The sequence below is a fragment of the Ammospiza caudacuta genome, chromosome 9 (genome assembly GCF_027887145.1).
Source record: "Ammospiza caudacuta isolate bAmmCau1 chromosome 9, bAmmCau1.pri, whole genome shotgun sequence".
In the NCBI taxonomy this organism is placed as follows: Eukaryota; Metazoa; Chordata; class Aves; order Passeriformes; family Passerellidae; genus Ammospiza; species Ammospiza caudacuta.
In genome coordinates this window covers 14,142,507-14,284,963 of record NC_080601.1, presented here as the reverse complement: position 1 = coordinate 14,284,963, position 142,457 = coordinate 14,142,507, and the positions used below count along the sequence as shown (strand labels likewise).

At 40.3% G+C, this 142,457-nt stretch overlaps 7 protein-coding genes across 11 annotated transcripts in view; 3 read left to right on the top strand and 4 right to left on the bottom strand.

The window, feature by feature from the left end:
- The window catches only part of LOC131561294 (uncharacterized), a 5,605-nt gene extending 4,879 nt beyond the window's left edge, over window positions 1-726 (bottom strand). Inside the window, exon 1 of the mRNA XM_058810554.1 lies at window positions 1-726. This exon is cut by the window's left edge and continues 1,187 nt beyond it. The gene's annotated coding sequence lies outside the window, so the exon portion shown is untranslated.
- An 88-nt stretch (window positions 727-814) lies between these two features.
- Window positions 815-17,524, bottom strand: MAT1A (methionine adenosyltransferase 1A). The gene is made up of 9 exons (XM_058810535.1): window positions 17,198-17,524; window positions 10,677-10,754; window positions 10,053-10,175; window positions 8,279-8,391; window positions 6,553-6,696; window positions 5,669-5,887; window positions 2,504-2,686; window positions 1,849-1,982; window positions 815-1,570 (listed from the first exon to the last, which is right to left on the bottom strand). The coding sequence occupies exons 1-9, from the start codon at window positions 17,289-17,291 to the stop codon at window positions 1,468-1,470; spliced, it is 1,191 nt and encodes a 396-aa protein (XP_058666518.1). The 5' UTR covers window positions 17,292-17,524; the 3' UTR covers window positions 815-1,467.
- A 13,476-nt stretch (window positions 17,525-31,000) lies between these two features.
- DYDC1 (DPY30 domain containing 1) lies at window positions 31,001-37,726 on the bottom strand. Of its 2 annotated transcripts, none has more exons than XM_058810739.1 (6): window positions 37,677-37,726; window positions 34,858-35,010; window positions 34,630-34,737; window positions 33,153-33,221; window positions 32,206-32,256; window positions 31,001-31,553 (listed from the first exon to the last, which is right to left on the bottom strand). In XM_058810739.1, exons 2-6 carry the CDS (start codon window positions 35,002-35,004, stop codon window positions 31,479-31,481), a joined length of 450 nt encoding a protein of 149 aa, XP_058666722.1. In that variant the 5' UTR covers window positions 35,005-35,010; window positions 37,677-37,726; the 3' UTR covers window positions 31,001-31,478. The 2 variants fall into 2 exon arrangements, with proteins under 2 accessions (XP_058666722.1, XP_058666721.1); XM_058810738.1 differs by lacking the exon at window positions 37,677-37,726 and adding an exon at window positions 35,128-35,216.
- Window positions 37,341-40,275, top strand: EXOSC3 (exosome component 3). The gene is made up of 4 exons (XM_058810737.1): window positions 37,341-37,607; window positions 37,702-37,851; window positions 38,407-38,558; window positions 39,978-40,275. Exons 1-4 carry the CDS (start codon window positions 37,341-37,343, stop codon window positions 40,177-40,179), a joined length of 771 nt encoding a protein of 256 aa, XP_058666720.1. The 3' UTR covers window positions 40,180-40,275.
- Window positions 40,276-47,274: 6,999 nt separating this feature from the next.
- On the top strand, window positions 47,275-58,425 carry PRXL2A (peroxiredoxin like 2A). 4 transcript variants are annotated; one of them, XM_058810592.1, is made up of 6 exons: window positions 47,275-47,390; window positions 54,255-54,434; window positions 54,803-54,894; window positions 56,732-56,872; window positions 57,622-57,786; window positions 57,946-58,425. In XM_058810592.1, exons 2-6 carry the CDS (start codon window positions 54,257-54,259, stop codon window positions 58,042-58,044), a joined length of 675 nt encoding a protein of 224 aa, XP_058666575.1. In that variant the 5' UTR covers window positions 47,275-47,390; window positions 54,255-54,256; the 3' UTR covers window positions 58,045-58,425. The 4 variants fall into 4 exon arrangements, with proteins under 4 accessions (XP_058666575.1, XP_058666576.1, XP_058666577.1 ...); XM_058810593.1 differs by having other exon boundaries at window positions 47,315-47,357; XM_058810594.1 differs by lacking the exon at window positions 47,275-47,390 and adding an exon at window positions 47,451-47,456.
- A 5,553-nt stretch (window positions 58,426-63,978) lies between these two features.
- TSPAN14 (tetraspanin 14) lies at window positions 63,979-96,850 on the top strand. The gene is made up of 9 exons (XM_058810079.1): window positions 63,979-64,183; window positions 77,716-77,813; window positions 83,995-84,045; window positions 87,810-87,956; window positions 88,761-88,931; window positions 89,484-89,609; window positions 90,816-90,860; window positions 91,377-91,496; window positions 93,222-96,850. The coding sequence occupies exons 2-9, from the start codon at window positions 77,733-77,735 to the stop codon at window positions 93,291-93,293; spliced, it is 813 nt and encodes a 270-aa protein (XP_058666062.1). The 5' UTR covers window positions 63,979-64,183; window positions 77,716-77,732; the 3' UTR covers window positions 93,294-96,850.
- A 1,682-nt stretch (window positions 96,851-98,532) lies between these two features.
- LOC131561393 (rap1 GTPase-GDP dissociation stimulator 1-like) lies at window positions 98,533-129,138 on the bottom strand. Its single transcript, XM_058810677.1, has 13 exons — window positions 129,000-129,138; window positions 117,292-117,402; window positions 116,324-116,446; window positions 116,064-116,189; window positions 114,360-114,488; window positions 113,113-113,238; window positions 112,237-112,380; window positions 108,073-108,207; window positions 105,185-105,310; window positions 101,995-102,134; window positions 100,997-101,123; window positions 99,873-100,001; window positions 98,533-98,666 (listed from the first exon to the last, which is right to left on the bottom strand). The coding sequence occupies exons 1-13, from the start codon at window positions 129,136-129,138 to the stop codon at window positions 98,533-98,535; spliced, it is 1,689 nt and encodes a 562-aa protein (XP_058666660.1).
- Between the last annotated feature and the right edge of the window lie 13,319 nt (window positions 129,139-142,457).

Sequence of the window (142,457 nt, the reverse complement as noted above, 5' to 3'; positions counted from 1 at the left end):
AGATAAGCAATATGCAGCCAGGAAAGCAGTCCCTGGGAAATCTTTGCCAACTCATTCTCTAAGATGCAGGTGGTCTTTAAGGTACTTTCCTGCCAAAATGTACCAGGTGGGTACCCAAGGAGACCCACTGATTAATGTGGTAAGTCCTTGGGAGATCAGAAGGTACACACAAACCTGTTTATCTCAACTTACACAGAACACAGAGCACATTAGCATAATTAATAAAAGTGGAGAGACCTCTGGCTTGACTAGATAGAAATTGTGTTTGTGACATACTTGAAAGGAATAAATGGCTGCTTATTCTTTAATGCTCATCACAAGCACTTCCTTGCCACCACCACATCAGTTCGGGAGGCGCTGTATGAAGACATTTATTTAGGAGATAAACACGGGGTGGCAGCACTTCTCCAGCCCCGATTTCTCAGAAGGCTGGCTGAAAGCATTAAGTCCCTCTTGGGGCCATACACAGGAAACCCTTGCATTGGAGGATTAAGGATTGGAGGATTAAGCCCTTGCATTGGAGGATTTTGTTGCCTACTGACAAACAAAACTATCACAGAAGACAAACGTGGTCCCACAACCTAAGAGTTACAAATAAAAATCTAATACTTTTCCACTGAATTTCCATTAATCACAAGGACTTAAGAGTGATCATACACCTATTAACAGGGAAATGCATACAACAATTAAAAAAAAAAATTATGTTGGTAAACTAAATTCCTACAAGAGTAGAGGCAGCTGAGTTCAGATGGACCATTTTACAGCAGCATTAAAAAAAAAAAAAAGGCAACATAGAAAAAGATACACCTTTACATACATGGTAAGAAAAAGCTTTTTATTCTATGATTGTTGTGTTGTAGGAGAGCGCTTATGTTTCAAAAACACAGTGATTGAAATGCAACAGTAACAGCACATATGCACTGAAGGTGATTTAAATATTACACATATGTTAACATCTTTTATAAAAGAGGCAAAGATACTGTAAGATGCTATTCAGCCTTCTCCCATGAAAGCAGCCCCCAGCTGTACGCATTGCTAACTCCAGTAAGGAAATTGGACCCCAGAATTTCCCATTGTCTAATCAGAAGCAACAGATCTGCTGATCCTTAGTCAGAGTTGGGAAAGTCATCTTCACCTTTGCCCATCAAAGGTTTGAGGTTCAGCTTTTGGTTTGAGTACCTGAGTCACACTTTGTCTTTATCCAAAGAACCAACAGAGCAGCAATTAAACTGTATTTTGCTGTCTTATGCTGATTAAAAAAACAGACCCTGTCCATTATATCTTAGGTAATGAAAGACACTGCGGGTTAAAAAAAAATCAATTCCCAAGAAAATAACCTTTTCTTTCTTTCCTTTTAAAATCTAAAATTCCTTATGTTGAATATAAAGCTGTCAAATTTGATTTTCAGAGGCATCCTCATCATTAGTGTCTTCCTTTCTGGTTTCAAAAGGTGACATGTCACTTATGTCAAAACACAAGTTTTTTAGGCACTTCCCATGAGAATTCCTGTCTTCCAAAGTGACCATAGCATGCAGTCTTCTGGTAAATGGGCTTTTTCAAATCCAGATCCCTGTGTGTATAATAAAAAGAAGGAAAAAATTTTCATATTAAGATACTTCATGATAACTACTATTAAACGGAAAAGATGAAATAATTTTAAATTCCTTTGGTAAACCAAAAGATACCTTTTTATCAGAGCAAAGTAACTTAAAGTTCTTGGAATGCAAGAGCTGCTTTATTTGACTTCCATATACTATACAAGGCCTTCAGTAACAGCTGAAGATTTTGCAAGAAATTGTTTATTGGATGCAACTACTGGGATATTTTCCTTTCTGTGTGTTTCTTTACCTGACAATGACTCCAGGCCGAAGATCAAAGTTTTTGTGCACAATGTCCAGCAGCTCTTTCTCTGTTTTTTGGGAAGTTCCATAAGTGAACAGTGAAATAGACAGTGGATGAGCAACCCCAATGGCATAAGAAACCTGTGGGGAAAAAAGGTGCCTTAGTCAGCCAATAAACACAGCACCTTGGGGCAACAGTGGGCAGCAGAAGAAAGCATTAATTTATGAATCATCTTATGAAAACTTAGGCTCCTCCTTCACTTCTCATATTTGCACTATCTGTATTTGTAGAAAAAAGAAGACTTTGAAAATGAGAGGCCTCTGGATTACTTTCCCCCTCTTTATCCAGTCACCTCATGCTCATTTCAATGACTGAGTGTCAAAGGGTTGAGGGCTCAACATATATCTAGAAAAATAGCCAATAAAATAACCAAAAAGTAGCCAAAAAATAGCCAAAAAGCTAAATGCAAAGTTCCAGTTTCAAGAAGCCAACTGGTTATTAGTGACATTACAGTGGGCTTGAACAAAGCATCGAGTCTTCCTTTCTCCACAAAACCATCACCAACACCACTTCTACTACGGTGGCTCGTACCACGGGCATTCAAAGAGAATCTAGAGAGGGAAAATGGTTTGAGAGCAGCAACACCCTCAGCAAAGCATACCTGGACCAGGACACGGCGGCAGAGCCCAGCTTTCACCAGGGACTTGGCCACCCAGCGGGCGGCGTAGGCGGCCGACCTGTCCACCTTGGTGTAGTCCTTGCCCGAGAAGGCCCCGCCGCCGTGCGCACCCCAGCCGCCGTACGTGTCCACGATGATCTTCCTGCCCGTGACACCGGCGTCACCCTGAGCAGGGACACAAGGGCTCCATGTCACACCCACTCACTCCCAAACAAGGCTATGCACGCCCTCAGAGAGCTGCAGCAATGTGTACTGCCCCTCACGGGCATTGCTGGGGGTGGCTGAAGGAATGAGCTGGTCGCACCAAGGTACAACACTGGCTGTAGCTGTTCTTTAAAGCCAGGTTCTCAAGATAAGCCATTCACAAATTTGTTTGGTTAATCAAGCCAACAGGCTTGCACCCAGATAATTGCAGCATGCCCTGCCTGTTTTAATTGGAAATATGGAAGCTTTGGTTTAGAAATTACCATCGGTTTAGAAATTACTAAGCGTCCAAACCTAGTATGGAATTTTGCTAAAACTGCGTGCCATAAAGGAACTATTGAGAGATTTCACACGGCTTAGAATATGAAAAAAAATTTTGTATCTTTTAGTCAAAATCACAAATTGTGTGAATATTAAATAGTAGATTCTTTTTTTATTTGCAGTCAAATGTATGTCAGTGGTACCTTATAGATGGTCACAGAGACAGTGGCACCCAGCATTGCAGTATCAGAGAGTGTCATATATGGACTAAAAACTGCATTTCCTACCCCAAAATATTTGTAGTCTAATTTGAACCGTGCACAATGTGTATGGAGTACTAGGCAGTCATAGGTAATCGAGAAAGGATTACTTATTTCTAAGAACAGATACTTATAGATGAATATTCTAAAATACTAAATAAAGAAGCACAGATAATATTCTCGTGGCCTACAGCTATCCTGACTGCTCCTCACAAGTGCTTCATATTTTCATTTGATCTGGGTTAGCTGATCAGCACCAGACTATCTGACCCCTGCAATTTACCAAATCTTTAAGCTTTCTGGTGTGAAAGAAAACATGTTCACATTTTAAATTCTGCTGCCACCTGTGCAGGCAGATTTGAAATTCTTTGCCTCAGAACATCATGTCACTAAAATTCAACTGCTGGAATGTTTGCATGGCAAACACAAGTGGGGAGTCAAGGTTTTTCTTAGAAAGACTGCATACACACAGAAGTGAACTTTTGGCACTGTTTTTTCCATTCTGCTAAGAGAGCACTGAGACATGAATCTGGATTTTGGATAGCTGAGCATGCATTAAAGGATCCTGTTCTTGGGTTTTTCTGCTTGCCTCAAGCCTCAATTTTTGATGGTGCAGACAGTTGCAATGAGAACAACTTGCATGCCACCATGACTTGACTGCAGAACTGAGTGAGAGGAAGAATAAATGGACATGTGAAAGGCAAAAAAAACCCCACCCCTTGTTTCAGAGGTGCTGAAATGCACTTGTAAAGTGTGGGGAAGTCATCGTTGTGATGAGCTGTAAGGTCTTTCCTCATCACACCAGCAGGTACTGCTGATAGGAAAATGATGACAGCAGCAAACCTACTCATTTTGCCATAGCCAGAATTCAAGGTCCCACCACATTCAAAAACATGAGACAAAAATCCCAAGTGAAATATCTGTATTTTCCTTGGATGAATTGAGCTGGAGGTAAGACAGCCTCCTGCAGCTAGCTTTGTTAAAAATAAAACTGAGTAAAGCTCTTCTGAGAAATAAGCAGAAAGCTAAAGCTGGCAAAGTCAAGAGGAGAAATAGTTATTTCTATGCTGCAATGCCATTGTAAATTGCACAAGCGATGATAGCAGTTGGAAGGTCATGGACACATAGGCAGATTGACCCATACTGAGTAAACTCAGCCCAAGTTTAAACAGCTGTAAAAGGACACTGTGACTTTTCTCAGTTTGTATGTGCAAACAAATGCAACACAGCTCCAGCACAAGAGTAGTAAGGGATACCTGGCTGGCATATCACTTGTAACTACAGTACATTTTAAAACGGATGCAGTTCAGTACACATCTGAAAGATTTACATTTTTAATGGGTGCACTTCACTGCACACATAAAAATTTTCCTGTGCGTAGCCTTCTTTTCTATGTAGCTATGATTGATGACTTGGTTCATTCACTCCAAGTTACAGCTCAAGTTTGACTCTCCTTTTGTGCATAGTCTAGGATATCAATGATACACAAAATTACAGTGATACAACCCATTCAGCTGCATAAAAATACATTTTTTTTGTAGAATCAATAATTATAATGAGAAGTCTCAACATCTTCCTACCTGTTACATGGCACTAATATAAAAAAGAGTGCCTTAGAAATAATTCTAGAAAATTCTGGTAAGTGAATGAATTTGTAAAACAAAGGGAAAACACTGTCTACTTGGATTGGTTTTAAAATTGAACCTAATTTCAGGAAGGAGTTTTGAAGTTTTGTTGTGATATTTCTGAAGGCATCTGAAGATTAAAACATTAATAATGGTAAATTTGTTTTCAAAGACTTAATCTCAGAACTGCTGATCCTACACATAGTGGAAGTTCTTCCTGACTTTGGTGAGAACAGGATCAAATTATAAATCCCATCTCCTGCACTGCCTAAAAGTAAAAGGAACATTTATTTTTCTCACCAGAAGAAGCCTTATTTGGGCTGATTTTCAGGAATGAAGATGAACACCTTCTGCTCTTACTGGTGTCAGACAGAACAGTGAGAGCTATGCAGATCTGAAAAGCAGTTTCACAGCAAGAGAGGTAAAGCATCTCTTGTCCATCTCTCTGTAAGAAGTGCTTCCCATGAGGAAGGACTGCAGGTCTCACTCAGTGCTGGCTCCCAGAGGGTTTGAGAAAATTCAGAACTGGGCTCTACACTCTTCATGCAATGGAAGTTTGAATGCAGACTTGCCTGCCTGGTCACAACACGTGTACAGTATCACCAGGCCCTCAAAGGTTACTTTGGCATAGGACATGTGAAACCCTGAGCCCTTCTCCCACACCCAGCTGCAGGAAAACTCTTCCACTGGGCAGCTTGCTCCTTACCCTGGGACAGAGAGGCTAAAACCTGAGCATTGAAGACACACATACAGTGAAAGGCAACCTCATAAGACCACCAAAATAACACAACACAAACCTGAGGCCCTCCAATAACAAAACGTCCGCTGGGCTGAAGGTGATAAACAGTTTTGTCATCCAAGTATTTGGCAGGGACGACGACCTGGATGACGCGTTCCTTGAGGGTCCTGCGCATGTTCTCCAGGGAAATGCCCTCGTCGTGCTGCACCGAGATCACGATGGTGTGAACACGCACAGGGATCACTGCCCCGTTCTTCTGGATGTACTGGACTGTCACCTGGGGGACACAGGCACAGAGGGAACAAACAACAGAGCTGCTGTAAATGTGTTAGTGGCACCCGTCAAATGTCACCCAGGCTATCCCAAAAACTGTAGCGAAATGTCAGGACTGATGTTAGAGTGATCACCGCTCACAGTGATGCCAAGGTATAAAAAATCAAGCTTATATCCTATTTCCTCACTGAATTTTTGCTATGCTAAAGAAAAAAAAAATAAAAGAAAAAAAATAGAAAAAATCCAACTCAATAAGAACCCATTGATTCTCTAGGAAATCATCCAAAATATGTCTTTCAGGTGTGGTTTCCTTCAAAACTCTCAGGCCTCAGAAATTTATGTTCTTAGTGCATCTTCATGTCAGCCTGAACCCCTAAATTCAAATAAATCCTTTGAATGTCCCTTTTCCAACAAGCAAAAACCACTTTAGTTCTGAAGGGTTAAATGTCCCTTCAGTGGCAGGACGCTGGTGGAGTGCTCTGAGACAAGTTAACCATTTTCCAACAGCCAAGAGTCAATGTCACAAGCAGTAGAAAAGCTTTATCTGCTCTTTGTACTAATCCTGATAGGCTGAAACACATCACCTGCTGTTTTCAAAGAACCTTCAGTATTTCTGGAAAGAAAGGGTGCTGGTTTCCAACGTTGTGGACAATCCCCTGCAGTGTTTACCTGTGTCTTAGAGTCGGGCCTCAGCCAAGGGAGCTCCCCACTGCGCCTCAGCTCTGCTAACCTGGCGTTCAGCTTGTGAGCAAGAATAATTGTCAGGGGCATGCATTCCTCTGTCTCATCTGTTGCATAGCCAAACATCAAACCCTGCAGGAGGAGAGAACATAATTCAATCACTGCTAAAGGCACCACAATCAAAGGCAATGAGATTTCATCTGAAGCAAAGAGTCAGCAGCATCCTCCAGGTTTACTTTCTGCTGTTTTACATCACAGTGCAAGAAGCCAAAACTCAGATCAGGCTCCAACATGTTATAGTGTAATGAGAAGCTCCCATGTTCCTAGAATTTTTCACTAGCCTGAAGGCTTACATGTTGAGCTAGAAACCTCAACAAAAATGAAGACATATCTGCAAAAAAACCAATAGGTTCTTTCACAGAAAAAAAACAAAAAATCCATTGTAGAAAATATTTTAGGACTATTCTGTCATGGGGAAGATGTTTTCAGTACCCTGGAAATGTTCCAGAGGCTTTTATGTATGAATACAGACACACTTATACTTACTGCAGCTCACATCTGAAATTTCAGTGGAATGGGGTGTGAGCACTCCATGAAGGACATACCCTTCAAACAGTTTAAGGCACCTGCTTCAGATTTTTCAATGCCACATGCTTAGAGTCACAGCTTCTACTGTTATATATTATATTCATACTGTTATATATTAATTTTATTATTCTGTCATGTTCCCTGCATCAGATTATTGTTTGCTAAATAGAATTAGCAGCATTTTCTTTTTCCTCATGCAGTGTATGTTGTGGGGGGGAAAAAGGGGGAAAAAAACACAGGAAGGCACTTGGATGAAATGGAAAGTGAGGCCATCAAAGTGTCAAAGAAAGTCAAATCTCTTCATCTTATGTAGTATTATGTTCCCATGACCGCAGAAAATAATTTTAATTTAGTCCTCAAGGGACTTTTTAACAATATTAGCTTGGCTCCTGAACTCTGATACTTGCACTTACAGATCTCAACAACACTCATATAAAAACAACACTCATATAAACTAGATATTACTTCTAATGATAACTAGTAAATGTTGAATTAACTCATATGGCATCAGTCACATTATGCAGTTTTTATGCTAGTATCTCTGTCTTGAGAACACACCATAAATACCTACATGCATTCTTTAGCTCAGAGAAACTCAGTTTGGACAGCCTTAATTACATGGAGCACCTATTACAAGAGCTGCCTCTGGGAATAAGTGAGAATTAAATGTACTCTGGTTTTTATTGTACTAATGCCAAGGGCAGGTGAAACATCACCTAATGTTTTGCTGCTCAACAGCTCCTTGAATGTGAAAAGATCCTTTGCTTATTCCATATTATATGGCGAGTCTGACTGCAAGATGAATGGTCTGATGAGCCTAAAACTATACAATAAAAACATTAAATACAGCAAAAAAACCTTTGCTGAGTTCTAAAGAGAACCTCCTTAGCTACTACAAACTGCCAGGGCTCTACTGATTTGCCTGGAGTGCTAAAATAACACCAGACAAAAGTCTGCCCTCAAGGAACCTCCAACTGTTTTAATAAAATTATGGGTTTATTCTGGGGTAAAGGAAAGTGTGGAAATACTTTGACATGGCTTTTGGCATAAAAAAGAGGGCATTAATATGGAGTAAACTTTTTCCATTGAAACAGCTTTGATGTTTTAGATGTGATGCTATGTGTACCTGATCTCCAGCACCAACATCCTCTTCATTCCTGTGTAGATGAACACCTTGGGCAATATCAGGTGACTGCTGTTCCAGTGCCACTAAAACATTACAAGTCTTGTAGTCAAAGCCTATTAGGAAAAAATAATAGCAGTGAATTAACTTTTCCTGTCACAATTAAGGAAAGTAATCTGGACCCAGAGGACAAAATTTTTATTCTGAAGGATACCATATTCAGAACTCAAAACCAAACTGCTATTCTTTTGTAAAATTTTTGTCAATACCACACTTGAAACATTTTTTGGATGGGGTGGATCATACAGGGCTGCCTTTCTTGCTTGTTACTTGTGATTTTTTCTTGCACTGACTCCCTGTGCCAAGCCAATTCAGATTATGAGCCTCTCCCAAATGAATACTAATGAAGTCCTGTACATGAATTCCCTGAAGCTGAGTTTTTCAGTGAGTGAAGACTCTGCTCTCTCCACATTATTTGTAATACATACAAATCAGTGTCCATACTTAAATCTCTCATGGCACTTTGCATGAACAACAAACAGAAAAACACCAGATTCAGGTCTCACAACAAATCTGGAAATGGGAACTTATATGGCTTTCAAACACCAAAAGTAAGGTTTTAAAAAGAAATTGAAAGACTTACAGAAGATTGTGACAAAATTTCCCACCTGTTCCTAGGTATATTAATAGTAACTTGCTTCTCTCCAAATCCAACATTTTCTAGTACAGTAGCTACTGACAGCTGCTGACCAAACTCATGTTCAGCCAGTACAACATATATACATGTCCATATGCATATGATCCACTTGAATGCTCCTCACCCTCTTTTCAGTAGGCTATGTAGAGAAGAAAATTATATTTCTGTACATAATTGCTTGGTTTAGGGCTCTTTTTTAGTTCTAGAAATTGTTTTTTACTGGGTCACCAAATCTGCCCTCATCAATGTTGGCAGCTTGGGTTAAAAGGAGATTTATGATTTCCTAGATTTGCCTCTGTGTTGTGGAAGCATTGCTGTTGTTTGACAGTGCAGGCAACCTGCAGCTGAGCTGCTGTCATATTCTCCCATCACAACCTCCTGCAAATTTGATTGCAATCAAAGGAGTGCAGAAAACAACTTGTAAACCAAAAGCTCTTAAAAGATACACCTCACTGTAACAGAATACTTGGAATATTTCTACTGTATAAACAGATACATGCAAATCAGAAAGTGAAATGTGTCTGGTGCACAGAACATTTTGTCTTTTGTATCATTTTCATATCTCACTATCTAGGTATGGACCACACACTGCTCAGTGTAAAAGGAGATATTCAGAGCTGACAAAACACCCTGCAGTGACAACCACCTTTACATCTGGGAATTCTAAATGCTCCTGCAGTACAAAAATACAAAAGTTCAATGAAATGAACTAAGTTTCTTCTCTCTCTTTCGCACCAAGGTGCGACAACCAGCTTGCCAAATGAAAACCAAGAGTCAAGTTCTTGCAAGTTTGGAGGAGTGCTATGTTCTATGGTTCAAGTTGCAGTTAACTATTGTGGCCAAATACCACAGTTCAAAGTATAGTCTGCCTACTCCAAATTCAGTTTTAACTAACAGAAGGTTTTTACTTACTGAGGTAAAGCCAGAAAATGTATCATGTAGCACCACGTAAGCAGCTTTCCCACAGCATACTCATTTTGTGTCAGGCTTGTTAAAGCCCCTGTATGGAAGTGGTGACAGACCCGCTCTGCAGTTGCCTATTGCTTGCTCTTCCACAATTTCATTAGTTTTTCCACCAACCTTTAGCTGAATCATCATAGCCAATATGTCTAATTGCATCTCGGACAACTCGCTGGTAATCCACAATAGCACGAGAAGTGATCTCCCCACAGAGCAGCACCATTCCTGTCTTGCATACTGTCTCTGAAAAGAGAGATGAGAGCAGGAGTACAGTAGCAGAACAAGCCAGCCACTAAGACAAAGAACTGTGTTTGTGATGATGTTGATTTTGAGAGATCTATTGGATGTATACAGTATAAATCCTTTCTGTCCATATTTTTAGCATTGTAACTCCATCTATAAAAAATTCTTTTCATATTCACCATCTGTCCGAAAGCAAGGAAAAAACTAATATGTCCAATTTACAAATGGGAAAATCGTAACACTGGGCATGATTCAGTGATATGCAAACTTGTTCCTTCCAGGACAATTCAGTCCACACACAAAATCAATGGCGCTCCTCTTCTACAGCCTGCTTGCTCTTCAATCTTTACAATAACTTTTACTGTTTCTTCTCATCTCTCCTTTTGAAAACTGAAATTCTTATGTCATTTTTTGAGGGTGAAACGAGCTAGGTCTTTGCAAACATCCTAAAAAAAGAATGTGATTGTCTGATGACTTAAAGCAAAGCAGCAAACAACTCACCACAAGCAACCTTGGCATTCGGGTCCTGTTTGAGGTGGGCGTCTAGCACAGCATCGCTGATCTGATCACAGATTTTATCTGCAAGACATCAAAGCTGTGATTCAAAACCACAGCACTCCATACAGAACATGGACTGTTTGCATCACTTTCAGAATGGAATTCTTTTATTGCTTATTACTGGCATATGTAAGGTAGCTAAAAAGAAAGACACGTTAAACATCCTTTCAGCAAACTCAGTAGACACAGTGGGGCATTTACCTACCGGTGTAAACTAACTAGAACTTCATCTATAGTTTTCTGCACTTAGATGTGAAACAAGTGTTTAATGCACAGAATAACCTGAGAGGTTAAGAGGTTTTACTTGCAGCTTTCACCTTCTCCAGGACCACCAGCTCTGCAAAGCAGTGGTGCTCTAATGGAATGGGGATGTTCCACCACAACTTCCATCATCTCAACAGAAAGGTGCAATGTACCTGACCTACACTGGTGGTAAAGCCTGAGAAAGTGTCTAGAGTAATAGAGATAATGCACAGCTCAGTGGAGGGCTGGGTTTTGGGTTGCTTTTTGTCATTGCTTCCTACCATCTGGCAATGTCACCTCCTAATAATCCCTGCAAGCCACCTAAGGCAGCACAGGGAATACGCACACAGCAGCAAAGAAGGGGTTACCAGATGGAGTTTGTCTGAGGTAAACTTTTAGTCATATACCAAGTACAGAGGTTTAAGCTGAATCTTTTCATAATAATATTTTATCTTTTTCTTTGTTTCTTTTCTAATCTTTAAAACAAATATTGAATCTTAATCAAATAATCTAGCTAATCTAATGGACACAAAAGGGCAGCACCCATAGCAAGGTTTTCCATGTGAAAATGGTAAATATTCTTATATAATTTAATTTTATTGTTCTTTAATAAAAGGTCTAGTATTGCTTTTAGATTTTCACTTAGCAAGCTGTGTGGCAAAATAAATTAATCTCCTGCCTTGCTGTGTGCAACACAATCTGTTGGAAAGCAATGTTTTGTGGAGAATCTGTCATTAGAGGCTTTTAATACACTTAAGCTCAAGTCAAAATAAATTCTCACTTATTTTCGTGAAGAAGATGTACATTTAGCTAAGAGGGACAAATCAAGGACTGGAGAACTAATGTGATTCTGACACTCTTATCTCCCATATTCACTCCCATCTCACCACTTCAACACAAAAAGAATGAACACAAAAGACAATTTGCAAATGTAGACTGCGTTAGAACTTTCAGCCTGGCAAGAATTGTACATGGATTACTAAATTTGGGACAATTATTACCAAATGGGAATCAGACTTGCAATTTAATTAGATGTCCAACTGAACCTTGTTTAGCAAACCTGGGTACAAAGGTGGCAGGAGTGATTAAAATGTATCTTTGCTTGCTCTCTTCAGAGTTTTAATTTTATAAGAAAATATATCCACATTTTCAAGCATAAAAGCAAGAAATATTGACAACAATATGCAATTTATTGCATATTGCAATGTGTAATTATGTAATCATTATGGGTGAGACAACAGAGCAATTGGGGTTAGAATGGTCCAATACCCAGTAGCAAACTGTAGCGACTGGGACTGCTTTGTAGTCATTTTTTCAGCTCCCAGAGTTTCAGTGAAGAACCTTTATTGCTGCCCTTGCTCCACATGAAGCATGTCTCACCTGCATTAGATGCTTCTGTCCCACATGCCTAAGTTCCCTGCATGGCACTCATTGTGATGTTATATACATTCTTGCCAAAACACTCAAAAGGGTGTTAAGAAGCTGTGGGAAGGTTTAGGACAGAATGAGAAAAATGCCCTAAATCAGAAAAGTCTGTCTTACAGGATGAAATCAATCAAGAGACAGATAAAGATTCAAAAAGGAGAATCTGAAAAGAGTGAGAACCAGCGAAACCATCTAGAGGCATGTAGGATTCCCTATCCTTCAAATGTCTACATGAAAATAGAATTATCTTTTTAAAAGGTATGAATGAATTTCAACTATCATTTACTAGCTTGTTTGAAGAGCTCTTGCATTAAATATTATTATCTGTGTATGAAGGTCAGATCAGATTACATTTTAGAGATCTCTTCTGATCTTTGACTCTATGTGAGACACTAATAAATTAAAATAACGGATTAGAATAATTTGGAGCATACCTTTACATTAAAATAGTCTGAGACAAATCAGTTTGATAATACATGTCATATCTGATTGTTGGTGCAACAACCAGCAGTTCTAGTGCAACTAGATCCAAATCCAGACACAGATATGTCTGTCAAGACAGGAAAGAGAAATCCAGCTGGATGATTGGCTGATTAATGCATTAAAGTAAAGGCATGTCTATTAGTAAAGGTCTCTGGTGTAAAATAAAACCAGGCAATCTATTTTTAGCAAAGCTTAGCAGGCTTTGTGCACTCTCTGTTATTTAAATTTCTCATCTCAGCTGGCCCATTTCTCTTATTATCTGCTAAGTGTGAGAGGTTTGTCTATTAATTTTTTTTTCTTTTTATTTTCCCTTCTTTTTTAGAAACAGAGAAAGCATAAGGAAACACCTCTGGTGAGACACTAAAATCTTTAAAAAACCCTTTAATAGGTCAGAATTCAGTCCATGCTTACTTTCCTGTCATGAATTACCATCCAGTAAAATTAATATTCAAAAGAGGTATCAAAAATGACTGAGCAGGAAAATATTAGACAGCCATGACTCTTTTCATGAAATCCAGTCATCCCATAGGCCCAGCCTTATGGCAGAAATGCCAACAAGCCATGGAACAGCTCTTGCTAACCATAAAATGAGTCTGGGGAGGCTGATGACAAAGCCCACTCAAAATCCCAGTTGTAATACCAGGAAGTAAAGGAGGTGTTCAACAACAAAGGTGATCTCTGAAAATCAGAAGAAACTTCACAGTTTTCCAGATAGTTAGACATAAGTTTGTTACATTAGAGTATATAAGAGCCTAACAAAAGTTCTCAGAACCTTCATAGGAATTCAGTTTCACAGACTCACCACCCAGAGGAAAAATAAACTATGAACAGCAGTAAAACCCGAAAATTTTATTCAAGAAAACTCCACAAAATACAACAAAGTGGTACAGCCAAACTACTGGCTTTGATGGTGTAGTAAATAGAATAAACATTGAACATTTGAAATTGCAAGGTTGGTTTTCTTCAAAACCTATAATCATCAACATTAAATTCAGTATTTTTAATGATATGTTATTTTTATCAACAGAAAAAAAATAAACTAGAATGTGAATTTTTATATTAAAAGTACGGCAAACAGAGCAATTGTTAGTTTTCTGGTAAAAAAAAATAAATGGAAGAAATGCAGATACTTATCATAAGCATTTCATCAAAAAATCAGCTTTCCTACAAAAGACTTTCACTAGAAAGACTTCAAATGCAGGCATTGTGCTGTACATTTGTCCTATCTAAAAGAACCCTTGAGGAGTGCTAGTTGATAAGTGCAGCGATACTGCAATATTAGCAGTGTCCAAATATCATGTACAGCTGCTCTCCTTATTCAGTGCAGTTTACTGAAGGATCATGCATATCATTAAGTATATATAATCTTAGATATTAGACATGTTGGACAGATCTGCATTTTCTTGGGTTTTTTTCCTTCATGATTTTTTTTTCCCTGTGAACATCTACAAGATAAACACATGCTTTTAATATGATTGAAAACCTGAGGGTACTTTTAGAAGATGTTTGGTCTTATATTTTTAAAGAGATTCCTTAGTACTTTCTGGAAAACTGAATGGCAGCCAGTTTGCAGGCAGTTCCACCTGAAGCCACTCCAGCTGGGGGAGGGAATTACTCCTTGGTGGTTTGACATCTGTTGGACATTATGGGGCACAGAAACACACAATGCTTTTCAAAGCACCACGAAACCTGTGCAGCATGACAGACACTACAGGACGTAGGAAAATGGAGCAGTGACAAAATAGAGACAAAAAACCAAAAAGTTTTTTTTTTCATGCCTCTGTGTGCTTTTATTATTATATTGAAAGGAGGAAGTCGTGTAAGCCTTCAGAAAGTTTGGAATTTACACCACTAAATGATTAAAGATCTGAAAGGAATTCCCAAATGTTATGCCCAGGGGATTTTGAAGGATCTGGAGGGAGAAGATGGCATAAACAGTCTTCTGTGATGTCTTTGGGGAGCACAGGTGATATCTGTAGGTAAATTATTGACAGCTATTACTTGCTTCTGTGGAATCTGGACTTCTCAGTGACACCCAGCTCTAGGCATTGCACAGATACAAGGCAGCTCTCTGTACACTCAAATAAATAAGCATGTTATTTCTCCTGCTTTGTGCATTAAGAAGGTCTCCATTAAAGCAGTCAATACTCAGCTAATACAATCAGAACAATTCAAATTTCCACCAGACAAAGATCTGATTCAGGATCTTTACTGCACATAATGCCCTCTAGCAAAATTATACTATCACATACGGAAGAGAAATAATCAAGAACACGCAAATTATCCATTTTGTATAAACAGAGGAAATCAAAACTCACAGTAAAATTCTATTGCTACAGATAACATCAGAAGCCCAACTGCAGCCTCAGGCACTGGGCCTCATTTTAAGAAATAGCCAAGATTTTCCTGGGTGATAAAATCCTAATGGCATGTCTACACCTCTTGTGCAAAACCACAGAGGGGAAAGGGGGCCTTGGCCAGATGCAGGGGTGATCAATTTGCTGTCAGGAGCCAGAGCTGTCACTGAGATGATTAAGATCCAATGCTGATGCTCAGGAAAAAGAATTTGCAAGACAACCCAGAGTTACTGCCAGCCTGTCCTCCTTTGATCTGGAAAATCTCTACCTTCCCTTTGCCATAGGCACGGGGGTTTTCAGTACCCTAAGTGAAGAAGTAGGCTGTTTAAGAAAGCATTACAGCCTTGAAAACACCCAGGTAAATTTCAGTTTCCACTCACTCTAAAATAAACATCCCAGGTTGGTACTTTGTGTCTCATAGCACCCAGAGACCCAGCAAGTTCTGCAAGGCGAGGGAAGCTGCAGGGATATCCAAGTGGTAACTGTGTTTCTCAAGGGCCTGCCTTGTACTTCAGCACAGGAGAAAAATTATATTCATGGGGCTTAAACCCAATAGAGGGTTTGGAAATAAAGGAGGGAATGTGAATAAGAACTAAAAAGTTGGCCAAATGCTAAAACAAGAAATGAGATAAAGAGAGGACTGGTAAAGGAAAGAAGCCAAGGGACTCAGTTGAATCTGGGGACTCAGTTGAACTCTCTCTGCTCTGAGACTTGCCTATTTATGCCCCAAGATGATTAAAAAATAATGATTAGAGTAGCATAAATCGTGACCAGTTGTCTTTGGAAATAATATCATCCATGTAAAATGACCACACTGTATTATGTGATTTTTCCCATGAAACTCCATAGCACTTCAGACACTGGATGTAAGTATACATAAATTTGACATGGGACATAGGTTCCAAGGACAAATATGGCTGTTATTTTCTGACTGTGTTACATCAGAAAGAACCCCAACTGGTTTAACCTGATGTAGTTGCCTTCACATTGATGGAGAGGTACTCAATTGCATCAGCCATGGATTTGATCTGCAGAAATAAGTTAATCTAGAAGAGTATCAAAATATAGACGTAAAGTTCTCATTGCTGACCTTTTTATCCTGTGCTATAAAATCATCCTACCCATCTATGATTCACTCACATACATTAATACAGACCTGAAAAGCCTTATTACAGCAAAAAGCACAGGCCACCAAATCAGCTTCTAAAACAAATACACTTTTCAGGACCTCAAATAGCCCATTGTCCCCTGGCCTCACTTGAGGGAACAGTTGCTGTTGACATAAGGTGTATGTTTATGGTGGATGAATATTTGTTTTCAATAAAATTGAACTAATCTCTGCTGACCATACATAAAGTTTAGCAAATAACTGTCCACTATTTGCTTAAGCAATTCCATATATTGCATCAGATGATGGAAAGGGGTGAGAGGCAGGGGGCAAATTGGTGGCTTTGCCATGTACAGCTGCTGGGACCACTAAAAAAAGGCTCCAAGATAGGCTGCTTAGGGATATTCCTGTCATGGGTGAGAGTCTTAGACCACTCCATATGTGCAGGACAGTTTCACAGGGCCCATAAAGATATGGAACTCGAGAAGCAAGCTATGCATTCTTACCCATATGTGAAACTTGAGCCTGTCAGAGATACAGTGTCTCCACAGGAATACTGAAAAAAAGTTAGATGAAAAGGAAAGAACAGCACCCATAAACCTTACTGCCTGCCTCAGCTGAACACACACCCTGCAAAAAGCACATGAACTCCTGTTGGAAGCACTCTAGTTATAGCAGTTCTACAGTCTGTATGGACAAAGTCCAGTAGAAATAAAGTAGAAAAAGCTCACTGTTACAAATAACTTCTCTAGTAAGACTAACACCAGGTAAATTCTTCTTTAGGCTTTTAAAACACCTCAAATGAAAATATTACACTTTTTAGACTTTTAGCAGAGCTGGCTTCTTACCTGGATGTCCTTCTCCCACGGACTCCGATGTGAACATGAAAGCCCCCTCATCATCAAGCGTGTAATCACATAAACCATCCACCGGCCCATTCATGGCTCTGATGCTGCTCCTGATGGGCTGCTACAAACGGGGCTTGGAGAGCTCTACCTTCAGTGCCTTCTGTTCAAGAAGGCTCTAACAGCAGGACTATTGCTGTCTTCACTTATTACCTCTTGGGCTAACCTGAATTTCAGTGTGTGAAAGCAGCATGTGCTTGCATCCGTGCCTGCATGCAAGGAGTATGCATGTGCCTGAAGTCTGTATCCCTACCTAGCCTGATCTGTCAGTCCCTGGGCTGCTCCTATATATGGAAAAGTGAAAGTGCCCAGATAATCATGTGAGGAAAATGGAAGAGCCCATTTCTTGGCAGGGGAGTTAGTTAACTTTAGGATACTTCACTAATTAACTCAGTTCTTGGAAACACTCTGGATTCAACCTGTGCAAGATTGGTTATCTTAGCAGCTCCACTGAGCATGAAGCAAGGCAGGAGTGCTAGTGACAGTTCAGGTCAGCTGCTTTTCTCTTTGGCTCTCCCCTGATTCTGGGATCTATGGTGTACTTCCAGCTCTGTGTTGTGGTTTTGCAGGGATATATACAAAATGTGTAAACTCATGTCTTTCCTAACGAAGGACTAGAAGAAGATTGCTTTGCATCATATAATCATACTTTCCTTTTACTTTTTCATCTCTAGAAAACTAGAATTCTCTCATGAACTGTTTTTTTAATTTTCATTCATTTTTCGTGCACATTTGAGACAAAACATCTGATAAGATCTAGCACCACGCTGCTTCACAGTCTGCTACACAGAGCTTACCCTTCAGCCTTTGCTTTTCTTTTCCCCTGCCCTTTCTTCTATTGATACGGGTCAATTTTAATTATATTTTTGTATCATATTCCCATACTGTATTCCATAACCCTTACAATTACAATAACTGCTGAATCTCAGAGCTCAGTGATCGGTTCTGCTGCAGAGAATTTCTTCTAGTCAAATGGCTCATGTCTGGAATATGCTGAAGGTATGTCAGGTATGAAGGCAGAGGGCATTTTGTGGGTATTCGTGTCTTTAAGTAAGTATATAAAAAACAAGTAAACATATCCATGGGACATATTCACAAAATGCCCACCACTACTGCACCATTATAAGTAAGTGTACTTTTCCTTATTTCTTTACAGAAACCACTATATTCTCAATCTCTGACCAAAGCACTGGTCTATTAAAAAAATTAATTCCTTACCACTCTTCAGTTTAAAAACTTAGTTTACTTCAAACCCTTAGCCATTATTATTACTATTATTATTAATATCATTATTAGAAAATCCCCAAGATGATTCCTTAGATTCAGATTTCTCACTGCTACATATTTATGTAAGAACTCGCTAGAATTTTCACTTTCTCCCTACATTCCTGAAAACAATAACCAATGCCTGTGAATGTTCATCAGCAATCTGCTGCAGCATTGGCCCCTCTCCAATAATCATCGACACGGAATCGTTCATTTCAAACACTCTTCCTTGGTTTTCTATTGTACAGAATTCATTTCATGGAATGATGAGCACTGGTTGCACTTAAATCCCACAAATTGACACATCAGATACACATTATGAGGCACAGATTTCTCTGGAGTAAACTGTGGTCACCCCACTGATGTGAAGATACTGAAGATCCCAGCCTGAATTACACATTAACACCATACAGAAAAATAGAATTTGTAAAAAAACCCAACAAATAAGACCAAAGAGTAACTAACCATATTAAACCTAGTTAATCTGTAACATTCAAAAATTATATTAACTTTTAAAGTAAAATAGCATCATTGATAAGCAATCATTCTTAAATGCAAATATTTTCTTCTTCCTTATGGAGGCACCAAAAGACAAAATGGGAATGGATGAAACAAAAAATGATTTTGTGGGTATTAAAGAGTTTTCTTTCTGATTCTACAATCATCCAACAAAAGCAGACAAGACTGATTATCATTAGCCTGTGAATTCTACTATCTCTTGCTTCTGGTTTTGCTTTTCCTTGGTTTTCAATGCCGCTTAAGGAGAGAAAGTGTAGTTTGGGAATCAGCATTCATGGGTTTAAGGCAACACTTCAGGAGAACGCAGGACTCACACAATTCTCTTACCACATGTAAAAATAAAAACCCACAAGCTTTAAAATGCTGAAGAGCACAAGTATTGACATACATGAGGAATGAGTTTGCAGGACCATTGTATATTTTGCTTTCACAGTTCTTTTTGCACTTGCTGCTGTGTAGTTAAATGCATTGGTCCTTGTGACCTTTGGAGGGTCACCCTTCATTAAAAAGCCTCTCTGGTACTAGTACTCCAGAAATGTTGCCAAGCTGCATTTCACATTAACTTGTGTAACACCTCCAATGTGAGTTTCTTCCAGCTGTACTTTTACTATCAAGAGCAGGACATTTGCTTTATGGTCATGAGGCACCTCAGCATGTTCTCTTCTAGGACAACTATGACCAATGCTAATGCATTGTAGGATTATGTAATGTTTAATTTGGCTTCTCTTCCCAGACAATTTGACTTTTTAAATATTTGAAAAAAGGTAAGATAGTGCTTTACCATCATGTCTTTTTGGCATAGAACTCCTGTCTATGAAAATAAAGAAAAAGGATGACACTAAGAGAATGATTGACATCAGCATTTTTCCTTATTCCATTTTATAGATAATGACTCAGCACTCAATGTAACAGGATTCCAAATTTTCTATTAACTTTATTGCCATACTCACCTGGACTGAGCCCTAGTAAAGTTTCTCTGGAAATCTCTTTATAATTCATGTATTGCCCATCATTGTATTACTAGTATCAGTTATAGGGAAACCATTTCTTAAGCTGTGAAATTTCTCTCTCTTATCACAGCTTTCGAATGTTTAGGGTAATGACTTGATATGTAGAGATCACACACTTTTACTACAGTAACTTAAAATTACAATTCCACTACATTAAAGAACCAAAACATGTTCAAGTGTAGCAATATACAGGAATACTTCATGGATACAAATAACATGTAGGAAAGTGTTTTCCTAAATACTTCTGTTTTGTTCTCTCACTTTATCTTCAGATTTGATTTTTACCAAGTTAACTGTTTAACAGACTAATAGTTTAAATTTCTTACTTGGCCATTTTATTCTCACTTCATGCAAGGAATTTACTCCTAATTAACGCCTGTGGAAACAATTTTTCAGGTGTTTACAAAAACTACTTTAATACTAGATTCATTTTTGCTGTTTACTATTACTAGTTTCTATTATACAAATAATGTGTTTTCAAGGAGTTACTGCAGTCCATCTTTTTTTTTCCAGTTGGAAATGAGCAATAAATTTTGTAAGCCTCATGGGAATATCCTCTAGGGCTTCTTGGTTGGTTGGTGAAAAGCTTTGACTTAGCCATTTTGGTTAGGGGAAGGTAACTGTTTTGGTTTATTTTTAGAGTTAACATAAGGAAGATTGGTTAATATGTGTTTATTTCCTTTGCATGAAGAATGACAAACCTGATCAAAGCAATAGAGTTTGAACATGGGGAATTCAAAATTTGCTTCCCACCTGCTTCAAAACTCTTGCCTCTATCTAATATTATCTGAAAATGAGAGTGGCTCAAGGCCTCCCAAACATGCAGGTGTAGATTTCACTGGCCCATAAACATTCAGGGTAAAATAAATACTGCAGAGCAGAAAAAAAAAAGGTTGTGGTTGTAGCAGGAAAGAAGGTAGTGTGCCCTGAGATGGGTGTCTATCACCCAGCAATCATTCTTTCATCTCACCTTTCACCTTCTCCAGACTGGACAACGGGACCTCCTGCACATGACCATGAGCGATTCACCCCTTTCATTCTGGAGGGCTTTTATGACTTTTTGAGTAAATACCAATTACAGTCAGAGCAATTTCCTGGTGTGCACTCTATCTAACTCCACAGTAACTTCAGCTTCAGAGGGGTCCTCTGTTGCATCTCCCAACTGCCATCCCTGCCATTTCCTAATAAGTGTTTCCAGGTTTTTCTATAGCCAATACCAGAGGAAATAATTAATTTTGCTTCTCTCCCCTGTGCTTGTCCTTTTTGCATCTATTTGACCTCAAACTCTCTATTCCAATGCCTCACTGAATCACAGTGTTTAAAGCTGGACAGTCTCTACTCCAACCTTCTGCTCAAAGCAGGACCAACTTGAACAGGTAGTTCATGGCCATTTTATAAAGTAATATGTGCCAGGCCTTTATACATGAAGTGGCAACTTTAAGTTTCTTAGGAAATAATTAAATCTACATTGGGGTTAAATTGGGCTTTTGTTAAAATATATCTTAGTGTTAATTACACTGGGAGCATTATTTCTTTAAAATTAGCAGAAATTAATATATTTTTTATTTATTCACCTAATAAAAGTACTAGCAGTTCATGTCTCAATCCCAAGATAATGATAAATTAAAGTCTTTTTTTGTAATCATTTTTCATAAATAACCCTTGTTGTACCAAAAATGGTGTAAAATAGCTAGATTAGTTAAAGTTTTCCATTTGCTGATTGGTTACTATTGCTTCATTTAAACAGCATTAAACCACACTGGTATATAATCAGTTCTGCCTTTAGTCTTTAGCAGTTTTTCTGTTTAAGTTATAAGCTCTGTAGAGCAATGAATAAGTTTTTGTTTGTGATACATGCTTATGTGAAGCCCTATTACAACAGAATCATAAGTTCTTTGTATCCTTCACAAATGATGAGAGGGTAGAAAGGAAAAAATAGAGCCTTGTTCCATACTCACCTCACACAATTAAAAGTTTCAGTTTGCAAATGTAGCAGTGTACAACATACATATTTAGCATTTTACTCATAAGCCACCATAGTAAATGCAGTAAATTCACCCATTCATTGCTAAAATGATGCCTTAGAAGGTATGGAAAAGTCTTCAATTAGAAATTATCTCCCTTAAACCTTACAAAAAGCCATCTATGTATTTTGCTGGATGTTTTTTCCAGCTGCTATGGTCAGTTTTTTGGCTAGGGAAAGACTGTCATCTGACATGTAGCAAAGCACAAGCCCTAATTTCAATTGCACGGGGTGTGATCACACATGAGATCCACAGCAGCCACAGTTTCTTTCTGTGGGAGCAGTTAGGGCTCTTAGCTGTGAATGACAGGTCTGCTCACCTGCCCAGACTAAACCCCATTACAGCCATAGATCTTTATCTCAGCTTGGTTGGGGAACTCCGCTGGCTTCCATCAGCTTGGGCTCCGGATGATCTTCTGCTTTCCCGTGTCTTGTGACATTATCAGTGCAAACCATTAGGATTTCCTCAGTACCTTAGGAAAGAGACTGATGCATTTATCTATTACCCAACAGTTTCTGCTGCAGTGTTTCATAGATGTTTACAGTACAGGTGGTCTTTGGACTTTGAAACAAATATTGACTTTAGTGCATGAAGTCAGATTTCAGAAACCTATCTGCAAGAACAGTTGTGGAATTCATTAATTCTGGCTTCCTGACAAGGAACATTAGGTTAAATTCAGACACATTTGACTTTTTCTTGAAACAATGCTGGAACATACTTTTCCTTCATCTGGTATAAAACTGTGTCTACTTCTCTGGACCAAAACCCTTTATAAGTATTCTGTTTCACATACACTACACATAGGGAAGTAGTGTATGTTTCCTACCCTACTGGTGTATGTTTTCCCACTCTTCTATGCTTGCAATGAAAATACTTACATACTTGAACTGCTTGATACAGGCAAACACCTATTTAAACACTCAATACTAATCTAGTAAATAATGCATAGCATAATTTTACATGCATTTTGCATTATTGAAAATAACTACACAATGTTGTGATCTCAAGAATTAGACTTTTATGGCTATCAGGAGAAAAAGATACTGCACACATCCAACATCGATTTTAGCCATGGTTCCTATCCGTGGTTATTCAGAGTCTTTTCAGAAATTCTCTCACTGTCACTGCTACAGAGCTCAAATGCTCTACTGGTGCTATGAGGTCTGCAGGACACTCTAAACTAAATCAACTGACTGGTGACATCTTTCAGAAATCCTCCAACCTGACCTTGCTACTACAGCTGATCCAGACTGGGAAGGTTGCCACTTAGGTAGCAATTTCACATATTTCACCTGGGCAAATATATTACAACCAGCAAAGATTATTATCTTTTATCTATGTCTGACAGATTTCACTGCAGTTAGTCATTTAGCAGTTTCAGATAAGCAGGTCTGAACTAAAACAAAGCCAAAACTACTCTTTGATATCTGTCTAAACATCCATTAAGTAATGGAAGAAGGGTATGCAGGATCACCTAACACAAGTATATAAACAGTACTATACAAAAATCCACACAGCAATCACAACACATCAATGTTTCTAGATTCCAGTTAATAGAATATGGAATGGGAAATGGATCTCACCAAAAGATCTTTATGCTTATAGACACAGTTGCCTTTTCAGAGTGTCATTACGACACTCTTTGCTTTTTCTTCAAGTCCTTTACCCTGAAACAAACTAAAAAGCTCAAGAATTATAATGTGTTACAATCTTGCTTTGATCCTTAGCAACAAGAACACTTGTAGCAATGAGAAATATCAGTACCTGGAATGTTATGTCTTACTTGTTGTACTAAAACATGAAAAATTATTCAAATGAACAAAAAAAGTCCCCCAAAAACCTCCTGAATATGATTAGTGTTTGCAATGTGAATTAAGACTATAAACTTCAAAATTTTATTCTTAAGGTTTAAGATCAACAGCTTTTTCATTTTTTGCAATGGAGAGTATTCAAGTTATGCACAAATCTCAGAACTCCAGAAAATAAACCAGCCACACTAGATCATCTCAAGGAAGAAGACAGTTTTAGTGCTTTAAGTGGAAACTGAAGCCTGCAGCTCTACTAGGCAAGGAAAGAGAAGGACAAACCTAATCCCTTTACCATCTTAAACCCTACCCTACATAGGTGTATAGACTCCCCACAGGTAGCAGCTCATAGCTAAACATGTGAAAGAGTTGATCTTAGGGTATATCTCTATCTTTCTTCTCCAATATTTTCTTACCCATTGATTCTTCTTTTTTCCCTCTTCCAGGTTTTCCTATTAATAAATTTAAGGAGGGCCTAAATTTCCTACATTCACATCAATTACTTGATTTCTATGCAGAGGATTCTTTCCTGTTTCCTCACAGGAGGTTGACAGCTTATAGGTTTCCTGCTGCTGCTTCTTTTTTATGTCCATAATCTGTGTTGCTTGTAATTAAACACCAGTGTTGCCTTTGGCCTCTCAACAGTTTGGTAAATCAGCCAGAAAACAGAGATCAGAGCAGACCTGCTACAATCAAAACCTATCAACTACTCCTATTGACCCTGAGAAGAAAAAACATTTGACTCATACATATTAGAAGGTTTAGCCAGTGAAGTGAAGCATCTCATTTTCTGCTTTTGAAAATTGGTATTGAAATCAGCACCTGGCATAAGCCAACTCCTCCAAGGTATCTTTTGGCTAGAAAGAAATCTTGGCTAGAAAGAAAACTAATGGCAAGTTTATACTCCAGCTTAATTGTTAAATTCTTCCCAATTGCTACCAATGGCTTAGAATCCCAAGAGCACCAGTCAGAGGTTGTGGGTAATCAGCTCTTGTTTGTTCCCTCTCCCCCTGTGCAGTACCATAAAACACATCACTGGGATTCTGCAAGTCTTTAGAGGCAAGGTCAGCCAGGTCATTTCAATGTGTAATTATTTTTAAGACACATAGATATTCCCACGCAGTTGGCATGAGTGTTTTACTAGGACTCAGGTTGGATTCCTGCCAGCAAATTCAGTAAGCACAGACCTGATCTCCTTAGAAACTAAAATATGAAATTAATTTACAGATTTTTGAGTGCACAAATATGCAAACCTATTCAAATCTGTGGGTTTCATTTTTATGGTGTTTATAACAACGAAATACTGTAAGCAATTTTTTTAAACTTAAATTAGGAATTTACTTGTCCTACCAAACAAAGAAAAGTTGAGAGAATTCAGTGGACCTTTCTCTAAAACTTAGATGGTCCTTTGATTTAAAGAATATGGAAAAGAATATTGGTATATGCCAGCTGCATGAGCTCACCACACACAAAAGTGGTGACTTTCTTGTAGTCACAAAATAATGAAAGAGTTGTAGCTGCTGGAGAGACTTTTGAAGAAACTGCACCAAAATAAAGAAGCCTGACTTTACTCTGTCAAGACACAAGCCAAATGTATAGAAATAGAAATACATAGGTCTGGCTGTATTTCCTGACTTTTTGTGCCATGCAAAGCCTGAGCAAATTCATAGACAGATTCACACACTGTAACTATGCTGAGTTTTTAAGTGATAGCTAAAAAAAAAAAACAACCTAGAGAAGTCACATAAGGAGGGTAAGGGGAAAACATGCTACAGTTAACAGCAACCTACATGTGAGCAGTGGCAAAACCATTTATCCTAAAGATACTAAGAGGCAGGTGCCTATAAACACAAACTTTTGAGATAAGAGAATAGTCAGTGTTTCAGTATAGTGCTTTAGTATATCATCAGTGGTAGTTTTTATAGGGTTCATGATTCTTACCAATAAATCTGACTCTATAGTTTTAAAATACAAGCAAATACAAAAACATTTAACCCAAGTTCAAGTGAAAAACAAAATACAGGTGTATTTTTGCTATAGGCTCCACTTAGACACATATGCCCACAGAAAAAAATGTTGAGGAACAGCTGCCTCAGAACTGCACCCCAGTCCCAGCCCTAGAAATCTTCAGCTGTCAGGGCCTAAGGGTAACTTTTCAGTGCAGCCTGGCTTACAATCAAACAAACAGATCCTGTTTCCCAGGTTACAATTATCAGCTAAATAAACAGAATTTTTTTCACTTATCTACTAAACACATCAGTGGCAAAACCGCAATTGCTTATGATAATGAAGCAAATACAGGTGTGTCTGTGTGCAGCCAGTCATTTCTGCAAGAAAGGACATCCAAGAGGTGGAGCAGAAATTGGGCAGTGTGATTGGAGAAGCCTAACACACTCCCAGGAATGTGACTAGAAACACAGCAAAAGAGAGCTGCAGTGCCCCTCTGCTGAAATGGAAGTGATTTATTATCTGAATGTTTCCTCTTTCCAACCCTCCCCACAATTAAGCTCTTTTTATTTCTGTGCTGCCTTGCAGATACAGTTTGAGGCAATAATTTCTCTCTTGTTTTAATATTAAGTGCATTAAAAATTTAATAACTAGGAGATGGTTTCTCAGGAGTAGAAGTCTGTGATAGTTGAGAGTTCAATCCTCTTATGTTTCAACCACAACTTTTTCAGCAACTTCAATGAGACCAAGACTGAGATCCCTGGAATGCATCTTCAGTACACCAAAAAAGGGTTTGCCTCAATTTTTTTGAAACCAAGTAACAACAATCAGCTCTATAATGGAGCTGAAAATATGACTCAGTTCATTAAGAAAAACAGACTAACCAAAATACTGATCAAGTTCAAACATACATCCACCTCCTCCACCAGGAAAAGCCAATTTCTTTATCTGGCATCTGCTAGACAACATCTAAACTATGAAGGAACCGCTGAACAAATTAATTCACTGAACTGAAACACCAATTGGTTCTTGCATCAAACTAAAGTCACATTTTCCACAAGTACTTTCCCAAAATTTTTGGAAGAAAACCCCAAAATTTTTATTATATCAACTTCTATTGAGATCCATGAGTGACTACATGGAGAAAATGGCAGAATTCCCTTGGGGAGTCAATTAAAAAATTCTTAAATCTTTTACATACCCTTAGAGAAGCTAAAATTATTCAGATAGCTTTGGTGCAATATGCCTAAATATAAATTTTTATTTCTAAGTCAAATCCAATCTTCACATCATCATTTAAAGTACACTGAATTTTTAAATTGTGATGGATGAAAGTAATGGGGGAAAATCTGGAATTTTTAGTGAAGCATATATTTCTGTAGCAGTACAGAAATGTCAATACAGCCTTTGAAATAGATAACTCAAGAAAGATTAATCAACAAGGACCAAATGGCAAACTTCTCTGCTCATTCCATTACCTGACAGTATGAATGTGCATTTACTTTCAGGTGCTAAAACAAACATGCCCAGTATAAATGTATTAATAGGGTTTGAATTTTTGGACATTGATTTTGGATGACCTATCTCAGACAGGCTCTCATAAATGTAATTTTTCATGATATAGTATCTTCTAATGTATTTAAATAAAAAACAGTGTAGATTACAAAAATTCTGATCTAAATTAAACACTAATTTTGGTTAATGATAATGATTCTATGATGTACAAGTAACTGGGAAGACCCACAGTATTGAAGTTGCATATACATCTGAGAACTCTCCAATTCTGAGAATGAGTCTTCTGCTTAACTTGTTAAAAATCTCCTACACTGTGCCAGCTCAAAAAAAAGGCACCTTCCTCTACCTGGCCTTTCTTCCATTACTATTAGCCCAATGCCTGTACAAATGCTTGCAATAGTATAACTTCTTGCACTGTATGAATTGTAACAAATACTCAAGTGTAAAACACAATGACTGCATGAAGGTCTATAATGGCAGCACCAGAAAACAAACAAAAGTAATAAAACCAAGCAAACAAACTCCCCCACAAGGAAACCCAAACAGAAACTCCAAAAAAGCAACAACTCAAAAACAAAACTAAAAGCAAACAAATACACTGGCAAGATATTTTAAAAAGTACATCAGTCCTTATCAGCAAATAACAGGCTTAGACTCTCATTTCTAGCTGTAGTCAATAGACAACACTGCTCTTTTTCTAACCTAAGTACAGGAAATTCTTCAAAGAAGTAAGGCAATTAATAGCTGACTTCAAATATGAGTAAGCTGTATTAGCAAAGTTCATAGAAATTCAATTTAACATTTAATCCACACTAATTCATATGGCTCCCATTACCATTAGCAAATTACTGTATAAAACTTTAGCTTACAAAAAGATAAGTTAGTTCCTTTAGACTATGAAGGAAAATCATTCATCATAAAAGGGACTGCAAACTGAATAAAACCTATTCCATTAAAAGATAACTTTAAAATAAATGTGTTTTCTGCAACATGCATTTCTCCATGCAGGAGAAGGTTCTCACACTGCAGAGCTGTTTTCACCTCTGTGAGCAGAGTGACAGTTAATCTGGATAATTTTGTCCTATTCTGGGCTTCATATCTGTTTTCATCCTTGTGCTTCAGTATTGCAGGAATGAGAACAGCTGTGAATGGGCATGTTACTATCAGCATGTTCTCTGAAGGATCTGCACATGGCCTGCTCACCCTAAACAAGACTGCTCTTACTCTGAAGAAAGGAAAAATGACAATTTCATAAATTTTCTGTCAGTATTTAGAACCTTATTTTCAGTGACAGTTTGCATCATCTGTCTATGAATTTTATCCTTCTTTCCTAAATTTCACAAAAATTTATTCAAAGGGAGTGTAAGCTGCAGATGAAGCTACCTTATGTAATTGCTTATTTTTTTTTCTTTCCAATGTACAATTTTACATTTTATGCAGCGGTGAAATTGTGCTGACACTTCTGAAATCACATCATGTGCAGTAATTAAAAGAGTAATCCATCCTCCTCCAGGCTCTAGCTTGCTAAATTCCAAAGAAGGTGAAAGTTCAGAAAGAGAAGGCAAAAATTATTTTAAGCTGCCTTAATTTCCCTCCAGGTTTAGACACTCAAGGAGAAGTCATCTTTGTTGTGAACTACATTTTCAAGTGACCTACAGGTAGGTTTGCACCTCAAGAAAGCATGGAGCCAAGAACTGTTTACCTCTTGTCACATATCCAAGATAAGAATTCCTATAAAGCTGTAATGCACCAGGTCTGTGCACATCAGATCCTGAAAAAAATTGGGAATTCCTATAAATAACATTTTAACAAGAAAAGTTTTTTGTACCTAATAATAAAGAAACAGGTAAATTGGAATCTAGCATTTTGTTTTGACCCTTGCTTAGTAATTTTCTGATAAAAGTTTCCATCCAAAACTTCCTTCCTTGAAATAAAGTGAGGAATATGAACTGCAGCATCACAAAGAAAAAGCCATAGTTAAAAATAAGCTGAAACAGAATGATAAACAGAAGTTGCAGTTTTCATAGGCTATAATTGACAGAGCTTCCAGTGTGCTTATTTAGGATGCACTCTAGTGGACACACATATAACAAAATCAAACAAAGATACAAACAGATTAAAGGATAAAAAAATGGAAGCAACATGTCATCAGAATTAATTTCTAGCATGTTTTAAAATAGTATCTTACTTTCTGAAGGCTGTATGAAGGTTGAAATTTTCATGGTCAACATGGCTGGACATTAAGTGTTGAAAATGCACATCAGTTACCAATTTAAGTCTTAATCTAAATATTAAGAATCAGTTATAGATGTTGTTTCAAAAACAAATTCCATCTGTTTATCTATTTACTCCATCCCTTTGAGATTGGCACAAGAGGCTGCTGTGTATGCAGTGTTAACAAGTGTAATTAAAACTGTGGTATCAAAGCGTGTCCTTGAATGATTCTATTGTAACTGTTTGTAACAAATATAACTGTAAACTGTGTCAAAATCTGGAACATCAACGACAAGGGTGTATTCATGTCACTGGAAAAGTTTTGACTATCACAGGAACTGCAAACCAATCAGAATTATTGTAGATAGCAAAGCCTGACCACTTAGACACAAGAAATAGTTCCACTTTTCATGACTCCAAAAGTTTCAGAAACATTTCTAAGTATTTATACCCAGTAAATGACTTTAAGGATGCTCATATAAGACATGGTTGTTAGCAGCATTCAAAAAGCAGTGTAGCAATAAGATGGGCACAGGATTTTTTTAAATAGAGATACTTTAAGGGAAAAAAATAATATATTAATATATAGAAATATCAATAGTGCTCATGTTTTTAAAATTTTGTAGGATTATTCTTAGTCTGATCTACATGATCAAGCCAAGTTATTCAGAGCAGGAAAACATTTATTATGTGATTGACCCTTGTCTGTTGGGTGTACAGATATTTTTAACAGTTTGCCAAAGACAGCAAACCACTTAGACTCAGCAATACTATTAAAAAAAATTGAAGTGAAATTATCAGAAAAATCTCTTTCATCCCAAGACTGAAGAATGCAGTGAATGCATTAACTATGCACTGATTTTCTAATGAAAGCTCTTTTCATTACACAATATTGGCCACGACCATCTAAGCTGTAGTAGAAGGCATAGATGCAAAGGCACATTTTATAGAAGAACAGCAGGATTTCTTGATGCTGAAGTTTTTCCATTTATAACAAAGAGACATAGAACATTCTTGACAACCTATACCAAGATTACAAACATCTGTTCTTTTAAAAATGCAATATTTAATTATTATTTAACTTATTTTTATAGATAACCATGGATCAAATGAAATATTCTTCTAAATTTTTAGAAGTAAAGTTTTAGAAATAATGATGGTATTTAGTAGAGAACATATTTAATTTCTTGATTTACAAATTCAAGAAAAATGCAGTAAAGTCTTAAAAACTTGATTAATCAAGACTAACATGCAGACACTTGCAGCTTACCTAGTACCACACAATACCCAAAAAAGGTTCTAATAATAAATATAATAATAAATATATCTTCCAATGATAAAGACCTAGATCACCTCATGACTTCTAGGAGACAAGATCTTCTAGTATCTACTGAGTCAGAGTTAAATTTACCTCTTTCAAATACATTTGGGAATTCTGATTGGATTTTTGCACCAAGTTTGAAGTCCAGAATACTCTCTCCATCTTTTAATCTGCAGAGCATTCCCTTTTTTCTGTCAGAAACCATTCAAATTCTTGAAAATAATTTTCAGTAATATTTTATTCTTTTAACATTGATTCAAATGATCATACTGTAGCATCCATCCTCAAATCATATTGACACTTTAGTTATATTGTTATTTATTATGGTTACTTCAATATGCAACAAGTAGAAAATATATTTGTTGCTTTCACTTCAGCTGCAATTTTCTTCCTATAAGTCAGCCACACTAGTTACAATGTTTTAAGAACAAAAAGGAAGAATAGGTATCAGAAATAACAGACTTTATAGAAAGACCTTGAAAACACACACCAGAGAAACAGTTACATAAATCAGTTATATTTATAAAATACATAAATCAAGATACTACACTTCAGGATAGCAAGTAATGAGTAGAAAATACATTTACTGCTCTAAGGTCAGTTCTAATTTTCTTCTTCTCCTTCTTCTTCTTCCTCTTCTTCTTCTTCTTCTATTACTGTTGGGAGGTCTGTTTGACCCTGGAAAACAACAACAAAAATATTCTACCACTTACCAGCATTCACTGAGTTTTGTAAAAAGGAAAATAGAAAAACCTGCCCATGGCAGACAAGTTGGTATTTATCAGTATAATCATGTATTTTTCCATTCAATAGAATGAATACAATTAATATCATCATTTTATTATAAAATCCAGCAAATTTGGATGATGCATTGTGATTTTGAGGGCAGAATCAATAGTACAAGCATATATGCCTTATTTTATCAATCTGTTTGTAATTTGTAGCAAACATGTCACTGTAAAACCTGAAATAACATCCCCAAAAGCCAATGGAATCTAACACCTTTAGGCATGAAAACCTGGCACATGTAGAAAGTAGCAGGCACTTAAGACTCATTTTCCCTTCTGGTTTTACAATTTTCTTATTAAAGAACCCATAAAATATGCCCAAAGCCTCAAGAATATTTTAAAATATGTAATTATCAGAAAATGATAAAAACTGGGGCTATATGGGATCTTGCATACACACCTGATTTACCTCAGTGGAAAAAACACCTGTGAAAAGCTGACCCTAAGAACAGTCATAAGTTAAATTTTCATAAATCTATTGTCAGCACAGAAAAGCAAATTTTTAAGAATCAATAATTTATAATCTGTTTCTAAACACTTACAGGTTCACTCTCATCTGGCTCCTCAGGTTCATCTGTAACTTCAGCTATTGCCTGTTCATTTTCATGTGGTAAAGAAAACCAGTTTTCAGTTCATGTCAAATGTCCCATGTCATGAAATCACATTTCAGGTGTGTTAAAATGACATTATGTATCAATGTAAAGAGAACACTTTAGATAAGTGCTATACAAGTTTAGTAGTATGGGAATATGTCTTGGTATGCTTAGCCCTATTTTTAAATAGATTTTTTTCATTAACAGCGATTTAAAGTTTTCATATATTATTTTTTGTCACTTTCATATGTTCATCTTCTTATAATTATGTTTTGTCAGTATTTTAGCAGAGTTTTATAAAAACTTAGTTATTTCTAAAATACTCTGTGCCCCAGAGAGTTTTAAAAGCTTTAGGGAGATAAGCATGCCAATGATCCCTGTATGTTTTTACTGAAGCAGCATCAAAAGACCATAAACATGGATATCTGTATAGACACTCTTTTGTTAGTATAAATTCCCATGCACCACTAAGATAGCAGAATCCAGATGCACTGCAAGTCCAAACCACAGCTCTTTTTTCAGGTACAGTAAATGGATTTTGTGCTAACCCCCTGTAAAATATTACTATATTGGTACTTCAATTAGACATGCTTATTTTATAAAACTTTCTAATAAATACCATCAAGAAATGTGGAAGCATCAGGTAAGCTGACCTTATGCTGGATTTTTGGAGTAAATTTATGTTCTGCTCTGACCAAAATTCAAGTATAAAACCCAGACTGCAGAAGCCATGTGTTAAACATTCCCCCCTATCTCCACTCCTGTTTCTTTAAATATGTATTAGTTCAAAACTTCTGCTTTGTGTTTTGTAATTGATGCCTGCATCTGGAAAAAATGGCTGATAAATGGCATTTTCAAACCACCAACTAGGCATTGGCTTAAACCTCTTGATCTACCTGCTGCAACTGCCTTTCAGCTTCCTTTTTCTGTGCTTCCAACTCTGCAAGTTCTTTCTCCAACTCAGCCTGAAATCAGTACAAGAAAGGACAAATTAGAAAGAAAAAAAACCACATGTATCTTTTCCACCACATTGTTTACAATGTATTTTATATTGAAATAATAAATAAAAAGTAAGCATAAAACATAATTTCTATGTTATGCTAATAACAAGATCCTTTCATTATCATCATCATCATTTTCAAAGGTTTGAGAAAGGTATTTGATAAAGAAGCTTTACTACCAAGAGGAAGAAAAAACAGGTAACTGAAGTTAGTACACACTTCAGATACTGTCTCATTACACAAGCTCTTTCCCAGTTTGTATTAGTTATCTCCTGGATTAAGTTCTTTGATGCTTTGTGTAGTACCTAGAATACACTGAGGAATCAATGTAGAATCAAACCTATAGAAAAATTTGGCAGGCAATGTCATTAACATTAATCATGTCCATCAGCAACCTTCAGTATTTACAACTGGAAATATCTAACAGGAAGTGTTTATTAATTGGGAACACAAGTCTTATTACATCAAAACTTCAGAAACTGCATAATCTATTTATATTCAACAACCTTAGAGAATACTGTTTGCTCTTGCATTTTGTGAGCAGTTACAAACATGGTCATAATTTTCTATTCCTTTTTGGTAGATAAATGCAAAACTTACCTCAGTATTTGACTACAAAACTGAGTTAGGTTAAAAAAATGCATCTAATGTGAGTATTGTTCAACATCTTTCCCATAGCTTAGGTGAAATGATTTATTTAATTCTCAGTGAATTATCTCTAGACACAATCTCTTTATTTTCATTTACTATTTTACATCACTCATGAAACCCTTAAGAACATTACTTTTGGTTTGCAAATTACTAAACTCCAAATTTTAAAACTGCAAGTGAAATAAAATGAATGCATCTTACACTAGAGCTGGACTTAATGTGATCAGCATAAATTTAAAATTAAGCTTATTAAAATAAGCTTAAATTAAAATTTAACCTATTAAAATAAGTTAAAATTTGATTTTAACATCATGGAAGTCATCCATACAAAAAAATCCAGTCAGGTCACATCAACATCACCATGGCAACCCTGGGTTCACATGACTTCTTTACAAAAAATGGCTAGAAACACAGATGTTATATTAATTTCATATTATAAGCCCAAACAGTACTTTCAGTTACTTCTCACATAACTCCTAAACTGGCTGACTTTTAACTTAACAGCCATCACTTTTTAATAACATTTTACTGCATAATATGTAACTTTTCCTACCCATGTGCTGACTAATAACTTCAGTTAATCAGAAAAGGGAAATTAAAATGCCTGCTTTATGTCACCTTTATCAAAATCATTATACAGCTATTAGAAGTATACATAGAGCTCCAAGATGCCACAGCACAATATGCTGCTTGGAATGATCTATTATTAAGTGTTAATAACCTGACGTTGCTCTTCCAGTTTCCGCTGCTCTTCCTCGATTTTTAACCTTTCAAGTTCTGCTTGGGCTGCCACCCGTTCTTCTTCCAGCTCAGCTCTCTCCAGTATTCTCTATTTCAGAGGTAACACAGAATCAATTAAATATAAAAATGGAAGATATATTAAATAGCATCAATTATATTATAGTAATCTTTTTCTTTTTTTTTTTTTTTTTGCCCAAGTTGGATCCACCTTTTCTTCTTCATCTAAGTTTCTTCTGTATTTGTAAATCCAGTGTGCAAGATACTCTATTGGATCTGCTGGCCGATGCTCTACAACCTCTGCCAGTCCTTTCTTCAAGCAATCTCCCAGGCATTGCTTCAGATACTGAGACTCCATCCAAATCTACTGAGAATGAACAGACAGATATTGGACATCAATGTCAGAATTGAGTTAGGGGCTTTAAGAATTCGTGCTTAAAGTGCAGTGACACATAGTCAGTGTCACTGACTATGACATTACCTTTTACTAAGCTTGCAATTTATACAAGTTATTTGGCAGTAGTTTAGTTCTTAAAAGCTCCAGTGGACAGGTCAGTTATAACAATCACTGCAGAAAAAAAAAGCTTAAACTTCACCTTACTGTTTAGACATGCATAATTCATAAGCTATTTAAAACATGCTGCCAATTCTAGGTCTGTATGATAACAATAAAAAAAAAAACCCTGAAAACTACAACACGACGTAGAAAACTTGTACACAGATACTCAAAGAACAGGCAAGTAGTTCCGAGGACAATTAAGGGGTGATTTTTGTTTGACCTATCAGAGCTATCTTTTACACGTGTATGCGAGGCAAGGAGCTAAAGCAGTCACTCCACAGTTAGGAAAGGCACAGATCTCCGTGCACACGCTTTACCAGCCCAGTAAACACAAGCTTTTAAGTAAACACGAGCCTTTCTTTGCTGTCAAGGGGGCTGAATCCATGCCGGGGCACAGAGCCCGGACACTTAGCACAACAGCAAATCCATTCCCATTATCCGCTGTCATAGCGGCCCCAGGTGACCCTAATGAGGCCGCCCACGTCCCCTGCTCCGGGCTCCCTTTAAGCCCGGGCTGGCCCCTCCCTTTCCCCTGGGCTGCAGGCAGGGCGGGCCCGCTCCCCATCCCTACGCCGGCTGTTGGGGCTCCTGGGAGGGCCTGGCCCGCTACCCCGCCTCGCCTCACGCTCCGAGAGAGTCCTCGGCAGCCCGTAGTGTCTGCCCTGCTTCTGGTGCCGCGGGATGCGCTGTGGCTGCTCGCCTTCCCTCGGGGAGCAGCCCCGCTCCGGCTCCTTGCCGGCAGCAGCTCCCAGAGCCCCGGGACGGCAGCCCCGGGCCCTGCTCCTGCTCCTGCCGCCCGGCCCGGCCCCGAAGGCGCGGGGTTGCTCCGCAACAGCGCCGGCCGCCGGAGCTGACGGAGGGGTGGCGGGCCTGCTCGGAGAGGTGACCGATGGCACAAAACGGGCAGGAGCGGCCGAGACCTCAGAGGGTTTTGTCGCCCTTGAGAGAGACCTCGAGAGGCTGGAGGAATGGCAGAGAAAAGCCTGAAATTCAGGGTCCTGCAGCTGGGGAGGAATAGCCCCACCACCGGGGCGAGCTGGGGTGATCTGCCGGAGAGCAGCTCTGTGGAGAAGGACCTGGGGGGGCTGAAGGACAGCAAGGTTTTGCAGCAGTGCGCTTGTGGCCGAGAAGGCCAATGGTATCCCGGGGTGCCTTAGGAAGAGCATTGCCAGCAGGGCCAGGGAAGTGATCCTGCCCCTCTTCTCAGCCCCGCTGAGGCTCTGCTTGGAGTGCTGTGTCCAGGTCTGGGCTCCCCAGTGACAGAGACAGGGAGATCCTGGAGCGGCTCCAGCATGGGGCTATGAAGATGATTAAGGGATCGGGCATCTCTCTTACAAGGAAAAGCTGAGACACCTGAGCCTGTTCAGCCTTGAGAAGAGATGATTGATAGGGGGCCTCATTAATATGTATAAATACCTAAAGGGGAGGTGCCAGGCTCTGCTTTGTGGTGCCAACCACTAGGACACCACTGAATGGGCAGAAACTGATGCATAGGAAGCTCCATTTAAATAGGAGGCAGAACTTTGTGCGGGTGACCCCATACTGGAACAGATTGCCCAGAGAGGTTGTGGAATCCCTTCATCTAGAGATATTGGAAGCTGTCTGGATGCAATTCTGTGCAATGTGCTCTAGGACAGGGAGGATGGACCAGGTGACCCACTGTGATGCTTTCCGACTGTTTTAATGCTATCTCTCTGTGAGCAGTTTCCCTTCACAACAGATGCGATTTTTTCTGCTCCCTGCAAAACTCATCGGCTGTCTTTCACCTCAGATTTGACCAGCTCTATGTTTTACTGTCAGCTTCTAATCGGGTATTTAAAAAAACCTTACAAACAACTGCAGCTGGAAGAATTGCCTCTGTATGTTGTTAATTCCAACGCCTAAGTGCACTCACATTCTCTTGGCCGCTCCCCGGCAGAAATGGAAGGCGGGCTGCCTCCCTGACGGACCGGCAGCTGCCGGAGGTGCCGTGAGGGGCGAGGAGCCGCTGCAGCAGCTCGGGGATCGAGCGGGCCCGGCTGTGGCGGTCCGGGCCGTTCCGGCCGGGAGGTGTCGCTGGCGCCCCGCGAACGCCGCGCGCAGGCCGCAGGCGCAGCCGCCCGCCCCGGCCTGAGGGGCCGTGCACCATGGCGGCCATGGCGGCGGAGCGCGGCACGGCGGCCGAGGCCCTCGTGGGGCAGGTGGTGCTGCCCGGGGACCTGCTGCTGCTCCCCGCGCACTACGACGAGGACGCGGAGGGCGAGCGGCTGCGGCTGAGCGCGGGCACCGCGCCGCAGGGGCGGCTGCTGTGCGGGCCGGGGCTGCGGCGCAGCGGGGCCGGGCTGCTGGTGACCAAGTGCGGGCTGCTGCGGCACCGGCCCGGGGGCGGCGGCGCCTACTGGGTGGACTCGCAGCAGAAGCGGGTAGGGGCGCGGCGGTGTCCATATGTGTGTGTTTGTGTGTTAGCCCCCGTCTGCCCGCGCTCCCCTGACCTTCTGTCCGCCTCTCCCGCTGCAGTATGTGCCGGTGAAGGGTGACCACGTCATAGGGATCGTGACGGCCAAGGCGGGGGACGTGTTCAGGCTGGACGTGGGCGGCAGCGAGCCGGCCTCCCTGTCCTACCTGGCCTTCGAAGGCGCCACGAAGAGGAACAGGCCGAACGTGCAGGTGGGTGCCCTGTTAGCCGGCGGTGGCGCTTCAGCTGCGTCCTTTGGTGGCGCCTGTGTTGCATTTCAGTAGCTTTTCTTAGGGGAAGTGTTTTCAAAAGCCCGTGTTAGAGGAGATGGGCAGGTCTGGTTGTGATGGTTTCGCCTTGGTCCTCCTCGGATTTTGCACCTTTAGGCCGCCGCCTTTCTGGGGTTTCTTAGGACTGTAACTGGCGTGCTCTGCTCTCTCAGCTGGCTGGGTGCTTCACTCTTGGTTTGCTCATAGTGCTGCCAGGAGCAGATGCAGCTCATGAGTAAGGTGCATCTGAAAGGGCACTCATGTTCAAGTTTTAGAATATGTGATGCTGGTAGAAACTGTTAGTTGTGTGTCTTTTAACAACACTGTTATGAATGGTTGGGTAGCACATGCATGCCGCAGTTTCTGCACACAGATGAAATGCCATTACCAGAATGTAAAAGGAGCTGTAAAGAAAAAACAGGCATGTGTGATTTTTTTTTTTTATTGTTGTCCTACTAAATCATTATAAGAGATTACACCTTTGTTTATTTTGTTTAGGTGGGAGATCTTATTTATGGTCAGTTCGTTGTAGCAAATAAAGACATGGAACCAGAGATGGTCTGTATAGACAGCAGTGGAAAGTCAAGTGGCATGGGAATAATTGGACAAGATGGCTTCCTCTTTAAAGTTTCCTTAGGTCTAATAAGAAAGTAAGTACTAAAAAATGTAAGTAGCCGCTCTCACACGTAAGATTCCCACAGCTGTTTCTTCTGAGTGGTATGGGCAGTTTGGTAAATCAGCCTGTGTGATTCTTGTAGTGCATTGAAACCAGATTTACTGAATAGAGTATGGCTTGATCTAGAAGGAAAGTTTATTTTTCCTCTTAAGAGACTTAGAAGCTCTTTTGTATGGTGTTGCATCACCTGTTTAAAATAAGTGATGTGGTTGCCGAGGCAGTATGGAAAATAAAAGTAGTGACCTGGGGAAGTCAAACATTCAGGGTAGTGTTTCAAGTGTGTACATATTGCCTTGGAGTTTAAAACTTGGCAATGCTTGTTGTCCTTTTTGTGTGTTATGGGGTAGTAGAGGTGTATGTTTGCTGACAGCTTTCCCTGACAAAAGGGATCTTTGCACATCAGTACGCGTTATTTTCCAACTTCCAAAGAAAAATAAATAACACTGAAATAAAGATACAGATTTAAAAAATGTAGGATCTTTAGTTTAAAACTGACATATTAGTCCAGGAACTGTTTCATAAGCTTTTAAATGTATCATGAACTTTGCAGTTGCTTATGCTGATGTAGATACAGAATTTTTTTGTGACTGTCAAAGAATACCAGGTTATGTGGATAAACAATAGTGAAACTTTGTTGTTGCTTTTTTGGGTGGAGCTCTTTGTTTTATCATTCTTTGGATAAGCAATCTGGCATTGCAGAGCAGCTTTTTCATTCCTGTCATTGTCTGATGTATAGATCCAATCAGAAGTCAGTGTGAACTGATACAAAAGCTTTTTGCAGCCATTCTGTTTTCCAAATTTTCAATGTATGCAAGTAAAAAAATAACAGCATATTACAAGTAAACTGCTAAATCCTGATATGATTTTAGCTTTTGTGAATACTTGTTCAGTCTTGATTTAATCCTAGACATGTTACAGTATTTATTATGCTGTCATCTAATAAAAACGAAGTAATCTGTTTATTGCTCTTAATACTGTTTCCTGAAGTAGAAGGGAAGTCCTGTTTTGAAAGACGCTTCTGGTGTGTCAAATAACATTTCAAAAATGTCATTTGGTCAAACAGTGTACTTTTAGAATTTATTAACTCAGAATGGTTGTAAAAGTATCAATTCACTTTAAACTAGTCAGGGGCTGCTTCTGAATCTAATGAGAAAAAAACTAAAATTACAATGGCTTAATTTTTTTAGGTGCATGTATTTTATATGACAGGAGCCTTGAAAATCTGATACTGTATTGCTGTTTTGGATGTATATGCAACTTTATAATCTTTCACTGTTTCTTAAATAGCTCCCACAATAGCAGGACTGCTGGAGTTACTAGTCAATAGTAATGTGGTGTCTGTAAGTGTGGGCACTCCTTCCTCTGACCTTTCTGTTTTTGCTCTTGTTTACAGGCTCTTGGCTCCCAAATGTGAAATAATTCAAGAGTTGTCACAATTGTACCCATTTGAGATGGTGCTGGGAATGAATGGAAGAATATGGGTAAAAGCAAAAACAGTTCAACAGACTTTAATTGTAGTAAATATTTTGGAAGCCTGTGAGCATATGACTGCACAACAGAGAAAACAAGCCCTTGCCAAACTGTCAGGGAACTAATAGGAGAAAACCTTGAAGATTTGTTTGTGATGATTGTAGGGTGTTTTGGTTATTTTTGTATTCAGATTTATATTAAAAGCCTTTTTTTAAATTAAATACTAGACTTTGGTCATTCTTCATTTCCCTTCTTTATCCACTCAGCTTGATTTAGTGTTGTTTAAGGAGTTTGACTCACCTTTGTGGTTATGAAGCCCTATTTATGTTCATGAATTTTCTGACTAATGGGAAGATGGTCCCTATAAGCTTTCATTAGCTCTGAATTTTGAAGCATAACTACCTAGATCTTCTTTAAAAAAGAAGATTGGTAATTTTTTGAGCTGCATATATTTGTTTTTATAGTTATTAAAATTGCAAACCATCCATGTTTACTTGGCATAGCAAAAAGTATTCCATAGGTCATTAATTTTGGTTGGATGCTCTATTTATACAGTGACATGAAGTAATTAAAATATTATGAAATTTGGGAATACAAAAGCAGATAGAGAATACCAGATAATAATTGCAGGGCGTAGCATGAAGCAATCACAGGGTGGTTAAGGCAAAAAATATGTTCACAGGGACATTGTCACTTTCCCTAAGTGATGACCTGCCTGGTAGTATTAAGGACATAGTGATTAGGATTTCACAATAACAGCCATGTGTTTCTTGGTTCAAGACACTGTTTTCTTTAGTAATAGCATAAAGATGCCATAGAGCTTTGCTAATATTTAACGAAATCAGCATTTCTGAAAAAAGCTATGCTTGGCTTCTTTGTGTAACAGTCCCTTGATGCACATAGAGGAGGGTAAGCTCTCAGTGGATTTTAGCATGTGAGTCATTTGCTGCTGTTTTGAGAGAGGAAGAGAGCCCTGGATTAATGGAAGGGTAGTTACTGATGCCTTCTTCCTTTGGGAGAAAAGCTTGATTGTAGGCACCTAATGAACTGCTTGCAGCTCTTAGGCAGTCATTTACATCTGTGATGTTCTGTGGTTCTTAATGAGCTGAATAGTTTAATAGCAAGAGTTAAAGGAAATTACTAAAAATTAACTAATTAGAGTGAATACCATCTTAATTAAAGTGGAAATATAATTTTTCCTGTTTATTCTGTATTTCATCCAAAGCTTAACCTATGGCATTTGATGATAGGGTTGTCTTTGGCATCTCTGCCATTTAGAAATTGCCTCAGTCTAGAGCCAGCTCCTCTGAGTCATCTGTAATGTGCTTACCTAGGGCTTCCCCTGGTTCAGCAAGAACACAACACTGATGGTTTCCATGTGAGTCAAATGGCTACAATTCAGAATTCTTGGGAATTTCACTGTCTCCCTATTTAGCATCTAGGGCATTGCTCATTGGGCTTGGTAGGTCTTTAGTCATCTTTCTTCACCTGTCATCTCCCAGGTGAAGTGACTTTCATGCATATCCCATAAACCTTTTGGGTCTGTAGTCTATCTCTTACTACACATGAGAAGCTGTAAATTAATCACATTTTCATAACTTTTCTTCTCTAGAGCTTTTTCCACTTCAGCTGAGCAGGGCCTCTGCAGGTTGTCTGTTACTGGAACAATAGCTGGCATAGGCAGAAAAGCATTTGCCAAATTATCTCAGGGTGCTAACTTTTTTTTGTTGAATTGTTCTTGGATCATAGTAGTAAAACTACAGGAATGGGCAATGACATGGATCATTTCCTGGGTAGCTGTGGCTTGAAATGCCATTAGCCTTACCACTGCCCTTTATTCCTTTCCTTCCCAAAAGCCTGTGTTCCAGGCTTAACCTGCAAGATACAAATGAACAACCCCTGTTAAAATGCTGGCTTGGTAGTGCAGTACACAAATGGCAACCTTGACAGTTCTCAATCTACACACTATTTCATACCACACAGCATGCTGTCCATTCTCACCCACTTGTCACCCAAATACAAATTTAGTTAAATCAAGAATAGGATACAAAATGCATTAAAATTATGCTTGTTAATTATTTAGCAAAATCAACAGAAAAGTTCCTGGCTTTTACCCCCTACACAACCATTTTAATTATGTGCTATACTTAAATTTGCTTGACAGTTTATAGAGTGGAAAAAAATTTCAGTGGATGTGAACAAAATGGGTGTGGGGAGAAATGCTTGAAAGAAAGTACACTTAAACATATTACTAACAGAAGACTATATTTGTGTTTTGTGTTTTTTAACTTGAGCAAAAAAAACCTTATCAACATTCCTCAAACCAATTACAATTTGACAGGCTTTATCTAACAAAGCAGCCATTCAGGCAAAGTCTAAACAATATCTTTGCCAACTTTGAGTTCTATGTTGGTGACTAAACCAGTCACGAGGAAAGGTTATGGAGTGTAATTTGGTGCTAGGAAGAAAGGCTGATGGTGATTTAATTGTGTTCTGCTGGGAGTCTCCCACATTCCCATTAAAGGCACATGAACCCATATGTTTTAAAAATAGGACTTGCAGAAGGGATGCTGTGGGCTTGAAATGTACCTTGCTAGGTAAGTAGAACATCTTTCTGTTGCATTTCTCCATAATGTTCACCCTTACCAGGTTAAGTCATTGTTTAGAGTTGTTAATTTCAGATACCCTATGATTGTGCATTGGATACTTTGTTATATTGCTTTTCTTTCAAGCTGTTGTGATCAAGTTATGTAAAAATGGTAGATGTCAACATGGAAATTGTTTGTATGCCCGTGAGAGATGAGCCTAACCTCTCAAAAAGACAGTTCACCAAGAGTTAAACAGAAACTATGCATTGAAAATTAAATACATAGTTTGTAGCCCTTCCTAGGTTGATGTATAAAAAACAAATACTATCACAAAATACAGAAATGCAGTGTTGAAATTCAGTTTGAAAGTGACACATTTGTGTTTTGCTCTCACAGAAGAAAGCTACACAGACAAATAGCTCAGTGTAATAAGAGGATTAAGAGCTCAGCTCTAAGGCTATGGTTAGAGTGTGGCTGTAGTTCTGCTAGATTAGAAGTTTACTGTGCCTAACTACTCATTACAACCTTGCCACCAGGAGCTGGAACTGAGCTTGCTGGCATGTGTATTTGATTCCCAGCCAAATTCTGTCAAAATGACCCACATTGGCACCAGCACTTCTAATACCAGGGTTATTTTGGGTTTATCACATGGATGTTCTTTAGCAAAAGAGGTCGTGGAATTTTTCTCCCAGATTTTAAATATTAAGAACAGCTCATCTTCTACTCTAGAAGGTCAAATTTGGTAGAGGAAGCCCAGTTTTCTGCCTTAGATCTTGGACAAATGCTTCTAGTAACAGCTAAATCAACAGGTTGTTTTAAACCTTAAAAACTGATCACCTCCAATGCTTACATGGGAAGTGTTTACATCAGTTTTTCTAGCTACATACAACCACCTTGGTGAGATACATTATTTGACTGAAAGTTGTCCAAAAGACAGTGTAGGGTGCTTCAGTTGCATCAATAACACAAGCACTCTTGGCCTTACTCATGACTTCTGTAGATTGTAAGATGCTTAGCTACTCTTGAAGTCCATAGCAAAAAATAAACCTGCCAGTTTTATCACAGTAACTTGTAAGAGAAATAGCCTGGAAACATGCTGAGTGCCTGGATTTTAATAGAAGCTACACAGTAGTTGCAGGTGATGAAGTAGGATCACTGCAAAATTACTTGTTTTGCTCTGATGTCCTGATCTTGCAGAAGTGCAGTTTCTGACTTTTTAGTGCTATCTTTGTGGGTAATTTGAGATGTTGAAGAGCCTGGTTTTGCTTGTAGAGCCTGAGGCTTGATCACTATTCTAATGGCTTGAACAGTGATTAAATATAACTTTGTTTTACTGGTCTTTAGTGTCCTACCTACTATGAGAATACTAAAAAATCAGAGTAACTTTATTTGTAGCACTGCAGTAAACAGGAGACAGACAAATTACAGATTCTATTTTGCTTATACTTAGTAATTACACTTACCTGACACAAGGATATTTAAAGACTGAAGGACAGTGGGAGGACCAGTGACCTCATCTGCACTTTCCAAATGCCTTGGTTATCTTTTGTCTTGTAAATGGTAGGCTTTTCTGTGATTCAGTGTTTATTAGGCTATTGCAAAAGAGATTTGTTGCAAGAGTCTGTGTACCCACTGAAAAGACTTATTAATTCTTTCTTCCTGTTCTTGACCAGATGGAGGGTATTGCACCAATCCCTTCTTGGTGTCCCACTGTGAACTGCTTATGTGAATGAACTAATTTCAAAAGACCTGTATTTCCTTTGGTTTCTTCTGACTTCAGCACCCTGATCTGAGCGAAGAAAAAGCTGAGATTCTGTGTCTAGGCTGACTGTATGTTTATTTCCTGACAATCAGGATGTGGTTGAGAACACCCCTACACAGGTACATGTCACTGGACAGCCTTCAAACGAGAGAGAGCTTCTGCCTGGCCTTCTGGAGATCTACATCAGTCTGAATCTGTGTGGCTTTGCCTTTAGTAGCACATAGGTGAAAAGTTCAAGCTGTATTTTTTTTTTTTTATGTCTACATTTAATCTTACTGGCTTGGTATTGAAAGTCTGGAAGTCCTTTTACAGACCTGGGGCCTAGATCCTACCACTGGCTTTCCTTGTTGCTTTGGAGATCTCCTGTTTCTTCATAGAAAAGACTGTTTGTTTAATATAAGCCATTTGTCTAACAATACCCTTGGTCTAAGGCTGATCTATAGAAGCATGATCCAACAAGAAAAAAACTCCTGAAATAACACACAGCTTTGTCATTCTGTACATGAATTGAAAGTTTCGTAATACTAGATCATGTTTTAGCACAGCTACTGATACACTGCATTCTGACTTACAGGCATGCCAGGGAAATTTAATTAACTGATGTACAAGCAGTTTACAGACTGATTCTCCTCATTCACTGTTATAAAACTGAATTATGAAGGTAGGAAGTGAAAGGCTGAATGTGTTTTTTAAGAACACTGTTCAAAACCTTTGGAACTTGAAGATTAAATATTGGTGTCTCTTGCTTTGTGAAGTGTGTGTGTATGTGTTAAAGAGTTTATTAGTCTCTTTTTTAAAGAGGAAAAATATATGAATAACATGTGAATAGGTGCATGGAAAAGCTTAACTTATAATAGATCAATCTTAATATGATTTTATTAAGAGGGAAAACCAGAAAACAAAAGGAGTTAAATTCCTGTTTTCCTGCCAGAATTTCACTGCTTTTTTTAAGCAATGAAGGCAAAGATATTTTAATCAAGACAAAGTAATTTTTGCTGCAACTCCATTAATGCAATACAGTAGCTTTTCAAGGAAAGCAAGCTTTTCTGGAGGTGTGGGTAAGGAAGGTTAGATTGCAGTAGATTTTCATGACACCACATTTCTTTGGATTCTGTGTCTATTAGATGTGTGCATGCATTCAAAGGATTTTGCTGCTTTGTGAGGTAGGGGGCTATTCCTGGATGGAATCCAGATGTGTGGGCTCAGATTTTGCTGCATTTTTTGCAACATTTTTACAACAGGGACAAATGAAATCGGAGTCCCTTCAGAGAGGAACTGCCTGTTGCTCTCGCCTGGTGCCTTGTCATGGACTCCTGCCCAGAGAAAGAATAGATAGATATTTTCATTATGTGATAGGTGGGTTTTTTTGCTCCTCAGCAACATTGGCTACCATAGAATTGTGACAGGCCAGCTACCAGGCTGTTAGAGGTGTAATGTGCAGAAGTATCATTAAGAAAAAAGTTCATTTTGTGTACTTACCATGGAAACAAAAATAATGGAGCTGCCATTCTGCCATTGCCAAATGTTGTCAGCTTGGTCCACAATCATAGTCAAATTCAGATGAAAGGAATCTTGACAGCCTGCAGAAATTAGGGTTTCAATTATGCAATGATGGCTGACAAAATTTGCCAATCCTTTTTTTTGCACATAATGTTTTTCTAAAGATTGCAGTGTCAGCATGGCAGATACATATATTCTGATATTCTGATTCAATGCTGATTAAATTTTTAAAAAATGACAAAGTCACTTCAGCATATTATGTTTGGTGTTGACAGAGAACCAACCCACACTGATTAAGGAGGCAAAGCAGAGATATTGTTTCATGTACTTCCCAGGAAAAAAGCAGCCACAAATTAATCCTTAATCCTTCCAAATTCCCCATCTCTTTCAGGCAATCTGGTAATGCTGTTTCTGCCATGATGTTTGCTTAGGTTATTTTTTTACTGCTGCTAAGCTTTAGTGCTTTTTACAATCCATTTATTTCTAAAATAATGTGTGTAGATAAAAGCATAACTACCACAATTTTGGGCAAAAAGACTCAAAATCTTTTCCTTCAATTGCCTGAGCCCATGCCATTCTGATGTGTGCACTGCAACATGGTGCAATAGGCTGTTTGGCAGAACATGCTATTCCATGTGGCTTACTGGCAGCACATGGCTCTGCTGTGCTCTGCTGTAGGAGCAGAGTGATAAGGAAAGGCCATTTTGTCTAGTTAAGTTTGTAACATGGTGAAAAACAGTGAGACAGTGGTTGATGGAATGTAGATGTGCCAGTAGCATCAAACGGGTTATGTTCATTCTCCTGAGGTACTGTTGTGTTACCAGACAGACCAGACTGTTCTGTCATTGCTACTACCTTGTTGTTGTTGTTTTTTGGAATTTTAGCTACTGGGTTAAGAGGAGATCTCAGGAAGTAGTCCCAATGTAGTGAAGACAAGTCCTCTGAGTTTGTGGTTGGAGTGGTGCCCAATGACCACAAGCATCTGAAGAGCATGTTTGTTAAACGATGTTGTGACATGTTATTGGCTGGCTTATCTGAGCAAGTATATTCTTGAATGCAATATATATGCAAACATTTTAAGTGCCCCATTAATCAGATTAGTTGAATGATAAGCTCACTACATTCTTGGACTCAGGTCGTTGTGGGTTGGGTGCTTTTTTTGCCTTGCCTATTTAAGCACCGTATCCCATAATGTATTTCATTTCTCCGCTTAGCCAGAAGCTGCAGTAGCCCCCGAGAGGGGACAATGGGTTCGGAGAGGGAGCAGAAGGCTTTCATCCTCTCCAGCCGCTAACGCAGGGCTCATCCCGCTGGCCGCACCGGCCACAGCCGCGGGCCGAAGGGCACCGAGCGCGGCTGGCAGCGGGGCGTGCGCGGAGGGCGCCGGGGGCGGGGCCGGCCGCAGCGGCCCGGGAGCGGCGGCGCTGTGAGTGCGGGGCCCGGGGACCGCAGGGTGACTGCGTGTGCGGGGCCCGGGGACCGCAGGGTGAGTGTGAGTGCGGGGCCGGGGGACCGCAGGGTGAGTGTGAGTGCGGGGCCGGGGGACCGCAGGGTGAGTGTGAGTGCGGGGTACCGGTGTGAGTGCGGGGCCCGGGGGGCGGAGTGAGTGTGAGTGCGGGGCCCAGAGGCCGGGGTGCGGGTGTGGAGTGAGTGTGAGTGCGGGGCCGGGATGCGGATGCGGGGTGAGTGCGGAGCCGCGTGTGCGTGCGGCGCACCGGGTTTGGGCGGGACAGTTAGGGCGGGTGGCAGGGTCGCGGGTCCGCGTTGTGCCGGGCTGTCCCTCCCCTGGGCTGTCCCCCATGGGCTGCTCTCTCCTCCCCGCTGGCCCCGGGTCGCGGCCGCAGCGCTCTGGCGGGGGAGGCGAGCGCTGAGCGCCGAGGGGCGGCCGGGCACCCCCGCGGCTCTCGCCATCCCGAGGTTTGAAATCCTGCCCTCGTGGTTTGACGTTTTGAGAGATCCCTGCTTGCTAGGCAGTCTTATCCTGTGTGTGAGTAGGCACAGCAGGATCCGTGAAGGACAGAGACACTCCGTGCTTCGTTTCTCATTTCATTCGTGATGCGCTGGTTGGGTTCTGGGTGCAATCGCTCTGCTCAGGAAATCCACCTTGGATTGACCAGCTTGGAGGTCTCCCGGCCTTTTCTTTTATAACCAGAGGGGCACTGTTCCCATGAAAGCTGGTTCATAGCAGACAAGGGGAAACGAGGTTGTGTGGGAATTATTCTGCACTGGATGGGTATAGTGTTACAGCCTCCTTCATGTATAGAGCCCCTCTGCCTTATGGGGTGCAGTTGAAACGTGTCTGTTTTCTTGTGTCTTTGCTTTTATTAGCAATTTTGCTTTTATGAATTGTATATTGTGAGAAATGTGAGAGTTAAAATATAGAAAGTGAAAATATAAGCAAGGCCTAAGAACCCAAAAGGGTGGGAAAATCTTTATTTAAGCTTGAATCTGCAGGACTTAGAATTCATGGATCCACTGTGTGGGAACAGGAGGGATCACTTGCTGCCTAGCACGGCTGTGCTTTCAGTACATGCTGACTTGTATTAGTGGGTCTATTGGTTTTCCCTTTCCTCCACCACCTGTTCAGACTGACACAGAGCGCAGCTTTCCTGTTCTGCATCACCAGCAGACCAAGCTGTGAGTTCATCCTGTATTATCTTCAGACAGGCACTTTTTGCAGTTCCGTGCTCCATGAAATATCTCACATCTCCATGGCATCCATTCACTGACTCATTAGAGATCTGAAGTTTTCCATTCAGTGTCGAGCTGCCTGTTCCCTCTCAATACAAGAGAGCTGGAAGATTTCCAAAGCCATGTGCCAGAGCTCTTTTCTCTTCCTTGCTCTAAAGAAGAGGCTTGTTGATGTGTTGGGTTTCTTTAAAACAGTCCAAGAATGGGGGTAACAAAGGGAGGAGTTATGGCTTGTTTCAAAGGAAGGAGTATGGTTTGTTTGCTTGACACAGCAACTTTCTCTACAGCTATGGCCACAGAATTCAGTAGTGAACCAGGCCCAAATTGGGACAAACCTAAAAAAGATTATTGTTATTCTTGACACAATATGCTGTTTGTTAGGGCTTTGCAATGCTAAAAAGAAAGAAAAATAATCCCTTGTGTTGTGAAAATTACATTTATGCCACAAGAAATGCCAGGAGGCTTCTCTGTGCATTGATTTTGGTGTTTACAGACCAATTTAAGTTGGAAGAGTATTTCTAGGTTTCTCCAGTCAGATCCCTGCTTCAAGCAGGGCTAAGTTTGAAGGTCTGTCAGGATGCTGTATTTTGCAATCCCTAATGGTATTTAAAAGCTCGTGAAATCTTGATGAGCATGTTACCAGGTTATTGAGAATTGTAAATTTTCTTTATAGGAGGTAACTTACAAAGCTATTTGTAACCATGACTCATTTTTGGGGAGTGGGGGGAGGTGGGAAATGTCTCATAAAAAAATCAGCTCAACTTGTTTGGGATACGCAAGTTCTGACAAAGCTTTGAAGCATTTTTAGGCTTGATATGGAACATCTTGGGGAAGCTGGAGTGGGGGTGGAAGGAAGAACATGCAATGGTCAAAACCACTTTAGGCTAGAGAGTATTTGCTAGTGCTGTCCAACTTGCAAGACAGTTTTCTTTTTAGGAAAAGTATGTGGGGAAATCTGTTTGCTACTCTGAGTCTTACTGGCAACTGAAAACAGAGGGACACAGCTGCAATGGGTCCTGTTTATACCTAAAATAAATGTTTAAGGATAGCTGTCCTTTGAATGACAATTTTTTCTTTGGTTGTGGGTGGGAGGGAAATGAGGCATCTAGAAAACAACGTTTTAAGTGGTCTTGACAAAAGTGAAGACCCTCCACTAGCACTTAAAACAGGATTAATAAGGTTAAGCTTGTTCAAATTCTGGTTAACTGACAGGCCATAAAATAACTCACTGTTATTTTGTAGATCTCTTGTGGTCACCACGAAAACACACACACAAAAAGATGTTTTTCCTTTTTTCTTTGGCCTGTACTGTTTAAAGAGGAGTGTTCATTTTTTTTCTGGAAGTTTTAACAGAGTTGAGAAGTTGAAGATCCGATAGTCTCAGAGAAAATGATGTGTTTTAGCACAGGGATGTTGTCACTGAAGGTAACTGACTATAGAAACACTGGAGTAATTCTCTATGGAGGTACAGCCTCTATACTAATAATTTTTTCCTAATATTGTGATGACTTGTGATGACTGTGATTTCCATTGTGATGACTTTTTAATTTTTTCCAGAGTTGTTTGTATTGTTTTGGCATTCTGTGTGCATTTTTTAAAGGATTAGATGTAGAATAGGCTGAAATGCAGGGGAAAAGTTACTTGTAAAAACGCCCAGCTCTACAGAACAGCGTGGCTTAGCATGCAGATCTAAAAGTTTTGTGCCGCGTTCCCAGCTTCAGAAAGGCTTTTTGTAATCCCTGTGCCTACCCGCCCCATGGAAAGGCTGACCATGTGTTCAGATAAAAAGCAAACCAGGAGGATGAACGGTGGGGATCCCTTTAACTGAGCCTTGCCCTGGGTTGGGCAGCGGTGCTGGGGCTGCGAGAGTGACCGGGCAGGGAGTGTGACCGGGCCGGGAGAGTGACCGGGCAGGGAGTGTGACCGGGCAGGGAGAGTGACCGGGCAGGGAGAGTGACCGGGCAGGGAGAGTGACCGGGCAGGGAGAGTGACCGGGCAGGGAGAGTGACCGGGCAGGGAGTGTGACCGGGCAGGGAGTGTGACCGGGCCGGGAGAGTGACCGGGCAGGGAGTGTGACCGGGCAGGGAGTGTGACCGGGCAGGGAGAGTGACCGGGCAGGGAGTGTGACCGGGCCAGGAGAGTGACCGGGCAGGGAGTGTGACCGGGCAGGGAGTGTGACCGGGCAGGGAGTGTGACCGGGCAGGGAGAGTGACCGGGCAGGGAGTGTGACCGGGCAGGGAGTGTGACCGGGCAGGGAGAGTGACCGGGCAGGGAGTGTGACCGGGCCAGGAGAGTGACCGGGCAGGGAGAGTGACCGGGCAGGGAGAGTGACCGGGCAGGGAGAGTGACCGGGCAGGGAGTGTGACCGGGCAGGGAGAGTGACCGGGCAGGGAGTGTGACCGGGCAGGGAGTGTGACCAGGCAGGGAGTGTGACCGGGCAGGGAGTGTGACCGGGCAGGGAGAGTGACCGGGCAGGGAGTGTGACCGGGCCAGGAGAGTGACCGGGCAGGGAGAGTGACCGGGCAGGGAGAGTGACCGGGCAGGGAGTGTGACCGGGCAGGGAGAGTGACCAGGCCGGGAGTGTGACCGGGCAGGGAGTGTGACCGGGCAGGGAGTGTGACCGGGCAGGGAGTGACCGGTCCCAGAGTGTGACCAGACCGGGAGTGACCAGTCCCGGAGTGTGACCGGGCGGGGAGTGACCATACCGAGAGTGACCGGTCCCGGAGTGTGACCAGACCGGGAGTGACCGGGCGGGGAGTGACCATACCGGGAGTGACCGGTCCCAGAGTGTGACCGGGCGGGGAGTGACCATACCGAGAGTGACCGGTCCCGGAGTGTGACCAGACCGGGAGTGACCGGGCGGGGAGTGACCAGACCGGGAGTGACCGGTCCCGGAGTGTGACCGGGCGGGGAGTGACCATACCGAGAGTGACCGGGCGGGGAGTGACCAGACCGGGAGTGACCGGGCCGGTCCCGGAGAGCTGCGGGCTCCTCCCCAGCCCTGCCCAGCCCTGCCCTGCAGCACAGCCGGGCTCCGCTCCTGGGGCTGCGCTCCCGCGGGGCGCTCAGCAGCCTGCATGGGTTCTGGTGAGTGCTGCACCCCTTGCGGGATGCTCTCCTGTCTCCTCTCATGGCTTATGGCTTGTGGGACGCTTTCTTGTGTCTTCTTTCTTGTGTTTAGGATCCTGATCTGTTTGTATTTTAATGCGGGAGGGGAGGGTTGTGAAGTCCTTTTGAGCTTCAGATGGCCTTCATAAACAGCAGCCTGCCAGAAATGGAGCTGCTAGTTGCAAGTGCTGAGCTGTTTTCCAGTCAGTCCCGGCACTTGGGGTTCAATGACATGATGCGGCAGGGCTCAGCCTGTCTCGTTAGCAAATGGTTTAATAATCCTGCCTGCTGCTTCCCATGCATATTTTTCAAAGTGGCTCATTATGGTATTTGCTTAGCAGGGGAGAAATTTAAGTATCACCCTGCAGAGCTGCATTTTCCTTTTTCCTATTTATATAAATAGCAAAAATTTCCCATATATATAAGGTTGGGTTTTTTGTCACTGTGTGGAGAGTGACAAAGAGTCCAACTACACTTAATGATCTCCTGGATCGATGACTACTGATTGGAAGCTGACTTTTAGAGATGCTCTTTATGCTAATAAAAATGAAAAGCTATGTGAGAACTACTCATTAATCACTTGCGACAAATTTTGTAACATTTTTGTACACAAATGATGTGCACAAGGGCTTAATAGTTGGGTTCCCCCTCCACTGCATGTAACTATAAAAAAGAAAAAACCACACTTCTTGACCTGATGATAATTGCGTAATCCAACTCTGGGAGGGAGCAGGGCTTTATCCAATTGAGCATGCTACAGAGATTTTAAGTCTTAACATATGGATATTGCTGCATTACATATATTTGGAGTTACATTTGCATAATTCCAAAGGCTGGGGTCAGGATGGTCTCTGATAGGTGTCAGAGGCAGATATAAAAAAATGTCTTTACAACATGACTTCATGTTTGAAAGACGTATGTAAAGAAAGCAGATGGAGTCAAGGAAGTTTTGCCTTGGTTAGGAACAAGTGGTGAGATAGGGTGGGATCTGTTCTCTTATCTGCATGATGTTTGTGTAAACTGGCCTTGTTTCTTGCTCAGGATCATGGGTCACTTACATTTTTAGATACCATGATACTGCCTCCCTTGAAACCAAGTATGCTGTTAAAAGAACAATGTGTTCTTTTTTTACTTTTAGTTTCCCAATGTTGCATTTGTTTATCAGTAGTATTCTGATTCTGGAGCTGGATTTAAGGATAGAAAGGGGGTTTCTCACAGAGAATTCTGAGCACAAAATTGAGGAGCTACTCCTAATTGTTTCTGAATTCTGGCAGCAGCTAGCTATGGGCATAAAGGTGGTGTGTATGTCTGGTTTATTAGCAGTCACAATTCAAAAGAGTAATATTTTCTTACATTTATTGAGGTGGGTACCTCATCCATACAAAAGGATATATAGACAGCAGTATTTACCAAAATATTCTATCAGGAAATAGGGGTTTTGTGAAAAAAAATTTGATTCTCCATAATATGTAATGCTACAGTTGTGTGAGTGCAAATACACAGCCCTTGAGATGTAAGTGCACAGTGACTTCTTGTGCTGCCAAAACTCCAGTGACTCTTGCACCGGTTATTACAGAGCTGGATCTTGAACTTTGTCCGTGAGGCAGGGCTGTTGTGATTTCCAGCATCCTCATTAAGTGATACTGCCCCAGTGGATGCCCTTTCCAGGCTTGTGAAACACTTGCAAGGGTCAGCACTGGGCTGTGGGGGCTTGTGGAAGGTGGTTAAACAGAATTACCTCCTAACTTGAGCCACCACATCAGGGTTTGTACTTTAACGCTGGAATATTTGTATGTGATGGTTCCCCCTGCAATGCTGTTGGTTCCCAGTGCTGTGTGTGAGTGCAGGCTGTTTGTTCCCGCTGTCCTTTCTGCTTTAGCAGGAGTGGCAGTGAGCTAGCACAGAGGAATAAGGTGCTGTCCCAGGCATGTTTGCAGTGTCATTGGGTAATAAAATGGTTGCAAGTCTACATTTTTCTGTCTGCAGGCATGAGCTCCAAGTTTGGCTTTGTGCCTGCTTTGGTTCTCAGTGGGGAACTGTAAGGAATGTGAAAGGTTACCAGGTGTGATGAACCAGATAGAGCAGGTTTAGATTTTTTTTCCCAAATCTTCTATAGTATATTTGTAAACTTCACTGTTTAATGTAGAATAGTGTGTGTAAAACATTTAATTTACAAATACTTCCCTTTTATTTGAAAGAAACTGCTGTCTTACTGAAATAATTTAGGTTACTGGCTAATGTACAGGTCATGTTGTTAGAGGCTCTTTATTACACCTTGATCATCTTTCTCCTCATTGTGTCTGAGCACTTAATTATTGATATTTTTGTCTGGTGGCAGGGAAGGATAAGAACATCTTGTCAATATCTGGTTTTGATGTGGGTCAGGCACAGAACTGGAATGTAATCTCTGTCTTTTAAAACCCCTTTCAGTACATTAATAAATATACAGATCATCTCCGTTAAACCAAAAATACCTGCATGAGTTTTAGTTCCTCATCCTCTAGCATCATTGATGTTCAGTTTTAGAGCTGTTCTTCCTTTCTCTTTCCAGAAATGTCCTTCCTGCCTGACCTGGGGGCCTTCACCATGGGCATGTGGTCTGTTGGCCTGGGAGCCATTGGTGCAGCTGTGACAGGGATTGTCCTTGCTAACACTGACTTATTTTTGTCCAAGCCAGAAAAGGCTACATTGGAGTTTTTAGAGGAGATAGAGCTAAATACTTTGGGATCAGGTAAGATTCTGGCTATTTCAGATCACATTCTTCAACAATTGGACTTTTATAAGAACCTTTCTAAGGACAGGGTTGGAAGCAGTTTTTCAAGTCTTTCCTAGTTGTGACTTGTAGTTGAGTTTCCTTGATATCCAATACTTGTGGTGAAGGAAAAACAACCAAAACCGTTATTTCTGGATGAAACAAGACACACTTCTAAAAATCAATAATGCAATAATCTCCTCTTATACATATAGATTTTTTTTCTGTTAGAACTGCATTTGAATGTGGAATTCTCTGCAGTGCTTTGTGTTGGTCCATAAAGTATTAATTATTATAAACAAGACTGGCTGATATTATTGTTGGTGTTGTTTCTCCTGTGCAAACAGAACAAAGGACATTCAAAGCACGTGAACTATGGAAGGAGAATGGTGCAGTGATCATGGCTGTACGAAGACCTGGATGATTTTTGTGCAGAGAGGTACTTGCTGGGCTTGGGATTTCATTAAGAGTTGAGGTCTGCTTGCATAGATAGTCTGTAAATAAGGGGAGGGGATGAATAGCACAGTCATCAAATACATCTAAAGTATCTGAAAGGTTTTGTTTCATGGTTAAAACTGGTCACCAGCTACCAGCATACTTAGTTTCCTTTGAAGCTGGTTTGTATGGTCCAGGCCCTGAGCTTTTTCCTTCTGAAGGTGATGGTTACGTGATTTTACATCTGCCAGGGACCTAGCCCATGGTAATTAGAAGGGGAAATTGCACAAGATTCAGTTGGTAATGAGTCTTATGAGCTATTTTTATATATGTAGTCCAAAATAAGTCTCTGTGGGCCAGGTAGTGTCTGGTCAAATACAGCCCAAGACTGGATTGGCAGAAAGCCATCAGATAAAGCTCATCTGCAAAAAAAGAGGTGTGCATAGAGGGAGTACCTCTTGGTTCTGGGTGCTAAATGTGAGGCAGGAAGGTACAGACTCTGAAGATAAGGAGTTTCTGTTCCATAACAAGGTGGGTTGGAAAACAAATTTTGATCCTTAAGTTGACATTAGGCTCCTTGGGTGAAGCTCCTTGGAAGCAGACACCTAAAACACGATTTGGATGTACCCAGTGCCTGGGAACAGCCATTGCACCTTGGACATTATGTTTCTCATAGCTATAGCGAAAAATAGTTATTATGTTGTTACTCAGTGCTCTATAACATGGAGTAATTAATATTGCAACCTCTTCATTAAGGCATCTGCTCCCATCAGTAGTAAGTGTTTAAATGCGTGTAGAATTCGTGGAAGGTCCAAGTGCTCTGCTCTCTGAACAGGTGTAGCGTAGGCAGGAGGAGAATGCACTCTGGTGCCTGTCTCTGTAACTTTCACACAGTCAGGAATCCCAGAGTGATTGTTTATTATTAGCAGCAGTAATATTACTGAAAGTTTCAAATTTTCCTGTCTGTTCATCCCTACCTGTTTGCTCCTTGGTACTCAGTGAATTCTAGATATCCTGCTAGCCTTTCAGTTAAGGTATTTCAGTGAGGTAACTGAGAGTGATCATGCAAACTGTGACCATGTTTTTAAAGTGTGGAGTTGATTTTTTAGGTGGGAGTTCTGTTCAGTAAAAATGACCTTTCTCCATGGGAGATAGCAAACATTTTCAGTGCTCAGTGATCCCTGTTCAAAATCTCAGGGATCTTTATATAAACTGTGTGAATTTAGATTCCTTTAGGAGACCAAAAACCCCAGCAGATGAGTGGTAACACCTTACACTCTTACACACCAGAAAAAGCAGGTTTGCTTCTGAGATCCTGAAAGTCTATGAAGAAATTCCCTGATTTTTTTTTTTTACTGGAGGAATTAGGAAGAAGAGTGTATCTTCATTACTTACTCTAAACATGTATAGCCTGCTTTTGCACAGAACCCCTCAAAATACTTTGCAGAAGGACTGAAAATGATGGATGTCAGCTTGGAAAAAAGGATTGAAAATTCTGAAAAAGTGATGTGCAGGCATTGTATTTCTACCATTCTCAAATACTTCAGAAGATAATCAAATCTGTATTATAGGCAAAGTATCTCTGCAGCTTTAAATTAAAAATATGTTTTATCCAATGAATACTCAGAAGAATCTGCTTCCTCCATGTTTAACAAAGAAAAATTGTAGTAAATCTGATGAAGAGCTGCCTAGGAGTACAACTAGTTTAAATGTTACAGGTCTGTTTCTGGCTTGTGCCTCAGGCTAGAAGTTGCGTGTTTCTGATGGTCTTGAAATTCAAGGTGAATCTTTCCAGCCTCTATTTATTGACTGAAATGTCTGGGGTTTTTTCCTTTGCTTAGGAGGCTTCTGAGCTCTCCTCTCTGAAACCCCAGCTGTCCAAGCTGGGTGTCCCTCTCTATGCTGTTGTCAAAGAGAAGATAGGGACTGAAGTGGAGGATTTTCAGCATTACTTCAAAGGAGAAATCTTTCTGGATGAAAAGGTATAGTGAAGCTGGTGTTCTTTTGTTTAAAAACAACTCTATGAATGCCCTCTTGGAGGAGCTTGCATAAATAAGTAGAATGTAGTCTGATTGAAGAAGGATTTAGCAGCACTGTAGTTTAAGAAGTTAATTGGCTTTGTTTTTCTATATTTATATATCCTGCTGAGCTTACAAACTGCAGTGTAGCAATGCACTGATAAGGTGCTGTGGCAGGATTATTCCTCCCCTTCAGCAGGTAAACAATATGGCCTGTTAATATTTATTCCTTTTTTTCACTGGCTCTGTGGCCTGCTGATGTTTATGATGTGTGAATCAAGGTTTGAAGGTGACACATATAATTAATTCATGATGTACGAGCCAGATTGCAGTGATATGGCTTGTTCCAGTACACCAGCACGTGCTGGATTGCCAATCTCATGTCCTACAGAGCCACCACCCTGCTTTCTCCCTAAATCAGGAGACACATTTAAAAATCATTTGGGTTCTGAAGAAAAAAGACTATGTAATACTCAAAATCTACTAGAGGATCCTTTTTTTTTCTCTCTCTCCTCTGCCTGTGTGAGAGAATCAGACTGAATTAAAAAAACCCCAACCACCAAAAAAATATGTTTATCACAAAGCACTGCTGTTGTCAGCAGTAGGGATGTAGGTGTATATGCGGCTTAAATACTTTTGGATGAGCTTAAAATCCACATGAATGAGATGTCCTTTTCCCTTTGTTTGCTGACATATTTTCTGTTCCCCTGCAGAAAGGCTTTTATGGTCCACGCAGACGAAAAATGATGTTGTCCGGCTTCTTCCGCTTGGGAGTTTGGCAAAATTTCATCCGTGCTTGGAGAAGTGGATATAGTGGAAATCTGGAAGGAGAAGGATTCACCCTGGGAGGTGTATATGTGATTGGGGCAGGAACACAGGTACTGCAGGCTGTCTAGGAGGTTTTTTATAAAAATAATTATAAAAATAATAATAATAAATATATAAAAGCAGAAATTTGTTTCCTGGAATTGTTCAGTTGGGCAGTGGATCTTTTGCACGGAGACACGTCTGAATTTCTCTCTTGTGTCTTTGATTAGGGTGTTTTACTGGAGCATCGTGAGAAAGAATTTGGAGACAAAGTCAGCCTTCCATCTGTCCTTGAAGCTGCTGAGAAGATAAAACCACAAGCTTCATAAGTGGAAAAACAGTTGCACATGTTTCTGATTAGAGCTTGAAATGTAGAATGTATCCATGTCTTGAATGTGTGGTGTAATTGCTTAACTCTGTAGTGATCAAAGCACAGGAAAGGTTCTCTATTCAAACATAGAAAATGATGAAAATCCTCTTGTTGTTTTTGGTTCCCTTGCAGCCTTCCAGGTGGTCAGGATTTCCACTGGTCCTTTGTATCTGGCTGTATTAATGAAAGGCTGAGTCTAAAATCTGACCTAGCCTAGATGTTTCCAGTCAGAGACAGTCGCTTGAAAACCTGTCTACCTAGGGAAACAAAACTCTTCTAAGGCTGTAGTAATGGAGCACCAGCTGAGGGGAAAATATAATAAAACTTTACATAAATGAAATGCCTTTGGTTTTTGCTTTTTCATTGACATGTTAATACATCTATATTTCTAGAAGACTACACCCTGTCAGTCTAACTCAGATTTTGCATTCAAGACATGCCACTATGTCTCACAGTGAATTTCTTGTTAGTTCACTATTGGTTCTAGATCTTCTAAGTCCACATGATTCCCGGCAAGGAAGATAATTGTGGCTCAAGGGCAGGTTCCTTTTTGTATTTAAGATTCTTTTTAAAAAATTTGCATCCTTATGGATGAAATTCTGACTTTTTTTTCCTTAGTATTTATGTCCAGGTAAAACTGATTTTAGCAAAAAGCTTTTCTATGCTCTTCAGAGTCTGTTCTTCACAGTTCCCAGAACCAGCACTAGCAGTGAGAATTTTGAGTGATTGATATGTTTCATTTGGAAACTAAATAGGAAATGAACATGCTGCTATCAGCTGAAACTTGAAACTAAATAGGAATTGGAATCATGTATGCTACTATGAGCTGAAACTTGGGGATGAAGGAAGGAACAGGATTTGAAGAGTACAGCAGTAAATTGACTCTGTGATATGAACTTTCTCTATAAAGGCTCTCCTTGGAGCCATGGACAGGTGCAGAGAACCATGAAATAAAGAATTGTGCCCGAGGGATTCTTTTCCTGCAAGGCAGTGCTGGTATGGTGTGCTGACACAAGCCCTGAGAAGTTCAAAGCATTGTGTAAGTGTCATTTGTCTGCAGTCAGCACATGGATACCTGGGAGTGCAAGGGGCAGGGAACACAAGAGGTGCTAAAAGCAGTGGGTGTGCAAGGGGCTATGAATAACAAAGACTTTTAGCAGGAGTGTTCTGGATCGTGGCTTCTCTAGAGTTCTGAGTTTTCTTTCTCATGGGAAATAGAAAGCTTTGCCATTGGCAGAGAATTGGTCTTGCACAAAGACCAGCAAAGGAGGTACGGATCTTAGACCTGCATTTCAGGCCTTGTCCCAAGGGCTGTTTGTGCATTTCACATAAACATGAAATGTGAAAGGCATAAACAGTCCTTGGAGAATGGGATGGAAGCCAGATAAATTCCTATAAACTGAAGATAAAGTGAAGTGCCTGTAGAACCTGCTGAATCTGCAAAGCATGTCCTTACAATTTTGTGTACAGGCAACTGAATTCCACCCACTCTGTCAGAGCTGGGACTGCAGGGAGCCTTAGATGATGACAAGGATGCCATGGGGCTGCAGCCCTGCTCTCAGCCTACCCAAAGGGAGTGGAAACACAAGCAGGGAGCTATGCTGTCCAGCATTTGGAAGGATAATGGCTGTCAAACGTATAAATCACTAACACTACAACATACTGAAGTGTTCCTGTAATGTAAAAACAGATTTAGAAAGAGCCATGAAGCCTTTATAAGTTTATTAAAGTACTTATGGAAACTGAAAGTTCTCTGCTTTGGCAGATTCCCCAGAGGGATGAACACAGAAACCACATCAGACTAAAGTATTTTCCTGCTCTAAACAGTATTATTTCCCACAAACAGTTAGTGCACTTTTTGATCTGAGAGTTATATAAGCTTATGTGCATTTTAAAGTATTCTTACCCTGTCTTTCAAAAATCAAGTAAAAATCTGGAGCCCTAGAAGGTCAAAATGACATTTGAAATTGTTCTGAAAAATTGGTATCAATAAATCAGATTATTTTTTTTTTAAGCCAACCTTGGGATTACTTGGAGTCAACTCATCCTTTCTGAACACACACTGACAAAATAAAAGTGGGAAGAATAGAAAATAGGTGGAACATAGGAGCTAGGAACAGATAATTACCATTGTAAATGGGCTAAACCAAATAACTAAAATTAGAGCAAAATAGTAAAGGAGGAAAAAATTACATCTAAGTGAATTTCCAATACTGCAGACTGAATTCAGAATGTCCACTGGAAAAAAAAGTATTACAGTTGTTAATTTTATTGTGCTAACAGCTACCTCTGCTGGCCCAGTTCCTTGTATGCATTTAATGTTGTGATTTTTTTTTTTCTTTTAACCTGGCATGTACCCAAAATCTAAGTCACTTAGCACATAAAACATCACATCATACTTTAACACTGCGCTGGTTGCTGAAAACTAATAATTAAAAGTTTGTTATTCTGAGATGTGCATTTCGCACCCATGCAGAATGATATTCTAATTGTTTTCACCTTTAAGGTTGAAGATTGGTCAGGTCAGTAGAAAAGCGCACAAAGTGCAAGGGTAGGGCTTGAGAAACACAACTCTGCTGTAGTAATTTTTTTTTCAATCAACTTTTCCTTGTTTGTCAGCTCATTTATCTTTTCTTCAGCACATAACTGGGTTTAATGAAAATATTTCATGAACGAAAATGCTGTGAAGTCATTGATATAGGTGTAATATAGGAAAATGCTTTTTATTTGAACTTTAGAGATCCCAAATTGCATTTCCTATTTGCAGTGGTTTTTTAGGGCCATTAGAAAGATTGTCTGCCCCAGAGGATGTTTTTGGCTCTGCATCTTTGTTACCCCGTGCGCGTTATCTGTCAAACTGCCCGTCCTTGGTGCCATCCGCGAACATCCGCAACGAGACGGGAATGCCAAGGGATCCCTGCCATTTTCTGATGCGTTTCCTGTGATGCACCGTGGTAGCGAAAGAAAAAAAGCAAACCAAAACAAAAAGCCCCGAGCAAGTTTCTGTTTCTCTCCGCACCGCTGGATGTCACTGCTACCCAGCCGAAGTGCAGGGAGAGAGGAACCCGAGGGGTTTCTGCAGTGGAAGATTTGCTGAACAGGTTCCAGGAGCACACCGCTGCAGGGTCCGATTCGGCTGGAAGGGAGCTGTTGGAACAGACACCTATTCCTGCCATCTTTTCACTTGTATGGACGTTTTCCTTTCAAAAACTTGGAGGAAGGATATACTGTATTGGCGGACACAGTCTGTGGTGTCTAGATATTTCTAAGTGGAGGGAATAAATTGTTAACAGACTCACTGCGATACTCACAGCATTTAACCCATTGCGGTTTTGTGGTACTAATTTCCTCTCCTTTGTCGCAGGGACTGTCCGGGGCCGATCGGGGGCCCGGAGCAGAGAGAGCTGCGACAGCCGCCGCTAACAGCAGAGGGATGTGGGAAAACGCTCTGGGAATGAGGACAAGCTCAAATCACTGATTCAGCCTGATCCCCTCGAATTTCACTGGGTGTCTGATCAGTTCCATCCTAATTTATTACTCTTCTAATCGATCTCGAACGTGTTACAAAGGCCTACAATGTTTCTGCTTTCTCTTTTAGATCCAGCGACTGATTTCTTTGTATTTGAAATTGCTTAAGGTCTCTCAGCAGCTTCTGTGGGCTTTGTTTCCTTACACAGCCCTCTCTCTTAACCTCAGAATTATCAAAACCACATGACAATTCCAACTGTAACTCTGATTTCTGGATGCCTCCCTCCATAAATAGACTGTTTTTACACTGAAAAATGGTATTTGGTGATAATGTTGAACATACACAGTAGTGAACAGCTCTGGTCAGGCCATTTTCCACCAGCTACTCCTCATGAAGATTTCATTTTTTATAGAAAACGTTTTGTAGTAGTCAGAAGGAAACAAGATTAACAAACCACACATGAACATGGGCCTGCACATATTCACTTAAAAAATCAGATTTCCTATTTTCATTCCTGCAGGATTATTACACCTCTCACTGCCGAAGTGACTGTCTTTTAAAAGTGTTCCAATTTGCCCTAGCACTTAGTTAATGGTTTCTGTGATGGATGGGATTTTTACTCCAATTTTCCTGGCAACACAGTGAAGCACTGTGCAGAGATAATGTCAAAGGCAAATAAATGGGACACACAGAGGCTGTTGGAACCAGCTCCATGCTAACAGCAAGCACAGTCAATTCAACTATGCTGTGAACTGCTAACACTAACCATTTTACAAATAGTAAATTGCAAGAGAACCTTATTTCATCGACAAATGCCCTTCCTAATTCCACAGTCCTTACATCCTAAAGCTGCTGAATTTCCCTGAAATTTCCCGTTTTCCCCACTGAATCTTAGAGGTTACTATTGCACCATCTTCCTGTCTCTTACAGAATCAGCATGCTAGAGCTTTCTGCCTTGGCTCTGGACTTTCTGGTGACATGACTCAGTGCTCTGTGAGATTACTTCAGTACTTCTGAGATGGAGAAAAGATCTCTTCTAGTTCTTCTTACCATCTGATTATCCAGTGACCTCTCCGAGCTCCCTTCCCCTCTTAGATTCTGCTCAAAATTCAGGTAGCTCTTCTAGCACCTTCTGCCATATTCAATATTCAATTTTGCTTTTGTTTCTAAGAAGGCATGAGCAAGCTTGGGGGAGGCTGGTAAATACTCCCCCTACCTTTAAAAAAACCCCCAAACAAACAAAAACTCAAACCAAACCCCCCATTTATTTAAACAACTGTGTGTGGAAAATGAGAAGGAATGTTGATTGTGTGAGCGATGAGTGGGTGACACACGGGTTTGTATCTGCTTTGTCAGACATCAGAAGGGGTTGGATGAGGAGAACTGTGCATTTACTATGAATTCCACCCCACTTTTGGTTGTCAGCTTTGATGAGTGGAGAATTAGCACACTAGAGAAGTGCTAGGCTCACACACCATTTGATTGCTCAACAATTCCTTTCGCTTCTGTGCGATTGCTGCTGTCTTTGTGAGCAGGAGCAGCCTTGCTCCTGACTGGGGGAATAAGGAATTCCTCCAAGTCCAAGGGCTGGAGCAGGTGAAGACTGTAGACAACATGAGGCAGCCTGTAAGAACACAGTGGTGCTGCACGACCTCCCTTGGCTTTGCCTCCCTGCCACAAATGTATTTTCATAGCGAAGCATTGAAGACATTAGTTTTACTTTATGTATGAGGATGGGAATGAGGGTGACAGAAATGTTTAGCTGTGTCAAGGGAGATCACAAGGTGTGGAAAGGGAACAGGTCAGGAGCCAAGCGAGACTGCAGGGGAGCATTTCCCACCTGCCTCAGGTGGGAGCTATCACCCGCTAACTACCCGGCTCTAAACAGCTCAGCCCTCCCTTCCCCTCCCTCCTCTCTTCTCGGCGTCTCTCTCGGGAGGTGTAAAAACCCTGGGACGCCCGAAGACTCAAAATACCCTTCGGGGCGTTTTATTGCATGCCTTTCCCTCGCCTTCCGGCTGCCCAGGTAGGCTCGGCCGTGCCTGCAGTATCGCTCGGCATGTGCTGTCTCCGACACGCTGGCTCCCGCTCCGGAGCCCCGCGGGCTGAGGCTGGGCCGGGCCGAGCCCCGTACGCAGGGCCGGGGCGGGGGCCGCCGTCACCCGGCCACGAACGAGCCCGAGACAACAAAGCCGCGGGCCCCGCCGAGGGGCCGCGCTTGCAGGGCTGCGGGGGAGGGACCGCCAGGGCCGGGATCCGCCCTCAGCCCCCGCCCGGCCCCGGGGCTGTTCGGGGGGGCGCTGCCGGGCGGTCCCGGCGGGAGCCGCGGGGCCCGGAGGCAGAGCCGGGCTTCCTGCACGCCCCCTTTGTGTGGAGCGCGGAGCGGGCGTGGCCGGGCCGTTCATTTCCGCGCTGCCGGGCCCGGCGGGAGAGCGGCGGGGCGGCTCGGCACAAGGGCACGCCCGGCGGGCACGGCACGCCTGGCACTCCGGCCGAGCTGACGCGGGGAGGAGGCTCCGGCAGCGCCGCCGTGCCCATGGACTAGCCGAGGCAGCCGAGGGACCTGCGCCGACCGCCGCCTCGCCCTCCGCCCAGCTCGGCGAAACTTAGCGAGCGGGCGCCTGCCCCGGTGAGTGCCGCCCGGCCCGGGCACCCGCCCGCTCTCTGCCCCGGGGGTCGCGCCGTCCGGAGCGCCCCTTGCTCTCCCCGAGTATTTGGAGCTCCGGCATTTCTGCCCCTCTCCCCGGAGCAGTGCGCTCCCTGCAGCATCCCCGGGGCCGGGCGGGAGCAGCCCCGGCTGCCCGAGCCTCCCGGCGGCGCGGGGCTGGGGCGAGCCCCTGCCATTGTCCTTCCCATTAAAGGAAGCCCGAGAGGCCGGGCGAGGCTTCCCCTGGGAGTTCGCGCTAGCGTGTCTCGTTGAGGTGCCACGAGGGAGAAAAATAGTAATAATAATAATAAAAATTACAATTACAGAAACAGGCCTTTCGGAGTGTTGCAGCCAGAGTTTGCCCTCTCTGTTCTCCGCCGTCGCCCCGGCGGCTTCCAGACCCTGCCCTGAGCCCAGGCTGTGTACAGGGAGCAGTGGCGCAGTGGGTGTAAGGATTGAGGCCCGTAACTTAATTTAAAAAATATTTTAACTTTAATTGGCTGTCGGCTGTGGTAGTGATCGACATCTCTGCCCCCCTTTCAGCCTCCTGCCGTAACAGACCCGGCTGTGGAGCGCGGCGTACCAGAGGTGATGCTCCGTGCTCGGTTCTGTTTTGGCTCTTGCTTTATCTTCCATGCACTATGTAGATTTAGCATTTTGAGACATTCCGAATTAAAAAAACAAAAAAACCCCAAAACAAACAAACCAAAAAAAAAAACCAAAAAAAAACAACAACAACAACAAAAAAAAAAAAAAAACTCACAAAGAAACCTATCCCATGCTGTAAAAGAAGCTACTTGTTTTGGTTGTTTTTCCTTTCTTTAGTGGATCTTCCAGGCGGATGGTGGTGGAGGTGTGAAGGATATTTTAAAATAATTGGCCAGACAGAATTATTCCATCACTGCTTTTTAGTTTGGTTGGGTTTTTGTTTGTTACAGTGACATAAGCCTTGTTACCTAGAACTCTGGATGAAATGGAAGGAGAGCAGTTCCTAGAGAATGGAAGCACAGGGTGTGTCTTGTTCCTAAGTGCTCTCTGGTGAGATGATCCATCTCTTTTCTGGCTGTCTGCAGCAGGGAGTAAGGCATCAGTACTGGGACAGTTTGTACTCACAATAAATGTGTGAAGCTTCTGGTGTGGAAGGTTGAGGTGCTAGCACTATCTGCTTGGCTGAAGAATTGTGTGCAGAGAGAAGGGATCAGGTGGGAATTCCAGTCTAGTCGTTGGTGTGAAGTAGGAACGAGCTGTGGTGCAAACTGCTTTGTAACTTTTGATTTGGATTGTGTGTTTGAGTTTTTTAGAGGAATTCAGGACACTTGTGTTTGTAGAATGGTGTTCTTTATCCTTTAGTTGATGACACTGGAAGAAAGCACTTTTAGGGTGTGATCTGTATCCTTTTAGCTCTTTTCTTGGAGGATGGAATATAGTGTTGTTGCCTGTCCTTAGAAGGTTGTGTTGTTCAAAACTATAATGCCACTGAAACAGGAATTTTTAGAATGGCTTTCCACAAGTTTGTCAGTGTGTTTATATTGAAAAAGACCTATGTAAGTTACAAGTAAAAACAAGTCAGTTTCACAGTTGGCATTTAGTTTTATGTTTGTTGATCTTGTTCCTAGGTGAACTTGCTGAAGGTGCAGTCTGGGTCTAAATCACAATCATGGAAAGCTGGTTTTCTGGGTGGTGTGTGCTCTGTGTGATTATTTTTTTTAGTGTAAGTTGATCCAGTTAGCTCCCTTTGTGTTGTAGCATTATCTCCAGTCCCCGAAAACCCATTCAGGAGAAAACCCATTTAAGTCTTGTTCTTGTTTCTGGGCACAGGCTTTGTCTTACATTTAGCGCACTGTAGACAAACTTTGCTATTTAAAACCTCTTTCTTGTCCTTGCTGCCTCCTTGTGGGGATGGGAGGGTGGCAGAAAAGATGGAAAACGTGTGATGTTGTGCTTGGAGAGTGTCTGTGCAGAGCCTTCACATGGGTAACACAGCTAACAGCACTGCAAGGGGCTGTGTTCTGGGCTGCCTTTTACTGGCGTTAGTCCTTGTAATACCTTAATGAAAGGACCATAAAAAGTCCTTGCTCTCAGCCTTAAGATGCTGTTTAATTGGGATACTTTCCTTGGTATTCAAGGCATAACTTTTTGCCCTTGGGTGTAGCAAAAAAATTGTTGGCATGGTGTCTTATGAATTTGGATGATGAATGAGTTCATTTTATGTTTCTAATGAATAACTGAGAAATATTGGATTGTTTTGAGGCTGACCTCTGATTTTCTTAGAGGGTATTTTTATTTAGTTTATAAAGCTTTATTGGGTGGCTACTAATGTGCCATTACCTGTAAATGGGTGCTTGGAATAAAGAGTGAACTGTTAAAATTGATTCTCTTAGTCTGTCAGGTTTCTCATTGTGGATTAGGTGTGGCACAGTTTGAGCACTGATAAGTGTGAATAAATTAAACTCTTGTTTTGATGTCCCTGTGTTAGTTCAGAATTCTCATTGGGATGTGTGTGAGGGGAAGTGGAGTTCACAGAGCAATTGTCAAAACTGTTCCACAGATCCTCCCTTTATTTTTTTGCTTTTACAAAAAATTTGACCTGGGTGGGGTATGGAAAAAATGTGTGGATTTTGGACACACTTGTGAGCTCTCTGTGCCATGTTGCTTTGCATTGGGGCTTCCTGTGTCAAAACTTCCTGTTTTTTGGTAGAACAGACTTTCACACTTTGCCACCTGTGTTACATTTCTAAGGCTAAGAGGGCTGCAATTCACAAAATCCATGAACGTGCTGTGGTTTGCATTTTGCTTCAAGCTGAAGTAGCTCAGATAAAGTAAATTACACCCTCAAACAGCAAATGGTGCAGGCTGTTACTAAAAGGGAATTAAGCAGAAGTTATTTCTAGATACAGAGGTTACATTCTAGATCCAAAGGATGGTCATGTGTCTTCCTCTCTGGTATTGCCCAGTCCTAAAGGCTCTTCCAAAGCTCTGCTGTTGGTGGCTTGGGTGCAGCTACTGATGCTGCCCTCAGCCCCCAGCACAGTTTGGACAGGAACATGCTCCTTCTCTTCCTTTCCTTTGCTCATGTGCAGTCAACCGTAGCTCATGAAGGTTAAGAACAACGTCAGAGATAGTCAGACTAAAGCTTATCAAGGTTAGGTATGTGTGGTTTTAAACAGTAACAGTTTGCATCTTCCCAAGAATACGGGAATCTGAGTTTTGATTCAGCAACCTAGAACGAAGGGGAAGGGCTGAAATGTCTAAGCTCTGATGACTTAATTTTAAATGTACAATTTAACTACTTAACTATAGTTGAATGTCATATTTGAATTTCTTTTTGTGTAGTAAAAAAACTTTATTCTGGACAAAATCTGCTTTCAGATGGTCAGTCAGCTGAAAAATCATTGTTGGGCAAATTCTTCTATTTTGGGAATGTCATAGGTGAAGGTAATAGCAAAATGCAGGTGTTGAGGATCACCTGCAAAAGTGGTGACCCTTAAAAATTGACTGCATAAGAGATTGTGATGTTTTAAATGTTAAAACAACTGCCTTGAATGGCCAGGCTTTTGTGAAGCTTTTTGACCAATCTGACATAACCCTTGAAACTGAAGACCTCAGACAGAACCAGTCTGCTTGGTTATTCGCATGTGAACTCTGTTATCACTTGTGCAGAAAATCTTTAACAAATGAAAATAAAACGTGCTGGCCACAATAGGAACTATATCCAAACCCAGGGCTCTCAACTGGGTTTAAAAATAGGTATATTTTCTTTTCTGATCCAAAGTGTGCCTCAACCCCCGTTTGGCAGGGGGGAGGGATCAGCACTTGTTTTGCTCCAGTGTTTCCGGCCTTTCTTCAACTCTTTTGGAGCCAAGCAACAGTGTTTTGTCCTTTTCATTGTACCACCACAGCTTATGTGTGATATGTGTGAGTGGAAGAATTTCTGCTCTTATCTAAGGTGAATGCTTTATCTGTGCTTCCTCTGAGAGCTCTTGCTGTGTCATTGTCTTTAGAAGTTATGCAAAATCTGAAAATCTTAGGCCTGTCTTCATCCTTAATCTGAACCTGAGTGGGAAGGCAAGGGTATAATAAACCCAGGGCTCTGCTTCCCCTTGATCTTTGTAGTGAGCCTTGTTGAATGTTGTCTTGGTGTTGTAAAAGAGCTTCTGGGGTGTTAGAAAAAAGCTTGGCTTTATTTTGTGCTCCTGGGCCAGAGAACAGGCATTTATACCAAACTGATAAAGGTCTTCCATGGGAAGAGCTGTCCTGAAACCCCCTGATGTAGTTGGGGCTCTTTGGCACTAATTGGCTCTGGCACTTGATGAGCCTGTGTGTGCAGGTGAGCTTTTGGCTTTAGGGGTTGTTTTATTTTGGCATTCTCGTTCTGATTCAGGCGGGTTGTTTGGCTACAACCTCAGATGTGTTCAAGTGTCCCAACAGCCCTTTCCAGAAATCTGTTTTCCTCTCTTAACAGTTTTCATTTCCTGCTCAAAGACTAAATAATTGATACTTGAGTCTCTCTGGAAAGGAGCTTTGTCTAAATAATTGATGGACTTGAAGGTAACAAAGTCAGGTGTTTGAGTTGCTGCCCTTGCAGCTACAGGATGAAACAGAGTATTTGGAGGCAGCTGAATGCTGTGAATTTTAAAATTTTTTAAAACCTCATTCGTTCAGCTTGGCAAGTTGCGTACTCTTGCTTTGGGGCATGGAATGGATGCTGAAATAAGTTTGCTGCCATCCAGAAACTTCTGGAATAGAAAACAAAGGGAATATCCTCAAGTAACTCGGATTTGAAGGGAGACACCTGAGAGCTTGGACTCTGGTTTTTATGGGACAGCAGCCTCCTGGCTGCTGGGGTATGGAGCTGATTCTTTGGATGCATATTGCTTTTCCCTCAACAGTTTGTTAGATGGGGCTCAGGGAGGGACTTCTTGAGGGTGAAATATGCCTGCAGTGGTGGAGGTGCACCTAATAAAGGGTAACAACAGCAAAGCTTTCCACCCTGCCCTGAGTTACTTCGTTTGGCCGTGTGGTGAGCCTGTGGAGCAGGAAGGTTCATCAAAAAAGTTGTCTGACTTGAAACTAATGGAAGGCAATTAGTGAGATGACTCTTGGAAAGCAGTTGGTGAGATGACTCTTGGAATACAGCAAGGCAGCTGTCTTTGCCAAGTGTCCATCATGCTGAGCTTGCTAAGGATATTTTGACTGAGTGGTCATAGCAGTGCTCTGCTCCTGCAAAACAGGAGAGGGTTAAGCTGAAAGGGCTTTGTCATAGACATCTCTTTGTGAAAATCCTTTCTTAGGATTTTTTCCCTTCTGATAAGCTAAGAAATCTCAGAAACAAAATGTAAGCAATAGTTATCTGCTGGTGTGGAATGCAATAGGTAGATCTGTGATTGGTCTCGTGTAGATGTTTAGAATTGGTGACCACTCATGGCAGAGCTGGCTCTCTCTCTGTCTGAGCCACTGACCTTTGTTTTCATTCCATTCTATTCTTACCTTAGCTAGCCTTCTGAGATAAAACTTTTCCTTCTATTCTTTTTAGTATAGTTTTAATGTAATATATATATATCATAAAATAATAAATCAAGCCTTATGAAGTATAAAATCAGATCTTCATCTCTTCTCTCATCCTGAAAACCCCTGTGAACATTGTCACAGGGCCTGTCCAGCTGGGGCAAGTGAGAAGGGAAGGTGCAGTTCAGCTCTGTGGTGGTGTTTTATCTGAGCTGTGCTGCTGGTGAAGCCAGTCACACTCAGTGTACTGTCAGCCCATTCAGGTGGCAGCTTCCTGTGTTGTCACGTTTTTTCCATCAGGAGCTGTGTTTCTCATTTTACTGGAGGCACAGGTTAGGCAATGTTTGTGTCCAAGCTCTGCACCTACTAATTCTGCTGGTGTTTGTGATTAGCTGTTGCAGACTGAGGTCTGTGTTGGAAGGAGCACTGGCTGTGTCCCTTCACAGCCTTTGTTGCCCTGATCTCTAAATGGCACGTGTTGTTCTTGGCATCATCCTGAGAGGTGGAAAGCCTGTTTTTCCTCCTTCCCTGGGGCGGATGCAGAGACTTTGGGCGAGACAGTTGAGCCTTTCTCACGACCTGCCAGAGCACTGGCTTTGGGGGAAGGGCTGGAGCTGTTCAAGCATGGGCTTGTCCTGCAGCAGTATTGGTTTTTGTCTTTTTAATCTTTTCCCTGTGGTGTGGTAGCATGTGCAGGGTGCTCTGCAAGCCTCCTTGCTGGAGCTCTTGGGGCATTAATGGCTGCTGTGTGTTTGGGCTGAGACTGACTCTGCTCAAGTGGCTAGGATTGTGAGACACTGGTGAAGGCTGTTTTGTCACATCTTTTAAGATTTTCCAGTGCTGCCTTATGGGTTCATCTTCTAGTTGGGTTTTGCAAGTTCCACGAGTGTGTTTCTTTACCAGAAAGGAGGTAAAGAGATGAATTTCACAGTGGTTGAGCTGCCTACGTGGCCACAAAGAGCCATTTTCTCTTGTGGCTTGGAAGCTGGTGATTGTCATCCTTGGCAAGTGAAATGAGGCTGTTCTGGCTGTTATGAATGCAGCTGCAGCAAAAGGAAGCTTTGGGGGCATTGTCCCCAAACCCCCCATGCCTTTCCCCAAAAAGAAGCGTTCCCTGGTGCCTCGTGTGAAATGAGTGTTGCTCTGATGCTGAAAGCATAGGCCCTGCTAATTGAGGTGGGAGGGGAGGAAAAAAAAGGAGGTTTTGTGGATTAAACCCCAGTTCTTGGTTCTGTGACATGGAGTCAGCATTGTTTAAACAGAATGAGGGATGAATGTAGCTAGCATTATCCAGATATTGCAGTCCTTACTTAGCATGCTCTTTTCTGGAGATTAGATTTCAACCCTGGAATTCTAATTTTTTTAAAACTAAGAAATACCTTGATCTGGTTTAAACTGTTAAAATAAATATCTGTTTTATTATATGTAATATATATATTTTATACATATAAATTTATATATAGGAATATTCAGTGTGAAGGCTAAGAAATATGGTGTGGATGTAGACAGACTGCACATTATATCCAAAGCAAGGAACATTTTTAAGGAAACAAACCACAAAACCCAAAGCAAATTATATGCTCATCACTTCTTTGTTGTATATTGCTATAATCAGTCTCTTGGGGTTTTTTTCTTATGAAAAGAGAAAATAAAGATATATTCTTTCAGACTGAAATATAACTGGAGACTGAACAAGTGGCATTCCTGGAAGTGGTGAAAAGTCACAATATGTATAAAAGTATAGGATGTTCTCTGAAGAAAGTGTATTTGTCAGCAAAGAAAGGTGGTGGCTTCCTGTCTTTTTTATGATATGAAATGGTATAGCAAATGGAGGGACCCATTTTGTTCTTGAAACCTTTTGGTCTGTGTGGAGGTATGGGAAGGAGCTGCCAGAGTGTATGAAATAGGTTCTGTTATTCTTGGATTACTAAACAGAAGTAAAAATATTCACCAGAGTGGAAGTTCTGGCTCCTCAGATAAGATATTTACTTTGTAAAGCTTCCAAAACCTTTTGTTAGAAGGAGGGGGAAAAAATCAACTTACATGCTTCTTTTAAATTAAGACTTTTGAGTTTTGCCTTGCAATTGTTGATGTTACAGAGAGTTGGTGTGTATCTGCTCTCATGAGAGGCAGTGGAAAGCAGCTGAGAAGTTTGGGTCAGCTAAGATTATTCTGATTAACTTGTCCTGACAGGTTTTGCAGCCTGGGGTGGATAAATTTTTGCTCAGAATGACTAACTGGCTTCTATGTGTTCTCCAATACTAGAACTTGCTGTGAAGTAAAAGGAAAGCATGACTTGTGGCTTGTTGTGTATAGTGAATAAATTCAGCACAGGCCAGGTCCTATTCAGATGAAACTGGCCAATAACTTTATTAAAAGAAAGCTTTCATAGGCACAGAATATTTCTCTAAACTTTTCTTAGATGTTAATGAGGCATCTATTGAACTGTCATGGTAGTATCTAGTGCTGTTTTCACTTATTTTGGTGTAATCCAACTGAGTTTTAACTCCAGAGCTTTAACCAATAGGATTAGGTCAGTCAAGGCCCTACATCCTGTGCTCCTGCTCTTCTCTGCATTTCTTAAATATTAGTGAAGAGATGGATATCTTGCAAAAGGATCTGTCTCTCTTCTGCCTTCTCCTTATGTTTGCAAAATTGCTGTCTTTTGGATGAAATTTATGTGTAACATTTCCTTTTCTCTCTGTTTCCTGTGCTCTCTCTTGCTTTAAGTCAGAATGTGGAGTAGATGCTTTGTTTGCACTCAGCTGCTTTGAGCAGATTTTCATTGAGCTAGGTAAGAGATCCTTGCCTTTCAGTTGATACCTCTGTCAAGCACCTCTGCATGTTAAGCAGAAACCACCTCAGCTGTTCAGTTACTTCCTCAGTGAATCTGAGGTCAGTGGGGCAGAGCTAGCATAAATGTACTGAAATTCTCTGGATAATTGAGTTGTGTCTCTCCTCAGTGTCAATAACTAAAAATATTTGTAGTTTGAATTTACAATGTTAAGACTTCCATTGTACAGTGTCATTGACTGGCGTTCTGATTGGTTTGTATAAATGAAAATATAGACTCTTTGGAGCGTCTTCTGTTTTGCTGATTTCTTTTTAAATGGTATTAGCAGCTTTTTTTGCTGAGTAGGAATAAATACTTCACATGTAAGCAGGGCCAGCCAACTGTATCTTTTGTAGCTTCTGTATGAAGAACAGCGAAAAGTGAAATAGGTAGAACTGCTGTTGTCCTCTGTTGCAGCTTTTGAATTGCTGTGGGAGCAGTACTGAATTCTGCTTGTCTTTTGCAAGTCTTTAGTGTAGTACTGTTGGTTTAAGAGATCAAATGAAGCTGAAAATATTCCATGAATCATAACATGAATAACTCCTTGAGTTACAGCAGTGTAGAGCCTTTGTGCCAAAGGATTGGTGATGTTAGTCATGTGGGGAGTTCAGAAGAGGATCTTGATGACCATGTAGCTTATTCCCAAAAATGTGCAGTGTCCACTTTTTCTGAGTTCTGAGCACTTACATGGTGTTTTGGATGCAACTCAGCCACACAGAAGTAGTGGCTTGGCCAAAAGTGCAGCATGATGAGTGTGAGTAGAGAGACCTGGAGTGGAGCTCATTTGAATTACTGCTTCCTTGTTTGGGGTTTGGAAACACTGGTGTGTGTTTCTGACAAGTTTTCCTAAGTTGTAGTTTGTGATGCAGTAATAGACTAAACCCTGGTCACTGAAACCTGAAACCCTTCCCAATAGGTTGGGGATTTGCTATTCCCTGAGGGATTGGTTTTTAGTGCTTACAGTGGAGCAACTTCTGCTTGAAATATTCTTTGAGGTCTTTGAGTCTTCAGCAGAGTACAAATTTTTATTTTGCTTTTTGGCAGTACCAGCTCAGCCCCCTCAGGTGAATATTTGATGGCTGGCATCCAGATACTGCTCTGAACATTAGCACCCGTTTGGGGGTCAGCTTCTCTCTAGAATGTGGAAAGAGCAATCTATAGGTGCCTCTTAGTTGTTCCATTTTTAGAAGGCCCTAAAAATATCTCTGAATTTTTCCTGTCAGGGATTAGGCTACTTTTTACTTTCACAAAAAACCCCTAATGATTGAGCACCCTTCAAAGAATGGCAGTTGTTTTTAATGGCATCATATCTTGAATGAACTGATGCTTTTTGATATATATTTGATCTTGATAGAGTGAAATTGAGTCATATCAAAACAAATCATAGACCAAAGTACATCTCTTGATGTTTTTAAAAATTCTTGCTCCTCAGCAAATGATTCTACATCCGTTTGCTTCACCAGCTTCGTACAGATGCTTTTCATTGATGAACAGTGGTGGAGAAGCCAACAGCTTGGCAAATGACATTTTTCTTTTCCTCTGGCCTCAGTTGTGCCCCGTTCCCCTCATCTTTCAGTGTGTTGGATTCAGGTGTGCTGCTGGTCCAGGCTGGCGCTGGAGGGGTGCTGTGTTTCCATGGGCACACTCATGGGAAAGCTTTTGCTTTCCCTCCCTTGTTCTGCCACCTCCTGCCTGCCCCCACGCTGGCATTTGTACATGCTCTGGCGAGGTGGATTGAAGGCTTAAACCTGTTTACTTCTTGGTGTGTGGTACAAGATTACAGGATTGAGTTGAAGATTTGCTGGTGGTTTGCTGTGTGGATGTTTGCTCCACTGAATAGGTTGATTAATGGTTGTGGGTTTTAGGAGGGGCAGGGAAGGGGATCAGGACTCTATATGGTCGAAGTGTTGGCTGAACTTGGAATTTTAGTGTGACTTAGGTTTGTCTTGTAAAGTAAACATCTCTTGAGGATTAAAATAATTTTTGGATCTAAATCTAGAAAATTACTTTGTTGCAGTTGTTCTAGACTTAACATCTTATCCATGAGGATTTCTCTCTATATCTACATTAGATTAGTTAACAGATCACATCCTTTTTTATGAGAGTTAGGAGCGTAGATTAGGAGTATCACTACTGTAGCATTTAGAAGGTAAGAGTGGAATTGTGGGTGTTGAAAAGCTTTGGGAATGGCAGTGTCCTCTTGATGAATGATTACATTTTTCCCCCTCTCACTAAAGCTGTAAACACCAAGACAAAATTATATTCTACCAAAGCAGCAGGACTCTGCATTTGATTTTTAGAAATTCCTGTTGCTGTGAGTGGGTGATAACTGTCAGCTGACTCAATGTGACTTGCTTTGTCTGAAACACAGTAGAGAACGTTATTAGTGTGTGCTGCCCACATACTGCTTTAATCTTCCAAGTGTTTTTAGTATTGCCTAACCATAGCTATGCAGCCTGTGCTGTGAACAAAGTGAATTACTGACAAGCAGATTTCTGGACTGGTTACAGATGCCTTCTGTGTTAGGAAACATGATTGCTTTTAGTATAAACACGGGGAGGGTGGCTGTGTAGTCTTGAGTGGACTGCTTCATTTGTTTGTAGTGTTAGTGGAAAAAAAAAAATCACATACCTGCACTTCAGATTTGTTATGCTGCTCCCATAGCACCCATACTGTGTTCAGTGGTCTGTCAAGAGCCACCAAAAGAGTTCTGATGGAAGTAAGCACAGAGCAGGCCAAATCAGCTCTTAAGATAGTGGTTTGGAAGCTAATATCTGTCTGAGGAGCTGTGTGCTGTTACAGGACAGCTTCTTGCTGGTGCTGGTAATACACCCCCCATCATTTCTGAGCATTTAGAAATGTGTATGCTGAAAAAGTGTTTTGCTCCTTCATTCTACTAAAATACTGTGCTTGGTGTTGACTGGGGCATTTTAGCAGTTGTTTGAAGTATGGAGAAATGTCTTGCAAGCTGATGGTGGAAACATTGAGGTGGGTGGGAGTAGTGCTTGTCAATAAGGATACTTTTAATCCTCTTATTGCTGTGAATAGTTTCAGTGAAGCTGGGGCTGAACAGTTGCATATAAGTCCAGTGCCAGGGAGGGTAACCGAACAAAAAGTAAGTCTTCAGATGTTTGTACTTAAGGTTGTGAAGTGATGTGCTTGCCTTTTTGCCTCAGGTTATATTTTAAGCCTCTTTGTCTAGCAGAACCTTATTTTCGTGAAATTTAATGATGTGCTAGTTAAATGCAACCTGCTGCTTTCTCTTTTGTAGATGTAGCAGCATCAAAAGCAATGCCCCTTATGTGCGTTTTGCAGTTGCTGCTCCTGTCTCTTACCAGGTTCCTGATTTTCAGAGGGAGGTGGCACAGCACTGATGGAGGCCTCAGTGTGTCAGCCTCTGGGGAATGTATTTGCACTGGCAGCCAGTGTACTGCTGCAAAATGGGATTGCACTCATGCAAATGAGCCTTGCACCCTGCTCAGATTAGTGGGAATCTGTTCTTGTACCCTCCCTTTCCTCTCTTGCCCAGGCACATCAGACTGACTGCCTTGGACAAGTGTGTGCATATTGATTGTTGACATACAAATTGCCATTTGGAGCTAGAAACTGAAATTAAGTTGGGAAAACCAGTCTTTGTTCCTTTTCTTATAATCACAGTTGTGGACTTAGATAAGCAAGAGGATGGTGCTTAAGCAAGAGTTCTTTGCTATGAGTCATAACAGTTGTAAAGGTTCCTAAATTTTGTCTGTAACACTGGATGGGTTGCAAAGGTCAGTAACTAAATTACAAAACTCATTTTATGTGGTACAGCTGGCCAAATGGAGGAAGGTCCTTTCCAGTCACTGCCCATACTGCCATAAAGGGCAATTTCCTTTGCTTTAATGAAAATTAAATGTTTTTTGCTATAAATGGACTGTGCACATTAGAAGTTATAAGGTGAAGGAAGAAAACCTGTTTTCAGTGTTTGGTTAAAGTTATATGGAAATCATCATCTGAACTCTAGAAATAGCAAGCTGAAATATGAATTGACACTCTAGTCTGTACTGGATGGGATTCTCAAAGCCAACTTCTGTTTCTTTTGTAAGTGGGAGTGTTTTATACTGAGGTGCAGATTCCTTTCTAGGAAAAGAAACTCCAAAACCAAACAACCCCAAAAAACCTAGTTTACCTTCTTATAGCTGTGGATGTGGTGCAGTTCACTTGTCCATTCCATGGTCTGGATTTCAGACTTTACTGGATAAGCTTGATTTTTGCACACTGCCTGTGAATGACCAGTGTGGCACAGGATGTTTTTTTAGTTAGGAGGTGTTTGAAAATTCTGCATTCTTGTTTCCTTGCCTTTGCAAACCTTTTACTGACATTTACCTTAAGGAAGTGGAGGATTGAAATGCTGCTCATCTGTCTTAGGCAGCACTCAGCTGTCCAGAGTGTGACGGCTGTGCAAGTGCTTACTCCTGCTCTGAATTCACAGCTTATTCTGTTTTTCTTATGCATGGCATTTCTGCAGAGGTGGTTTAGTTATGATTCTCTGAACAGCTGTAGTTGTCTGAAATACTTGAGCAAGAGTTGTGGTTGAACCTTATCTCTCTAGTGTGTGTAAGGAAGCAAACCAAACTTGACAGAGCAGAGGGTTTTAAATGGTGGGACTTTGGTTCTTGACAATAAAACATCTTAAAGGAGATGGTGTGGTAAAGGAACATGCACATATGGAAGAGCTGGGTACAATTACCTTTTGTATTTAGCAGTCTGGAGAGTCTGAGAGATTCCAGGTAACCACTTTGGATATCCTGCTAGCTGGATTGCTGGATGTACAATGCTCAGGGTTTGTGGATGAGTCCAAGCAGCCTTTTGCAGAAGTAAAATGGTTTTGAAGGAGTGAGAAGGCAGATGAGTGTCACCTTGCTTATGTTGATCTTCCTAGGCTAACTGTATAGTGAGTTTCCTTTGTGGGTGTGCCTGCCCTGTTAAAACATTAGAGTGCTTAAAGATAAGATTATTAAGCAAAAGATACTGAAAGGAAATGTAGGCTCAGTGGAAGTGTGAGCTGACTTTGAAAATGCCTTTTGATATGGTACAGATTACTGTACTCTTTCTCAACAGAGCAAGAGAGACTGGGGAAGAAACATTTATTCATTAAATCTTTTCCTAATCCTGTCATTCTTTCTCTTCTGTGCAGAGGCTGTGCCATAGAAGATGCACTATTACCGATATTCTAATGCAGAAGTCAGCTGTTGGTACAAATACTTGCTCTTCAGCTACAACATTGTCTTTTGGGTGAGTACAGAATGTAGAGGCTGAAATAGCTGAGGCATAGCTAAGTTTTATTAACTTCATTACTCTGGTCCAGAGAACAAGCTGAAATAGTTGTGTTAAAGCAGGAAACTGATGTATAGTATGCCCCAGGTGTTGTGTGATTGAAGAAGCTTATCCCTTATGAGAAATAAATTATTATTGAAAGTGTGAGGACTCAGTATCCATATTATCCATGTTAAGTTGTTTCCCTGTTAAAAGAATCCTCTTGTAATGTTTCCTTTCAGATCATCTTTGATCATTGTTGGGTGGTGTAGCTGTAAATACACTATGCAGAAGAGAAGAAAGGAGCTTCCTCAGGGATGTGTCAACAGCTGGCAGCACATGTCATGCTCTGTGGGCTGCTGAATTGTCTGATACAGTCTTGAAATACTGAGCTATGGACTAATCTGCCTATAATGTTTAGAATTGTGAGTGTGAGAAGGTACAACAATACATAAGTGGATTTAGATGTTAATGAAGCACCTGCCTTGGAAAAGAAAGGCCTTTAAAGGTTAGAGCATAATGTTGCACCAGAAAGAGTTAAGATGCCTGTGAGGGGAAGATGAGGAAGCAATTCAGACAAACTCAGTAGTTCCTTTTGGAGAACTTTCAGGTCAAATTCAGGTTAACACAAGTTTGCACCTGAAGTCCTAGAACTGCAGTCATGGAAAGGCATGAGTAGTCCTGGAAAAGTGCAGATACAGTGACATGTCCAGTGCTAGCAGTAAAGTTGCTGATAACCTCAGAACTTCTTGCTACTTTCGCCACCTTTTGTTTACTAGTGCAATGCTCCAGCCTTATACTGTAGCATTAAACCACAGGGGAGTTATCCTCCTGTGGATACCTGGGCAGAAAAGATTTGCAGAAACTTTTGTTCCATTAGGAGTTGATTTGCTACAATATTGCATAGTACAAGTGTTCATTAGGCATGATATTTTCGGTTTTTCAATTGAGGATGCTTTCAACAGGTCAGAAATTGTGTTTACAAGCCACCAGCTCTGCAGTTCCTTTTCTTCTGTGTTGTGCAATTCCCATGTACCCGTGGTGGAGTGTGGCACAGTGAGAAGTGATGCTTGTCAAACTGTTCTGGTTTTCAGAGAAATCACTTCATAACTGTGTGGATGCTCTTCAGAAGTTTGTGGTGGGATATGTGAAAATCAACAGTCTTGTTCATGAACATATTAGGATTCCTCTAGACCTCTACTTTTTTCTAGTGAGTGTCTCATGAAGTGGGGTCTGAGTGACTGTTTCTGACAATCTTTTAAACTGAAATTTTTTGTCTTCTCTGTAAGAAAAATTCTTGACAGTCTTCCTCCTCTGTTTTTCTGCCTCTGTTTTTTCACAAGAATAAATTTTGTATCTTTTTCTCTTCCACAGTCACTACATTTTTTCACTATTTAAAAACTATGTTCTCTTGAAATGACTGATGAAGATCTAAAGATTTTTCTGTTCTTTAAAGAAAAACTTCTACAGAGATGCCAAAACCTTGAGGAGAATTGATAATACTACCTGTGTGTTCCAGCTGATCTGTTGGCTGGAGGAATTAGCTTTCTGAACAGGTACTTGTAGTCCTGGTAGCTTCCTCAACAAAAGGATCTGATGCTTCTGTTGATGTTATCAGGCTGACCTAGTAAATGATGTGCAGCTACAGCTCTTTGGATAAGATTTTTGGCACCTTTAGTTGTAGAACAAGCTATGTAAATGTTGAAGGTAGACACCCCTATAGGCAATCCATGAATCATTTAGCTGACACAAAGATTCAGGAGCCTGTGAAATCTTGCTGTCTGGAATGACTGCAAATTCACCATTTGTGAAACAGAGTGAATTTTCTTAAAAAAACCAAAGGACTACCAGAAGGGGAAATGTAACCGTAATCCACAAGTGGCATTTAAAGAGGGAATGTTAGTTTTGATTCACTTTCCTTGGGTTGCAGGACAGATGCTTCTGGGAACTTTTTTGTGAGCATTTGTTAGTGAGCCTGGCTGCTCTAGAGGTGGATGAGGGATGGATTTAGCTGGATGTCAGAGGGCCTTTTGGCCATATAAGATTTTAGAGCTCTCCTTTGTTGATGCACAAACCAGTTAATAGTAAATAGTTGCAGGAAAATATTTGCATTTGTTTTTCTGTCATCCTTTTCAAACTAAATGTTGACTTTCCCATTGTAGCTCTAAAGATATCATTGACTGTATAAACTTTAAAGCCTGTGCTGATGTAGTAATTCCCAGAAGTTTTAGACTTTTCACTGGGTGTGGTTACTGCAATTGTGTCATGCTTCAGGTGCAGTTCACATAGATTGGGATTAAACAAAATATTGAACTCCAGGAGGGCAAATATGACTAACAAAGGCAAGCTCAGTGTAATCACCCTATAGAAATCTGTAAATCTTCATTCTTTGGAAGTCTCTTTTTTTCAGGTGAGTGACTTGGGAATAGAAAGTACTGGCTTCAGTTGTGCACTGCTGGCTTGTAGTACCACTTCTCTATTCTTTTAAGAAAGGGAATGGAGGCCAGAGGAAGGCTCTGCCTAGGCCTGATTTTCATGTGTGATTACTTTGTTTCCATCCTGCTTTTTAGGCATGCTCACAAGACTTGGCATGTCCAAATACACTCTTGTTAATGAGTGGTGATAAGGCAGTGCTGCAGCCATTAAGATATCCCTGCAGAGAGCAAGATAAGAAGGCTGGACCTCTTTATGCTTGCAAGCTTTTTGTTTTTTGGGGTTTTTTGTCAAATCACTTCATTTGTCATGGTGCAATTTAAAGACTGCAACAATGCCAAACGAGGAGCTTGGTTTTGGCACCTTTCTGTTCTGAGTCGTTCTGCAATTGAGTGAGCTCTTCTTTGAGAGCTCTGGTGCTTGCTGCTTTGCCTCCAGTGGAAAGGGTGTTTTTTGGGGTAGATTTGCACCTCACTGGGCCATGGCTGGTTCAGTGAAGTGAAGGATTGCATGTGTGCTCTGCCAAAAGCCTTTTATGTTGTATATGAGCTCACTGTCTCTCACATGAAATTAGAGGGGAGGGTAAAATAGCTTTTAGCTACCATCACCTGGGTTTATCTTCTAAAGGTCAGTAGCTGTGTGTGACTCTTAAGTGTTATTGGAGGCAAAACCAGAACTTGTCACTCATCCTATAGGAGATTTGGCATTTTGCCCTGCACGTGGTGAGGAATGTCAAAAATTCTCTTCAGGTCTGGAAAAGAATTCTGAGTTTGTCTCTTTGAAAAATAAGAGAAGACCCAGGTTAGCATAAGATTTTCTTGGCTTTTCCAACGTATGTTGTTTTCCAGGAACTTCTGTAACAGCAGTGCTGTGCCAGGAAGAGGAGAGAATGCACCAGCAGGTGGTTTCCTGGCCCTGAGAGGAAGAGTCTCTGAAGAGTAAAGGATAGGAAGGAAGGGCTGCAGGCTGCTGATTGCTCTAGCATGGGTGGAGCTGCAGTGTAAAATAGGATTATCCAGGGAGTGGGAAATGGATTCTCTGTGACAATACACAAAAACTGCATGCAATTCCTATTGCTGCTCATCAGACCTAGGGACAGACTGACCCACAATCACTTTGTGTTGCAAGAGCTGCCTGCATCTGAGAAACAGATTAGCCTTGTTTGTTTAGCTGGTAGTGTGATTCTGGCAGCACAGTCGTAGGAATCATAGGAATTCAAAGTGTGATTGGGAATGGGTAAATGGGTGATGCTTAAAAGTGATGATTTGGGCACAGTGTCGCTGAGTTGACATCAGTATTGTACATCTGAGCAGTGCCTACAGTTTGATGCAATATGTTTAAAAAGTTGATTTATCAGTTCTAAAGCAGGAAATAAGCGAATGCTGGTAAATAGTGTTTCAGTTTCTGGGCACAATTGAGCTGCTTTGTGTATGTTTCCATCAAATCTTTCATGGACTAAATGTCTTGAAGGGCTCTGCAGCGCAGCAGTGAATTGGGAAATCCAGTTTGTTCTTGTTTACATGTTGTTCAGATTCTGGTGAAAGGCAGATTGCAAAATGCTGTGCTTTTTGAAATAGCTGACTAGCCTACTCTCACCCTGGGAACAGTTTTGGTTTTCCTTGCTTCTCAGCTGCCTCTTGTCCCATTCACTCAGCCACTTATCTCAGTGCGCTGGAGGAGGTTAAAGCCTGGCCTTTAGTTTAGGCAGGATCAGTTCCCCGCCTGCCTTGCAGCCATCCCTTGGGTGTTAGAGAGGGGATTTTCCTGTAGAACTCTGGGCATGCCCAATCACACCAGCTCCTGAGCTAGTTTGATCAGCATGGTCTGCTTTTACAATGGTTTTCAGTGAGATACTTTAAAGTATCTTAGGCATAGTCTTTGAAACAAAAGGATTTATTTTCATTTTTCATTTCACTACTATTTTACATTGTTGCAGATTGCTTGTTTTGGTCATTGCACCTGTCAATGCTGATGGCTTTGTTTCTTCTGCAAGTACCTCATACTTTACTAGATTTCTGCAAAAGTATTTTTTAATGTATCTGGTTTGGTTGCTTCTAGTGAAATTTTTGAGTTGTTTGTCTTAGCTGAATTAAGTTTAGATTTATCCACATTGTTTTAATGAGACTAAGTTTATTTTTCTTCTGATAAACTCTATTTTACTTGTAGCTAGTTCGCACATATGCTTATGGAAATAAATTTGCAAAAGTAGTATATTTTCTTGAAACTGAATGTTTTATAAAAACATGAGAGCAAAGTTCATGTTCAAAGGTGAAAATAATGCATGCTAGTGAAAAATCCACTTAATCAAAAATTCGTTAAAATTTAATTAAGGAGGTAATTATAAGAAGGCAGACAGTCTGAAGAGGTCACCCTATGTATAAATTCAATAGCACAATATTAGTATTCTAGTACCCTTAATTTGTATACAGAGAGTGGAAGATGTTCTTCCCAGTAATTTTTTTCCACCTTGTTTTCTGTAGAAAAAATTTCCAAAGATCCAGCTGTCTGTATAATTTACCTTGATTACTGCAAATTATACCAGCTGTCTTCATCTGTCTCCCTGCATTCCTGGAGCATTTGGAGTGAAAAGGATGAAGGATGCATCAATTACATGCACGGTGCAACTTAATGACATACGAGTTTGATTACTGACTATTTCCCCTGCTTTTTTTTGATCTGAACATCACTGGGTTAAGATCTAGGGTTGATCTGGGTCAATATTCTGTTTATATTGATGTGGTTTTTGATAGTATTTTTCAAGTTGTTTTGATCCAAATGATCACTTTAGATGTTCTTAGCTGATTCAGAGTCCAAGGTAAGTACTCATTGTGCTATTGCTTCTGGCAATTAATTTAGTACTGCTTTGTTTAGTTCTAGCTCCATGTGTCAGTGGTGGTTTTGGTTGCTTAATCCAGATTATGGCATATAATAATTCCTGCATAGACAAGAAAATTATAAGAGGTCATTTTAGTTTGATTGTTGAAATTGGATATTAAAAACAAGTTGCCTGAGCATTGAAGAAAGGGAATAAAATATTAGAACAAGTAACTCTTGCTTTTTTTGAGGGACTATAATTCAGCAGTATTTATTATACAAGCATATGAATTAGTGGTGGGTTTATTGTTAGATTTGGTGCTTATGGAAGGTAATAAAATGGACCATGAATCCAGCTTGATTCACATGGGCTTAAACAAAGTAAGGGTTCAGAAGACAACCTGTATCCAATCAGAGGAGAGGCTAATATAGAGAGCCTTGGCACTGAAGTCACAAGGAGCAGGCATGGCTACTGTCATAGCCATAATATTGGTGACTATTAAGTGACTAAATAGGGAACAACCTCAAAATGCATTAAATATTCTGACATCTTCATTAGTGAGCAGGCAGACACTTTATAGCACGTCCTTGGGATAAGGGTTACTCCCATTTGCATGCTGCTCTGTGGGGCTGTCTGTTAAGTGTCTCTTCTTCTTGAGTAATGTGCTTCTCCAGTAATCATGAAGAATCATAATAAAATACTTTTAAAAAAGTAATTTATAAAATGTATAAATGTTGTGGAATAAATGCCCTTCAAATATTTTTATAAGAGATGGTCTCATAGGGAGTAAGATCCCATTACTGTTGTCTCAAATTAGAGGCAGTATTTGTTTTATTTGAGCAGTAGTGCTACTAGCTAAGTTTTTTGATAATGTCGTTAATTATTACATCTAATTTTTGTTTTTAACTTTAGCTAGCTGGAGTGGCCTTCCTTGCAGCTGGTCTGTGGGCATGGAGTGAAAAGGTAAGGATAAGAGATGACTGGTCTTATTTCAGTGGCTGCCTCCTCCTGCTCCAGTAAAACTACTTCCTCAGGAAGCAGCAGAAGTTAAATGTAGCATCTGAACTCAGGAGCATATATATATAATAATCTAAACTGAGTTTAGTTGGAATTTACTTCTTGTCCTTGATCAGGATTTAAGCTGTGACCCTTGTCATTCAGAGCTTTCTTATGAACTTGTAAGAGCAGGATGCTGGGGAGAATTTAGCCTTTATGAACAGGTTCTCTTTCAAAAGCATGTTTTCTAAAATCTGTATTTCTCCACTCACTTCCTTTCATTACAAACAAATATTTGTGAGGGCTATGAGCTGTCCTTATATGTTAAAAAGCACCACTAAATCTAAATGTGTATCTTTGAAATACTTGAGAAAGATGCTCCCTATCTGTTGGCCGTCTTTTCTCCACTTTATTCCCCAAGGAGTGCTTAAGTGATTGTTCCCATGTAGAGGAACAACACTGGGGAACATGATGTAGCTGAATAACTCTTATTTTTAGCAAAGGTTTCTTGTAGCTAAGAGACTTCCTCAGCTGAAGGAAGTTAAACACATGTGTAGCACATGTTACACACATTAGTTCTCCTGTTGCGAGAGAACAGAATGATACAGGTATGGCAATGAATGGTTCCCCCACTGAATGGCTGTAAAAATATGAGTTTAATGAATCCAAGCACTAAGAGAAAGTGACCATTACCAGATTCACTGATCTGCATCTCAGGCAGGAGTGGAAGGCAGGTGCCCTCCCTGTTTAGTTGTGCCACAAACTAGTAAGACTTCAATTACCATCATATGTTCACTTTTCCTTGATTGAAGTGGTTCCAAACAGCAGCTGTCTACATGCAGAGGGGTTCTGAGTCCTCTGCTTTTTGGAAGTGAGTTTTACGGTACTTTTAATTCTGAGGTATTTATTCTCCTCCTCCCTGCTCCCCGTGTGCTTGCACACATTCTCATAACTAGATTAGTGCTGTCATTGCTATATGAAAACCTATCTTGACACACAAATGCATTTGCCTCCTATTTTGTTGTTACAAAAGAATTTTGTTTCCAACCCTTTAAGGAGGATGTTAAACTTGCCTTGAATTTATGTTCTGTAATGTTCATTCTTCTGTTTTTTTTTATACAAGCACATGGGATCAGTGTGGCTGGAGACTAATGTCTCCATTTGCCAAATTGACTTTATGGTACACTGAAGGGACTAAAAGGCAAAGGCAGACTCTTTCTGTCTTTCTTTTTTGAACTTTTCCTGAGTTCTTTCTGTTCTCTGTGCTATCTTGCAAATAAATGCTTCAAAGCCTTTCCTGTGCTTTTGAACTTCTGAATGGTTCATGAAATCTGTTGGTTTGTTTTATGTCAGTTCTGTGCTGTTTTCAGTCTTTCAGAGCAGTGCCATTCTTCAGCCAATCGTGCCTGTATTTCACAGATAAGCATCTTGGTGAACAATAGATGGGAAGTAAGAGAAAAACTTTGCAGAAACTGAGCTGCAGTGGTAAACCCAAAGATAAACTACAGGTGGTGGAAGAGTTCTGAACATCCTGTCTCTTACCACAACATGAAGTACATTAGGTCCATTTCATTTCTCTGACTTTGTCTCTCTTCTTTGTGCATTAGGAGTACAGATTAATTCCTCAGCAGTCTTTTCTCTGGGTATAAATCCTGTGCTTCTCTTTTGGCTGGTAATATACTGAAATGAGACTGCTGATTTGTGGGAAGTGTTGAAAATACTACATGGGAGAGTGTTACCATTGTGACTCCTGTTGTTTGATTAAGATCCAGTCTCTCTAACTGGTGTATCTAATTTGCCTATCCTTATGATTTTGTAACTGACTTTGGTTATTCTGAACAGGCACATAAAAGTTAACTTCCATAAAATTTTAAGAGTCAGTATCTGTCAAACAACAGATACTGCAAAAGTCACAAAGAGTGAATTATTGTAAAGTGTTGGTAGAAACAAGATGAATAACACTGAGCCCTCTTATCAGGAAAACAGTTTTTGTTGGAATTTCCAAGACCAAGTTTGGAAGCTGTTAGGTGTAACAGTTTTTAAAAATGAAAGTGTGTGACTGGTAAAACATTATCAACAAACTAGGACCATTTTGTAATAGCCTGTTTCAGCTGTTAGTCACCAGCTGTTGCAAGGCAATTCTGAGTCCTTCAGTTTAATTATTTTTTTTCCTTTTCATCCCATCAGCCAGTTTTGATATAAACAACTCTGTCTTTCTGTTGCCAAATTAACAGCTCTGACAGAATCTGTTAAGGAACATGCTATGAAAGAAGATAGAGTCTTGTGGAACACTGCAGTACTGTTAATCAATATCCTCAGCTGATGGAGTTCTTCCAAGGACACATTTTCTTCTAATGCTGTAGATTTTATTTTGTTAAGTAAGCAGTTGAATAAGAAGTGATAGAGATTTTTCCAAGGTCTTATCTTGGGATGTATATCCTTTGCACTTTATTCTAGAATGTATACCTGGTAGAAAGATGTTAATTTGCATTTTATTGAAAGAATTCAGCAGCCTATTCCAAGTGTCTCTGGTATTTTTCTCTTACACTAAACATGGTTAGCTTGAGAATATACTCTATAAAGAAAAAAAAATAGTGAGCATGTGATGATTTTTTGTTATTTCTTTGTTTCAAAAGTGAAAATATTTCCTTACTAAAATGTTCTGTGTATTGTTGATGGTTGTATGATGAACACTCAGACTACTGTAGGGCTGCCTGGGTGTCCCTACAAATCATTCTCATGAAGAGTTTGTTGTTTGTCCCTTCTGTCTTCTGCAGGTTCCATCTTGTTCTTCCACATACCCTGAGAATCCTGCTATTTCTAATCCTGTGTATTTGATAGAATTTTAATGGTAGCTGGTGTAATATCTTTTTTAAACCTAATCTAGAAAGTAAAAGGAAGGTTTTCACTGTGTTAGCATTGTGTTCACATAGATTTAGCAATCTAAGCACACAGACTTCATAGCAAAGATTATAGTCAAGATAGGTGGTTTCTGGATAGTTAACAAAAAAGAAAATGTTGCTTCTATGTTAGGCAAATTGCAAATACAGAGAACAGATAACTGCTTTTGGTGTAAGAATATCAGGGGTCAAAGGGGAGCATTTAGGCTATACTGTTATATTTCTGAAAGAGTTTGGAGGAGCGCTACTAAGACTCTCTGGCACTAGAAGGACTGTAACCAAAAGAGAGGAAAAATATGCTTCCCTTGAAAACAAAAAAAAATTTCCTTCTTTCAAATGTTATCCATGAGGTGCTTTGTCCTTAGAATGTCTTTCCCTTTCTCCCACTTAAACATTAGGATTGGAAAAGTTTTCTTCATATATTTTTTAGGCCATGATATTGGAGTGCCCTTGTGATTGATGCATTTCAAGTTGATATAAAACATTAATTCTTTTACCTTGAAACTAAATGAACAGTCAGTGATAGAATTGAGCTTTTGGCACCATCTTGTGGAATTTTGTTTGGCAAGTAGATGTAGGAGGATGTAGCCCAAGAAACTGACTTACTAAAAGTATTGCTAGCTATTACCTTAAATCTTCCTCCACTGGGGTGAAGAGAACTGATAATGTCAATGGCCATTTCACAACAAGACATTTTTGTTGGTGTCACTGTTGGAAAGTTCAAGGGTTTGCAACCAGTTCGTTGGGAATCATGTGGAAATCATCCAGAAGGAATGCTGAGTGAATGAGATGCTTACAGTGGTCACATTCTGTTCTGGCTTTTGCTTGCAGGGTGTATTGTCTGATCTGACAAAGGTGACTGGTCTTCACGGTCTGGACCCAGTGGTGCTTGTCTTGGTGGTGGGCATAGTGATGTTTACTTTGGGATTTGCTGGTTGTGTGGGAGCACTGAGAGAAAACATCTGCCTGCTGAAGTTTGTAAGTAACATCATTACATGAGGGAATTGTTGTATGTGTGAAAGCTGCAAATAATGAATAACTGGGAGTAAACACAGATAATTAATGATAGAATTTGGTTTGTGGCAAAATATATGATAAACTTCCTGCCTTGATAAACCTCTGAGTAATGGCATTGAAAGCAGGGTGGTTCCAGTTTATCTATTCTCCTCTTTGTGGAACATGTTCTTCCCTGCCTTTTTTAATTTGTTCTGCTCTGCAGTGATGTTATAGTAAGTATATCAATCTGACATTGTGTTGTTATGGAACATGCTTAGTCAGTTAGGAATCACTGAGAGAGTATAATATAGTGGAACAAAATCCCTTAAACACTTTAAAGTTTCTTGTACATGTTGGCAAAACTTTGGGACTTCAGAGAGTGATGTAAAATTTCTTAAATGGTTCTTTTTATACTGAGGCTTCTTCTTTGCTTTAGAGCTGAAAACAGCTAAGCTAGACAAAAAATTGAAAAAAAAATCATAAAATTAGAAACAATCCAAGAGGTAATCAAGACTTCTTTAGCCCTGTGTTTTACCAATTCTCATTTATTATTGTTTTGGGTTCTCTGAATAATGACTGTCTGATGGTCTTTTTACTGTCAAGTTCAGGTGACAAAAAGAAAAGGATAACTCTGCCTCTTGGGGTTTCTTTACCTTGTATACTCACTGTGCTCAGTGTCTGTACTGGATCAAAATTGGAACCCAATTCTGTGTCTGTTTCTGGTGGTATAGGGATGCATTCAAAATGAATTACTATTTTCTAATTTAGGACTTTTGTTTTTTACAGTTCTGTGGAACAATTGTGTTTATATTCCTGTTGGAGCTGGCAGTAGCAGTTATGGCCTTCCTGTTCCAGGACTGGGTGAGGGACAGGGTAAAAGAATTCTTTGAGAATAACATTAAATCCTACCGAGATGACATTGACCTCCAGAACATCATTGATTCACTACAGAGAATCGTAAGTTCATGTCCTGTTACTTCTTTGATGCCTTCTAGGAGAATATAGATTTTAAAGTTTTTCTTTTTTTTAAATAGAATTATAATAATTTGTAGCTAATAGTACTGTGTTACAGATGTGCTGGTTTCCTTCCTTCTATATTGAAAGCAGCAGGGAGGGAAGGTACCATGCGATCCAGGCTTGTTCTGATGTCTGCTGTGGAAGCTCTCTCAGGGATGCATCTGACTTTCACCTTTGTCACTTGCTCCCCTCCCCTTTCCCTTGCTCCCTAAGAAAAAGCTTTCTCTTAAAAAATTTTGCTATGGAACTGATTGTATGACAATTGCATCTAAAGTGATTATTTTTATGATTTTTCTTGACATGTTGGCACCTGTTTCCAGGAGCAATATTCCAGATGTATTGCTTTGATTTCACGTCTATTCATTTTGCTGTTGACATTGATTCTGCACTGACTTAGGGATGGTGAAAATTTGTAAGCAAACACTGTTTGGAGGTATTTTAGAGATAATTTATCCACTGAACAAGCTTCTGGAATGTGTTTATCTGCTGCAGAACCATTGCTGTGGTGCCCAAGGTCCAGAAGACTGGGATTTCAACATCTACTTTGACTGCAAGAGTGAAAGCAAAAGTCGTGAGAAGTGCGGAGTTCCTTTTTCCTGTTGTATACCTGATCCTGCTGTAAGTTGTTTCCTGGCTTTGTTGTTGCCCTGAGATTGTCAAGTTATCACAGGAAGTACTTCCTGAATAAGGTGTTGAAGGGCTTTGAGGTGTCCTAAATGACCAAAAATTACTTTAGTGCAGACAAACGGTTTTTTTTGTGTTTCTATTGCATTCTTTTTAGAGTCCAAATGTGGCGACCTGTTAACTGAAAATGTGTTGTCACCAGGAATTCAAGCCCTTTTGGTATGGTTTGGATTTGAAGCACTGGTGGCTGGCTTCTTTTTTATTCCCAGTGTGTTGTTTCCTTGGATCCCCGGCCTTTTTCAGTCTTGTAAAGAGCTGAGACCTCTAAGAGTGTGTTTACCCCAAATGGAATTAATGTTTCACCACCCCTTTGCCAGACAGGCAGGAGTAACTCCATTTGCTACTTTGTCAGTAATTAGTGGAGTACTCATGTGTGAAGTTTAAAGCTTCTGAGTCAGTCCTTGGTTTTGGCAAGGCTTAGGTGCTTCTTGGTTAACTTGTTTTACTAAACTTTGTGAAACTTTTAAGCCTTGCAGTAGATGCCAAAATGTGGAGGTAGGGGCTAACTTATAGTGCTCTATGGTATCACTGGGAATACTTAGAGCTTAAAATCCATCCAGCAATCCTTGTGCTGAGAGAGCCATTGCTAAGTTATATTTAATACCAGATAAGCTTCTGATTGTATTGGAAATCGGCTGAGGAGAGCCTTTGTCAGGGCCATATTCAGATTCCCCAGTAATTATTGTCTAGCTTAGTTCAGAGCAGTACTGTTCAACTGCACATTTCTCTGTTGCTGGTGCTATATTTAAGGAGGCAGAAGGATGCTTAAGTCTGTTTAACGTGAGATTCTATTATTATTTCAATAAAACTTACTATCAGTTTTGTAAATGCACATGTCTCACCTGTGTGCTGGCAGTGCAGTTTTCATGTTAAAACGTTGCTAGTTGAATGCTAAGTGATAGAAGCAGCTGAGATTTCTGGTGCAGGATATCATCTGATATCATCATCTGTGGTACACACCTTTGCTTTGTCATTAGTTTTCTTCTGTTCTGCTTGGGCTTTGCTTGTTCTTGCTAAAAATGCTTTTAAAAATGTTTGGCTCTGACAATTGATTTATGTCTATAAAAGATAGAAAAACTTACTGTGAACAGGAGTGAGCACAAGTAAATTGATTTATTTGAAATCTCTTTTGCTTTGCAGCAAAAAGTTGTGAATACACAGTGTGGCTATGATATCAGAAAGAAGGTAAGGGATGTGTGTCATGTTCTGTGCCTGCATAGACAAGACTAAAACCGGTGGGATTGCAGATAAATGTGTCAGCTCAAAATTCTAGGAGCTAATAACTGTGCTGCATCATACTACAGGTAGAGCAGGGTAGACATTGTCCTTTGTTTAAAGTAACCTTCTACTGTGGAAGGGGAGAGAAAACAAATTGGGAACAGGTGAGGGGAAGGGGTTTCAAGAAGGGATAGGACTTGGATTTCAAGTGTGCATTTCAATTACCAGTTGTAACAGTCTGAATCTGCTTATCTGTTTTTTGCTAACTTGACCATCTATCGTCTGCTAATTCTACTGTGTTTCTAACAAGGAAGATGCAAATATCAATGTCTGACATTGCCTGATTCACACGTGTATTTTTGAAGTGTGGTTAAAAACTTTACAGCAAAAGTGACAAAACATTAGCCTAGCTAGATCATGTGATTATCTTATAGTAAACTTGAGCAGAAAAGTAATATTCTTATTCTTCCTTTCTACCATTAGAGCAAAAGTCAATGGGATGATCAGATTTTTGTCAAAGGATGTATCCATGCACTTGAAGCTTGGTTACCCCGAAATATCTACATTGTTGCAGGTGTCTTCATAGCTATCTCACTGCTCCAGGTTAGTTGTTATTGTTATGATTCTTTGGAAAATCATCATGTTTGCAGATAAAGACCTGCTGAAGGTAAAAGTAATTATGGACAGAGGTAAAATAAATATTTTGAATGTGGATTTCTTAGGTTTGTTAAGAGGATGGCAGAAACACCTATTATAGTAGAGGGGAGTTAGTGTGAAAACACCTGTTGCACAAAGCAGTGAAGGTTATAATAAAAATACAGTGCAGTAATAATAGTGTGTGATGATTGGGATATATATTGTAATATTAATATGGTCATACGTAATATACAATTATTTTATAAAATTTTCCCCGTGTTTCAGTGTCATTAAGGAAGGGGTATTTGCTGTCTGCTCCAGTAGATCTGAGCTCCAGCCTTCTATCACAAACCTGAACTAAGATACAGCCTTGTCCTTTGTGCTGAGGTTACCTCAGCCCGCTGTGGGTAACCTGCGGTGGCTGACCTGAAGTGGTTGTAGCATGCTGCTCAAAATGGTTGGGAATGTAAGAGCAGGGAAATAGGTGAACAGGTAGCAAATGTGATGTTAGCAGGACCAGATGGAAGATGGACACTTCTATTTCCTCATCAGTGCTTCATACATCAGAGAGGGAGCAGAAGTTCTCAGTAAAGCATCTTATGTTGCTGCTTTCAAGGTGGATGCTGCTTTCATTGTGGCAGTTGTTTGCACTGCATTAATTTCTAGGCTATGAAATTCCTTCACTTCAATGGGAAGCAATAAACTTTAAATTCTGCTACAGAAAGGATTTTCCAGGTAATTGACAACACTTGAGTGCTAGCAAAAGATCTTCCTCCAGCCCTGGTAATACTGCCCTCTGTAGCTTAGGGTTTGATATGTTTTTATCACCACCTGGTGATAAGGTTTCCATGGGATTGAGAAATGCTGTGCTAAGAACAGCACCTCTTGCTAGGAAGATGGTCAAGACACAGTTTGATCTTTTGGCAGTGTGTTGATTGACAATAACTTGACAATGCTGTTCTCTATTCATGTCCCAAGGCTCTGTGAAACCACTTTCAGTTATTTGTATTTTCCAGTTGGGTCTTTCTTGTGCATTAAGCTATTCATTGTGGGACTGAGAATTAGACATAACCTGACTACATTTAAATGAAATCTTTTGGCTTTCCCAAACTTCACTCTTGTTTTATATTGTTGCTAAGAATGTTTTAGGAAATTTGCTGAGTTACAAGTTTATCCTCAGTTTGCAAAGGAAGATTTCCCTGAGAACTGACATGAATGTTAAAATTTCAAATTTAAAATGTCTCTGAATAATCTGGGACTACTCTTTTCTCTGTGACAAGAATTTCATTTTAGTACAGGTAATTGTACATTCTGTCTCTATTTAAAAAAATTGATCTAAAAACTGACTAGGTTGTTATTCAAAGTTGTGGAACAAATGCAAATGTCTGCTCTGTAGCTTTAGCAGTAGGTAACCATGGGTGTTTTATGACACTCAGACTGGGTTAAGTGAATTTGTTCTGGCTCTAAGGCATCTGAAAACTTATTATTTTGAAGGCTGCTGAAGTTTTACATAAAAGCATCTTTCTCTTGAGTTTTATTACCTGCAGGATTCAGTTACCTTAATCTTTTAGTAATAGCTATGCTTTGATGGATGATCTCGGCTATGAAATATCTGAACCTGCCAACAAACATCTTGCAGAGGTGCATTACAAGTGTTTTATCTCACAAATGGTGTATTTTTTATCTTTTTAGATTTTTGGGATTTTCCTAGCCAGGACATTGATTTCTGATATTGAAGCTGTAAAGGCAAGTAATGCCTTCTGAATATGAAAGCAGACCCACGTTGCAAGACAGTGTATGTTAAGATGATGATTGGACACCAAGGCAGAAGAAATGCACAGACCATGAAATACTCCTGTTATTAAAAGCCTTATGTGGATTTTTTTTTTCCCTGCTCATGCTTTTTGTTAGAAGCTGTTACAAAAAGCAATCACCAAACACCTGCTGTCTACCTTTTTTCTGGCAAGACAACTCAGTGCACCAGTGTTGGTCTCTGAGGAAGAAATGGAATTTCCCAAGACATTGGCAGAGCAGATTTTGAAGACTGTAGGAAGGAGCCATGAAACTGCTGTAAACCCTCTCCTTGAAGGATTGCTAAGGAGATTGTTCTGTCTTCACTCCTGTCTTCTGTCTTAAAATGTAATCTTGTCAAATGTCACATGCTGATTTCTTCAGAACCTTGCAATCATGTTAATCTCTCCAGTAGACTTATCCAGACATTTTTGGCAACATATCCAGCAACCATAATTGGAAATTGGGAAAAACAGTCACAAAATGTCTAGATCTTTAGTTGATTTCAGGTTGTGCAAATCCCACGCTATTCTGAAAAATGCAAGCCAGCTCCCAGGATGGGAAAAATCTGACTATCTGTAGCATTAAATCTTAGAAATCTCCATTTCAGGCAAGAGGGTGTAAACCCTGATGCTGTTTCCTGTCTGAGAAAAATGTAAATATTCTTTATTTATAGAAGAAAAACCTCTTTAAAAATGCTTATCCTTTCAATGATCAGTAACAGCTTTAAAAAGTGCTGCCTGCATACACTTCAGAATGCAGCTTGTTTCAGTAGGTAGCAAGCATGCTGTGCTAGCTGTTGATGGCTTTTGTTATTCCTCTAGTTTCTGTCACAACTGCTATGTTGATCTTCACAAGTCTGAAGTGCCACTACCAGGACTGATGAAAGACTTTACAAATTCAGTGTTAATCCTTACTGGAATATGTTTTTAAATAGGGAAGTACAGATTTAGCAAAATATTATAAAGTTGTTGAATTTTAAAGTCTTGTATAAAGCTATTGAGCCATCAGTTCTGCCTGGTTCATGGTTCAAGTGTGAATCAAAATGCAGTGAAGCAGAATAATTTCTTCAGTCATTTTCTACATGAAGCTGAACTAGTCCTTCTTATGTGTCAGGGTTTTCATTTTAATCAAGAGAAAAGTAAACTCTTCTTCCAGTCCTCCCTTTGTGGGGGTTGTGGATGGATCTGTAGGTCAGTAGGAGTTCCAGTCTCTTCTGTAAGACTTTGGTGTTGTATCCTTAGCTGTAAGGTGAAAGTCTGTGGCCGAAGTGTTTTTGGAAGTAGCTGTCAGTCTTACTGTGGGCCATATAACTAACATCATTTACTGCTTCCAGTGACACCAGGGTTTTCAGGGAGAGTAGGTTCACTTACAGTGCCTAACACAGTGTAAATTTTAGAAAAGTATCTATTTTTATAATGATATTTTACTATATGTAGTGTGCCTGAAGGATTTAATACTTGTCTTTCTAAAGTATATGGCTTTCTTTGGAAGCCAAGCTTTTAAATATATTCTTTTTTCTATTATGCATGTATTAACAAACATTTCACTGGCAAAAGTTGATCAACAGTAAGAATCTTTGTCTGGTGGATTGTCCAGACATCCTTCTAGCTTGTAATCTTGAAGCACTTCACACAGTGCTCATGTGTACTTCAGCTTTCATAGTTCTTTTTCTGGCCAGTGATTGAGACACAACAGGAAAAGGAAGCTTGTCTAAGCATGGCTGATTTCCTTACAGTAGCAGAGAATAGTCTGCTATTAACTCGTCTGAAGACCTGAAAGTGAAATGGCTGGAAGTACACTGTGACTTTTGAAATTTGGTATACAACAAGGAAACGATAGCAGTAGATCACTGAGGGGAGAGCAAGAGGCATTTCTTCTGTAAAGCCGTGAATTTGAGGTCTGTGTTACCTGTTTGTTGAATCTGATCCACGAGGAGCAGCCAAAATTGTGTGATTGTGCTACAATTTACAACTTGGTAAGCAGCAGAGCAGTGGCCAGCAAACTGTGCTTTAAATTCTGGTGCTTGAAACTTTGTAACACCTCATCAGCCAATTTACTTGGTTAAGGTTGTGTGTGATAATCTGATGTATGTAAAACTGGAGGAGGCAGATTCCTATCTGGAAGTTTTTAGTCATTGAAAACACCAGCTAGGGAGTTCATTTCCCTTTGCCAGTTTCTGACACAGCCAGCTCCTAATGCTAGGAAGGAATTCCAGCGATTTGGTGAAAATCATTCTGGAGTCAAAGATGGCTGTGGAGCTCATGCACTGAAACTAGCTGCTGACAAGAGCAGCATTACAGGTCAGGATTCCAGGGTCTGCAAATCTTGCCAGGTTACCTGAAGACTAATTAATACTTGTTTTTTTTTTTTTGAAGCACTGTTTGTATGTAAACCAGAATTTAACTGAAGTATTGTATTTCCACAGTTCAGTCTTGATGGCTTTGGCCATATTAACACCAGCCTTTGTATCAATGTTTCAGTTATTTGGAACTGAATTTGAGAGAAGCTCAACTTATTTGAGGACCTTTAAATTCATGGAGTGAGTTGTCTTTTTTGCCACTGTGGATCAACTTCTCTGTGCTTATTCAGTGTAATTTTTTTAAATCCTGGGGCTCTAGGTTGTTTTGCCCCTCTGTGTGCTGAAGTACACCCATAGGTGGCTGGTGTAATTTCAGACTTGTAATGGGAACACATTCTGCTTAGTTTTATTTAGCGCCTTCTCTGTGGACCTGCAGTGACTTCATGGCTAAAGATTTAGGTTATGGTCTAAAAAAAGTCTTGTCAGCAAAAGCAGCTGGGTGTGAGCCTGCCTCTGAAGCCTCAAAGGAAAATTAATTCAGTGATCTCAAGGAGAGGTCTGATACATTGTGGATGTTGAGATTTCAGCAGGTGCATTTGGAACAAGTTCACCAACACTACAGTGGAACCAAGGTTTTTCATGAAGATGTCAAAAGAGGCCAGACTTGAAGAACTGGACTAAGAGAAGCAAACTTCAATGTGATATCTTTTACTTCTCAGAAATGAGCACAATGTATTTCCGTTAAGCAATGTATGTATGTGTCAGTGTGTTTGACAGTGCAGCTGCCTCTGGTGTTATTGATATAACTGCATTTGGACCCAGTTTCCCTGTACATGAAGAGGAGGATGAATATAAGCACTGAAAAAAGTGCAGTGACCAAAGGACCTTGAGTTGCCTTGTGGAAGCCTGAATGTTTCTTCCCAAGAGATCTTTAGCTTTGGTGAGCTCATGCAGTGCCATGTGGACAGACGTGTGCTCCCAGTCCATGGAGCTCGATGTGGCCATTGATTTGTGTAGAATTGCCTTGGGTTTTATATCCCCATCCCATCCTCCCCTCTTTCTTCCCCTTACTGCCTGTGCATTGTCATGCAGCTTGAACATTGTTCAGCCACTGGGAGGGGAGCTCTTGTCTCCTCTTCTGAGATGGCTTTTCTGAGTGACTTTCAATATATTTTTTTCTCAAGCCTTAAATTTGATTAAATAAAATTCAATATTTTCTACTCCTGGAGTTTGATTCCTGAGATTTGTTGCTTACAGTCACTAATACTTCACTCTTGAAGGTTTAGACTGGCTGCTGAGGCTGCAGTTTGTGGGTAATCCAGAAATGGTGGAAGTCCAGGGGTGCTTATTTTTGTATTTTGCTGAAACTAATTATTTATATTTTTTCTTTTCAGTTCAAGTTGTTGAATAATAGATGAGACTGATGTTTTTCTCTGCATTTTTAATGGAAAGCCATGAACAAGTGAAGAGCTGCAGAATGGTGTAGAGTTAACTATTCAATCTCTGGACATCAAAAAAAGTTAACAGTGCTGTTTTTCTTTTCTCCTATTATGTGATCAAAACTTGCTTATGTGTTACTCAACAAGTGTCACTTCTCTTGGGTGGTTTTATGAAATTCCCTTTCTCAAGGCCACTCCTGAGAGTGATATTTGGTGATGAGTGTCATGGGCTAAGTAGTGCTACTGGGTTTTGCAAGTGGAAAAGCTTTTGCAGGAACAAAGTTGTCGTGTTTGTTTGCAGACACAAGCCAGTTGTTCTCAAACTGAGAACATGAAGCCTTGTTGACTTCTAAATACAGTCTGCTTTATAATAGGTTTCTGAAGATCAGTGCTTGTTTATTTTTTCCCAATAGCTTTTCTGCTGGCTAAAAAAAAAAGTAATTGCTCCCAAGCTTTTCAGTCTCTACCACTTCATTGTTTTGAATTTGATCTTTTAGGTTTGGGCAGCATGACTGCAATGTACCTTCAACTGCTTCAAAAATTTCCCATAAGAACAAGTTGTGGAATAAATCTGTTACCTTCTCATCTAGTGACCTTTTTAAACACAAAAGGATTCCACAGAAAGGTTCAGAGACATTTGTTTTACTACATTTCTTTTTTTCCATTATCTAAGGTTAAACCCAGGTTCTCTTATGGGTGGTAGTGGAATGCTGGCTGCCTCTACATCCTCACCCCCGCCCACTTGTAATTTCTGACTGGCTTGTCCAAGCACTGTGTGTTCACTGACTCTGGTTTCTTGTAAACTTTGCTTCTGCAGAGTCTCATTCCAGTAGGTGCAACTCTGAAGTCAGGACAGGACTGTAGCCTGAAGTATTTAGGAATATAACTTGTGACAGCAGCAGGTACAGTTTCAGAGATGGGCTTTACAATTGGAGATTGGAGGGAGAGGTAACTTAAACACAGTTTTGGTTTAGACATGTCCACCTAACAGTTGGGCTCACAGTGTCATTCACAATGTGCAGATGTTGAATTTGTGCCAGTTATCCCTTTGCATTGTTTAAGCTACAGCTTTAATCTAATTCATGTTTCAGGTTGCATGATAAAAGCTTAAGGCTTTTATATAATTATTTTATAGTCCCATTGATACAAGAAAAATTGCAAGTGTGTATCCTAATCTCACAAGACCAAGCCACTGAAAAATGTATAACAAGTGGTAATTGCCTGATGTTTGTCCTGTGATTTTTCTTAACCCCATTTGCTTGACAGGACTTTTTCCTGCTGCTGTGTGTTAGTGGCTCAGTGAGGAGCAGCAGTGGTGCAAGTATCAGGCCAAAGAGATGTGCTAATGAGGAGGTTTTTATACACAGCTTTCAAAGCAGGAGCTGCACCTGGGCTTCAGCAGTGCTGGTTCTGCAGCAGCATGACAAATGCAAGGGTTGCAGAGCTGCCTTGCCTTGTGGGAGAAGGGACATTAGTGGGGTGTGTCTCCTCTCAGAACCTGTAATGTTGTGATGGCTCCCTTGACCACATCTGCATTGCTGTGACTGCAGAGCTGCTCGAGGGTGTCTTTGATCTTGTCCTCTTCTATTTCTTGTCTCAGATCACCTGAATGGGAGATGGAATGATGACTTTTAGTTACCTGCCATGGCATAGTGGCTCCCAACAATCGTAAGATAAAAGTTTGGAGTACTACTTGCTGTTTGTAATAAGCTGCTTCAATTAAAACATTTGTTTCAGTAGATACCCTTTCAGCCATTAGAAGTATTGGCCAGATTAAGGTTTTTTCTTTTTACTTGAAATCTAAGAACTAATTAGAATATAAAAGGAGATTTTGAAATTCTAATACAGGACAATTTCTGGCACTTTTTTGCCTGTCTGCTTTTTGCTACCATTCCGTATTAGTTAGACTCAGCTCTTAGCCTTACAGTTAGTCTCTAAAATGCTAAGTATATACATCTCTAGGAAAAAGTCCTATAGATTGTATCTGTTATGTCAATACTTCATAGTAGCACTGAAAGCTGCAAGTTCATTATCCTTATTCCAATATCTGTATGGCTACAGGGATAAAATAGAGAATACTGCAAAATCCAGCTTGTCTATCAATACAGGATTTAAAAGGCAGCTCACCTTGTGATCCATCCTTGCCCAAGTAAAATTATTATTTTGAATTTGTGTAATTTTTGTGTTAAGATGTGAGAAACTGCTACAAGATTTTTGGATTCTTGGTTTCAAGGTGATGTGTTTTCGTTTAGTGCTACACATCTGGGATAGTCCCATCCTGCTGGAAGCATTTGAAGTTTTCCCTGACCATGGAGTGAAACTGAAATGGTGCCCTTCAGATGCTTTACTCAAAGTCTCTGTGTGAAGGCAGCTTTGCTAAAATGGCTGCTTTATCTCAGCTTCTGGTTTGCTCACAGCACGTGCAGAGCAAATGTCTGCCTGCCTATGAGCATGGTACAGACTCTTTGGACACAGAAATGCTCTGGGTCTGCCAGGTATTTGTGCATGGTGAAGTTGGACAAAGATGCTTTTACTCCAGGAGTAGTTTTGCTATTTTGAGACTTGGTTATGCCACTGAGAGGAATGAAGCCTTCCTCTCTTTTTTATTTTCTTCAACTAATGGTTTAATGAGCTTTTCACAGAGAAGGAGACTACTTGACTCTGATTTTTGGTGATCAATACAGAATGAACCTCTAATATCCTTTTCTCATTCACTAGAGCAGTGCAGGCAGCATATTTTGGTAACAAAACCCACTTGTCTTCTTCACAAATATTCACCCTTCTGTCACAGACAACGTAAAATGAGGTTACCTGAATTAAGAAGTCTGCACAAAAGGCCCATTGAATTGTATTTCACCTCAGGACTTGTGTTGTCATCTCGTAGAAGTTTGTGTAAGCTCTGAACTAGCTGTGATTCTTTAAAAGATTCTTCAAGAGTATCTGAAAAATAAACAAAGAAATGGCAACCCTGAGCTGTTATCTGAAAAGAAACTATAAAGTGAATGTTTCCTTTTTTAAAGAAAGTTCTGCACTGGCTTCATTTCAAACTGGCTATACAGGAATGTCTTGAGCATCTCTCTTCTGCACTGAAGAATTTCTGTGCTCCTTTCTGTACAGAATTTCTTTACTGGCCTTATTCTTGAAGACAGGAACAGTCTACTATTGACTGTATATAATTAACCTTGCAGTAAATTAAAACCTGCAATGTTCAGTGCTAGAAAGGTTGCCTAAATGAGTTTGAGAGTTTTAATGATAGACAAGCACTAAAATGGGCTCTTCAGTCTTATGTGTTGGTAAAGAAAATTGCAAATTTTAAGTTTATTTTTCTTTTCAGTTTACCTTTTTAGGTACATAGGTTTCTGTGGTGCCTCTTTATTGTAATAAATTCAGACCTATTTTCAAGTTATACAGGAAAAGCCTGAAAACATTTGTACCTAACTCTGAAAATTAGCTCAGGAAAAGTAGTTTGAATCTTTACCATTTTTTCACTTGTTTTATTTGCAGCTTCTGCAATGTCTTTTTATTTATGCATCTGCTTTCCTCATGTCTGTTTGAAGATTATTTCTGCTACTTAGTCTTCATTGTCCATTTGAGTATATTATTTGTCCTTCATTTGGCCTTTATCATCTTTTTTAATCTTCATCACCTTCACTTTCCCCTTTTTTTTTATAGGTTTCTAGCATCATATTATGCTACTCAAATAGTGCCTGTCCACACAGCATGATAATTTGACTCTATCCTAAATGTAAAAAATCCTTCAGGCCATCCCCAAAGCCTATTGATTTTATGATCCGAATGGTGACAACCTTTATTTCATGCTGAAGAGCTAAATCTAGACAAGAAATGTGCTTTTTCGTACATGTTACCTAGAATTAACAGCATGACAGTATTTCTTAATAATTAAGGATCTTGCACAGATTTTAGGGGAAAAATACCTAAATCAATGGCAGATGCTATTGCCAAGGCTTTCAGAGCCTCATTCTGCAGGGCAGCTTGTTCACTTGTTGTCATGGAAACCAGATGCTTCACTCCTTGTGCTGCCTGGATGGCTTTGACCACTTCCTGTGAAAGCAAAGGTAAAGCAGATGGAAATCTAATATAGGAGCGGAGTAGAATGAAGAGGGAAATGAGATTGCACCCTTCAGCTTCTGAATAGAGGGAAGTTCTGTTTGCTGCAGTGCAAACTGACAATATTCAAAGGCTAGGGACAACATTGCTTTTGGCACTGATCATACATGTCTGCTTAGAGCTGGTCTAATATACCTGGAATATCAATACTTAGAATTAACTATAGATGTCTATCTGTAAGATAAATATATATTCTGTCTCATTTCAATTTGTCCTTATTCCACTCTTCCATTTCAAGCCATCAAACTAGCAAGGATTAGTTTTGCTTTATCAAAGCCTGTGCAGAGAGTATCTACTTTTTTAGTCACTACCTCATAGTAAAGCATGGCTGGGATGCTTGTGTGTAATAGCACAATTTGCAAAAAAGAAGCCTGTTTGAAAATGCCAGCACGTAAAGATCATGCCAGATTCATCCATCATGGATAAATGGGCTCTTTGGATTTTCCTGAGGACTGACATTTAGGACAGCTCTGGGTTACTTTTACCATTTTAATTTGAAATATCGCCATGTATTTATGACCATAGAAAACTTTACCTGCTCATTACCATTTGTCAAGCCTTACTGGAGCAGGGTCAGTGTTGACAAGTGACAGTCAGTGACCATGGTGCTCATTCTGTGAGGTGTCTGTGCTTATGGAGTGCTTGGGTCTCCCCCTTACTGGTATTGAGGCAGAACGGAGAGGTTCTCACTGTGAACCTTCCTGGCTTTCATTATAGGGCTGCTGTTTAATCCCTAGCTCTGCCTACAAGCTTTAAGAGCACTTGAAGGGTGAGGTAGAAACGTGTCAGAGCAGGGTTCTGGTACCTGGGATCTGTTGTGGTGCAGGATGGATGCCAGCAGCCGGTTGGCCTCCCCGCAGATGCCGCTGTGGTCGCTGCCGCTGCACCACTGCACCAGCCGGTCGAGCAGCAGCGGGTCCTGCCCCAGGAGTTCAGCTGCATCCGCTGGGGAGAAGAGCATCACCAAGAGGCATTCAAAATCAGAGCCCTCAGTCTGTCTGCCACAGGAACGCCAGTGTAGAGTAACTGGGGCAGTGGACCTGTGCTCAGCAGCCTTCAAGAACTCTAATTGAAGGACTGAGCTGCTTTTAAAAGATCTTGGAAATATTTTCCAAAGGAATCATGCAGGGGAAGGACAAAATAAGCTGCGTCAATAGATCTATCATTTTAAAGGGGCTGCTGAAGTAGGACTTAGAATAAGCAGCTTTCTGTCTTTGAAAACAAATATTCTGTTTTGATACTTCAGGAGGCCCATTCCTTTCCCACTTGGCTTTTGGCACTTGCGCTTTGAGCCCTGCACAAATGTAAGTGTGGGCTCTGAGGAGCCTGTTCATGCTGTTTCAGTGATAATTCATTACTGTTGGTAGTGTGGGAAGCCAAGGCTTAGTACAGAATGGCAGCATGTCAGTAATTGGATGACCTGAGTCTTAAGACTGTGTGTTGAACCATGTATAAGGCATTATCAGAAATTCCCCTTACTGTGGAATAGCCTTTTAATTTGCATTTCCCTGCGTTTCAGGAATCCTGTCTCAAGACTTGCTAGAAATACTAGTGTCTGTGGTTGACATTTGAAAAAACCTCACTAGATAACTTGTCCTAGGAAGTGGAACTCTAATTATCTGAACATCTGTAACAGAAGGGATAGGTTTGATAGAGGCATCACCCTGCTCCTGTTCCTTTACCTGTCCCTTTCTCCGTGCACTGCATTTCTTTTGAGACAGGCTGGAAGAATCAGATGGAGCATGCACCAGAAGGTCAGTGTCAGTAAACCCATGATGGCTCTGGATATTTTCCAGAAGCTGTAAGTCAGCCCATGCTCTGTCTGTTTTGGGGGGAGGGAGATGGGGAAGTACACACACTTGCTTTTTGATTTGTCCAGTATGCTAAGGAACAATCCACATTTCAAAATCCCACAAGGAATGTGGGAGCTGGTAGCCTAGCTGGCATACTTGGTTTTGAGACAAGAGTTACTGGGCATTGCAGGGCCACCTGCATGTTGTCTCCTGTAACACAAGACTCTTGTTTCTAGTCAGATGTTCCTTGTTAGTCTGCAGAGATCACAGTAATCCAGCTTAGTACAGGAAGGTGAAGTAAGAGGCTGGAGGATGGAACCAGTTTAAGACATTTGTGGCAGAGGCAGGTTCATTACTCAGTTTGACAGGCAGTAGAGCTCTTTGAGATAAACTCCAGTTAGTTACTCTTAACAGGAAGACCTTTTAACTTAGAATTTATTAAAATTTGTCATTTTATAAGGTTGAACTTTCAGTTGTGCTGAAAGTCCTTTGGCTACTGAAGTGCACAAATTATTCTGCTCCTCTGAAGCCGAATGGTGGAAGAAGCAGGAGTTAACATCTCTTTAGAGTAATGAAGCTGACAGATCTGCCTGCAGTTTTCTGTGGTTAGGAAGAAACCTGCCTCTTCTAGTCTGTAAGCCTCAGCATGCCTGCTGATAGTCAGAGTAATGAATTTATCCTAGATAAGGCAATTAACTAATTTAGTGTGGACTTCTTAGTAGATATGTGTTCATAAGAGTTTCAGGCTGAGTTAATTAAAGGCAATGTTAGCTCATGGGTAAACAGAATAGAAGGTAATTAAAAGTGGGAGAATTGTGTGTTCATAGGTGGGAATGGATAAACATTGAATCTCCTACATATTTTATTCTACTTTGCATTTTGATAATTAATTTGTTTCAGATTCAGAAGTTGTACCTTGTGCCAAATTCTGACTTTGTATTAGGGCTGGTAAATAAAATTTAAAAATATAATTTAGTGTTTGATAATTTAGATCTATGTTACTGTGACGTCTCAATTTTAAATGTTAAATGCCTTGTCACAATTGAGATATAATTTTGGAGAAATGACCTTACAATGACTTCTTCAAAGCCTCAGAACAAGAAGATGCTAGGTTTCTATGTGTCTTGCAATGTTCATTTCCTATCACAGTGAAATGTAAGTGAGAGCAGCTTTTCACTGGACTGGAAGTAGTGCAAATTAATACAAGGACTAAATCGAAATTTTCTATCATTCATGTTAATTTGATAAATGATGAAAATAATTCTCGTATTAAGTGGTGTCTGCAGTAGTGCAATGGAGTGCAGCGTGGAATCTAGCAGTGTGAGGTTTTATCCTCTTCCTTATAACTAATGAAGTATGTCTGTAATTGTCCTATGTCAGTTATCACTTCCCATCACAAAATGGTCTATTCTAACTATTCTAGTTTTAACTTATGTTATTCCTGCATATCAAGGAATCAGAACTGATTAGTGCTCTAGAGCAGCTGCTCTGGCAATGGGAAAGACCATACCAAACTGCACACTTGTTTTGTGTCACTGTCTGGTAAGAGCTAAGTAAGCCTAAGGATTAATTAAGATATTGAAGTATATCTTAATGTAATTCCAACATTGCATTTTGAGAAATATGCACAATGATGTGCACAGAAAGATTATAGTTACTTTTGCATAACCCCCTCTGTGTTAAACTGAGTGAAGTACAAGTAGATAATCTAATACATTAACATGAAAATAAATTCAACATTTGAGCCACATGAGCAAGATAAAACTGGCAACATATATAGAAAGACTGGTAGAAATTAATTTCTTCTGCCTTATTCCACCCCAGCTCCCTTTATTCCTTTTGTGTTCTCTAGTTCTTTATTGATTTGCTGTCCTGTGATTTGACATTAAAACCTGTCTCTTTTTCATCAGACTCATGCCTTGCTGCTCTATCTCTGGTGAAAAATATCTTCTTTTTAGGCCTTTGCGTGTTCTCACTGACTGCTGCAGATTTGTTCCATGTGGTTTATTTCTCAACCACTCTGAGACTGACTGGGGCAGTCTGGAAAGCGTGCAGCCTCTGGCAATAATCTCTGCTGGAAGCTCTCCAGGTGGAGTGGAACTGGGTTAGCAGGACACAGCCTGCAGTCTAGCACAGCCTGTTTGGCAGGGCAGGGAGGAGGGAGCTCAGGGCTGATGTCAGTGAGCACTGGCAGGTGCCTACCTTGGCCATCTGCTAGTGTGCGTAGTGTCCCCAGGAGTTTGAACTGCACAGGAGGGCTCTCTGACCTCAGCAGCGCCTCGATCCGCTCGGCAACGCCTTCCTCCAGCATCTGAACCTTGCTGACAACTACAAAATGGGAGAGAGGGGTTGAGTGAGGCTCAGTAATGGCAGAAACATCTGAAAATGTAGAGATGACAACTGTTCTGAATTGTGTGCTGTGCTAGGATTCTGGTGAAAAGTCCAACTTGTTAGTGAGCTCAGAAATTAGGTCAGGGCTACCTGATTACTTGGATTTCTCTTTTGGGCTAAAGCTTTCATAGGAACTGCTCTTGGGTAGTTTTGGTCACTTTTGGTCTTAGCCCTGCCTAGAACAAAGTACATAAAGCACAGCATTGTTGTTTCTCTTCCTTTTTCTAGTTGTAATAGATTATCCATCCACTTGTGCAGTCGCTGGAGGAAGCCTCTTGTGCTAGCTCACTTTAAGTGAACTGGGGGGCAGAAGTGATTTACTCAGCCACAATTCTTGGAAAATTATTTTCTTTTAGTATTTGAGCTCACTGATGCCCTGTTTTCATGCCTTTGTTTCTGTGCTTTCCTCTCATTTTTGCGTCTTTGCTCGAATGCTTGGTGCAGTAAATCCCTTGTAATAATCAGAAGCTTGTCTGCACAGAGTCTTAATACTGCTTAACTGTGCCACCAAAAGCTGCTTCCTTCAGAGCAATTTTTTTTCTATCTTCTGCATATATTTTTGGGGGAGTGGTGAGGAAGATTGGACAGTGAAATGAGGGGATTAACTGTTGTATCCCTCATCCTTTTATTGGGCAAATTGAAAAGCACAGCCTATTAGGCTTAATGTTCTTGTTCCTCAGTGGCACAGACTGACTCCTTTTACTAGATCATACTGACTTTTAAATTTTTTATAAGCATCTGCTATCTTTTAAGATCAATGCTTGAATTGAAGAGTTTTCTATGTCTATTTCCAAGTGTTCACCCATATTTAATTCATGTTTATGGATTTGCACTCAGTGTCTTTCATTTTTCTTTTTCAGGTAGCAGATTATATTGTTGAAAGTGATAGAGTTTGTGTTTCTAGAAGTGTTTTTGTTAAAGAATACCTAGCAGATATTACAGATAAATTAGAGATATTTTTATGAATTAATGATGAAAAGTATATTATAGGGAGAGCATTTTATGTGTCCACACACTTGGAAACATCTAAAATGGTTTGTTATAACTTGAACAGAAGAGACAATCAAAATGCTGTATGTTGGTGTAGCCACATTTCTCCTCACAGAGAAAAGCCAGGCAATCTTCCCAAGAATATTTCTGAGATTCACATTCTCTGAACCTCAGGGAAAGGAAAAACAATGCTTATCTCATTTGCTGTGCCTGTGTTTGTGCAAAAGTAGAATGCAATATGGGGATTGTTTACCCAAAGTGATGTTGTTTTGTTTCCTTGGCCTATCAGGGCCAAGTGTGTGTGTGTGTATGTCGGGACTGTTGGCTGACAGTCAGTGGATGCTGTGCAGCGGAGTGCAGTTGATTGCTTGGCAGATTCAGTTTAGATATAATATAATATAGAATAATATAGTATAATAAAGTAATTAGCCTTCTGATAAGATGGAGTCAGGTGCATCATTCTCTCCCCTTCATTGGGGGGTGAAAAAATCCACTATATACTGGTATTTTACAATTGAGTTGAGCCTTTTAAAATCCAACTTCAAAGAACATTAAGATTTACTGGTTCTGTATAATATGAATATTAGCTTTATAGAAGAGAAACTTAGACATCCCTGCCAGGTGTCTCCACCCCATTCTCTGTACTTTAGGCTGTGAATCCTGTTCTGATTTTATTTTTTTTTTCTTGAGCTGCTATGTGCTATTAATATGAAACTAATGAAACTACTTCAGCAGCAGGTAATGAGATTACACTTTATAATATTTAAATTCTTTATGTAGATGAGGAATTGTGGTGGTGTTCACAGGGATCCCAGGAAGAGCAAAGAGGTGAGGATCTGACTTCATGTTTGAGAAGTCTGGTTTATTATTTTATGATATATATATTATGTTAAAACTATACTAAAAGAATAGAAGAAAGGATTTAATCAGAAGACTTGCAAAGAATAGAAGTGGAATGGAATGATAACAAAAGCTTGTGACTCTCACAAAGTCTGAGCCAGCTGGGCTGTGATTGGCCATTAGTTAGAAACAACCCCATGAGACCAATCACAGATGCACCTGTTGCATTCCACAGCAGCAGATAACCATTGTTTACATTTTGTTCCTGTGGCCTCTCAGCTTGTCAGGAGAAAAAATCCTAAGGAAAGGATTTTTCATAAAATGTTTTTATGGCAAGGAATTCCTGGTGAATTATTCCAATATATGTTTCTGCAGGGGAGGGGGGAAGGTCAGTTGTCCCTGAAACCACAAGGGACTGGCCCTGGTGATGGGCCAGGGCTGCAGGGATGCCCTTTGTGTACGAAGGATGGCAGTGGGGTGAGTCAGAGGTGTCAGCTGGACACCAGGGATGCCCTGTGTGTGCAGAGGATGGTAGTGGGAGAGTCAGAGGTGTCAGCTGGGCACCAGGGACGCCCTGTGTGTGCAGAGGGTGGCAGTGGGAGAGTCAGGGGTGTGCAGCTGGGCACCAGGGACGCCCTGTGTGTGCAGAGGGTGGCAGTGGGGGAGTCAGGGGTGTGCAGCTGGGCACCAGGGATGCCCTGTGTGTGCAGAGGGTGGCAGTGGGGGAGTCGGGTGTCAGCTGGGCACCAGGGATGATCTATGTGTGCAGAGGGTGGCAGTGGGGGAGTCAGGGGTGTCAGCTGTGCACCAGGGATGCTCCATGTGTGCAGAGGATGGTAGTGGGGGAGTCAGGGGTGTCAGCTGTGCACCTGGAACAGCGAGGCTCTGCAGGGCGCTGAGCGCAGCCTGTTGGACAGAGGCGTCCCCGCTCCGCACGTGTTTCTCCAGCAGGTCCAGCAGCTGGTGGATCACCCCCAGCTGGAACAGCCGCAGGCAGTTCCCATCTGGAGAGAGGCAGAACCAAGCAGGTGAGAGAGGTAAGAAACACAGTGATGCAAATGCAGAATTCAGGGAGTCTCTACCTTGACTATTGTCATGTCTTGCTATGATCAAGACTATGGCTTTTGCATTGTTATTTGCAACCTTCAGCTCTCTATAGAGAAGTGAACATCAGCTACCTGTAAACTGATGCTGAGACACACTCCAGTGGAGAGCTTTTAAGGGACAATCACTGTCAAATTAAAACCATAAGTTCCCCAGTCCCTTTCTTTCCCTCAGTGCTGCTGCATTTCCCATTATACATGTAGTAGAATACCAGTGGCATTTTCCATTTCTCACCAGGACAGTTTTAATGCTCTTTTAATTTTGCTATTCTACTGATTTAAGACACTATTGTGAAACCAGGGATCTTACCCACCAATGGTAAATCTGATTACTAGTTCTGTACTGCTGTTATTTTGTTTTCCATGAAATAAATTGTCATTAATGACTCCTTGAAAGAATTAGAGCTAGATTTTTCTTGCCTCTTTTGAGAAACCCATTTTCTGAAATGAGAAATCTATTTGTGTTGCACTCACATGAAGCTCGGAAAATGAGTTGACCTGGAGAGATCTGGTTTATTAAATCCCAGTGAAAGAGCAGATTTGTACATTCCAAAAAAACTACCACTTTTGCCCAGCAATGCTCTGCAGTATTTTGTCAGTGCATTTCTGGATCTCTCCTCCTGTCTGAGAACTTGCTCTGTACAGGTGGCAGCTTTGTTTTCAGAAGCTGCTTAACTCACCTTGTTGGGAAATGAGAAGGTTCTGCCAAAGAGCAAAAGGAAGCCCTCTGTGCTGCTGATGACATCCTTTCTGAAGGAAGTTTTTTGAACACGCCATTTGGAAAATAACTTTTTGTATTTTGCTTTATGCAGTTTATGCCTCAAGAGAAGTATATACCTGACATATGTGAACATCTCCTTATTGTGTGCTTTTACCTTGTGAAAGCTGTTTGTTAAAAATGGCAAAACAGTGTGAACACTAAATAGAAAGACATTCACCTGGAATAAAGTGTTATCCATGGAACTGTACATGCCTCATGCAAATACATGGTCTGGCCAAAAGTAGCTCTAGTACTTTGCTGCAAGAATAAGCAGATGGGACTCAGTTTCTTCATGCAGTAAAGCCAAATGTTACAGCTCGTTTTGGTACAGTTTTCAAGAGCTCATGTATAACTCTAATTGGTTCATGACTATCTTTCCCCTCAATTAATTAGTTAGAAAATGCCTGTGTGTGTATGTATAAGACTCTCTCTTTACCCAGGTGTTTACATATTTTCTTTGTGGATTCTCATGGACAGACTTTGTTTTTTGCAGGTGCAAACAATTCTCTTACCAGAACAGTTAGTTTTGCTAACAGCTTCTCATTCCTCTGATTCTTTCTTATGGCAACTTAGAGGCTTAGCTGATAATTCAGCAGAGCAAGGCCTGATTTTATAAGGCCTTTCTTTTGTAATTTCTCTTCTTGTATGCAACAGTACTTCTCATGGTTCTAACTGAATTTACAGACTGAGGTGTACAAACTTTTAATTTTTGTATGTATAGCATGTAAAAAGGGCCTTAGTAATTTTAACATTTCTGCTGGTTTGGATGTTATTTCCACCTCAAAGTCATAGACACTTGTGTTGTCTTTTTAATTAGTGCCTATGATTCTTTTAATCTCAATATTTCACTTAGTAGCCTGTTTTTCCTCTGTATTCTTACATATGTTAGATCAGAATTTATCAAATGCTTGTAAAATGGAGCTGGATATTTTCATGAGGGAACTGTCAGTCTGTGAAAAAGTTAGGATTCTACTCACACAGAAATCTTTTGATACCTTTTTATGCAGACATTCTGATGGTTTTGCTTGTCATTCAAGTGTTCTCTTGCCTAGTCCTAATCTTTGGAGATCAGAGTATATGAGGAAAATTGCCCAGTCCTCTTTAAGAACAGGTTCCATAGAAATAGGTCACCTCATTTGGTCTGATAAAATTCTACAGGGAAAATATTTTGATCTTCATATACACTAACCTTAATTGAACTTAATTTCTCTCCTGCCCCCACCTCTCAAACTGAAGAATGTCAGAACATTTTATTTTTTTCCTCTCATGTAGTAAAGTGCAAATAGGCAGAGCCCATTAGTGGTTGCCTTGCTTTGATTGTCACAGAGCTCCAAATTGCTTTTCTCTCCTATGGAGTTTTTGCTTGGATAGCAGCAGAACATTCAATTTAATGGTTCATAGTTAAAGTCTGATAGGAGCAGTCACTTTCATAGCTGCAAAAGCTGTCTGTCATCTTTTCACTGCCTGGAAGTCATTTGATGCTGAGAACAGATTTCCATAGGATTTTTTTTCTCTCAGATTAAAAGCTGTGCATACATCAGTGGCACACACTGAGGCATGAGAGGGATTATTCACTTCTTCCATATGAAACATCTCATGCTGTTGTGGGGAAGATGGGGGGAGAAGAGTGAGTGACAAAGCAAGGCATTGAGCTGAGTAAATTGAAATAGCCAGTTCAAGGCACTGGGGGCACTTCTGTGGCCTTTGGAGAGCCCTGATGCACAATGGCTGATTCAGAGCAAGGTATGAGGCAAGGAAGAAAGGGACTCTACAAAGGTTGTGAGGTGGAGGTGAAGAGATGTGTGGATGATAGTTTACTTAAAAAAAAAAAAAAAACAAACCCCAAAATTCGGATGTGAGGGAGTTTTTTTCTAATAATTAAGCACCTATTAGTGCAGAAAGTTGAGCAATTTTGTTAATGGAGTTTGAAGCCAGTACAGTAGCTATCAGTGAGATAGGACAGGAAGTGTGGGAGGGGCAACTTTTGCTGACTGATAGAGCACAGCATGCTTTCCAGGGGTCTGCTCAGAAGAATCTCTTTCTCTCTGCAGAGTATAAAGGCTCATTGCTTTCTGTAATAGGAATTGGAAGATAAAAGGGCTTATTTTGAGATTTCTTCCCATCTCAATGTCTGAGTAACCCTCCCTTCCTTAAAATGATTTAAAACATAAAACAGCAGTAACTCTGTGGATTTTTTTGTTTGGGCTTTTTGTTTGTTTGGAGGTTTTTCTTGTGTTTTTGTGGATTTTTTGGTAGGTTTTTTTTTGTGTGGTGTTGGTTTTTTTTGGTATTTTTTTATTTCTATCAAATATATTTGCCTTTAAGTATTTTCAGAGTCGTCTCTCTAATAAAGTGTGGTTCAGAAAAGAAAAAATTGCAAAGGCTTGCATACTTGATCACCCCTTTCTTTACAATTATGCCCCCCCCCCCATTTATTATAGTATCAGTAGCATCTGTAACTTAAAAGTATGCAAGTCTCTTGTCTGCAGAACAGAAAGTAATTATTTCAGTACCAGGAGTAGTGAAATCTGATAGTATTGTGTTTCTCTGCACTCACAAACAGTAGCTTTCCATCTTTCAAGGATAGAGAATAACCAATCTTAAAATTTCTTTTGTAAAATTAGCAATAAGCCTTGCCTGTGTCTTGGTACCTGCAAGTGTCTTGATGCGGTGCAAGTATCTGTGTTCTAAGAGATGATGCCACAGCCCTTAGCAAAAACCTGCTCTATGTACTTATTTGTGTTATGAGAAATAGAGAATATCTCATATCTGATTATAATTGGCTCCCAAACTGAGCTGTTCTGTCAGACTTAGTTTGTTGTTAAGGTTAATAATTTAAGACCTTTATGATGTTGTTTGCCTTGGTGTTGAGAGTGGCATGCAGTCAAGTGGCCAGTTCTTGATATTTTATTTTTTAATCCATATTGCCCAAAATACAGCATAGCAGTAATATAACCTAAGTTGCTGCTAGGCACAAGCACTGGGCTATGGGCTATAGAAATGGAAAGTGTCATGCCTCAGAAGAATTCCCGCAAGGATGATAAAAGGGATTGTGAGTAGGTCCCTGTTTAAGTAAAAGAAACCAACAGAAACAGAAACTCTTCTGCTAAAGGGACTTTTGGATGTTGATTCTTTATGTTCCTGGCCTGTAATATTCCTCCCCTTTTTACCTCCAAGGAGCAGAGAGACAATGAGATCTGATGCAGCCTTCACAATGCATGTGTCTTCAGCTTGGGAACTGCCTTGGAGCCTCAGCAGGATGTCAGACAGCACCTCTGGCACACCTGCATCCACCAACTGCACTTTCAGAGCATCTGTGGAGATCACAGTAAAAGCACATTAACAGGTTTTTGGCTCTTTGTGGAGGCATTTCAAACTAGAAAGCTGAAGCTTTGAACTTTAGCCAGTTGTTTTTCAGGTGCAGTCACTGGTTTGGTTTTGTTTCTAACAGCTTTCTGGAGTTAGGATAACACCAAGGCAGAATGAGCAAAGCTTTCTGCATTGGTCTTTGACATGTCTTGTGTTGCCAGTCATGAGTTCTCATGCCTTTAAAATCTGTGCCAGATATCTAGGTATTTTTAGTGGAGCAGTGTCAGTGCTGGTTGCACTGCTGCTTAGATTATCCATCTTCACAGAGTCACAGAATATTCTGAGCTGGAAGGGATCCGTAAGGAGCAGTGAGTCCAACCGTAAGTAAGTGGCCCAAACAGGGATTGAACTGGTACTTGTACTGGTTGTTCTGATCTTTAAAATGAAAAAAATCTTCTGTGTTGCTGCTTTCCTCTTGGCCACCATGGAGAGTAAGTGTAAATCAGCTGTCTTTTGGATGTACTGAAATGCAGTGGAATGGTCCTCTCTCCCTTTCTTTGTTTTCTCACCTGTTCACGTGTTGTTTGGGCCTGGTTCTTGCGTGTTCTTGGGACTTATTTCTCCTCAAAGGGTTGCTGGTTGTGTTAGCAGGATCCCATGGCAAACTTGAGACCCAGAGCTTAAAACAGTACAATACCCAGTCTCCCCTTGTTCCACCCAGACCAAAAGGAGCTTACCATTTTCTGCAAGTGCTTGCAGGACTTCAAAGACAATTTCTAACCTCTCATGGCTCTCTGCTCTCCTCAGCTGCTTCACCAGTTGTTCAGCAACTTTTGTCATGCTTAGTGCTTCCTTGGCTGAATCTGTGTACGTGATAAAGTCAGGATTTTTAATTTTTTTTTATTAAATGTTTAAAGATATCTCCCTACGATCTGAAGTGATTAGACACTGTCTTTGAAGGCTTTTCCTGTTCTTGTAGACTCTTCTGTTTCTTTCGACAGCACTGAGACAGCAGAACTCTACCCCTTCTCCCCCACAAGTTTTTTTTAACTCTTTCTCTGTAATTTCTCTAGACCTCACAGGTGTCAAATCTATCCTGGCTAAATTTCACTGACTCGTACAAGTCCATCTGTAGTATGATTATTTAATAGAACAATTGGCACATGTCAGTTTGCTGTAGCAGTATATTTTTTGCCTTGATTAGATGATTCTAGCCTTGCTGGCATATCTGCAAAATGTATGTTAGCAAAGCTTGCCACTGTTTGACATAGAATACATTTCAATTGAATATGGTATTAAATGATATAACAGGTATAACAAGGACAGTCCTCCTTAGAGAATAATGTGACAGTGTGATATCATGTCCCCTTCCCTGCATATCCCCCCTAAATGCTGGAAGAAGTAGATGAAATTTTAGCCAGACCATATATAGAGGGTGGTAATAACTTTGTACTTGGTCTTTTTCTTCCATTAGTACTCACAACTTGGGTAAAATAGGGCAAATATATTTTAAATTACGGGAGATGCTCTTGCTTCCAAAATTGTGTAAATGAAAATGGAAGCTGTTTGAGTAAGGTATAGAAACTTAATTATTAAATAGAAATTAAATTTTAATAAACAAGCTTTTAATGTACCAAATCTAAAGTAATTGAAACTGACAATTTATCATGTGAAGTTATGCCATCTCTTCATTTGGGGTCAAAAGCTGGCTGTTAAACTTAATTGTTTTAATGTAATATAAGTAATTGCGAGGACTCCATAAAAGAGTAGTTATTTCTCCAATCCAGATCCTGTGGCCAGTTTCTCATTAGATATCAGTAATGTTTTAAAAACAAAGCCCAAACACCAGCCCTACCCCACCCCAAAAACAAAGGAGAAAACAAACAAAGCCCACAAAGCTGTGGGCATGAAAAGGCAGTGACAGTGTGGAGATATTTTGCTCTAACATGCAGAAACTTAAAAAACCTTTAAATACCTTACTTACCAAGGTCTGCCAGATTGTACAAGGCCAACAGAGCAACGTGGACGAGGGGTTCACTCTCTGCATAGTCAGTTAATATTCGGACCAGTGATGGGATCACTCCAACCTTCACCAGCTCTTCCTGAAGGCTGCCTGGTCAGTGAATCAAAGGTGTTAGAGGTGGCTAAATCAGGAACTGATGAAATCAGTGGAAAGGGTCCAACTGAGATGCTTAGCACCAAGGTACTCCGGTTCTTTCTCACACTGTTAGAATTTGTAAAGCTTTTGGTGGTGCCTCCAGGCTGATATGAGTGTGGAGGAAATGTAAGTTTGGGACAGATTTTTGCTAAACCTCCTGGTTTGACTTTGACTAAAGGTATCAAGCCTATCTCCATCCACGTGTGCTTGCTGAGGAAAACCTTGATAACTGTTTCCTTTCTGTTTGTAGCTTGTTTTGTAATTAATGAAAGGTTAATACCTGAAATGATTTTGAGGGTGCCAAGAAGTGTAAGATGCAAAATTGGACAGTGATGGTTGCTTAACAGCACAATGGCACTGGTTTTGCAGCAGTGTCTTGCTGAGAGCTGGGCTGCTGCTTGGGTGACAGAGTGCATGGCAGACACCAGGAAAGCTCTGGTGCTATTGCAGCACAGGCAATTTGAATTCAAATAAGGAATTGGTGAAGTTAATTTTTCTTCTCTTTGTTGCATTTATTGCAGTGTTAGTAATAGGATTTATTAAAGCATGTCACAATCATCTTGGCAAATCTGTGCTGGGCCTGTGCTCTGCCAGAAGGGAAGCAGATGTGCAGCATGGCCATATGCTGCAGCAGTGCTGTGCACAGGAGTTACATGAGCTGGGAACGGAATTTTAGGGAACAGCTCTTTTAAACTATTGTGTCATTCCCTGACAAATACACGTAACTTGCAGGGAGCTTAGTGGAATCTATTCCAGGTACCTAATATGTTTGGATTCCATATGAATACTGAAGGAGGCAAACCCACAAATTTCTAAGTGAAGTTGTGCAAATCTACACCAGAAGGATTAGAGAAGATAGGTTGAAGGGAGAGAGTAATGGGTATGAGATACTGTGTGAGAATTTCCATATTACTTTCAGTATACAGTAAATATTTTGGGCAGTCTGGGAGATAAAGATAAAAAAATCTTAAACTGTTTTGGGCAAGTAAATGAAAATTGTTGAACTTTTGAGCCCAGCTAGCAAGCTGGTATCCAGGGAATTTGGAGCACAAAGATCTCCTGCATGCAAGCAGTGGTTCTCAGAGAAGACTATTCCTTGCATAGATAAATAACTCAGTATTTTTTTAATCTCTTTTTTACTATCACACTTTTTAAACAAGTGCTTTGCTTTATAGATGTTCTTATTACTTTGGAAGAAGTCCAAGCCATTCAGGATTTGGACCCAAGGCAACTGTGCAAAATTGGTGAAGATATGTGTGAGGCTCTGCTCCTCTTGGGATTTCAAAGCAGTTCTAACAGAGATGTGCCACTTGAAGTCAAAATTGCAGGGGGGAATCCCAGAGTTCAGGCAGTGCTTGGGGTGCATTCAGCCAGGTGTCTGTGAGCTCTGTGAATGGCATGCCTAACTGGAGGCTGAGGTGCACGATGTGCTCAGGTCTGATGAAGTTATTATGAGTTCCAGGTTGCAATGCCTTGTGAAATGATACCCTAGAGGCAGGGAAGAGCAGGTTCCCTTCAGAGGATACCTACGGTTATCGTAACAGATGCGGCCGATGGCCCTCCCAGCGTGCAGCAGCATCTCTTGGTCTGTGCTCTCCAGCAAAGGTATCAGTGCTAGAACCAAATCTGCTTCAATACATGGTATCTTCATTTCCTCTGTGTAGGTAAGAGAGAGGGAATGAAACAATTGCAATAGCAACAGCTGGTAGCTGTGAAACAAAGTTAAAGAGTGAAAAGATGAAGCTAATGTGCTGTAAGATGCCTTGCAGTAATATTTGAGCATGACTTACCATTTTTGGCTATCTCTGAGAGCACGTGGGCTGCTTTCACTGCACATCGTGGATTGCCCTTCAGGATTTTTGCCAAAGTTGGGAAGATCCCACTCCCTCTGAGTAGGTGGAAGGACCTCTGCTCTGCAGTGATAAGAGTGTTAGCAGTACCTGCAGTAGGTTTGCAGCTGTTTTATTCACATGTTCCTTTGTTTCCTAGAGTTCTGAGTGGGATCCAAGCTTCCAATTTAACAAGGTCCTTAAAGGCTGTCTGAGTCTGAATGTATGGGCACAGTCATCTGCTTGAATTGCAGCAAGTGTGGTTCCAGCTGATTACTCTGCTTCATGCTGAATTGAAGCAGGGGGTGGCCAGGCAGAGAAGAAAACAGTTTCATCTTCTCTGACTATAAAAGGATGCGTGCATAAGGCATGGGAAGTCAGGGATTAAGATGCTATTCCTGAGGCATGGCCTAGCAATTAATTCTGTAGGTAGGCACAATATCTTTTATTAGACTAGCAATTAAAACAGACAATTCCCTCAGCCTTTTTTCATCAAAAATATGGCCAGCTGGCCTGAAGATAGTAAATCACCATCTGCCAGGAGACTCAAATAAATGCAGGTTTATGTCATTTTAGGACAATGTGCAAAGGCTTAAGGGACTCTTGTATAAGTAGACTAGAAACTACTTTTAAAATGCCTGACCTGATAGGGTCACTCTAAATTAATCCTAGGAGTTTGTAATAAATAGAATATTAAACTTGGAATTTCTCTGGAGCTTTTGGTGTTTTAGTGATCAGAAACTTTATCTGGTCACAGGTAATTTTGTGAGTTTTATACAGAGAGAAAAGAAAGCAACACAGCCTGAGGAAAGCTCTAGTTCCAGCAGCAATCACTTCTTGAAATAGAGAATATCACAATAAACAAAACCTGCCATGAGTTCTTTTGAATTGTGCAAATGGTTAATTGGTGATCCAGAGTGATACTTAACTATCTTCAGTAATAGCCAGGAGAATCCCATTCAAACTTTCAAGGGTCTGATCTTCAGCTTCTGTGTCATCTCCACAAAGCCCAAGGTATTCCAGGTGCTTATTCAGGGTTTCTAAACAGAATGGGATAGAAAACTTTGGTGAGCCAGCATGGAAAATACTGGGTTCCTTGTGGTAGTTATTTTCAGTGCTAATGTCTTAATATAAAAAAATTTCCTGTGGGGTAAAGATCTAAATATGCTCATTTATTCCAAGAGCATGAGGTCAAAGGTGGGGTCACTTCTCAGACAGCTCTTGTGCAGGGATAAACTCTATCTGGAAACAGAAATTAATGTATAATAACTGTGGCAGAATTTGAGGTGGGGAGGAGAGAGGAATAATTACAGGACCCACATCAAGCCTGTCATTTCTAAATACCTGTTTATCATAAAGACAGCTCAGCTATCTACTGTGGCAGTGGCCAGTAGCAGCTCCTGAAAGGATGCAAGAAACAGATGGGGTAAAATACTTCTCCCTTTGTTTCTGGCAACTCTGGCCTTTAGAAACATACCTAGTATTTACACCAATATATATCTAATAGATGTTGATCAACTTTTGTTTGGATTTTTTTTACCTATATAAATTATAATTTTTATCTCCACATCACACAGTTTCACTGTTGTAAGATGAAGATACTTCCCTTTGTTTTAAAATATTTATCAAAAAGGTCAAAGTTCATGGCCTTTGAGTTGCTGTTTTAAGAGAAAGGAATTATCCTTTACTATTAAATCTTCCATGTCTGTCATAATCAGATGGATTTTGATTGTAGTCCTCCTTTGTAATTCCTCTGTCAATATGCTTATTACTTACAGAAAATCTGCTATTTCTAGGTCATTTATGCATATATTGAATTTCACAGGTTCCAGCAAAGGTAACCTCTAATAATTTTGCCTTTCTCTTGTAAAAGCAGCCTTTATTCAGCTCTTCAGACTTCATCAAATAATCATCTCTCATATCCCAAGATAACTTAGATAAAGGTTATTGAAAGGCTTGTAGAAATTGAAATGCATTAACAATTTCTCCTTGATTGACCTTCTTACTGGCTCCTTAAAAATATGTTCAGAGACAGGTTGAAACAGGTTGTGGAAGTTCACCTCCATGAAAGTCAGAGAGCATATCCTTTTTCATGATGTCTGTGTTTTGCATCTCTGTGCTTTACTATAGAGCATATCCTTTTTCATGATGTCTGTGTTTTGCATCTCTGTGCTTTACTATTATCCTACAATTTACCTGTGCAGAGCTCAAACTTCTGCGTTTTAATTTCCCACATTCCTTGGAAGTGTTTTTGTAAATTCAGCCCACTTTTACTGCTTCCATCTTCATTAATGCTGTTGTTGAGCTCAGTGCTGCTCTGCATGTCACAGTTAATGATGTAATGAATCATCTTTTAATCTCTTATAAGCTCTGTAGTATAGCATCCAGTTCTGACAGTTGGTTACCATTTATTTTATTGTTTTGTTAGGAGTTTTCTGTCCTTTTAATATGAAGATTCCTCCATCTGCTTTCTAAAACAAAAAGACCTAAAGTGGCTGCAATTAATGTAAGAAATATTGCTGGAAATCTGATGTCTTAAGCAGTTAATATTTAGGATATAATGTAGAATGTTACCAAAACTGTAGTAAAATAGCATTTCTGCTTTACAAATGCTTTCATTGAAAATGCTGACTCATGAATCATGCCTCAGAAATTATTTTATGAGGATTAATAATTGATCACTTGTTTTTGTTTGATGAACTCACTCTGTCCCTCATCTATCCATTAATTCATGTGAGATTTTTTTAAATGAAAGCACATGAATTCACTGCATACAGGAATTTACCTCTGAGGAACAGAAGTGTCCTGAGCTGTTTTGAAAAGAGGATGAGGTAAAGGGAGTTGAAGTAGAACATAATTAAAAGCTGTTACTGCCTATTAGGAGGAGAAATTATTTGGTTTAAAAAATTAAAAGCAGTTACTTAAAAAAATATTTACTTTTGTGCTTTAAAGAAGCTGCCATCTCCAGAAAAATAGCTGAATTCATCAGGTCCAGTTCACTTGCCAAAATTTGCTGAATAAATAATTTTGTGTAAATGAAGTACAGTAGAGTGCAGCTTTTTTTACGCAAAAAAAACCAGAAAAAAGCCCAAACCACCTGAGCAACATGACAGTTGAAACAGGTTTGATCTTAAAGATCTAGTGGGAGTGGGCTACAGCTGCTGGTTGAGCAACATGAAATAAATTAGAAGCCTGTGAGATTGAATTATCTACTGAATTCTGCTATCATCTTATCGAGACCCAAAATGTGTTGGCACTTGACTCCTGGTACTGTGTTCTCTGATTAGAGCAATAGTGATGTTTGCAAATACATTTCTAAAATATTTCTAATTAGGATCTATAAAGCTATGGAAAGGCAGGATTTCTTAAGATGGAAGAGGTTGTTTTACAAATAACAGGGGACAGTCAATACTGGTGTCTCATTGGGTCAGTACAGTGGTAACTACAAATCTGGATGCTTTGTCATTTCTCCAGGGAATAGATAGTTGAATAGCACCATATGCGTGATGACAGACAAAGTCCTTGTACAACACCCCTCTGTAGTATTTTGAAATTAATATTATGAGCAGTAGCTGACTGAAGAGTTACTTCTGAAAGGCTCACAGAAAGCAGCATTTAACTATAACAGTATTAAAATACTGAACCCTTTTCTCAGGGATTCAGAATTTTATCATGCTTATTATTCATAAAAACTTGATTAACATAACCAGCTTGGGACTGATTCCTCAATACTCCTTCTGTTTAAATCCATGCTTCTGCAGGGGCAGTGAAGCAGACACTTAACGCAGTTATTTATGTGAAAAAGCAGTACAACATATACAGCTTGTAACTAAAACTGACCACAAAAGGGTAATTCTTCTTTGTGAATAATTCTGGGGTGCTGACATCTTGTTTCATCCCGTGCTGGAATAGCTTGTTGGCACAGTGGAGCTAGAGGCAAACCAGAAGGATTTGTTTCAGGTTTTTGCAGCAGTGGTTCTTGGCCAGCCGGGGCTGCGTGGCAGGGAGCCAGGCTGGAAGGGGGCCAGCCAGGCCAGCCAGCTGGTCACACAGCAGGGACTGCCCGCCCCCTGGCCCCTGAGGAGGCTTTTAGCAGAATAAACATCTTCTGAAGGAACATTGAGCGTTGTCTTGAGTCAGCATTTCTGCTAGAATATCTCTCATCAGCTGTAGTGACTCGCCGTAGGAGAGAGGGAAATGGGCACTCTTTGCCTGCAGGGCCTGAGTTTAGAAATCTCTTGAGACTGAGGTACAAAAGGCCTTTTACCTGAGCTGAAGGCACAGATTATTAACTCACACATAAATCTGTACATAAGATACTGAGTAAGAGACATAGGAATCAGGCTTTTGCTGTGGGAGTTGGCTTTTTTTCATCCTGATGAGAGCAGAGGCAATAGTGCAGAAAACGTGCTATAGCACAGCAACTTCAGGAGGCTTCTGGAGTGAACTCTTTGGATCCCTTGAACCACTGCTGTGTCAATTCCCAGTGCTAGTTTTGACCTATAAAGTCCTCAGGGAGTGAGAGAATCCCATACATCTCCCTCTTTCAGCATCTGATTTTGCCCCTTCTGAAACAGCAAAGCCTTCTGATTATTTTCCTTTTTATAGCTGCTCACATGTGTAGAAATGATTTTCTCTTTTTTTCTAGAGGAAGTATAGATTCTATACTTCAACATAAATGCTCCTCATGGTATTACCTATTGTTATTTGGGTCTTGAGCAGTGTGAGGTCAGTATGAGCCAATTTGAGGGCTTGAAACAACTTAATCCAGTCAACTGCCTCATCCTTCAGTAATTTCACATACTGAACTTATTCTTCTGTCACTTAGTTTTAGTATACTTTAGAGGGTTCTTCCATGGATTATTATCATCAGCATTATTCAAAACAGAAAAACAAGATAAATGTGTTTTTCCAGAGTATAAAGATGAGGAAGTTACTCACAATAGAGGTCTATTTAGCTTGTCTAATGTCTCTGGTAATAGATGATTAAAGATCAGTAAAAGCAGACACTATATATCCTTTCCCAGGTATGCTTTCTTGGTTTAGAGTCATCAACTCCACAGGGATCTTCTTTGGTAGAAGTTTCATGTTGTTTAATTACACTTAAATTCATTAAAGTATTTATGTTAAATTTGTTTGTAGTTTAGCTTGCAGAACATGGACTAGTCATAAGTGCCACAAAATAACTTTGGATATAGAGAGAAAATAACTCATTATTTTTTTTTTCTTGTTTAAATTGTCATCTTCTCTTGAATGTAGTTTTTGGTAAATTTATTGTATCACCAGGGCAGGAAACATAAGTCTCTATTTTGAGGTATCCTGTGTAACAGCTGAGGGATGAGGGTTAGGGTTGAGAAGCTCCTAGAGTTCTGCAGCTCAAGAATAGCTGAAAAGCCTAAGATGTATCCTGAAGAAACTAAATTTCAACTCATAATACTGCAAAATAGCTGATAGGTCTGTCTAGCAATATAATTAAAGGAAAAATAATAGTTGACCTGCATTCATGTTAGTGTGGCAGCCTGCAAAATCATGTAGCTGTAAGTCTCCATTTTCTCACAGTATTTTTTTAATGCTTTTCCCTGAAATAGATAAAATAATTCCTGGTTTGTTGTGGCATGTCCTAAATGAAGCTATGGTAATAGATGTACCTGTGTGCTGAGTAGAAGTATTACTGTATAGTAGTCAAAATAAAGCTCCAGGTCTCCTTGCCTGGAAATGTGATATTAAATTTGTTTCATATGGAACATAAAGGTGTAAATTGGGGATGGAGAAGTCCAGGAGGGCTGGTGAGTGTGTGTTAAGAGCAAATAAAGCCTGTAAGGTCAAACTCATTTCTGCTGGCTGTGAGTGCTGCAGCTCCATGATTACAGCATTTGGCTGTAACTGAGGGTAGCAGAAGCTGCTGCTTTTGATTTTGTTACCAGGGAAGGGAGGAGAAAGATACAATTCAATCCAAGGCAAGATTTTTTTTTTAATTTCTCCAGTGGTGAATTATTGTATTTCATCTCTAGAAAGTCATGCAACTGTTTTGGGACTGGGCTGACTTACATTCTTTCCAATAGAGCTATCTTATCTTGGTACATGAAGTAGAGTACTGGAGGAAAAGATCCTCCATCTCTTCAGACTTTCAAACCCATGGCAAGGAAATTGTCATATAAATCAGATAAGCTATTATCTATGTCTCCATGGAAAGCCACTTATGGCCATGTTAAAAGATACATTTTGTGTCTTTGTCACTGCACTCAGGTGATGAGATGTAGGAGAAAAATCACAGGATTAAAAAGGACCTGGGGAGAGAATTTAAAACTAATGTCCTGAGGATGAAAGGGATATAATTATGAACAACTCCTGACCTGGCTGGTTTTTAACTCTTGTTCCTCTGTATTCTTCAGCAGCTCTCTTCAAGGAGGAAAGGAGTAGGAATGTATGAGTATAATTTTTCTTTGAACTGAAGGCTGGAGCCCTGTCATTACCTGGGAATTGAAATATCTCCTTCCACCCACTTTCAGAATCTGAAAAGGCCCATATTTTTCCCAATATTCTTTTCTTCTGGTCTAGGCTATGGGTAATTATTCTCAATGTTAATGGCAAAATACTTAATTGTGCACTAAAAGTACCTCTTGCATAGAACTGGAAAACAGGGGACAGGCCACTGTGTTGTCTCCAAAATCTAACCTTTGCTTATTGCTTTTGTAGCCTTTCTGGACTGCACTGGCCCATCCTGAGCTCCTTAAAGTATTCAAAGCCTATGATCCCATAGGCTGGACCTTTGAACATTTTAGTATTCACAGAACATGAGAAAGCAGCAGGTTTTAAAGATTTTCACTGTTTAGCCTGAGGCATAGGTGGAAGGGCTGATGAAGACAGGAATTTAAGCCTGACTGGCTGGTGCCTACAGTAGTGTTTTCTATTAATCACAAGGATTTAAAAAATTTTCTATAATCCATGTCTAAAATTCTCTTAATTGTCACATATCAGGTAGGACAGCCACAAAAGTTCTCTTTGATGTGGTGTCATGCATGGCTTTTTTAAATTTGAAAATGAGGTAAAGAAATCACATAGCAGTAAAGTAGAAACTGAGATGGACAGAAGTTTTCAGAAAACTAGTAGAGAAATGCAGGCTCAGAGGAGGCCCTGGTAAAAGGAGATACTTATATTCTTGTGGTAACCCAAATTAATAGATTGTGATGGTGAGAAGAAAAAATGGCAATTGATTGTGAAATTGAGATTGTTTGGGAGGGGGGAAGCAACTCTACATTTTTATAATTTTTGGCTTTATTCTTGGGTAATTGAATTCCACCAAGGAGGAAGTACAGCAAAAAGTGTGTCTGGGGAAAGCTGTGGGTAGAAAGCAGCAGATCCTCTTGGCTTGTGGCTGATGTTATGCCCTGTGGAGTCAACAAGAAAAATGGCTGCAGAGCCCTGACTGAAAGCAGATAAGAGGAAAACAATGATAACCTAAAAAAGGTCAGTGAGATAAGTCAAAATAAAGCCAGCCAAGTGCAGTCAGGGAGAACATGTGTGTTAAAGAGCATGAAAAGCTGCTTAATTGTCTTCCATTAAACCTATTCCTTTTCTGAGGGATAGAGAATAGGAGTAAAATTCACTTTAGTGTAAAGGTATCACAATGTTGTAAACTTGTGTACCAATATGTGCCTTTTTACATGCCTGATAATTTAACTGACTTGGTGCTTAGGGAATAGGTCTGTTGGACATACCCCAGCTTCACTGAGTCTGAGCTCCCATATATTCCAATTTATTATGTAAGATAAGGAAATTCTAGAGCCAAAGGCTGGAAGTCATGCTTGCAGAAATAGCCACAAATGAGCTGTGCTCAAAAGCAATGAGTACAGCACCATCAGCACAATTTGTGTTTGGGTAATATTTTCAAGTAAGTTTTTTTAATAAACAAGGGGTCAGGATACTTGATGGCTTAAATCAAAGTTGAACTTCTTTCACAGTTGTTTGGTTCCAGGAGGTGTTGATTTCATTGTGAAAGAGGAGTAAATTGTCAGAGCAGCAAAGCTACATGTGAGCAGATAAGCAATCAAATTGTCACAGTTGGGGATAAATTGTCTTCATTTATGGAAATGAATGAAATTTCTGCCTTGCTCACTGGAGTTCTAGTTTTCTGCATTTGTTGAGTGATGTTGGTCTCAAAAGATACCTTTGATGATGCAGTTAATATACATCTTAAGTTTTGCACCATACAGTGAATTAAAGGAACACTTCCCTATGGTTATCATGTGTGTATGGGAAGTGGGCCATAGTCTCAGCCAAATAACATTCAGTCTAATTTTCCTGGCTCCCTAAATTTAGCTTGAAGAGCTGTCATTGGAGAAAAAACCAATTAGACTCCATGGCAGAGAAAACACTAATTTCCTTTGGCTGACAACTCCTACAAGGGGCTTTTTGGCCAAGCAAAAGAACAGCTGTGAAAAAGCAGAAGCCTTTTTTCTGCTATGAAAGCACCAGCCCAGCCCTCAGCTCTGCCTGCTAAACAATCTGCTGGGAGAGGAGGTGGATGTTGGACATGCTGGCAGAGCAAGGAGGCCCCACCAGGGACCCAGAGCCAGGAGACCTATGGGAAGGATGGGAAATAACAAAGCAAATGCAATTATTGGCCTTTTGTGCCTTGACTCCACCTAAACAGGCATAGCACAAAGGTTCCACTGTCCAGATTAAAATTCCTGAATTTCTAGGGTTTAATTAATGATGGCCTCTCTGCAAGTTAATTCACGGGCCTGAGCATTTGTCTGTTCTTGTGTGTGACAAATGTTGTTTGAAGAGCTGTAGTACAAAGATACATTGTAGGCCTGGAAAGGGCTTTCATTTCTCTTTTTCTTCTCTGGTACTATGCCTAAAAAGTGTATTTTGTCTGCAACTTGTGCCTGTCTTGTTCTTGCTAATTGCTTGTATGACTCCAGTCAAGATCTGGAGAAAGCCATTGAGAGAGGAGGATTTTGTTCCTGCACTGTTGAAGATATGGGCATTGCATGACCTATGGAGTGAGGTACCTTATTGATCTCGGACATCTCCAGAATAAAGTGGACAGTAGTGGGAATTTGCTTAAATTCTGTTAAATGTAAAATTATTTTGTGGCATTGTCTGAAATTTTGTAGTGCTGAGTATTATGACTTTGATCCTGATGTGTGCATTTGACCTATTTTATAATGAGTGATGTGAAAAGGATCCTTGGAAGACAGGATTGAAGTTGGTTGCATAATGGACCTGTCAGGAATATTTTTTCTTGCTTAGTGGGTGTGTGTGTTTGGATATTTTTATGCAGTATAAGAGACTTTGTACCATAAAAAAAGTTAATTCTCAGTTCTGACACACATTTTAAAAGCTATGGCCTTATAAGCTCTGTTGGTGCTTAATGCAAGTAACAAAATTCTGTAAGATGTGACCTACAATTTAGAGCTCTGCTCCAAACCCAAGTTGCTCAGCAGAATCTGCTTACTTGTGCAACACTTTTTCAGTACCTATCGTGTTACTTTTATGCTTGCTCCCAGCAGTGCAAAAAGGATCAGATTTTAAGTGTATGCAGGTGGACACAGGAGTCTTAGTAATTTTGAAAATTCGATTTAAATTTTTTTTTGCTCGCTAATTTCTTGTTTGTTTTAATTTAATTAATTAACTTAATTTAATTACTTAAAACAACATTTTTAATGATGTTGACCTGGTTACTTGTGCTATGTGAGTAGATTTGAGCTCTACTGCACAAGTGGGTTGGTGTTGGCTGGGAATTGGAGGTTGCAATAAGATTTTCCTGGACAAATTCATTGTTTACATAATGCTGTGCAAGCTTTTCTGATATTACCTAGAACTATCTGGTTTAAGATTCTTGGCAGGTTTCTCTCAATTTTGTTTGTCTGGAAGAAATGCTTGCAATCATTAGAAATTATTTAAATAATTGTATTAATATCAAAATTAGTTAAGTGGGTGGGAGGAGCTTTTCAGAAAAAGAAACATTTAATAAAGGGAGGGAGGGACTGTGTCTGAGTAAGTCCTAAGATTCTTTTGCTGAGCTTGTCTTGGCTGAATTTCTTTGCGGCTAGAGTTCTTTTTTTCTCAAATAAGTTAAATAATGATAAAATTATTTGGATAAAATAGTTTTGGTATGCTAGATTCAACATCTGCATTGAACAGCACTGATTCCAAATACTTCTGATATTTCTAATAGTCTTAAAATATTCTCTAATTTGTAACATGGGGTAATTTCTTTTAAATGGATATTTGTGTTTCTTGTCTGGAATTGGTGGTTTTGAAGGAGTTTCTACAGATCTTTCAGTAAAGCTGAGCTGCTTTTATTCCCAAATGTTTTTAGACTTGACAGGATATAGTTTTGTACTCTTAACTCTTAACAAAGGACCATAGCAAAGTCCCCATTCCAGTTTATAAACAGCAATATACTGTCACTGTCCTTACCTGGACTGGGCCCTGACTAAAGTGCTTTTGCTGTATAGATTTAATTTAAATTGTAACTCCATTAGAAAACAGCTTCCCCTGAAAATTTGATTTTGATATTAGAATAGTGAAAAGGTAATAAGGTAATTAGCTCTTTCCAAGCAGCACTGTATTTTACTTAATTTAGGGTTTTTTAAATGCATGTGGAGAGATCCCAAAGCACAAGAATGATAAGTTCAGGCAAATGGATATTAAGCTACTTGGATTGAAACAGAGCAAGAAGATGGGGATTGTTTTTTTTTTTTTCTCCAGATTGTTGGAGACTGTGTGATACAAACAAGTCCTTAGAAACAGAAAAGATGGACATGTACCAGGTATGAGCCTTCAGACACAATCTCATCCTTAAGTGCAAGAGCTTTCTTTCACAAAGTACCTCAGAAATGAGGCTGAGAGCCTTTGAGGAGTTGGTTCAAAACTGCTTTGGGGACCCTGTCTGCCCTCCTGCAGCCTGTGCAGGTCAGGATGGCTTTATTGCCTTTGGTGCAGTCTGTTTCTAGTTCTAAAGAAGAAGAGTAGCTGCATTTTCATTAGGTTCTAGACAGCAAAAAGTTTGCTGACTCTGATTTATTTAAGTGCATCTGATACAATGCTTTAAAATAGAGAAGGAAAAGCAACTTGTATTAAAAGCAGCAGCTGTGGGTTTTCCCTATGGTATTGATGTATTATGTGTTTATAATGCTGTTGAAGCAAATGGCAAGGTGCTGGGGAATGCTGAAAACTGCACACACAAGGAATTTATAATATTTTCCAGGCTGGCTTTAGTATTTTTAGTTGTAAGGAAGGTAGCACAGCCTACACCTAAAAATGATCTAAATTGTTATATGATTTTACAGGAATTAATGGTTTTGTTTTGTTTTGTTTTTTAAAGATAAGTTTGACAAACCTGTACTTAAAAGTGTGTGGGTTTCTGTTTGTCATTTTTTTTACTATCCTGCCCAGAGTTTTGTACTTGGGCAGCAGAAACAGTGCTGTGTGAGTAAAATCAGGCTGGAAAGAGCAGGAACAAAAGTGGGCATAAAAACTTTGAGCCACGACCAGCAAATAAATCAAAAGGATAAGCCTTCTGAGCAGAACATTCAGAAAGTAGGACAGGTAGACATAAATGATGTAGCAGTAGAAGAAACAATCCACCAGGTTCAGCTGTCTCCACCTGAATTGCAATAGGAAGTCAGTCCTATAGAAATGATCTGTACATTAGATCATTTAGCCAGAAGCAATACTTGTCTAGTACTAGTTTAGTCCACTTATGTTTTGTGCCCATCTCTCTGACATTTAAAGTGCTTTTAAGTTAAATTTTGACCTGCTTTTTTTATCAGTGTCCCAAAACTACTGAAATGTTTAGCTTGACTTGAATAATCATTTAATTGACTAGGAAGGTAACTACTATAAATGGCAGCTCAGTTGTCAGACTGCTCTTAAAGACAGATTATTTCACCCTTAAACATATTGAGTATTACTAAGATTAGTTCTGCTGATGTCACGAGACCCAGCTGTGACGTGAGCTCATCACATGAATGAAAGTGGAAGGCTGAGCCCTTTGATCCAGTTAGGCAATACCTTGGAATGATCTGGAAATTAAAGTCTCAAAGGTATATTTTAAATCCAGTATGAAAGATTTTCCTTTCACATGGAAAGGTCAGAGCTAAGGGCTTGTACTCCAGCTTTCCCTGTGCTGAGGGTTGAGTCATAAAGAAGTGTATTCAAAGGCTGGACCACCTAAATGCAGCTCCAGTCCTGCCAGTAGTGCTTGGCAGAGTGCAGCATGTATGCAGGGGCACATGTGAGCATATTTGCTTTGATGGATGTTGTACTGTCAATACAGAGGAATGAATTTCAGCTAGTTTTCAAATGCTTAACTTTCATAAGAAGTCATCATTTTCCAGTGCTTTAAGTTCTCTTTTCATTCCCATTCTTATAATTTACTAGTTTTCTTTAAACCAGCCTTAATTTTCATGTGACTTCAAGTGTTAAGTATTGTTTGAAATAGAAGACAAGAATTTTAGGTCACCTGTAGTATTGCATTTATCATAGAACTACACTTGTATATTTAAACTAGCCTAAATTAGTTTTCTATTTCTGTCACATACATCTGCAATTTGTAGATGAGAGAAAATTAAGCACAGACTAGAGATTGTATCTATCTATAGTTAACAAGAGCTTTACTTACCCATAAAAGCTGTAGCTCTCCAGAATGGGGACGATAAAGAGCAGCTGATCTGTACTGAGTCTGTGTCCTTTACAGCTACCACGCTGTGAGTAATGGGGAATATTTTATAGCTTTCAAGCTGATGAGCAGCCCACAGCATGCTCACTCTTTCCTCCTCCTGCCTTTTTCTGTGACCCTGCTCTTCAAATGCATCTAATACTCCATAATTACTTAATCCTCCAGCACTACTTTTGTTTCCAGTTCTTAGATGTCATTAACAGAAATGGAAACATAGTAATTATCACACTGAGAAGAGATACTTTAAGATCTCCAAAACAATTTTTAGTGAATTTCCTTTTGCTGTCATTCAGCAGAGTGGTTATTGAATCTAATGAAGGACAGAGTTCCAAAAGAGACTAGATTACTGTTGGCATCTACTTACAGCCAGTTTTAAGAGTGTTCTCTAGCCAAATTTTATCCATACCTGGACCTCACCTGGGAGGTGCTAAGTGTTTGAGAAATGGTCCAAGCCCTTTACATTCATCTTTCAAGTCTGTGGCTAAAATATAAAAGAGGATTTTTTTTTTTTTTTCCTGTAAATGAATCTTTGGAGTCTGAAGGTACCATCTCTGGCTTATTCTTTTTGATCAAGTGAATGCCTTCTGAAATATTCTCAATTATCATTTTGTAATGGTTATTAAAAACATGGCTTTTAAAAAAAATGGTTAGCAAAAAATTGCTGGTTTTGAAGCAATAGTTTGAACATAATGGTTTGAAAAAGAATACAGTTGTTTTTTTTCTTCCTGTTGCCTTTCCAATCCCACTTTATGGGAGTTGAATCTCTAATAAATAAGAGCCAGTTATAGGACAGCTTACGAAGCATGTGCTGTGTTCTATTTGGGATGCATTACAACCCCCTAGTGTTGCTGCAGCCTGAGCTAGAGGAAATGCTGTCTGCCAGTTAATACTATTTAAAGATTGTTCCAGTAAGCAGATTGAGCTTCCCAGTGTGGTGCTGCTTGGTGGGGGCTGTGTGGTGCAGTCTGTGGTTGTAACACTGGCTCCAAGTCTGTAGCGACCTAAAACTTCACTGCACCATGGAATTATAATCACTGTGGTGATTAGAACACTGGAGGGAGTTTAATTTGCTGACTCTTAAAAAGCAATCTGATAATGAGTTTGGAGCCTGAGGATCCTGTGAAGGAGGTGGAGATGTTTTACTGATGCTCTTGCTCGATAATTAAAAAGCTGGTCCCTTTGGCTGGGCTTAGGGAGAGGGAGGATGAGCTGAATTCTTTCTGGCATAATTTGTTTTTTCCAATTGAAATGACATGTCCTGCAAAGTTGTGTATGAATTGGAAAATAAAAGTCCTAAGGTAAAGGTTGCTACCTTACAGCCTGTAATGGGGAAAATTCTTGAGTGTATTGCATTACATTTGCATTGTCACATCCAGGAAAAAACACTTTTTACAGATAATAGAGAAGTAGAGCATGTATGCTTCACTGCTTAAAAGGGACCAAGATCAGTCATGGATTAAGCTGCATGTCACAAAATGATGAGACCCTCCTGCTGGTTCTGAGAGAGACAAGATGAGCTGGTTCTTGTTGGCTTTTGGGTATCAAAGGTACCACTGTTTATTGAGGTCACAGTGCGGGCTGAGGCTTAGGCAGGATTGCCACATGCTGCCAGCATGGCCAGAGGTTGGGGTATTTCTGAAATGCAAGCAAGGGGGTAAATGTTACCATTTTATTGGCAGAACTGATAAAGTGTGAAGCCCCAAGAGACAAGAACCAGAGAGAAAGAGTAGGTGGTGGTACTGCAGCATTAGGCATGCCAGACACATTCGTTCTCCATAGAGGCCAGTTCCAGGGTGTTCTGAAGTCAACAGGAATTTTTTCAAAGAAGCTGGATCAGGCTCATGGATATGCAGAAAATGGTAATCATGAAAAAAAAATTAGCAGTTTTCCTTGGTAAAAGACTGAAGACAACAAAGGAAACAAAATGAGGTATATAGTAAATGGGTGAAGACAAGTAAGAAATCACATCAGATAAACACATCTTCAGTGTTGTTCATCATCTTGCTGCAGTGAATACTAATGGGGGAATAGAGGTTCATAACACTGCACAAAGCACTGACAAGCAGCCAGGTATGGAAATGCTGTGCCAAATGAACTGTGATTTTATATGCAAACTAATCTGTTTCAAAGATTGACAAAATAAGATGGTTTGGGAATCCAAATTTATAGAACAGCCCTGTCAAGCTAAAATGCTTTTTTTGTTTGCACATAATCCTGGAAATCTCTGTAAGAGATACTGCACAAGGTTCTTACCAACATCAGGTACTGATTGAGCTGGGTGCTGTACAAATGCACAGGGACCAATTTTTGCACTGGAAAGGTTTACACCAAACTGAAAAATCAAAAGCTATCTCATCAGTAACCTGGTAGAGGGTCAGTGGCAGAGGCAGTGAGAGGAACCAGCAGTGTCCCTGCTCCTCAGGTGAGGAACAAGCTCAGCTCTGGTGAAGCATTAACTGGTCAGCACTGCTGAGAGGGACAATGTGCTTGGGTCTCAGGCAGGCCCTGTGCCTCCACAGCTTCTGAGGTAAAGCTGAGCCTCCACTTGGGGTCCTGAGCTGGATTTATGCCTCTTCTTGGAGACACATCCCAGGACTGATAGGCAGGCAGGAACTATTTTCTCTGCAGATATCAATGAAAAACCTTCCTTTCAGCAAAAGAAATTATCTAGAATAAATGGATGAGTCGTTCTTCCTTTCTTAGTTGATGGATTGCTTCAAGTTAAGTTAATCTAATATTATACAGTGTGATGTATCTCTCATCTGCAGCTTAATTTGCTGCTTTAATTTTTTACAAGGTGGAAATGTGATTCATTTGATTGTGGCTTCAAGTAAACTGTCCTCTTCCCTGGAGAAAAAAAGTGGTCAGTGTGTATCTGTGTTGATCTGAGCAGTAAAATACCAGGAAAAGACTTATTGGAAAGGAATTTCTGCACTGGGGAATATGATCTGATTTATATAGCACTGTTTATCTTCTCTGCCTTTGAATACTAGTGAAAGGGTATTTTGGTCTGGTTCACAGGTCTGGTAGATGAAGTTATTTTGGGAAACATCAAAAGATTTTTAGAACAGGAACTATCATTTTACTTGCTCAGCACGAAACTTCTGTAACTGTGATGAAAATAAACCTAACAGAACAGAAGGGAGAGTGGAGGAGTTAGAGCAGAGGGTGAGCATATCTGAGAGGAGAAGCAAGATGGAGCCTGTGGTCGTGCTTCAGTGAACTGCTTTGGGGAATGAATTGGGAATAGGCTGATCTACAGCAGCACATTAAGATGCACAGCAAGTGCCATCCTTTTCATGGGGACACAGGGAGCAGTGCCCAACATCACAGCACTCCAAAAGGTGTGGCTGCGCCTCCCTGCATGCTGCTGCAGCTGTGTGCAGGGCATCGGAGATTTATTGCTCTCTGCAATTCAGGTTTCTCTGAAGTACTTTGATGGGGAATCCATGTTAGCAAATGCCATTATTGAGTTTACATGTCTGATTTATTATGAAAATCGCTATATATTTTTATAGGTAAAAACATGTAATTACAGCTACCAGAGTTCTGTCCAAGATTTCCTGAAAAGAAGCACACACCTCTATTGTGCACTGGATTTACTCTGCATGTTCTTGTGCATGTTGGATTTGATCTGAGCATGCTGTTTCTCCTGTATTTTTTGGTGTTTTAAAATTCTCTTGTAACTCCAGGCTAGAGTAGGCTACAGATATCACCAAATCCAGGGCAAATTGCCACTATGAACATGTAGCACTCTGGTCCCTATATACTCACTGGAGACAGAATTTATGCATATCCAGGGACCATGTTTGGAGTTCTGGCAGTTTGGTCAGGGTTTTTTAAATGGGATATACCTAATGGTCATATTCCCAAATTGAACATTTCCTGATGGTGAAAAAAGGCTTGTTCAATAAGTGCATGAATTGCTACTGTCACTCTTCTTTCACCTTCAGACTGGCTTAGCTTGGTATTCCTAATTAATTAAAGCAGCAGCATTTATAGTGACACTCACTTCAGGTGTCCTTTTCTGTACATCCATAAAGTGTCCTGCAAATCTATTTATTTTTCAATAGTTCTGTCTGTCTCTGCTCTCCCCTACTGCAATTTTTATGCACCAGTTCTTGCTTTCTGTTTTGTTTGGTGCTGGTTCACTAAAAATATGCATACACCCACAGATTTTTATGCTTTTTAGTACAGAATGAAAATACTAAATGGAAAGCATCAGATGCCTGTCAGCCTGAGTATCTTCAGCTGTGGGAAAAACTACCACCATATCCTGCCTTTCCCTTGACTCACATTTCAAAGTTTATCTGGAGATCCTTGTAATGGTCAGAGACTTGATGAAATTGAAGTCTGTGATTTTAGGAACCAGAAAGAAGCTACCCTTTCTAAGGAAAGGGGGAAGGTAGAAAAGATGTCATTTCAGTCCTCATTATGAAGAGATGCTTCTGGAAAGCAAAGAAAGGACTAACAGGAATAGATGTGATCCTGGCAGAATTCAGCTTTAGTCTGGAAGCTTGCATGTGATGATTCAAGTTGTTGGTAAGGCTGCAATGCTCTGGTTTCTACTCTGTGAGAGTCACTTTTATGAGCTCCACATGCTAATGTTTCTCAGAGTTTTCAAAACACTATTCTTAATCTTGTTTGGTGCTGGACCAGTGTCATGGAAGAAGGTCAGGTTAGCTCCAAGGCATGAGCACCATTACTCTCAGGAGGATGGCCAAATCACTCTGTGCTGAGGAATAGGAGTTCTGTGTGCAATGGATTTGGGCTGACTATCCTTCAGTTCTTCAACATTTTAAGGAGTGCCTTTGGGACAAGTGGTTTCTGTGGGCTCAGTTCAGGTCACTCACCCTCTTGAGTTTCACTTCTACTTTGCCAGTCTTGCACTTCAGTCCTAGTGGACCAACAGCCACTGCTGTGATGCAGCTGCTGCTGTGTGTTTGTGGCAGTCTGGTGGGTTTGTGCAGAGGCTGCTGCTGTGTGTTTGTGGCAGTCTGGTGGGTTTGTGCAAATGCTGCTGCTGTGTGTTTGTGGCAGTGGGGTGGGTTTGTGCAGAGGCTGCTGCTGCTGTGTGTTTGTAGCAGTCTGGGTTTGTGCAGATGCTGCTGCTGTGTGTTTGTGGCAGTCTGGTGGGTTTGTGCAGAGGCTGCTGCTGTGTGTTTGTGGCAGTCTGGGTTTGTGCAGACACTGCTGTGTGTTTGTGGCAGTCTGGTGGGTTTGTGCAAATGCTGCTGCTGTGTGTTTGTGGCAGTGGGGTGGGTTTGTGCAGAGACTGCTGCCCGCAGAACTCCTCAGGCTGTTGAGAGGCTGTGGCACAGACTTGCACATGTACAGCTGTGTCTGAATGCTGTGTGTGAAGATTTTGGTCTTTGCAGGTTTTTGTCATAGAGGTTAAAGCAGAGCTAATACTTTTCTTTCTCACTGGAGCACTGAGGCCTTAGTAATTAGGTAGTGAGTCCCTGTGGTGAATTAGAAATCTGTGAATTGCATGAAGGCAGTAAAGCCTAAGCAATCTCAGTGCACATTCCTGAGCTCTGCTCTGTGGGGCAGGAGCTGGGGATCTGTGTGACCAAAGGACAGTATAATTACAGACCATTGCCACCCTCTTTTACCTTTATCATCACGAGTACAGGACAATTTTCCATTCCTTGGTTCTCTCACTGTAATGTTAGAAAATTAGAAATCCTAGCCTGTCAGAGGTTAACTCTCTTGTGAAAAAAGAAAGGGGGAAAAAAAGAGAACTTTTCTATGGGTTCCCTCGTTTAGTTGACATTCAGAGATGTCATGTTCTTTCATGTAACTTACTTTCAAATCCTGTTTCTTTTTCCTCGGGACCTTGGTAAGAAACTTTGTGAAAGAAAATTAATGAACTTTTTTTAGACACTAAGCCATGGTTAAGGGAGTATCAATGATGATCTGGAGGGCAAATGAGCAAATCCCTTGTTTAGGAGAACTGTTCTGCCACTATGCATTTGGAAAATATTTTAGATAGTGTGTGGAGCAGGCAGATTTTAAATTAGCTATAGATTTTTCATTCTTCCTGTCTGGTTCAGTAAAAAGATAATTTGCTTCATAACGTGTCACAATAGAGGCTGGCTACACAACAGAAACTTGGTTTCAGGAAAGTTTTTTGATGTTTTGATATTTCATTTTCTTCTACATTGGAAGATTTTAGCTTCATTTTTATGCTTCCACAACAAGAGCTGTGCTGGGGTATCATCTCTGGAATTGAAACCTTGGTATTTCAATTAGGAGGCTGCAGAGATACCCAGCTAGGCTCATAAAGCTGGTTTGGGAATGGGCTGTGTTGCACACACCTCTGTTCTGTCTACAGTCTGCTGAGTGTGGGTTTAGAAGAGGATTCATTCAGGTACATCCAGGATTTTAGTATTAGGGCCTGAGCAATAAGAATGTCTCCCTGGCATAGACAGACCTAGCCCCAACCAGCCTTTCTTAATGAAATGTTTATTGATTTGTCTCCAAAATACTTAGGCTTTCACTGACCTTTTCTGAGTGAAAACCCTTCTGATAAATGCTAATTATTTCCATCCATGTGTGACAACATGTTGAGCACAAAAGGAAAGCTAGATCCTGCTTTCTGCAATTAGTACATTTATTGCTCAGGGATAAGGCTTAGAAGCAGCTATTAGATTCAGTTATTTATGCTTTATCTCTGTCAGGCTCAGAGAACTCATGTATTTGACTGCAAAATTCAACCAACACTGCAAGAACTAACATTAGTGAAATAGTCACTATCTTCTATGCCACTTTTTAATTACCTATTGTTATATAAATCCTGCTGTTCTTTTTCAGTTTATAATGGAGATCAGAGGAATTTCACTGCTGAGATTAATTTTTGGTGTCAGTTCTTTCTAAGGCCCTCTGAGTATTTGAGGGTTTGCTTCCAAGAGTTTTTATTAATAGCTAGAGGTTTTTTTAGGCTGGTTCTCCTTCAGTTGCACATGCTGAGGCTCAAGAGACAGATTCAAAGCCCAGTGAATGAATTCTGACTTGAGCTGCTCTATTTCCAGCTCTCTGTCTCCTGAGGCAGTGAAAATTGTAATACAAAGAGAAAGAAGCAGGTGGGTCTTACAGCTCAGCTATGTAAAAAATGACCAGAGTCCTCACTTAGGGATATTGGAAGGTCATTCCAGCTGACCTTTGGAGGGACCCCAGAACATACAGAGAACCCAACCAAACCCAGACTTGTTCCTTGTGAGAGATTCCCGAAATGAAATGCTCTTCATCATTTGAGTGGAGAATTCCCTGTTCTGAAGAGCAGCAAAGCAATCCAGCACCCTCGTTGTTCAGAGAAAAGCCTTGTGCATTTTGCTCATGGTATTATAAAATTGCTTGGAAGGTAAAACAATTGCTTCCTTTTTTTTCTTTCCTAAGAAAACTAGAAATGATTGAAACTACCTGAAATTCTGACTTTGTAGGGCATAGAAGAGCCTGTAAAATCCACAAAAAAGACTTGTTGCTGATACACATGAACTTAGAGAAATGACAAGGGAAGGATATGTGCAACTATTTATGATGCTCAGAACTGAGTGTGTTCTTCTGAAATTGTTGTGAATTTTCTTCATCTCATCCACTTTGGTGATGACAATACATTATTAGATATAAAAAGTTATGAAATTAGGATTGATCTTTAGAATGGAGTTGCATATATTATTTTTGCAATCCTTGTGTGATAGAGTGTGTAAATATCCTTGTATATAATTTTGTTTATTGAATATTTAGAAAAAAATCATAAAATATCTTTACTCACTGGGAGATCACATTTGGTACATTAAAGGTACAAACTATTTTGTTATATATAAGAGCTGCAAGATACAGTGATATACCAGTTGCAGAGAGGCATCTTTGAGTTCAACCTGCTACTGAATTTAAGAAAAGGATATTTGTTCACAATGGAAAATGTATCATAATAAGTCCAGAACCTAATGAATTTCTGGGAGGCAAACATCATGGAAATCTGTATTTGGTTGCAATTTCACAATTTCCACCTGTCCAGCATAGTTTCTGTTTGAAGATCTAGATTACAATGAAGTATTAGTGGTTAAAATAGAGGCTCTTGCTTTATTGAAACAGTGTAGTCTGTTTATTTTATTTTCAGTCTGTAACAGTTTTCATTTCTCCTTCTTTTTTTAAATTCAGCTCTGACCTTAAATTAAGCTGTGACCTTAAACTGACTTCCTGTATCAACCATCTGCATCCTCCTGCAGCTTGTTCTTTTTTTCTAGGTATTTAGTCCCTGTTCTACATACTGAATGTCTGCAGTGTCCCTCCTAAAGAATGCAAGTATTGACCATCTTGCTCTACAATGGCTTTTATTTCCAGAAAATAAGTTTTAATGTAGAATTTTTATAATGGAACAACAACAACCAAGGAAATGCAGTCTCTGAGTATTTCTGAAGGATTGTAGGAGGAGAGGCTGATTAGAAAGGGAGAAAATTCAGTAAAATACAATAATCAGGACCAGTTTTGTGTTTAGCTGAGCCAAACTCTTTGCCTAGCTTTGGAGTCTGTGGGAAGGGCCAGGAGTGGAGTTGGGGCAGTTCAAACTCCTGTGCAGCCTAAAGAAGCCTCAAGGTTGTTAGAGTGCTCTGCCTACTTTTCCTTGGCCCAAAGGGACCTGCATGTGTCCATCTTTTCTCCAAACAATCCCCCATCTGCATGTGTGCATCTTTTCTCCAAACAATCCCCCACCTGCCTGTATGCTTCTTTTCTTCAGACAATCCCCCTGTTCTAGAGGGCCTTTGTAGCTTTTTGGCTTTTCAGCCGAATGTTTTCTTTGATTTGTGAGCTTCCCTGTGGCTTCCAAAGGGTTATTTCTGGGATAAGAATTTGGCCTGCATTATCCTACTCCCACACATATCACATAATAGTCCCTGGTAGTTACTATGCTTTTTCAGGGAAAATGCAACATCTGATCCCATTTCTTCAGTGACCTACAAAGCTCTTTAATATTGCACAGTCTAGATAGTCCCATTGATATTACTAAAGTTGACTATACAGCATAAACTTAGAAGATGCTTGCTTCAGTCTATATTTTCTTTGACAGCTGGGCCAACAAAGTAGGATCTCTGCTGGTGACAAATCTGCAGGCAATTCCAATAAAATTTAGAGAGGGATATAAAAGTCTGCTTTCTCTTCTATAATAATTATGCTTATAGGGATTATTACTTTAATTAATAAATTAAAGACTAAAAATAAAATTTTCAGTTCAAGTCCAGCATTGCTCCAGTGCATTCTGGCATTTATACTTTTAAAGTGCTGACTTCTTTGATCTGCTCGATGACAGCTCCACTTAGGAGCAGTCTGTGTCACTCTTGGGTGAGTTTATAGATTCATAGTAAATAAACCTGCAGGGACTATTGGATCATTTTGATCATCACAAGCCATTATACCTTCACCCAGTTATCCCTGTAGCGTTTGTTCTTAAGGCTGAATGTAGCAGATCTGTGACCTTTCTGAATTTCGCAGGAGAAAATGGGGTGGCTTCATGTGGCTCACTGGAGGACTCTGGTGCTCAGAATTGATGGTTAATTTAGTTTACAAAGAATTATTTGTGGTGCCAGTAGTGAAAAATTAAAAGTTCTCACTAAACTGTTTCATGTCAGTGAACAACTCATCTCACTGAGAGACTGATGATTATCAGTGTAATTTAATCAAAAGAACTGCTTGTATCCATAAGATATAACCTACTGGATGAGTGAGTTGAAACTCCTGAGAATGTAAAAACTCCCACCTCTACTAAATTAATCACATTTTACCTGTCAAATCAGAGGGACCAGGTCTTCCTCCATTGTTCACCCTTGGAGCCACAGTGCAGTTTATGGTGACTGTGAGATGAATTCCCTGAGCTCACCTTTACTTTCAGAAGCTGACCTGCTTGCTGGCTCTCATGAGGAATAAGTGATGTTTTCTTCCTGCAGGGGTAGCAGGGAGGTAGCAGCACCCTCCAGGGCACCATCAGCCCAGCTTCTCTGGGAGGTTTGTGAGGAGCACGGAGAGCTGGGGCTCGGGCTCAGTTCTGTGTTCCCCTTGGGGTGCCTTTTGCAGCTGCAGTGTGCCTGGAGCTCTGGGCCTTTGGGTTTTCACAACCCTAACCCTAGGCCTAACCCTAACCCTGGGCAGAGCACTAAAACCAGAGCCTAGGGCTAAGGCTGCTTCAAAGGAGAAACCTATGGACGAAGCCACGTTGTGGCAGGTTTTGTTTCCCCTTGGCATGCCTGTTGTCGCTGCAGTGTGCCTGGAGCTCTGGGCTTTGTGGTTTTCAGACAGCGGCCATGGCATGGAGAGCTTCAGGCCTCACTGACCGTGGCGATGGCATGGAGAGCTGGGCCTTGGGCTGCACTGAGCGGCCATGGCACGGAGAGCTTCAGGCCGCATCAACAGTAGCCATGGCACAGAGAGCTGGGCCTTGGGTTGCATTGACAGTGGCCATGGCATGGAGAGCTGGGTCTCAGGCCATGCTGACAGCAGCCATGGCATGGTATGCTGGCCTGGCCTGGCTTTGGGCATGTGAGGAGGCTGAGGATGAAGAACAGTGAGCTGCTCTGGAGTTTGGAGCAGAGCAGTGCTCAAGGCTTCTGCAGGGTGTGCTGGTGTGAGAGGAGCAGGACTCAGAGCTCTTGGGTTGTGCAGTTGGGCTGAGGGCTCTGTGGAAGAGATAACAGGGCCTGTCCGGAAGGCAGACGCTGGTGTGGAGTATGGTGATTAAAGCTTGGTATGAGATAGCAGAACTCTAAAATATGACAGGAGCTGAATCAGTGCTGTGCTAACAAACTTCAAGGTTATTCCAGCTGTGATAAAAGTGGATCTATGGGCAGCTGCAGCCACTTGGGAGTGGCTTTCACCTGGAAACTCTAACCATTACGGCCCTGTGACCAGAGCGTACTTTGGTGGCTGGATCTGAACCCTACTGCAGATTTCTGGGGGCAGCTGACAGCAGGTTCTGTCTTCTAATGCTTTGCAGGCAATTGGAGAGATCCCCACTGCTGATGATCCATGTGGATAGCAATAAGAGAGTAGAAAAATACAAAACAGTAGTAGGGGTACATCATCTGCCCCCTGGGCAGCTTGCTCATTGCACCGTGGTAAAATAAGGAGGCACTTAAGATGAGCACATGAACGTGATGCTTGTTTGTCAATTAGAAATCATACTTTTTTTTTTTTTTTTTAACTGAGGGCATGAAGGTGGCTTAAGATGACTTACTAAAAGGATAGAAAGACCTGAAGCAGTAGACATAACCTGCTTGAATTTGTTGTTACTGAGGAGTGGCTAGAATATCTACCCAATTCATGTAATGTCTCTTTGCATGAGCCAGCTTGTATGGTACAGTGTCAGTTAAAGCAAGAGTTTCTGTAGGAAGAAATTCCTCAATTAACTCTGAGTATTTAGTCATAAATATTTATATTTAGTCATTTTGTGGTCATACTGTATAATACATTTAATATAATGGCATTTATTGCCTCTGCATATTTGGGTCACAGGGATTGTAGAGGGGCTCATCTTCGTGTTAGGAGAGGGAAAAGTTGGGATGCCATGAAAACACTGCAGTCCTCTGTGGCAATGAGAGGAGCAGGGATGAAATTTCTTGAGCTGGTCATCCTCAGGCAGGAACTACTGACTGTGGGCAGAGGCTTAGTGCAGGAAGCAACATAAAAATATAAACAAGAAGAAACTTAGAAAATAAAAGCCTGGAGAAGTGTAGTGCATGGTACTGTTGGAAAAGAATGAGGAGGTGACTCTCATGACTGAGGATATGACAAGGGCAGAGAGAATGAAATAGAGCTGCTCTTACTTCATAAGTCTGCCATAAGGGATTGATAGGGACACATCCCTATTGTGAAACTTGGATCTGTCATAATTTTGCAAATAGCTTTGAAAATGGTATTTTCTGTCAGGTGAATGGAGCACAGACATGAATGCCAAAGCTATGCAGGCTTGTATTGTGAAAATGAGCCAGTAGGCTTAATCCAGGTTTTGTGGTTTGAAACTGTGAAGATGATTAAAGTTAAAAAAAAAATAAAAATCAAGTAAGTTTCAGGAATGTCCTGAGCTACTCTTTGTTCTATGGTATATGACAGCAGTGGAGAAGGTCTTAATAAGACTTCAAGTAAAAGGGAAGGATTTTCAAAATCCTTTAGGTGCTGCTTTTTAAACTTTTGAACAGCATCTCAGTGTTAGGACGTGGAAAGTGCTGAATGTGATCTGCAGCAGCAAGTTAGGCACTTTTTTGCAGCAGAGGTTTTGCTACCTTAGGAGGTGGACAGCAAGTGAAGCTGAAAATAAAAGAATAATATAATAGAACAATATATAGAATAATAATATAATAGAACAATATGTGTTTGTGGATTTTTCCATCTCACCCTTGAAAACAAAGAAAAGGCTGGCTTCTTACGGTGAAATATTACAACTTATAAAAAGAACAACAGAACAAAAACTGACCCACAAAAACTCCCATCAGAATCAAAACTACTTTTGTCTAGCTGGATTTTTATTAAGTCTTGCAAACAGGAGTCTGATAGTCAAAAGAAATCCTTTACAGTCAGCATTCAGTTTATGCTCTGCCTTTTGTAAACTTGTAGGATTGTACTGCAAACAAAAATGACAAGAATAAGGAGTGGTTTAAAACGCTCTGGCCTGAGAGTAAGTCACTTGCATGGTGCCACTAAAGGAAGATATTTTGTGTATAAAGCTGATGAGTCACCTAATGATTAAAATTTTTCCTATTGGTGCCCTTCAATTACACAAGTAATCAATTCAGCTGCCATAATGCAGTGTCTGATATGATGTGAAGTTGATATGCTACAACTGCTGTATTATGTAAAATGCAGCTGAATGGTACCAGGGAGTATATTAAAGAAAATTAGCTCTTATATGATATGTTCTGATGCACTTATGGTGAGATGGAAAAAAGTGAACTTACTGAGCATTATCATAAGTTAATATATATCTGAGAGGAGAAACTCGCATAATGTAGAGCACGATATCTCTTGGGTAGCTCATTGTAATGAACTTGACTGAAAACATACCAAATGCTGGAATAATTTCATGTAGCAATTAGGTCATGGAATTCAAAGGTCTCTTTGGGCTTTGTGGATGTACAAAGCAAGTAATTCATATGGAGGAGAATGCTGAATTCCTGCTTGAAGATAAGTGTGCTGTTGCTATGCAGACAGCTGGGTCTGGGAAGGTGTGTGCTGAGGGGCAGGGAAAGAAGAGCAGACCACAGCAATATTCTTCAGGCAGCTGTCTGCACTTAGAGTTTCCTCCTTGGTTAACAGATCATTATAAAGATCAGATAAAGGTAAATCAATAAAAAGAAAAGGTGTATAGACCCTTAAGAAAAGCCTATCACTCCAGAGTTGAAAGGCAACCATTTG

Coding starts and splice junctions, on each gene's coding strand:
- MAT1A (XM_058810535.1), bottom strand. CDS start 17,291: ATGAATGGGCCGGTGGATGGTTTATGTGATTACACGCTTGATGATGAG. Junction 10,176..10,676: donor GAATGCCAAGGTTGCTTGTG/GTGAGTTGTTTG, acceptor CTCTCTTTTCAG/AGACAGTATGCAAGACAGGA. Junction 6,697..8,278: donor ATGTTGGTGCTGGAGATCAG/GTACACATAGCA, acceptor CTCCTCCTGCAG/GGTTTGATGTTTGGCTATGC.
- DYDC1 (XM_058810739.1), bottom strand. CDS start 35,004: ATGGAGTCTCAGTATCTGAAGCAATGCCTGGGAGATTGCTTGAAGAAA. Junction 34,738..34,857: donor ACTTAGATGAAGAAGAAAAG/GTGGATCCAACT, acceptor CCTCTGAAATAG/AGAATACTGGAGAGAGCTGA. Junction 31,554..32,205: donor AGCCAGATGAGAGTGAACCT/GTAAGTGTTTAG, acceptor GTTGTTTTCCAG/GGTCAAACAGACCTCCCAAC.
- EXOSC3 (XM_058810737.1), top strand. CDS start 37,341: ATGGCGGCGGAGCGCGGCACGGCGGCCGAGGCCCTCGTGGGGCAGGTG. Junction 37,608..37,701: donor TGGACTCGCAGCAGAAGCGG/GTAGGGGCGCGG, acceptor CTCCCGCTGCAG/TATGTGCCGGTGAAGGGTGA. Junction 38,559..39,977: donor TCCTTAGGTCTAATAAGAAA/GTAAGTACTAAA, acceptor TCTTGTTTACAG/GCTCTTGGCTCCCAAATGTG.
- TSPAN14 (XM_058810079.1), top strand. CDS start 77,733: ATGCACTATTACCGATATTCTAATGCAGAAGTCAGCTGTTGGTACAAA. Junction 87,957..88,760: donor ACATCTGCCTGCTGAAGTTT/GTAAGTAACATC, acceptor TGTTTTTTACAG/TTCTGTGGAACAATTGTGTT. Junction 89,610..90,815: donor GTTGTATACCTGATCCTGCT/GTAAGTTGTTTC, acceptor TTTGCTTTGCAG/CAAAAAGTTGTGAATACACA.
- LOC131561393 (XM_058810677.1), bottom strand. CDS start 129,138: ATGCTGTGGGCTGCTCATCAGCTTGAAAGCTATAAAATATTCCCCATT. Junction 117,403..128,999: donor GAGAGCTACAGCTTTTATGG/GTAAGTAAAGCT, acceptor CATTCTGTTTAG/AAACCCTGAATAAGCACCTG. Junction 101,124..101,994: donor TGCACCACAACAGATCCCAG/GTACCAGAACCC, acceptor TTGCTTTCACAG/GAAGTGGTCAAAGCCATCCA.